The sequence below is a fragment of the Diabrotica undecimpunctata genome, unplaced genomic scaffold (assembly GCF_040954645.1).
Source record: "Diabrotica undecimpunctata isolate CICGRU unplaced genomic scaffold, icDiaUnde3 ctg00000593.1, whole genome shotgun sequence".
NCBI classification, from domain to species: domain Eukaryota; kingdom Metazoa; phylum Arthropoda; class Insecta; order Coleoptera; family Chrysomelidae; genus Diabrotica; species Diabrotica undecimpunctata.
This window is the reverse complement of record NW_027311900.1, coordinates 213027-357205: the sequence shown is the minus strand read 5'-3', so window position 1 is coordinate 357205 and position 144179 is coordinate 213027. Positions and strand designations below refer to the sequence as shown.

At 33.9% G+C, this 144179-nt stretch overlaps 5 protein-coding genes across 12 annotated transcripts; 3 read left to right on the top strand and 2 right to left on the bottom strand.

Moving 5' to 3' along the window:
* The first annotated feature begins 29210 nt into the window (after positions 1-29210).
* Positions 29211-74175, top strand: LOC140431190 (dehydrogenase/reductase SDR family member 7-like). 3 transcript variants are annotated; one of them, XR_011949639.1, is made up of 8 exons: positions 29215-29436; positions 36831-36980; positions 55016-55368; positions 55612-55731; positions 57111-57277; positions 59947-60004; positions 60149-60294; positions 73784-73911. XR_011949639.1 is itself a non-coding variant. In XM_072519110.1 (7 exons), exons 1-7 carry the CDS (start codon positions 29316-29318, stop codon positions 73985-73987), a joined length of 1173 nt encoding a protein of 390 aa, XP_072375211.1. In that variant the 5' UTR covers positions 29211-29315; the 3' UTR covers positions 73988-74175. The 3 variants fall into 3 exon arrangements, 2 of the variants coding, with proteins under 2 accessions (XP_072375211.1, XP_072375213.1); XM_072519110.1 differs by lacking the exon at positions 60149-60294 and having other exon boundaries at positions 29211-29436; positions 73784-74175; XM_072519112.1 differs by lacking the exon at positions 73784-73911 and having other exon boundaries at positions 60149-62563.
* A 154-nt stretch (positions 74176-74329) lies between these two features.
* Positions 74330-75248, bottom strand: LOC140431191 (small ribosomal subunit protein uS2m-like). The gene is made up of 2 exons (XM_072519113.1): positions 75095-75248; positions 74330-75041 (listed from the first exon to the last, which is right to left on the bottom strand). Exons 1-2 carry the CDS (start codon positions 75189-75191, stop codon positions 74392-74394), a joined length of 747 nt encoding a protein of 248 aa, XP_072375214.1. The 5' UTR covers positions 75192-75248; the 3' UTR covers positions 74330-74391.
* Positions 75249-75508: 260 nt separating this feature from the next.
* Positions 75509-81199, top strand: LOC140431210 (uncharacterized). 2 transcript variants are annotated; one of them, XM_072519138.1, is made up of 4 exons: positions 75509-75735; positions 77017-77212; positions 77497-77815; positions 80162-81199. In XM_072519138.1, the coding sequence occupies exons 1-4, from the start codon at positions 75604-75606 to the stop codon at positions 80274-80276; spliced, it is 762 nt and encodes a 253-aa protein (XP_072375239.1). In that variant the 5' UTR covers positions 75509-75603; the 3' UTR covers positions 80277-81199. The 2 variants fall into 2 exon arrangements, with proteins under 2 accessions (XP_072375239.1, XP_072375238.1); XM_072519137.1 differs by having other exon boundaries at positions 75510-75735; positions 80139-81199.
* A 1095-nt stretch (positions 81200-82294) lies between these two features.
* Positions 82295-125085, top strand: LOC140431214 (uncharacterized). 5 transcript variants are annotated; one of them, XR_011949641.1, is made up of 10 exons: positions 82295-82549; positions 82653-82742; positions 82822-82944; positions 88130-88300; positions 100606-101099; positions 116184-116627; positions 119506-119700; positions 119813-121117; positions 121306-121448; positions 123104-125085. XR_011949641.1 is itself a non-coding variant. In XM_072519143.1 (10 exons), the coding sequence occupies exons 1-10, from the start codon at positions 82538-82540 to the stop codon at positions 123179-123181; spliced, it is 3033 nt and encodes a 1010-aa protein (XP_072375244.1). In that variant the 5' UTR covers positions 82295-82537; the 3' UTR covers positions 123182-125085. The 5 variants fall into 5 exon arrangements, 4 of the variants coding, with proteins under 4 accessions (XP_072375244.1, XP_072375243.1, XP_072375245.1 ...); XM_072519143.1 differs by having other exon boundaries at positions 82671-82742; positions 121310-121448; XM_072519142.1 differs by having other exon boundaries at positions 121310-121448.
* On the bottom strand, positions 88984-92113 carry LOC140431213 (uncharacterized). Its single transcript, XM_072519141.1, has 2 exons — positions 90001-92113; positions 88984-89942 (listed from the first exon to the last, which is right to left on the bottom strand). Exons 1-2 carry the CDS (start codon positions 91076-91078, stop codon positions 89800-89802), a joined length of 1221 nt encoding a protein of 406 aa, XP_072375242.1. The 5' UTR covers positions 91079-92113; the 3' UTR covers positions 88984-89799.
* Positions 125086-144179: the final 19094 nt, after the last annotated feature.

Genomic DNA, 144179 nt, shown 5'->3' with positions numbered 1-144179 from the left:
ATACCTCCATTTTGAGTCCTTAAAATGTGTAAGTAACAGTGTCGGAATAGGATCCTGGGGGGGGGGGGGTTTTAACCCCCAAAACCCCCCCCCTCGGTGCGCCACTGGGATAGAGAAGAAAGAAAAAAGATAGATCCAACAGCAGCCATTAGTAACATATTTAATATATTCATATCAAATTGTCAAAAACTGTATTCCGTAGGCACATGTGTTTGTATTGATGAAATGTTGGTCGGCTTTAGGGGAAGGTGTAGGTTTAAAATGTATATGCCTAATAAGCCTGTGAAATGGCATTATAATAATGTGCCTGACTGATGCACCAAAAAGTTACTTATACAATGCCTATATATATGGAGGCAAGGACACTGACGGAACTGGGTTATCTGAGGAAGAAAAGAAGATGAATAAACCAACTCAATCTGTTCTTCGGCTTGCTAAACCTATTTATGGAACTAACCGTAATCTCACAGCTGATAATTGGTTTAGTTCTATAGAATTAGTAAAGCAGTTAGAAGTAAAGAAGTTAACGTGTGTAGGAACCCTCAAGAAAAATAAACGGGAAATCCCTCCGGAATTCCAGCCACACCGATGTAGGCAAGTAAATTCAACTACTTACGGATTTACGAAAAGTTTATCCCTAATTTCCCATGTGCCAAAAAAATCGAGGGCTGTTTTACTTATTTCTTCGATGCACCATTCAATAGGCACGGATCAGATTACTGGAAAACCAGAAATTATAGCTCATTATAATCGTACGAAAGGCGGTGTCGATACTTTAGATGCCAAGTGTGCCAAATATTCTGTAAAACGTCGTTCTCGCCGATGGCCACTTACTATTTTTTACCGCATCATTGATATAGCTGCTGTTAATTCGCATGTTGTGTACCAATCACTACAAGAAGATAATATGGAAAGGCTAAACTACACAAAGGAGTTGGCGAAACAATTAGTTTTACCTCATCTACAAAGAAGACTCGAAAATCCCAGAATCCCGAGAGAATTATTATGTGGCATTGAACGAATACTAGGACAAAAACGCCAAAAAGAAGCAGATTTTGAAGAAAGGCTTGAGAAAAAGAAGACATGTTACTTATGCCCAAGTGCATTAAAGCTAAAGACTTTTTATGTGTGCTTTTCTTGTGGAAAACCAGTGTGCTTACAGTGTACAAAGAAAAATTGCGGACCTTGCGCGCAAAATGACTAGTTATTTTATTGTAATTTTTGGTTATTGTCAGAATTTTGTATTTTAGTTTCTCATTAAATTTAAATCATTAGTCTGTTTCTTTTAACATTATTTTACCATTTGTTAGTCACAAGTAATCAATTTTTCTTCTAATTTAGTTTATAGACGATTTTGTAGTAACGTCCACCATTGTTTTAAATATTATGCATGCATTCATAATATTCTTGAAAAAGTAAAGTTTATTTTACTTGTAGCAGTATATTATGCTACAGCAATGTGATGAATCATTCCGTAGTTGATATAAAAAACAAATACAGTGATATAAGATAAATTCATATTAAAAACAAAGGAGAATAGGCAACGGTATGACATACCGCATGTCAGAGTCTACGTCCTAAAACATCCACGTCAGTAGTTAAAGGTAAAGAACGAAATTTAAGTAATTTTGTCAATCACGAACAAGTTTTTTAAGCATTAAGGTATTCATAAATATAGACGTAGTGCTCTCGGCTGTGGATATCAATAATAGTAAAGAAAAAAATATAATCCACAAGTAAAATGAAATTCCTGTAGTTGGCTGTATACCATGAATCATAAAAACTTTTATTTAAAAAATCCTTTATGAAATGTAAACCTAAATAAAAAATTAAACAGCCAAGTGGAAGACACTCTGACGAAAACGTGACATTGGATGTTACAACCATTCGAATATTGAGTCGTTGGAAGATGATAAAAAATCAAATATAATTCAGAGAAGAATATATGAGTCCGCCAGATGCAAAACTTTGTATTTACCGTATATCCGTATAAGTCAAACTGAGTTATTTGCAAAAAACTGATAATTTTGCAAAAAATCCCTTACGATTTATTAAATGGCACTTTTTTGTGATAGATAAATGCTTTATTAGGTAAAATATAATATTTTTTTCCTAGAAAGTTATTGTGTTTACTAGGAAAGAAAGAAAAATTTTAAAATACCGATTTTTGCAAGTGAACTAACTATGTAAATACAGATTTCTGCAACCATTTGCAAATACATTATAATAGTCACCCATTAAAGATATTAGTGGTTCTTGGATTAGTGTGTTTTTCAAACCTAGTGTGTTACAAATAAGGAAGAAAGCATGTGGAAGTAAATTTTTAGTCAACAGTTTATTGTTATCCAAAGTACAAAAGGTCTTACAAATTATGTGTATATATTTATATTAATTCCTAAACTCTAAGTTCCTCTGAGTCCTTATCATCAATATGATCATTTTCTGCAGCACTGGTTATTATTTGTCTGTACGCCAGTACAGACCGGACAGAATGTGAGATCCGGCTGGTCTCTCCAATTTTCATCAAAATGTTTTCTATGGATGATTTATCTCCTTTCAATGAACATCCACTATGTTGTAACTTAGGTTTCAATAAAGAAATATTTTTCCCTTTTCATATTATAAACTTGCTGAACCCTATGTCAGAACGATCAAATATTTCCCCCCTTACCGTGGCCATATGATCTTTGTCCTTAGAAAATATAAATCTTCTCGATGCATTACATTTAAAAAAATGCCACTGGGAAGGTTTTTTAACAACAACATCACTCGTCTTTCTCCAGTCTACTATCTGCCAGTCTTTACCAAGTCTCAGCACCTTTGAGTATTTTCCAATTATGTCTTTATATTCTTTTTTGTTTATTACAACGTTTTTCTTTTTTATCTCTCTTTCTATCATACCGAAAATCCTATCTGGTGGCAAAAAGGAATGACCAACAACAGGAAACGTAACTCCACTTCCTTGATGTATCCGGGTGCTTCATTAACCAACCAGAAGATTATCATAGACATCATTGTGCTATTTTTGTTCTGTCCACCACATCCATATACAAATAGGTGAACTTTTTCGATTTGATTTTTAAAATTGACTTTTATGAGAGTATCATGTACAGCAGAGGCAACAGCATTTAAATCTTTTGGATGTTCATACTCCAACTACACATATGATGTCGTCACATTTGCAGAAGAAAGATGTGATTTCGAATTTCCAGCCACGATAGTGAAATTATAAAAATTTATATACTGCGAGAAATAAGCCGCCTGGTCGGGAAGCTTTGTTAAGAAAAGATTTTTTTGGCAATCAAAAGAAAATGTTTGTATATTATGATTTGATTCGTTTTTAACAAAGAATAAAAGGCTTTAGCTCTTAACGTATAAACTCTCTGCTGCGTTATAACCTTTAACTTTTCTCCTTCTGAATTTTCTTTTCTCAAACTTTCCTTCTTTTTGAGAAACGCAGAACAAGCCTCTATTAACCCTCCATCGCTCGCATCGTTAGAAAAAATCTAACATTTTTAAATATTTCGCCATAATTTTCGAAATATTGCTTCTTTTGGGTTCTGCAACCAGGAATACTCCTATGAAGACTCGTATAAGACTATGTTAAATAATGGTGGGAGTACCTATTATCTTATAGCCGACCAATAGCCGACAGCAGTTGTTGTTGTTAGTTCAAATCTAACATGCGAGCGATCGCGTTCGTCGGAGCGTTAGAAAAAATCTAACTACGCGAGTGTTGGCGTGTGTTGATTTTTAGAGAGATCACTTAAGAAAAGTTATAATATTATCATAAAAGGTAAGATTTTTTAGTGAAATACCTATAGATTGTTGAACATCCGTTATTATAAGCGATATTTTGGTTTATTGCAGGTAAATATGGACAATAAAATGGAAAACCAGTTACTAAAATAGTATGAAGAGATAGACAGCGATGTGGAACCACTAGATTCTGATAAGGACTTAAGTGATGTTCGTTTTAAACACAGTATCCACAATACAGATTCTGAGCAGTCCACACAAGATCTACCCAGTGATCCTGAAGATGCCATGGAAGAAAGCGGCCAAGACGCTGGTTATCAAAGATTTTATGGCAAAGATAAAACACCATGGTTGAAACATAAGAAACACGCTCCCAAAGGTAAGACCAAAGCTTGTAATATTGTTACGAACTTACCTGGGGTAAAAGCAAAAGCAAAAGACGCCAAAATCATATTAGAATGCTGGAAATTGTTTTTCTCAGATGCTATGATCAATAATATTGTAAAATATACAAATCAAAAACTGGATATGATGAGAGTGTTTTATACTCGCCCTAGGGATTGTCCTGCTGTTGACTACGAGGAAATGCAAGCATTTATCGCACTTTTGTTTCTTGCTGGGGTAAAGAGAGCGCAACATTTAAATACTGATGAAATCTGGAAATTCGATGGCGCTAACTGTTTATTTGCATACACTCCTGTATTCTATGTGACCATAGATGAAATGTTGGAACGTTCCGTGGTCAATGCAAATTTAGGCAGTATATAGCCAATAAGCTAGCGAAATACGGAATCAAGATTTATGCCTTGGTGGGCGCTAGAACATTTTTCACACAAAATCTCGAAATTTACCCCGGCAAACAACCTGAAGGACCATATCAACTACCCAACGATGCATCTAGTGTAGTAAAAAGACTTATACGACCAATAAGTTGAACCCGTCCAAATGTAACTACGGATAATTACTTTTCCTGTGTACCCTTAACCAACTCTTTATTGAACGATAATTGCTTGACAACGATAGGTACTTTGCGTAAAAACAAACAACAAATTCACTCTGAGTTGACAAACGTAAAAGGAAGACCCATGTTTGTATATGGTGACGATGGATACAAGTGTGTACTTGTATCGTATGTGCCAAAAAAAAATAAGAATGTACTACTACTTTCAACACTATACAACGATGGTTTCATTGATGAAAACACCAAAGAGCATACCATGAAGCCAGAGATTATTACTGATTACCACCTCACAAAAGGCGGAGTGGATGTTGTTGATAAAATGAAGGCAGAATACTCGGTGATTCGATTTAGCAATCGCTGGCCGTTTACTGTTTTTTGCAGCCTACTAAATATTTCAAGTATAAACAGCCAAATAATTTACAACAATAACACTAATATTGTAACAACTCGAAGAAGCTACATTGCAGAGCTTGGCAAGCAACTTTTAATGTCCCATCTTCAACGAAGTTCCAATATCCCAAATCTACCTTTTCAGTTGAGATTCAGAATCCGAAATGTAACCGGAGAAAAGGCATCAGTTTCTCAAGGGGCAACTCCAACTATAAAACCAAAATGTTCTTTTTGCCCTGTAAGGAAGAACAGGTTTACCCAACATTATTGTACTAACTGTAAGTTGCCGATATGTAAAGAGCACACTGGTTTAACAAATTTTACTTGCCACCACTGCCTAGAAGAGGAGGAAATCTAATTTTATACGTAATGGGTACATTTTTTTGGAATAAATCCCCTTATTTGTTTTGTTCTAGGGTAATGTGTATATTTTTTTAGTTTACCTAGTAGTTTTTTTGCAGTTTTGTTTTAAAAAAATATGAGTTTATCGTTTTTTGTGAGTTAATAGCCAATAAACTTAACCAATAAGTACTAATGACTCATTTATTCGACCTATACCCATATGTTAGATAAAATCTAACAAGCGAGTGATGGAGGGTTAAGGGAGTGCCTAATGATAATGATATGTTGTAGTGTTCATTAACATATTCTCGTAAATATGATAACTTTACGGAATAATGTTGATAACGTTGACAGTACATTCTGTAAAGCTTAGTAAACTTTCGATCACATAGTAAATACAATCTAGTTGATCGTCCTCTATTATAATGACTCTTGGCACAGTTCATACGCCCCATAAATGATTGGATAGATAATTTTATTGGATCAAATCTACCTTTTGTTGTATCTCCCCCTCTTCTCTCTTTTGGTATGTCACTCCGGATAATAAACCTTCTTACAACACGCTCTATTCTGTCAGAACTTAAATGAGTTATTCCAAGAAATGCTAACTTTCATACTCTTAAAAGTTCATCCTCTACTGTAGGAACAAAATATTTAATTTAAATTCCATATAGGTTTGTATTTGATCTCTTGGGATTTTGACCTTCACAAAATTCCAGCAAAAAAATATCTTGTTTTATTTTGTCAGTGGTTGAATACATATTATTATGGAACAGCTGAATGTCTCGCATCTTAAAATCATTACAATAATACACTTTCTTTGTATGATTATAGGTGGGAAACCTGGGTAAATCCTTAGGTTTATGCTTAAAAATATTGACAATAAGTCCCGAACCTATCTAGTTAATTGTAGACACCTCTTACTTCTTAAGTTTTATTACATTTCGTTTCCATTTTTCTGTTTGTACAACTCGTTCTCTCCCTTTTGCTTTTTCACAATGTCTAATATGCACATGAAGATCCATAATCTCAATTATTTGCAATATATTATGAGAGTATATATATATATATATATATATATATATATATATATATATATATATATATATATATATATATATATATATATATATATATATATTATATATATATCTATATATATATTATATATATATATATATTCATATATATATTCAGGGATTCTACAGTATTCACTGCCTTCCCTGGCTCAACCGTTTCCATCTCTCTCTGTTGTCCCATTCTCCATCGTATAGGCCTCTGTTACGATAAATATGAGTCATAAAACTGTAAACATATTATTTCTAATTCTATTCTATTCTAGTAAGTTCGCCAATCAGCTGAAAAACCTGTTTGCTAACCTGACTTTTCGAGAAGGTCGCCGTCCGAATTCGAAGGGATTCTCGATTAATTGTATTTTATATTTAAGGAGGGAATTTTGTTGAAAACACTTAGTTCTAGTTCTAGTTTTGAATATCGGGTTTAAATTGTAAGCCGGAAATAAATATAAATAAATATTGTGAAATAAATTAGTGAATATTGTAATAAAGACTTTAATAAACTTGTAAGTGTTATAAATGTAGAACCTTTGATAATAAATAAAGACAATAAATTATATTTAATAAAAATACTACACCTCTCTTACTCATGACGTCGTCTACTTCGTTCCTCCAGAATTTTCGGGGTCGTCCTCTTTTCCTCCTTCCTATGGGGCTCCATTCGGTTATTTTCTTTATCCATCTACTCTCGCTAGTTCTTCTTACATGTCCATACCACTTTAGTCTTTTTTGTTCTATATATGTTAGTATGTCTGTTTCTATTGATGTTCTTTGCTTTATTTCGTCATTACTTCTCCTATCCATTCTTGTTACTCTGCAGCATCTTCACAGGCATTCCATCTCTGTTGCTACTATCTTACTGCTGTTTTTCTTGTTTATGATCCAATTTTCAGCCTCATATGTCATAATACTTCGCACTAATGTTTTATAAATCTGTGTTTTTGTCTTCATATTTAGGTGTCTATCCCGCCATACTGAGTTAAGTTGTCGGATTGCTATTCTCGTTTGTCCTAATCTTTGTGTAATTTCTTCCTCTGTTGTTGCCTATTTCGTGATTATAAACCCCAAGTATTTGAATTTATCCTTTCCTTTGATTGTTACGTTGTCATCAATCTGTAGATCTTCTATGTCTTCTTAACTTGTAGATAGGTACTCTGTTTTCGCGAGGTTAATATCTAGGCCAGCCTTGGTATATTCTTCTTGTAGTTTCTTCATCATGTAGCTGAGGTCGTCTTGGTCCTGTGCAATTACTACTTGATCGTCTGCAAAGCTTAACCTATATAGGTATTCGTTCCGTACCGGTACTATCATGCCTTCGCATTTTCTTTTCCATGTAGTCAAGGCTTTCTCTAAGTATATTTTGATTTGATTTGGAACAACCCTGCAGGAGCCCTTTTGTTGTGGTGAAGTCTCCTATGATTCTTGTTCCCATTTTAATGGACACTTTATTTTCTTTATACAGAGCTTTTGTAGCTTGTATGAATTCCGTCTGTATTTCTAATTTGTACATTGCTTCCCATAGTTCTGACCTTGGTACAGAGTCATACACCTTTCTCAGGTCCACAAATGCCAAATGTATATCTCTATTTTTTGCTTTTTTATTTTCCAACAGTTGTTCCAGTGTGTATATGTGGTCTATACATGATCTTCCTGCTATGAAGCCTGCCTGATCCTCCCCGATTTTGCCTTTTATCTCTTGCTCTATCATTTCTCAATCAATCTTCCTATTGATGATATTACGCTTATTCCTCTGTAGTTTTCGCATCGTTTTCTATCTCCTTTCTTAAATATAGATCTCATATATGCCTCCGTCTATTGCTTTGGGAGCTGTTCTCCATTTATGGCTTTCCGAAATATCCATTGTATCATCCGGTGTAATTTTTTTGATCCGTATTTTATAAGCTCAGGTGAGATGCCTCCAGGTCCCGGTGCTTTCTTATTTTTGATTGCTGTTATGGCCGTTCTCATTTCCCTATCTGTTATTTCTATTTCTTGTTGTGGGGATCTGCTTCGTCTTCGCCAGTTTTCTTTTCCAATGAATTGTGGTCTTTGTTCTGTTAATAGTTCCTTGTAATAGTCCTTCCATTCTCTGTCCTGTATATTTCCCAATTTAATTTTTTCTTTTGAGTTTTGTTTCAATCCTCTCAGTTCTTTCCATGACTTCGCAGTTCTTGTACCTCCTATGTATGTTTCAATATTTAAGCAGGTTCTTTCCCATTCTTCATTCTTTTGTTGTGTTATTTGTTCTTTCACCTCTCTATCTTTTTCTCTATATTCTTTATAAACTTCATCGTTGTTTGTAGTCAGCCATTTTCTGTATAGTTGCTTTTTTTCTTCAATTATTCTTTTTGTTGGTTCATTTATTTCATAATAGTGCTACTTATTTGTTATATGTTCTTTTTCTCCAAGGGCTTCGAATGCTGCTTGCTTTATACTCTCCTTTATATGCTCGTATATTTTTTCGACGTTGCCGTATCTCTTATTGATTGTTCTTGGAGTAGTTCTATATTGTATTGTTTTTCTCTTATAGTGTTCAACGGTTCTTCTGTAGAGAGGGTCTTGTTATGTTTCCAATTAATGCTCATTTTTGCTGTCAGTAGTCTATGGTCCGTTCCACATTCTGCTCCTCTTCTAACTCGCACATCTTTGATCTTTATTGTGGTATCTTGTTTGATTATTATGTAGTCTATTATCGATTTCAGCTTTCTTATTTCTTGCGTCCACGTATATTTATGAATATTTTTATGTCTGAAGAATCTGTTGGTGATTTTTAGGTTGTTTAGTTCGCATAATTCAATCAGACGTTCTCCGTTATCGTTTTGTTCATATATATATTGTTATGCTATTTAAATTGTATTATATTGCTTACTTAGGAAAAATCCTGTCTATATTTATTAAATGATCTAATCTCCAATTAATCACAATAAATCAGCATTAATTAATTACAATCTCAGGCTATTTAAATTGTACTATTTACCTTTGATCGTGGATTCAAAATATTTTCCAATTGGCTTCCTAATCGGGATAGGTAATATGACCTGAATAAAATACATAGAATTTCAACTGAACTATATGTGAGATGTCCTTTATTTTAATGAAATTTTATATAACAATCAATCCTGTAATATTTGCAATATACTAACTTTAAATATATGAGAAGTTGTTTTCTATCATGGACCCAAATGTTATTTTACATTGATTTTTAATATGTGTTATAACTAAGCTCTTTTTATAATTCTTTTTTTTTTTAAGTGATCGCAAAATTAACTGTCTCTATTATTTATTCAATTTATTTAATTAATTAATGAAAATCACACTCTGGCTCTAATGAAAATTGACTGACCTTTCCTTCTCTGCCGTTACAATTCTATGGCCACGCCACAACAAAAAATCCTTTCTCTGCTTCTGCTCCTATTGTGGTCCAGATGACGTACACCTTTCTCCTATCTGTCCCTGTATCTGCAACCCACAACTCGTGTTAGTCTATGCAGCCTCCTTTTGAGCCAATCTCCGCGCCTGTTTACAACTCCAAATGTTTCCGGCTTCGTCTGCTATTAACATTCTTATACCCTTTGGTTTTCTATCTCTCTGTACCCCGTTCCTCACACTGGTCAGCTTTTACAGAGCAAATAAACACACCCGGTAAATTACGTCTTCGGAACTTCAAACAAACACAAATCACAAAGCTCCTTCCTTCTTGGACGACTAAAACTGACTAACCAACCTTTTTTTCTCTCTCCTATCTCATAGCCAAAACCAACCTCCTTGCATTCAAAAATTGACCAATAAAAATCATCCACCTCTGTGACGTATATCGTTACCAACCAACTCTCTCTATAAAACGTCATTCGGGTAATTCCAGAAAACAACCTTCTTTAATTATTCTAACTAAATCTATCTGCTTTACAAATATTTCTTACTAATAGCTACAAACGATACCTGTTTCTCAATTCAATGTCTTTTGTTAATAAACTTTTACCGATATAATCTTTCGGGGAGAAAAACCACCGCAAATCCCGGTCTATTGTTCCAACACTTTCTATATACACTTTTATTCCGGGTAAATCCATTCCACAATAACCGACTTATTTAAATTTCTTATCGATAATATTTGAAAGTCTTGTCTCTGAGGCCTAATGAACAATTCTTCGAACAACTTAAAATACATATTTTGTCTTATACAGGATGTTTGAAAATTTATATGCCCGTGTCTTTATGAAATATCAATAATTTTAATTTTTATTTAAGTAATAAAATTTGTATATCGGTTTTTTATTGCTTATGGACATTCAAAAGTACAACAATATATATATATATATATATATATATATATATATATATATATATATATATATATTATAACACTTATTATTTTTAAGTGAGATATCCAAATAGACGAAAAAAATGATTAAATAAGGCAGATAACAGTATCAAAATAACTTGTTTTTGTCCGTCTAATCTACATCAAAAATGATTGTGATAAATAAATATACATTTTTAATGAAAACAAAGTAAGTATGAAAAAGACGAATTTTTCAACGCTTGAAGCGACCAGTGGTGATTTTAAATGTCGGTTACGCGCGAAAAATCAATTTTTTAAATAAAATTTGTATCAATTCGACGGTAAAAATTCCATATCTTTTGATTAGAGTGTCCAATCGACATGTATTTTAAATGTGAAGAAAGCAACTTTCGTATGGAATCTTTGTAGTTTGCCGCAAATGAAGTCAGTTTCTATAAAGGTGTTAAATAAATAAACGTTTAGCGATTTTTACTATTTTTTATGATTCTCATGAAATCAATAAAATTTACCACTGCCATTGTCGGGTTGCAATGGAATTTCCATTGTTAGAGCTTCAAAACCTATAACATTTTATTTGGATTTTGAGTTTTGAAAACAAATATGAGAAATTTGAAATATGGCTAAAACCTAAGATTTTGTGTAATCGAAAAGCAGCAGTTTTAAACGCTTTAGATCGTTTGTAATGTGAAAGTTTAAATTCAGCGTTCTTTAGACATATTTCAAATGCCTCATATTTGTGGCCAAAACTCAAAATCGAAATTTCATGTTATGAGTTCTGAAGATATTAGGCTTAAACAATGGAAATTCCTTAGTGCCCCTTTATTTATTTAACAGTTTTATATAAACTCACTTCATTTGCAGCAAAATTCAAAAATTGCATATGATAGCGACATTCTTCATATTGTTTTGAAGCTATTTTCTTGTGACATTTTAAAGTAATTACTATTTAAATGGGAATAAGCCACAATTAAAGGTTAAAGTAACTTTACTGACGTTTCAATTTCCACTTTGGAAATCGTTCTGTAAAAATTTGATTGAATTTTGACAATGTGCCAGTTTCTTGTAAAGAATTTCCAATCTCCGAAAATTTTGAATAACGCTGAGCCCATAACGGTTTCTTAATATTGCTCTGAAGCTATTTTCTTGTGGCATTTTAAAGTAATTACTATTTAGATGGGAATAAGCCACAATTAAAGGTTAAAGTAAGTTTATTGACGTGCTTCGGAAATCGTTCTTTCTTTCGAAAATTCGGAGAACGATTCTCATTTAAATAGTTATTACTGCATTATTCACTTTTAAAACCCATTTTGATTTTTGTCGATTGGACACTCTGATCAAGAGATATCGAATTTTTACCATCGAATTGGTACAAATTTTATTTGAAAAAAAAATTGATTTAATGCGCGTAGCTGTCAATCAAAATAGCCGGTCACCAAAAGCGTTGTTTCTAATAGAACGGTTCATTCTACATAAAAAGTGCTAATAAACATTTTTGTTTAAAATTATCTCAGCTACATTACTTGTTTGAAATATTTTTTCTCCTCCCCCCCTCTTTACAAGGGGACGTTTTAGGGGAAAGCTGGGGGTAGAAGTAGCAAACTTTTTGCATCTTACAAATATGACATTCTCAGCAAAATTCGGCCTGTTCGAATGATTTTTAACCCTTAAGTACTACCAATTTAAATCAATGGCGTAAACACTAACTAACCGCCTGACAGACGGGTTTAACATTTTAGTAGATAGTTTTTTTTGTTAAATATTTTAAAGCTAAAATATTGCGATGACTTACTGAAAGTATTAATTATCCAAAACCACAGCAGTTAATATAGTTTATCTGTATTTATTAAAATAAAAAACATTATATCAAGAATGGATCGATTTTTTTTGTACATTTTTACGCCTGAAAAAAAGTGTGATAAAAATTAAACAAATTAAAGAAAAGATATAAATTTATAATCGGGTTAAGCAAAGAGTAAGAAACATTAAAATAATAAGATTTTTAAAAAATGTTAACACAAAAAAAAACTGACAGTCACTAAAGTTGGTAGAGTGTAGCGCACTCCAAACAAATCTTTTTCACACTTTCCAAGCAAATTGGTTTTTGACAATGAAAGCATACATAAGCTGTTCTTCTTTTCTTTTTATAGTGACAGTAAGAACAGTCCTTTCTTCTGTCTAATTTTCCACTCTTACTTCTGGACGCCGTTGAGGTTCATCTATACCCAGTATCTCGCATATGCTCAACTTTAGTTTTCTAGGTAAACACAAACTTTCTAGTCTTCTGTTTACCTGAGGTTGGATAAGTTAAAATGCCAGTTTTTCAATAAAATTGGGCCTTTCTAAATGAGTATTATTTTTAAAAGACTCATAAAGAACATAAGCATTTACTTTACTTATATCAAACATTCTGAAAAATATAGCCATCGGCCAACGGCGAGTTCGACGACTGCTTGTAAATTTGGCACATTTTTCGTCCATTGAATCGACACCACACTTTGTTGAATTATGGTCCATTATTAACGTATGGTCCTAAAGTTTTGGGAAAAATTTCAAAAGCATATAACTCTGACCACAATAATCTTATATTTTAGATTTGCCTAATAATTCCCCTGACACGTTGCATCATCCTTTGGACGACCTCGGCGTCAATTTCTCTAATTTTTGTATATATGCGGCGTCTTAACTGTTCCTGATTTTGTGCTTCCCATCCGTTATTATAGATTTTCCGACTTAATATTGCCCAGAACTCTTCAATTGGACGAGCCTGAGGTAGGTTGGGGGGATTGTCTGCTTTCGGTACAAAGGTAATGTTGTTAGTTTCGTACCAGTCCCTTGTGATCCTCGCGTAATGACATGAAGCAAGATCTGGCCAAAAGACTATTTGATTATTTGCATGATGTGTGTTCACAAACTGAAGCAATTTAGAGAGACATCTTTGAATATAAATATTTGCGTTTAAGGCTTCGCCTCGAACAACACCAATGTAGGGCTGTGAGATAAAGCCAGCCTCAGAAATTGCACACCATACCAAAATTTTGTCCTCAAATTTTTTCTTACTTTTGAATTTTATTTCATCAGGTACATTTTCGTAATCGTTCGTGTAAAACCCATCGTTACCCTTCATCTCAGAGTTGGACAAAGTAAAATATTTTTCATCGTCCATCACAATCAACTTGTTGACGAAATGCACTCGCCTTAACGCGCGGCAACATCTCGGAATTCTCTCTAATTGATCCTCTGTGTATTTTGGAGCTTTCCTTCTTTTCCGGTAGATAATATTGTTACTCGATAGGGTCCTGTATACTGTAGTCTTGCCAACATCTTCTGGTCAGTTTTCGCTGTGAGACCCCAATTTTGTTCTTAGCTGCTTTAATCAGTCTTGCCTCTCTTATATGGTTCAAAATCCGCGGTCGGCCACTTTTACGCAAGTTAACACATGGTATCCCTTCTTCACATTCTCTGATTGTGCGATAAATTGTCGATTTGCTTATGTTTTGATCTCGATAAATATTAACAATATCTCGTTTCGACATTCGCCCAACCATATTATAAACACCTCGACGAATATCAATTTTATAAGACATTTTGCAGAGCACAAACCAAAATATTCTGCTTTCTTTATTAAATGTCAATAACTGATGACATTTCAATTCCATCGCCTTCTTTGTTAAATGCATTTTGCTTCTCAATCAGACCAGGTGAAATTTTTCCCAAAACTTTAGGACCATACGTTATTTGTGGTTTTTTAGTGTCTGTATCCTCAGTGGCTGAGTGATGAGATGATGATACCAAAATTACGGCTTTATTTTATGTGTTGTGTGTGAAAGTAAACTAATGTGTTTTGTAAAACCGTAAATTGCCGTTACCACTTCTCGTCGTCTGGTGAGTAAGAAGATAGGAGGAATTTCTTTACGATTCTTGAAGAGAGTTCCAATTCAAGTTAGACCTTTACTTCTCAATACCTCTACTAGCTCTATAGATGTAAACCAGTTGTCAAAGGTTATAGATCTGTTGGTCCCATAGAGAGGAATAGTTAACCGCATAACAGCCTGTGTCGGCTTACTGTGTTCCTCTGTAAGTCCAGTACCGTCAGAATTTTTTCCCGTATATATATATATATATATATATATATATATATATATATATATATATATATATATATATATATATATAAGAGTAAGAAAAAAGAAGTACTTGTGACTCGTTTGGAAAAAATATATAAATGTTTTGGATGGGTTGGAGTCAATAAAAGGGGCTATTGATTAACTATTTATTATCTCGAGCTTTCAATTGTGTTTACAATTATTATCAAGAGCTGCTAAAAAAGACAAAATATCTTACAAAGTTGAACTAGAAAGAAAAAATTTTTTGTTCTCACCAAATAAAATTAGTTTGGTTAATAAAATTGCTGCTAATACATTTCAAAAAGAATTACTACAAAAATGTCCTTATCTAATTGTTTCTACTTAATGTTTCTCTGAAATTTTAATATAATTTTGAAAACATTTTCTTAACACAAAAACAATTGAATTTATAAATAAGTTAAAATAGCGACCAATTACAAATAAGCCTCAATGTCATAAATGCCAACTTAAAAATTTTTATTTTTGACAATTATATTGCCAAAAATAAAATACAGATATATGTAAAATTAAATCAAGATGTGATATTTTACAAGTTTCAGATATAAATTATAAAGAAATAATATAATTATAAATTTTGCTTAGATTTTGAATTTCTGATCTTTTGTTTAAATTATTATCACTTTTGCTAATACAAACCATTTCCAAAAAAGTCCTTTAGAATTTATTACTTTCACTACATAAAATTTTAATGTTATCAAAATGAATAATATGGTCTTTATCAATTACATGCTCTGCCAAAGCACAAGCTGGTTTTTTAATTCTGCAATCACTTTTGTGAGAAATAATGTGATTTGAAAGATTTCTTCCGGTCTCACCAACATACTCAGCTTCACACTGAGTACAACTAATGTCTATAGGATATAATTATCTATAGGATATTTAGTTTTGGAATATAAAGATGAAATAGTTTTGATGTTCTTTGTTGCTATTTTTATATTGTCAATAACCTTTAGTGTTTGTATTAATTTAGGTGTTAATGATGGTATAAAAGGTAGTGAATGATAATAGATGTTCTGATTGTTAGATACAATGTTTTGAGATTTGGCAAAAAATGGTGTTAAGTTATTTATATTAACAATATTAGAAAAAAGCTTCCTATGTAGCATATCTGAAGAATAAGAGTTTTCAATTAAAATATTTTTTTGACAATTGAAGATCTTCTTGTAGATAATCTGGATGAGAAAGCTTTAAAACATGTTCTTTTAATCCTGTTATAAGGTTCATTTTCATCTTATTTGGATGATGAGAGTAATAGCTTACAAATCTATTACTACATATGGGTTTTCTGAACCATCTGATTTTCAACATATTGTCTGTATTTCTTACAATTTCATGTCAAGGAATGGTAGAGAATTATCTACCTCTTCCACAACTGTAAATTGTATATGTTGATTATGATTGTTGAAAATGTTGACTGTTTCAGGAATTTTGTGTTTAGTAAGTGCTAAAACTAAATCATCTACATATCTTTTAATAAAAGGAATGAAAAAAGTGCAATTGTTGATACAATCACTGATAACATCATCCATGACATAGCTACTTAGAATGGGTGAAAGACTAGATCCCATAGGACTACCAAAAATTTGTTTATAAAAGACACCATTAAATATAAAAATATTAGAATCAAAAACAAAGTGTTTTGAAATGTAATAAGTCAATATTAGTGTGTTGCGAAATCTCATTCCAATGTTTTTCAACACTACTTATGATTAAATCTAAAGGTAAATTGGTAAAAAGAGATGTTACATCAAAACTAACTAAAACATGATTTTGTGGTAATTGGAAATTATTAATGAAAGAACTAAAATCAAATGAATCTTTAATGTAAAAATTGTTGTTTAAATTATAAGCATTAGTTAAGATGCCAGTGAGGAGCTGTGCTATTGGTCCATAAGAGGGCATCATTTTCATCTTTATGTGTTCGTAGTTCTCTGCCATAGGTAATATCCCACTTTCGACAAGCGATGCCGTCTGAGAGACGGGAGACGGGGCGTTGGTACTTAGGGCTAGGGTTAAGTTAAAGGTTAAGCGCAGTTCAACGGCATTTTAGTGTCTGACGACTGGACTATTTGTGGGAATATTTAGTAAAGAAGTTTTTTGGGTTTGCTATCAGTTTGTCACAGCATATTAACGTTTCTGTTTGTTTGCTTGGTATAATTCTGGCATTGCGCCTCAAACTTGATATATGAAACAAGATCGGAAAGTAGATCACAATGACGAAACATCATAGAACTAGAAATAATCAAAACTCACAAAGAATTGTCGAGCTAATGGTGATGACGACTGAAAAGAACTAAATTAAACCACAAAACCAATTTCTAAAAAGGCGAAAAGTATTATTTTCCAACACAAACATTTTGAATTCGATAATACAATTATTAACATTATCAAACAAGCAATTATTCCAATTGTTTTTTATTTTTATTCTTATGTGTTATTAACTTTATAATCTCATAGGAAAACTATCCCCTACGAATAATAGATTTTTATTGTATGTCACGTCAAAAAACTTTATCGGCAAAAATAAAAATATATAGGATGACGGATGAAAGGATTTTAGAGATAAACCCACTGCTATACAATCATTTTATTTTATGACTAACCCAGTTTATTGTATATGTTAAAAAAAGTATGTAAAATGATACCAGATAATATAACCCAGACTGTACAGGCCCGGATTAGAATTTTTAACCACATTTATTCCCGTAACAGTATCACAAAAGAGAAAAATATTTTAAACACTGTATGTCTCCAAGACCAAAATAAAAAAAATCGGTTGCCTGTAAAGTCGGTTTTACGGGCGAAGATTTTACGTGACAACGTCTTTTTCTCGGTAGAATATTTATTGATATGACTGAATCGACTGAATTACTATTGATTGCAGAGTGATTTAAACTAACATTTGTCAATAGTATGACATAACCTATAAACTCAGTTTCTCAACTTTTGTGTCAATCTAACAATTAATCAATCAATCATAGTTTACGATAATGAAATATTAGTGTACAATTATTTACCTTTATTGTTGTAGTTGTTGTAAATGACGAATCTAAGCACTCCACATTTTCACTACAGACACAGCTGGTTTTCCAACGCCAAGAACGCTCGAGAAAGACAGAGACACAAGCACGCACCGATTCAACGCGCCTAATTCTCTAGTGCTGCGCGCGCAGCGGACCGATCATGTTTGAGTGGGAGAGAGACGCAAGGCATTCGCCGGTCCGGCGGGCCTCTCTCTCGTTCGGTGACTCATCGTAACAGACGTGAGCGGGCGTTACACTTTTTCATGAGTGACTCCGAGCCACAACCTAATTTAAGACGTTGTCACGTCAAAAATATTAATGCATGATTTTTTTTAAATAAATTGCTATTAGGATATTTATTAATAATATATTCTGATCTCATTCTTGTCCCAATGAGAAAATAGAGCAAGACTTCGAGAATAGGGATTACAAAATTCTAGCAGCTACTAGCTAAAATACAAAAACAAACACGCATTAAATATATTCATGCTGACGTTTAGACAATACGAAGATGTCAATAAAATATTTAGCATTACAGACATTATGGAAATGAGAGTGCTAATTGTTCCTCGAAAGAATAATAAATTAATCCCCCAATGTAAAAATTGCCAAGCCTATGCGAAGCAACTTCGATGTGAGATTTGTACGGAAAACCAAAGCAACAGAGATTGTGATAAGAAAAAAATGCCACTCCAAAATGCGTCCACTTTATGCGTTTATTTCATAACTCGTTAAATACCCTGTATAGTAGTGTCAAACTCCACATTGCAAGAACAGGGAAGTAAATATGAGAAAATATACAGGGTGTTCTATTTAAAGAATTGTATGCTTATTTTACCACGTAGTTATTAATCTCTCTTCTTCTTAGTGCGCCATCTCCTTTCGAAGGTTGGTGATACAAATTGCAATTGTAGCTGCGGAAACTGCTGCATGAAATATTTCTGCGGATGAGCGGTCAGATCATCTCCTCAGGTCTTTCAACCACGAATTCTGGCGTCTTTCAACTGATTTTTTGCACTGCACTTTAGCTTCCAATATGATTTGGAATAATTCATATCTTTGACCTCTCAACACAATTAAGTATTGTATTTTCTTGTCTTTGATTATGCTTAGTTATTATTCACCCTGTAGAATTCCGCATATTATCCAAGCATGGAGAATAAAATTTCCTACGTTTTTTCTAAATAACTTTTTTGAATAATCTGTACCATAAGCGAATTATCGACAGTCGCACTAAAAACTCTGTATATATATATATATATATATATATATATATATATATATATATATATATATATATATGTATATATATATATATATATATATATGTATATATATATATATATATATATATATATATATATATATATATATATATATATATATAATATATATATAACGGTACCTCAGAGGTAAAGGACACTATGTCCATTTTTTACTTTTTCAGGAGAGCAGTTTTAAAATTTTTTAAATTTATAATCAGTAAATACTCCAATGTTTCTTATATTTAACCAAGATTAATATATTATTATTGTGGTGTGTATAATCGTTTTTCATTCCATGAAGTGTTATATACCTGAGGTTTACCGTTCATTATTTAAAATTTTTTTAAAAATGTGTAGTTGGACATAGTGTTGTTTACCTCTAACAACTTTTTTTAAACAACGTGGCATTGCATGTTAAGGTCTTTACGAAATAAACAATACAAACACATTAAACAGCCTATACTATTATTTCGTTAGAGGTAAATATTATAATGTTATAATAATTAAGTAAAATTATAGACGACAAGTTTCAAAAGTGTTAAAGATGATCCATATCATCTTCATCTTCTTGTGGATAATCGTTTGTGGCTACATCCCTATGTGTTAAATTTTGATAAAACGCATGACAAACTGAAGGAACAAAAGGCAGTAATGCAATTAAGTCATTGTACTTTTGTTTTGTGATTGGTAATGGGATTACTGAGACTTGATTTAATTGGGCTGGAAACGTTACTTGCTGTCTTCGATACCTCATGAAGTCCACTTCATATATATTTTGATTATTGAAGTCGGTCTTATAAAAGAACTTTCCAATGTGTTCTTGTTGGACTTGTAGGAAAATACATGTTGGCAGTAGAACAAGGTCTTTATTAACATTTTTTTTTCTACTTACAAAAGGAGGATTAGATGACAATTTCTTATCGAACAGCGTTTTGAAGTTTTTGAAATCTGCAAGTTCCATATTGTGCACTGTGTATTTACCTGATGTTTGCCTAACTAGTTGTCGCCAGTCCCATGGTGTTAAAATGGCGAAATTGGAGATTTCTTTCTTTTTCTTTCGATTAAAGCATGAACAGTGTCTGCTTTCATATGTGTGTGCCCTTTCAGTAAAAACTTTTGAGTGATCGTCTTTATTTGCAGTATCCAAAAATAGCACATTATAATACTTATATTTTTATTTTGTCCATAGCAGTTATTGGTCCAAAGAGTGATGTCCTCTACTTGACTACCTGGAATTGTATTGTCAGCCTATTTCAAAATTGAGGCAATTTCATTTGCACCTCGGACCCCTTTCGATTCGTCCCACATTATACATTGTACAGAAGAATCACTGGCATCATGTAATGTAAAATTTAATATCCAAAGCTTCCTTTTGTAGAAACTAATAAAATTGTTTTTTAGTGGTGAAGACAAACATTTTTGCAAATTACCAGATAGTACTTTGTGTTTTGGTGACTCTTTAGCTATTATAAAGTCCAATTGTTTTAAGTTATACCGAGTTTTAGATTCAATTAGGTGAGCATCATGATCAGCCTGTACACTGGTTAGTTCATCTGCAGTAAGACTATTTTTTAATTGAGCGGTGAATGTACTGCATGTATCGCAAATGTCTCTTTCGGGCGGTTTAAACGACAACTTGAAGTCTTTATTAAAAATATCGGCGTACAACCACTTTTTTGCTCTGAGCTTTGGATCTACATGTCTTTCATTACATTCATCAATGTAGAGTTGATACATCTTTTCTATTGTAAGTTCTGTGCCCAGATAATCTCTCTTACTCCTTTCTCTGGAATAATGACTCTCGTATTTTGGGAATGATTTAATATGTTGATGTATACTATTTATGGTTTCGGTAGGAGTTTTATTGGTTGGCGTGTGTCTACCTCTTTGATCAACTTTTATTAAACCTCCTGGCTCAATTTTTTTCAACATATTTACTACTACTAAATTAGATATACAAAGTGTGTTTACAAACATAACCTTGTACACCTTCAATAGCTGATTGTTCACTGTAAAATGGTAGTGTAATGTATTATTTTTAGATTTGGTAGAATCGTTTTTTCTTGATCGAAGAGTAGGTTGGATGTCGATACATGAGAAGATAAATTGCTTTTTAAGATCTGAAACGTTTGTCTCAGTCCAGTATGAGTTAAAAATTGTTTGTCTTTCGTATTCTGGCCATCTTTCAAGGAGGCTTTAACATTCTTGCAAGCATGTCTTTGCCTCTTTTACTGAGATACTCTTTCCCACCAGCTATTTTTCGTTTGCGAACATTACAGGCCCAATTTTGTTCATTTACTACACCTTTTTTACCTTTTAGTTTGCACTTAGTTATATGTTGTACATTTCTTTTAACACTTTTCTCTTCTTCTAAAATAACTTCATTATGTTCATTGAAATTGGCTGAATCACTGCTTAGGGATAAATCGTCCTAAAGAAGATTTTTTTATTGCCCCACTAATCGCTAATCGTGGGAGTAATAATAGCTTTCTCTTTTACCTTTGTTTTCGCTGGTTTACTTATGCGTCTCATATCATTGTCGTCCGATTCTGAGCTTTCACCACTTAGAGGCTCATAGATTTTATCAATATCCAGCTAATAAACCAGCTAAAAGAAGGACTTGAATCGTGTTTTATTATAATTTATGAAAATATTTTAATCCAAAAATAATGTTAAAAAATAAAAAATTTAGACATGACTTTAAATTAATATGTTTAATTTCAAATCGAGAGCTGTCATTCGTTTCTCGTAAAGTGTAGCACAAAACTGTATTGAGTTGTGGCGTACTAGAATAAATAAAACACACTGGAAAAATTAAAAATTAAATTTGAAATTAATACAAAATGAATAACTTTTACAGTGAGCTAGTCTGGAATTTAAATATATGTATTATAATTCGAAACTGCTGAAATAATAGTATTTTGTCATATCTCCATTATTAAAAAATTCTTCAAACATTTTGGGCATTAACTCAACCGTCTCTCTGGTTATTACATTTATTAGATACCGTTTTTTGTTGTTAATAATAAAAATAATATTTATCTAAACAAATTTTTGAACGTTATTTTTTTTATTTAGATTTAGTGCAATTCCGTTATCTGTGATGGCAACAATGAATTGTTTCACGAACCATTGTCTCCAGTCTGAACCAGAGATATGTAAGAGAGGCTCTCTTATATATCTCTGGTCTGAACACTGGTTTACATTGGGAAAAAAAGTGTACCATTTCTATATGACGGGAAGTGTAGAAGGGTACATAACACTATGTCCGGATGGTAAATGACGGTGCACACATATAGTAGAGGTAAACAACACCAAGTCCACATGGTGTTGTTTACCTCTGACTGGAAGTGGACTTGGTGTTTATTAAAAAGTCGGTAACTTGCCGTAAAATTGTCTCTGGACATAGTACGGTTTACCTATGTGTAGAGCCAGAAAAGTTATATTCAAAAGTGCAATAATCTAAATTTCGATAAAAATGGACATAGTGTCCTTTACCTCCGAGGTACATATATATATATATATATATATATATATATATATATATATATATATAAATGTTTTTTTCTTTTTTCTTACTCTTATATATATATATATATATATATATATTAAGCCTAAAGAATACCATAATGAAAATTAACATTAAACTCACTAGTCTTCCGGATTGAACCGCGTTGATTTTCAAACGCCGAGCTTTCGACATCTTCTCCGAAGTCTTCTTCAGGGTTCCCGAGGTCTCAGTCTCTCGAGCCCCCAGACACTACCACATTAATCACTAACCAATGCATTAGTGGTATTGGTAATAGAGGACGGTTCATATATACCGTCGATGGTGACGTGGTTTGGGTGGAGGTTGGCGTATTGGTTAACGTGGGGACTGGCGCGGGAGTTGGTACGAACACATCTGATAGTAGAATTTTGATTGGCGGGTGGAGCGGACGATACTTTCTTTATGAGAGGTCTTCATGTCGAAGATAACCGTATGCCGTCATATCTTTTATTGAGACAATTTGCCGTTTTTCAATTTCTATGACTTCTCGAATAAATTCTTGGTTTATAGAAGCGGGTGGGGGCTATGGTTCTTGAGTTTTGAAAATCAATTTTGTGACCTGTATGAAGATGGTGTTGACCTAGAGCTGAGTCGGGATTGCGAATAGGAATGGAATGTTCATAAATCCTATTTTGGATTTTACGATTTCTTTGTCCTATATAGGATCGGGGGAAGTCTGCACAAGGAATTTCATAAACTCCGTGTTGTTCATTTGGAATGTTATCTGTTATTGATCGGACAAGAGATGAAAGATTTTGTTGGGGGGTAAAAATTGTCTTTATTCCTTTTCATTTAAGAATTTTGTCGATTTTGTCAGTGACACCATTGATTATTAGCAACCAGAACGATGTCGTCTGCAAATCTTGCTCAGGTATTCTTCATCAATGGATAGGCCTTTGTTCTGCCAGTTCATTTTGCTGAATATATTTTCTAGAGTTGCAGTAAAGAGCTTTGGCTTTGGTGATATCGCGTCTCCTTGTCGAACACCTGTGCTAGTGAGAAATTGTGGAGCGTTTTCATAAATTTTTAACCTTAGCTTTTGCTTGACTGTATATATTTGCTAAAGTCTCTATGTACTATTTGTCAAAGCCTTGGTCGGTCAAAGCTTCCATTACTGCCTTGGGATATATAGAATAGAAAGCCTTCTCGAAATTTATGAAGGATAATGATCACGTTTTCATATTCTTTAGCTCTATTCATTAGTTCCCGAAGCTTATGGATATGATCCAGGGTACTGAATCCACTTCTGAAACTTGCTTGCTCTCTTGGCTGCGCGGCATCTAATGCATTTGTTAACCTGTTGTTGATGATCTTTGTGAAGATCTTGTATATGATTGGTAGTAGACTTATAGGTCTGTAATTTTTGATATCCTCTTTGCTACCTTTCTTATGAATGAGAATTATGTTCTTGCCGTATTCCAGTGATCTGGTATGCATCTTGATCTTAAGCAGTTCGTAAATATGCCTGCTAAGATTTTCCAGCCTTTTTTTGCCAGCGTATTTAAGCAGATTGCTTCTTTAAGTGTTTCAGGGGCTTTGTATAGTTCGCTGTAGAATTTAGTCACGAGTTGTATTATTTCATTTCTGTCTGTAATTCTGATGTTTTCGTTTGTTAGAGCAACGATTTGCTTCTTTCCAATGATTAATGCTTTTATTATTTTCTTATAGTTTTTTCTGTTTTCGATTACATTTTCTACCAGCTTTCATTTTCTTATGTCTTCCTTAATAATTTTCCTTATTGTCTTACAATTATATATATTTAATATATATATATATATATATATATATATATATATATATATATAATTATGCACAGATATCAAAGTGAGGTCCTGACAATACACGCACTTAGTGAGGACCGGCAGAAAACGTAGACATAATCGTTTCAACTCTTCATAGTGACCTTGACAAGTAAATAGCAATTAAAAAATGACCAATATACACAAAAAAAATTACGTGTATGTGTCCCATACTGTTCAAGTATATTGCCACCCAAGTGAGGCCATTATACGCAGCTGTTAAAGTGAGACTGTATATATTTTTTAGTTATGCACACAAAATGAGGACAACTTTACGTGTATATTTCCTTACAGCTCATCAAGTGAGGACCATACAGTGTTGTCGATAAATATGAGATTAGTGGTTTCCACCGCCTTTTTCTGTATAACACAGTAAGAATTATTGTTTTGATGTTTCAGTCACTTGTAGTTATAAGAAGGATTTCGCTGTGTTCTTGCTCGTACTGTTTGTTAATTTTATAACATTTTAGTACCTAAGCATTAAATCACGGTAGACTTGTCGGAGACTAGCGCAAAGAAATAGTTTTATATTTTTCAATAATTTACATTAAAGATGGATAGGAAATCAAGAATTTTGAAAATGGCATTAGTTGAGAAAAATAATAATTAAAATGGAGGATGCAGTGATAGTTCAGGAATTCGAAATTTATATTGCATTATTATGCGATATTTGGCAGTATTTATATTTTAAGGAAATAACGAAACATGTCCATTTTTGATCTAAGGCGGACACATTCTTACGGTAAATACATCTGTCATTTTTCAAACCACACCGTTCCACTTCCCCCACCTCTTATTTTTAAATAGGGAATAGGGGTTGTCTGCTTTTTATTTATGTAATAGAACTCCTAGGCCACTGCATATTTGGCAACATTTCTATATTTTTTTTAAATGCTCGATCAATTTTACATAAAAAGTTCCTGTTATTAAAATCGTAAATCGTATTAAAGTCGTATCTTTTTAGTTTTTGAGAAAAACAGTTAATCATTCTTTGCAGTGTTTTTTTTTAAATGCTAAAATTTATCGTTTTTAATATTGGCTGTTGATAGAAATTATTAGTAAAAATCATAATATTCTTATTGATGAATAATAACATTTTGTACAAAATTTAATATTTTTAATATTATTTTTACTATTAACTTTTACCAACAGCAAATATTAAAAAAGATAAATTTTTACATTTAAAAAAGTATCTGCAACTGCTGTTTTTCTCAAAAACTAAAAGAGATACGACATTTTCACAACATGCATTTTTTATGTAAAATTGATTGAGAATTTAATAAAATTTAGAAATGTTGCCAAATATGCAGTGGCGTAGAAGTTCTATTTAAAATTGTGCAACTAGTAACCCCAATGCCCGCCATTGATTGATAATAAGATGAGTTTATTTGTATTTTAGATAAGTTTGGATGCCGTTTTAATAGTTGTAAAATTGGTCAATTGTAGATATCATTTTTGAGATATTTGCAAAAAACTAAAAAAATATTTATACTTTATGACCTTGTATCTCAGAAAAAAAGCATTATACAACCTATATTTATATAAACTTTTTTTCACTAAATAAGGTCTACTATAAAGTCCTTATAGCCATAAAGTGTTATGGCGTCGAAACGTTGTCTAGCAATAAAGTTTTATTTATCGTTGAATTTCTAATAAAAAGATAATATCAAATCTGCAGAAAACTGAATTTAGTACTATTGGAAAAAATGAAGTTGATGATGGTTCCAAAAAGACGAAACGTGGGATATAAAATTTTTTATAACAGTTTAATAGAGCATTAGAAACGAAAATGAAAAAGTGTTATTAATTTTGTTCCTAGTCTGTTAATAACTCCAAAAATAAATAAAAACCGAATTGCAAAATTTTGGTTTTTGCGAATTTTTTCAAAACGGCTTAAGATATCCTTGATTTTGTAGTGTCAAATTAGTGTGCTTTTGATTACACAACTTTGGCCTAGTTTAACCTTCTTCCTATGTTTTACCGTTTACGAGATCCACATACTTTGCATCTAATTTGACTCACCCTGTACAATACAATTAACTTTTTGCATAAATATTTTACAAGTTTCTAAAATGCTTAATGTTTATTATTTATCAAAAACATTTTCTGTTTACCATTTTTTTAGGTAATAAGATCAAAAGAAAAAAGAGTATGTAATAAAAAAGACTGTTGATTTTTTTGCGATACAGAAGTTCTTAAATTTTCTCGACATATTACCAGACATCATGAAGCCGAGATTGAAGTTCAAGAAATTTTGTCATGTTCAGTTGGTAGTAAAAAAAGAAAAATACTTTTTAATAAACTCAGAAGCAAGGGAAATTTTCTAAAAAGTTGTACCAATGATCGTGTTGTCCCTGTGCGAAAACCTTTATTGGGAGAACTAGTACCAGCTAGAATATCATCCTATTTACCTTGCAAATTTTGTAAAGGTTTCTATAAAAAAAAATTTCTTTATAAACGTGTTAAGAAATGCCCTCATAATACAACAGACACCACAGAAAGAATTAATGCTCAAACAGAAGGACAATCTTTATTTTCGACATATTCCAATAGTGATATTTTGAGGAAAGAAGTATTTCCAAAAATGAGATCAGATATGATATCTTTCACAATTTAATTTGTGTTGTTACAGAACGTTATTTGAAAAGTCACCGAGATAAACAGTTCCTACTAGTTTCATCAAGAAAAATGAGACAACTGGCATATCTTCTAACCGAAATAAAGAAGAAAATAAATGAAAAAATTTGCTTGGTGCACTAGATCCAATTAACTTTGATACTGTAGTAAAATGTACCAAAATAATATCTAAATGTGATACTGATAATGAAAGTTATGGAGCGTCATCACTAGCTGCTAACATGGGCACACAATTAAAAGAATGCGTTGATGTATCTTATAGTATACAACTTAAAAGTTGTAGCACAGAAAGTGAAAATATGAAAAAATTAAAAGTTTTGAAAGAACTAATTTCAAGAGAATGGCAGTATGAGAGCTCTACTCTTGCAAATGAAGATCTACAGCAAAAAAATGGAACAAACCATCGCTTATTCCTCTAGCTGAAGATCTGACATTATTAAAATCATATCTGAATATTGAAGGAGAAAAATTCCGAAACATATTAAAACAGGATCAAAGTAACGAAAAACCATTTAGAATACTTCAGGAAATTTGTTATGTACAACTTATATTACTGAACAGACGAAGAGTAGGTGAACTACAAAGAATGACCGTACATTGCTACACAACTAATATCAACAATCAAACCTCTACATAATTTGATAGTTGTATCAGGGAGAGTGAGAAATTTCTCATGAAAGCTTTCAAGCGAATAGTGATAAAGGGAAAACGAGGATTGGGAGTTCCTGTATTATTTACAGAAGATATGTCTAAAAATATAGAATTACTTTTGGCCCTCAGGGACAAAATTATCAAACCAAAAAACGTGTATTTATTTGGTAACACTATGCTGTATATTACTTATTTATTTTTAGAACATAAGAAAAACGCTCGGACAGGTCGATTTTTAAAATAATCATAGTATATTATAGCGTCAATGTTTCGAACTTTACGCGATACCTTTTCAGGTGACAGGCATAGCTTTGATTTTCTAAATAGGAAAGTACATCATGCGACACCTTATTTAAAAGCTTTTGAAATACTGATTACAAAAATTTATATTATTTTAAGCCTTTCTGAGAACACAGGCGCAAAATTTCGCTCGAAATGTTTTTAAATGAGTTCATTTTTTTCGAATCCTGAGGAAACTATTAAGTATTTTTGAAAAATTTAAACGCAGAATGAAATATTACTGTATTATCTATGATCGAAAGTCCCTGAGAACTTCTATAATATTTATTTTAATAAGTTACAGAGGTGAAAAAATTTTATTCTGATTTTTTATTTTAAATATATCATTCAAAAGAAACTTCTTGTTTATTATAAGGGACTTTTTGACCTCGGCACTAATGTAGTCTTTTATTCTGCGTTTAAATTTTTTAAAAATATCTATTAGTTTTCTCACGATTCGAAAAAAATAAATGCGGTTAAAAAGAATTCGACCGAAATTTTGCGCCTACGCTCTCAAAAAGGATTAAAGTATTATACATTTTTGTACTATTTGAATTTATGCGACGATCCACTGTTTTAAAATGGGTTGAACAGATGTTGCCAGTTGTATGGTCCTCACTATGTGTATCGTAAGTTATTCAACAGGGCATATAATATACATGGTTAGAAAATATACGCCAAAGTCAGCGCCTCTATGCGGAAAATCTCTGAACTAAAAATTGATGTGGACCATACAAAATGAGGTCCCACTTTTTTTTGTAAAAAAACAGTTTTTGCTATCAGTACATGCCTACGAAAAAGTCTTACATTGATTGACTAAGTGAGGTCCATATACTGGACCTCACTTTGTACAGGACCTCACTTCAACCGCAGTTTCTTTTGATATGTGGCTCACTTCATACGCTGGGAGAAAATATATATATATATATTATTAATATACATATCAATATACATACCTGTATATTGTAACGTTTTTTATATAACCTGTTGCCCCTCTAATTGATCCGTATATGAACTATGAACCGCCATCGCCTTGCTAACCTAACTTTTCTGTTTATTTTTTCGGTCATCTGTTGTACTAAACAGTATTTACACTTTTATCAAGACAGTTAAGTGAATGTTCTCATAATAAAATATGTTTTTTACTCTATTGGGAGCCGGATATTTAATATATCTAGGACTTTATACAATTTTATTATGTGTTAGTGATTGTGATGTGCAATTATTCTTCTTGGATAAGTTTGGAAAATCACCAAGTAAGTAAATTTATGTAAAAAATCAAAGACGTCTAAAAATAGTAACGTAATTCATTAAAAAACTAGATAGATACGTACTTACAAATTCACTCAACTGTAACTAATTTGTGCAAATAATAATAAAAATGATGTTTCAAAAATATTGGTGCTGGCCTTAGGATACTGTTGCATTTATTCCAGTGGCGTTTTTAATGGGAACGATTCCGAAAAGTAGGTAACTGTGTCGACGAATCTTTAAGCAGTTTTAATGAGTGACTGATTTCTAATTTTAGTGTATATTATTTAAAATATATACATTCATATCTAAATTACCTATTTTTATATTGATTGGAACTCTTTTTATTTTATTTTTGTTTATTATTATTCTGAAATGTTTGTTAGATGTCGCAGATATTAAAGTCACTACCTTGTGCATATTTTCCGATAATTTATATACGGTGTAAGTACCCAGAATGATGAAGTTTTGAAATCAGTCATACGTCTTTTTAGGTCGGATTTGTCTTTATATTATTTGACTAAAAAATGACGTCCACAGCACTTCAATTTTCTGACGTTTTATCGACGATAAAACCAATAATATAAATATTATTGGTTTAGATAAAGGCCATCACAGTAGGATCAGGAAAAGGAAACGTGGTATGTAATGATAGACGTGGCAAAAGTACTTAAAAGGATATCTTTTTGCAGCAGATAAATGTTATTAATTTAATCCAAAAGATAATTTTTTTCAGCATAGCGGTGTTATCAGTAATGATTAATAAAACTCGAATCGTGTTTATACAAATTTGTTTACCAGTTTTAGTTTTATCAGTCGATTGGCTTTTAGATATAAGTGTTTTCGAATTGTCTTTTCTTTCTTATCAATACAATTTTTAATCGATACATTCTACTACAATGTTTTTAATTTTATTATCACGGATTAATTGTTAATGATATAATGGTCGCCACATTTAACCTTTCTGGGAAACCCATTAAAAATAAAAAAGATTTCTTATCAAAAACACGTCAGTCTATAATGAATAGAAATCAAAATGTTTGCTAAGATTTATTTAAGTGATTTAAGTTCGTTTTTGGTGCAATGTTCATTCTGTTTCTTTAAATAAATGCAATCCCATATCATAGTCCAGTGGTCAAGAGACGAAAATGCCACTAAACTTCTAAAAATCATACGAACTAGCTGAATTTTGCTGAGGATGTCAATTATGAGACCCAAAAAAAAATGAAAAAAATGCCACTCATATCCATGGGATTCTCCATACAACCCTCTCGTAGGGGGTCGAGAAACGGAAAACATCGATTTACTAAGAATCTTTACGCCGTAGAAAAAATGTTTCAAATGTAGCTGAGATGATTTTAAACAAAAATATTTATTAACACTTTTTCTGAAGACTAAACCGTTCTCTCAGATACAACGCTTAAAGCGACCGGGGATTTTAAATGTTAGTTACGCGCGCGAAATCAATTTTTTAAATAAAATTTATATCAACTCGACGGTAAAAACTCGATATCTTTTGATCAGAGTGACCTATTAACAAAAATCAAAATTATATCAAATAAGAGTGCAGTTTTCATACGCAATTATTGCTTTTTATCTCAAATGAAGTCAGTTTCTATAAAACTGTTAAATAAATAAACGTTGCGTGATTTTTGCAATTTTTACGATTCTCATGAGATCAATAAAATTGATCACTGACGTGGACCGGTCGCTCTGGAATTTTCATAGTTAGAGACCAATCTTCAAAACCTGTAGCATAAAATTTCGATTTTGAGTTTTGGCAAAAACTTTGAGGATTTGAAATATGCTTAAAAAACGCTGAACTTTTACATTACAAACCATCGAAAACATTTAAAACTGCTTCTTTTCGATTCTTCAAGTAGGTACTTTTTAGAAATTATAAGTTCAGCTATAAATTTCTAACCAATGCCGTCTTCGTGAAAGCATTTTCAATGACATGAGTTCGTTTGTTAATTGTTTTATTCATCAATTTGCATAATTATCCGGTTTTTAAGGTTAGATTAGATTAGATTATGTGAGGTCGTTAAGGCCATGCGGCCTCACCGCACTTCGACCTATAGAGATCTTTTGTGCATACCTTAATCTAGTTAAACTCTAGAATGCCAATACTTCTGATGAAGTTGATTAGCTTTCTAGGTGACTTGTTTCCTATGTCAGAGGACGCCAGACTGACCTCTTCTAGGAATTTTAGTCTTTTGCAGAACAGTGCTACGCAGTTGCATAGTATATGTTCTGCCGTTTCTTTTTCATTGTGACAGAAACGACAGTTCTCACTATCTGATTTGCCCATCTCCTTGAGATGATATCTCAGAGGGCAGTGACCAGTGAGAAGGCCAGTGACCATTTTGATATCTTTTTTACTCATTTCGAGAAGGCGGTTTGTTGCAGTAGGCGACACTTTTATGAGCCTTTTTGCTTGCCTTTGTCCTGGTGTGTTAGACCAATATGATCTTAGTTTATTGAGTTCCCAGGTACGGAGTTCCTCTCTGATGTGGCTTTTCGATAGTCCACAAAAGGGTTCCGGACCCTGGAATGGGGTATTAGCTCCTTCTTTTGCGAGGCTGTCAGCTTCCTCATTTCCTGCAATTCCCTTGTGACCTGGCACCCACATCACAGTTACATTGTTGCGTTCCGCAGCTTCTTGAGAGATTGTTTACAGTCCCAAACCAACTTTGACTCACATGTAAATGACTTTAGAGCCTTTAAGGCGGCTTGGCTGTATGATAAAATAAAGACTTTTGCCCTACGGGTGTCTCGGTTAAGACATTCTTGGGCACTTATGTCTATAGCATGTATTTCTGCCTGGAAGATAGTTAGATAGGTTTTTAAGGTTATTAGGTCTTTTACTAATTTTTGACATTTATTTATTTGGACAATTATTTTAGTGGTCGATCCTTATAAAAGAAAAATTCAACGTCTAACTGCTCTATATGAAGGAGTAACTTCTGATGTAGAAAATGATTCCTATAGTTCTATTGCCGACGATGATAGAGAAGAGTTTAGCGATCATGACACAGAATCTGAGCAAGAGGATATCCCGGAAACTATTATAGAAGCAAAAAATGCAATAAGTCCCATTGAATCCTGGGATCTTTTAATGCAAAATATTATTGAACTTATAGTAGAATACACCAATATTTATATTAGAGAGATATCTTCAAGATACAAAAATCAAAACGACGTCAAACTTACAGCTGTTCCGGAAATGAGAGCTTTTATTGGTTTCTTATATTTAACAGGTTTGGATCACGGCTCTCAAAAAAAAATTAGAAGAATTTTGGGCAGACGATGGCATGGGATCAGAAATATTTGTAGCGACCACGGCACAAAGACGATTTAGATTTTTGTTAAAAGTAATACGTTTTGATAATAAACAAACCAGAGATGAAAGACTCAAAATCGATAAACTAGCTCCGATAATAGAAATTTTTGAAACATATATAAAAAACAGTCAATCTTGTTATACCGTTGCTGACTATGTATGCTTTTTGCTTTTCGTGGAAGGTGTACAAAGGCTTTTTGCTTCCGCATGTACATTCCAAAAAAACCTAAAAAACATGGTATCAAAGTATTTAGTACAGTCAAAATCGTTTAGAACGACACCGGCTATAACGTACAATCACGTACCGGATATAACAAACAAAATAGTAGGTCCCATAAAATGACATACAAAAAACGCATTTACAGTAGACTCCCTTTTAACCGGTCCCCCATTAACCGGCTGTTGTATTAACCGGCCACTCCCCCTTCCTATTGTTTTGCGTACGAGACGATCAATCGCCGCTTGATGATCGTCTCTGGCCCCCGGTTGTCAGTTCTGTTTTGCTTTCGAGGAGGATTGAATTCGTCTTGTGCGAAAATGAGTGAGAAGCGTAAACGTGTGGTTGTGACGAAGGAAAAACGTCTAAGTGTGCTTAAACGTATCGACAAAGGTGAATGGGTAAAAAAAATTGTTGTGAGTTGTGGTTCCTTCAAGAACGGCGAAGGGGCACACCTATTAGCTGCACGATTCTAAGGGAGAATACTTTATGTATACACAGCAAAATTATAGACGGAGGCAAATTTATTGCAAGTGAAGGTTGGCTGACTCCCTGAAAGGCACGTCACGGAGTTAAGTATGCACACGTAAGTGGAGAAACAATGTCCGCGGACGCTTCAGTTGCAACTGATTTTACAATATAAGTTTATAAAAATTCTAAAAATGGAAAAATTAAAACCCGAACAAGTATATAACATGGATGAGACGAGTCTCAATTTTAAAATGCTTCCAGAAAAAACATTTTTGGGAAGTTATGAAAAATTGGCTTCTGGATTTAAAAAGAATAAAGAGCGCATTATAGTTGTTGTTTAAATGTAGCAGGAACACACAAAATTCCTCTTTTCGTTGTTGGTAAGTCCGCTAAACCGCGTGCATTTAAAAATTTACATCCATCGTCCCTCTCCGTATTCTACAGATCACAAAAATCATCATGTATGAGCGCTGATCTATTCAAAGAATGGTTTGAGCGTGAATCTGTTCCGAGAGTAACGCGCCATCTTAAGAGCGTAAATCTTCTCACTAAAGCAGTGCTACTTCTGGATAATGCTACAAGTCATCCTGGAAACTTAACATGTGAGAGAGATGACATAAAAATTATCTTTCTTCTTCCTAATGTGACAAGATGGGTGCAACCGATGGATCAAGGGGTGATTGAAAGCTTGAAAAGACGATACAGACGTAAATTACTATCCGAAATTTTACAATGCGCAGAAAGTGAAGATCTCAATCTTATTGATATCATCAAAAAAATTAACTTAAAGGACGTAATTTACATGTTACCTTCCGCCTTCCAAAAATTCCTGCTTCTACTTTCGTTAAGTCTTTGCGAAAACTTTGGGCCAACATTGAGGAACTTGTTCAGTGTCAATCGGTGTCGCTCTTAATCGCCTACCAAGGATATCCTAGAAATTTTCAATCTAATTTAAATCCGGACTATGTGCTGGCCATTCCACGGTGTTAATTTCTACCTCTTCTAAATAATTTCTGACGATCTGTGCAGCGTGAGGTCTGGCATTATCTTGCATTAGTAAGAAATTTTCACCGATATAAGGAGCGAATGGTACTACATGTTGCTCCAGGATCTCCAATATGTACCTTTCAGCTGTAACAGTTCCATTTTGTATGACCACTAGGTCCGTACGTGCGGTCAAAGAAATACCACCCCACACCATAACGGATCCTCCACCAAAAAATGTGGTGTGAGAAGTTACACTCAGCATATCGTTCGTTGGGTCGTCGCAACACACGAACACGTCTGTCGTTATTGTACAAACAAAATCGGGATTCATCAGTAAATAGCACTCGTTCCCAGTCAGCCTCTAACCAATTAACGTGTTCTCTGGCAAAATGTAGTCTCCCCCTTCGATGCTCTGCAGTTAATAGAGGACCTCGGGCGGCAACCCTAGGTGTTAAGTTGTATTCCCTAAGTCGCTGGCGACAAGTTTCAGTACTAATTTGTATAGCATGTACGTCTGGAAGCTGAATTTGCAGACTTCGATGTGTTACAAAACGTTGTCGAAGAGCAGAAATTCTCAAAAATCGATCTTGAATAGGGGTAGTTAACCGGTTTCGTCCTTGCCCTGGTCTGCCAGTATGATCCCCTGTTTCGAGGAATCTTTCTAAGACCCGTGAGACAGATGTGTGGGACACATTAAACCGACGACCAACCTTCTTGCGACCGTATCACTACTTGGGCACATTCATCTCGGGTTAAATTACGTGATTGACGCTCCATAATTAACACAATTAACAATAATCAACAATTAAACAGTAGCCGAATAAAATTCGTGAACACTTGGAAATTAGTACGTTTATAGAATTAGTACATTTTTTGCTTCTTTTTGTTTTGTTGCAAAAAAAACTATAGCGATAAAACACAGTCAATAAATATAGAGTGTACGAATAGCATATACAAGGGGCTTGCAAAATATAACATTACAATGGAAATTTTTATTAACGCTAATAAAATATTTTAATATTTCAAAGTGGTACGTTAATTTCTTGGAGAAGTGTATATCCATCAGATGAAAGAAAATACCTTATAAATACAAATAAAATATTGTGTTTCAAAAATACTAATTAAAAGAAAATAAAAATATAGCCTTATTTGTGGTCCCAATAGACCACCGTCGTGCGGTCTTGTTATTATTTAGACGTCGTCGATTGGAGTGTTAATAAACAATTTTCAAAACATTAAAACGGCATACAGATTATTAGAGAGATATTGCAGAGTCAATTTTGCACTTGCTGTATTATAGCACGCGTTATTTTGACAGTAGAGCATGAGCAGATGTGATATTTGGCTTAGGCTGCGTTATTGAAAATACGGCCTGCCGTTATTACGGGAGCCGTTACGCTGTGCGGAATTCGTTGCGCTATTTTCTTTCTCAGGTTATGTATGTTATTTGTCTTTCATCTAAACCAAGTTTATTAGTAATCATTTTAGTAGTATAATGCAACAATATAATTAATAATTTGAGATAATGATTGAGGTGAAAAATTGAATAAAAGCTGAAGATCTTTAAGCCTGCTGAGATATGCGAGCCTTCTCATCACTCCAGTAATGTAGAATGCAAATGCATTTACATTTACCACTAACAGAGTTTCTAGTATTGGTACGAATAAAATCTGGTAGGCGTAAAGCTCTTGCAAATGTAGGAATATCTTGTCTGCTAAACCTAAAATTTATTTTTACATCTGCTTACAACATGTTTTCTAAAGTAAATTCTTGATTTTGTGGATGTAATACATGTTCTCCCACAATGTTATTTAAAATGATGAACTCTACATCATCATCATGATCCATTTTCAATATTTTGCGAACAAATGAAAAGAAAACATAAATATCGTAAATAACGCAAAGTATGCATAAGCTCAATCAATATCTCTATTTGTGATGTGTCAGCCGTATGTCAAAACTGTCGAAATAGCGCGGTTTAAATAGTGCAACGCAGGCACTGTTAACTTTGCAATAACTCTCTATTTTTAAATCGATGTTCTCCGTTGTCCCCCCCACGACTGCTGGTTTTAGGGGGAAGCCCGGAGGTAGGAGTGGCAAACTTTTTGCACCTTTTTTGGGGTCCCAACATTGATATTCTCAGAAAAATTCAGCTTGTCGGTCTCGGTTTTACAAATCAAATCTCTGACGACTGGACTACTAGAGAAAAGCGCTTTAAATGATACACATCTAGACCAACCTAAAAAGTTTGGTCCTTAATACTATGAAGAGTTTTTTTGTTGATACTTCGTTCATTTAAATAGGGCCTTTGAGTGTTCTATATCAACTTAAATGTTACAAGCAATAGTAAATTTATTGCATTCAGTATATTTCCGTTTTAGGGCGCCTTAAGGGCCAAGTTGTGTTTATAACAGGAGCATCGAGTGGAATTGGCGAATTCACAGCTTATGCTTTGGCGAAATATGGAGTTAAGTTGGTGCTGACAGCACGAAGACCCTACGAGCTCGAAAGAGTCAAAAATAAATGCATTGGTAAGTGATTTTTTTTTCATTTTTTTCTCATCAGCGCTTTAGTCAGAGTGGCTACCTCTATACCGCATAGGAGGATACTACATATCGCACACTTGTTGCAAAAGTGACACAACTCAAAACTGGTTATATGTATTTGAGTTAGTGATGTTAATGGAGTCCATATCGATATACTGTTCGTTGCAAGATATTTCGGATTTAATCTTCTAGGTATAGTTGTATACAGGGTCGGACTTATATACTGATACATTTTATCAAAATTACGGCAATCCCACAAAGTAAAAGAAAAATACATATAAGTAATACTTTTATATTAAAATATATATTTAATATAGTGAAACAAAAAAAAATTTAAACTTAACTATCGTCTACATTTAAATCGGTATCACTATCATCGCTATCGTTTAAATCTATAACTACTCTATTTATAATGTTTTGGAACTGTAAGTATTTTTCTTTTAGTTTTTTGACATGCTCTATACATTTTATCCAATTATCTGCTGTAATATTATTACATTCGGTCTTAATTAAATCTACAACAGTCGAAAATGATTTAGGAGAATTATTATTTTCCTCAATTCCTGAAAAAGTGGCAGGAATGTACAGGATATCGTCACTAATCATTTCTATATCACTCATATTTATAGTTATTACACTGACTTCTGTTCTAAATGAACGACAAAAGAAAAATGAAGTTCTTTTCAAATAAACTTTCTGCTCACAGAAGCCCATTTAGTGATAATTTGATATTAAGTAAACATTATCCTTTTACCTGAATAAAATTCCAAGAAATTTTCTAATCTCTTATAAACACTGGCTTTACGTACCTATAGAAAATGTCACACTGAGAGTGCAGTACGGGTAAGATACGGCAATGCTTTTCTTATGGAGAATAAACGAGCAGGGTTGTCGGTTTTCTCCAGCTGTTGATTGCTCATTGTCTCACAGGACCGACTTGGATAAAATGCATCTGCCGGCAGTACGAGTAAAATATTTTATATCATGTATACGTATACAGTAGAATAAAAAGGCATTGATGAGTTATTGACAACGAAAACTATGAATTTTGTATATAAAACGTCAACATGAGATATACAATTGAATCATATTCATAAGAATAACATTTGAACACCTCTTTACGAGAACAACATACAATAACTGTAGTTTTAATGTTTTACATAAAATAGAAAAAACCTACATAATTTCTAGGAAAGAATTTGGAAACTTGGAAATGATATTATTTATAGATATTATATATAATATTCAAATTTCCAATTCTTTCATAGAAATTAGATTTTTTCTATTGTATGTAAAATATTAAAAATACAGTTATGTTGTTTCTATAAATAGGTCTTCATTTGTTTTGTAAAACTTCTGCTACAAATTACCATCATTAACATAATCACCTAAATATGGCCATAAACTTGTTTGTCATAATTAGTATTTTATAAACTCCAAGCTTTCCCTATTTCACCCCCTACCCATCCTTAGGGTGAAAGTGCTTTTGGAAAACGAAACTACACTTCAAAATTTAGTCCGAGTTTCAACAGAGAGCATGGAGTCCCATAAGTTTAAATCCGGTGAATTATTTAACGGTTGCGCTAAACTCGTAGTGTTAAATGTGTTGTGTTTTTTACAAAATACGGAACAACTTAATGTAAGTGCTGCTGTAAGACGTACTTCGTTGATGACTGGTGTTAGCGAAAGAAGCATTTACAATTTCAAAAAAGAAAAAGAACAGAGTGGAACGTTGAAATCGCCAAAAAAAACGTAAAAAACGAGTGTGTCAATCAAATTCTAGAATATTCACATATGACGAGGGTGTAAGAAGTATTCTACGGAGAATTGTTCATTGTGAATTTTTCATGAAAAATTTGCCGCCATTCTTAAAGCATATACATAACTTCATACAAGGTAATGAGAATATACAGCCGTTGTCTCTTTCTACTTTATACAGACTTCTGAAAGATATTGGATTTGTTTATAAGAAACGTGGCCGAAGAAGCATCATGGTGGAGCGAGAGGATATTATTCATTGGCGCCATAATTATTTGAGAACTATACGACGTTTGCGAAAAGACCATTGCAATATCATATATTTGGACGGATCGTGGGTTAATGTTGGCCAATCTTTAAATTACGAATGGTGCGATACTACGATACAAAACAGTCGTGATGCTTTTCTCAAAGGTTTAAGTACTGGCTTAAAAGCACCTACTAAACGAGGTCGACGATATGTTTTATTGCATGCAGGTTTTTCAGGAGGTTTCCTTCCTGGCACACACTGTTTGTCTGGCAAAGAAAAATGATGGCGACTATCACGATGAAATGGATGCCGCATATTTTGAGTCGTGGTTTAAGGAGACATTAATATCAAATTTACCAAATAATGGTCGCAGGAATGTCATTGTAATGGACAATGCATCGTACCACTCCCGTAAAAAGAGATTCCCTAACTATTCCGGGAATAAAGCTGCAATCAAGGAATGGCTAGTGGAAAAAGACATTTTTTTCGAGGAGTGTTATTTGAAATCCGAGCTATTAGAAGCAGCCCGTGCTTTTTAAAGATCAATACGATAAGTATCATCTTGATGAGTATGCTTCACAACATAATGTTTATATTTTAAGGCTTCCTCCATATCACTGCGAATTGAATACTATAGAAATGGTGTGGAACCAAGTTAAGCGATATGTAGGTACCCATAATTCCACTTTTAAAAACGACGAGGTACGCCAGTTGATCGACGACGGTTTCGCACGCGTCACAGAGCAAAATTGGCGCAATTATGTCAGTCATGTTGTTGAGAAAACGGAAACTGAGATGTGGACTGCGGACAACCTGCAAGATGACATAGACCAATTGATAATACACGCGAACACAGGGGAGAGTAGCGAAAGCGAATCCGACATCTCGGATGTAGAGGACGACTTTAGTATAATTAATTGAATATCTGTGAGTAACCTCGATTATTTTACACTGTATAACCAATAAAATGCATTTACCAGTCCAATCAGAGTATGGGCTTTTCGGATATTGGGCTGGGTGCACGGAAATCGAGTTCCCGGAGGTTCCACCCTGTATATTTATAGCTATCAAGAAATGTAATTTAAAATATATTTGTTAGTTTAATAAAGTATAAATATAATATAATGTTAAATAACTTACACTATAAACCTTATACCTGCTCATCTGGTCAAGTGTGGGCAAGGAAAACCATTATCCCATATGAAATAACACAAGGTTTCGCTGAAAACTACCAGATTGCTATGCCAAGGAACTAGGTAAACTTATGTTGTGTGTAAAAAATGCGAGACTGCATTATGTTTTAACAAGGACAAAAACTGCACTTCAGATTTCCACAAAAAAAAATTTCATAGTAGGTGTTAAAATTTCGCAGTGATTCAAGTGCGCAACTTGTTTTTTTAATAATATCGCCGGGATTAAAAAATGTGCAAAGCTTTTTCGATATTCCCGTTCCTGATAATTTTTCACATATTTACAAAAGAAAAAGTTTTTCTTGGGTATTGGGCTGGGTGCGCGGAAATCGAGTTACCGGAGGTTCCACCCGGTATATTTATAGCTATCAAGAAATGTAATTTAAAATACATTTGTTAGTTTAATAAAGTATACAGTTTTATAATAAAATTCTCGCTAAAAACTTAAGGTCTTTTTATTCAAATTCATGCCTCTTATTTGGCTACTTGAAGGCAATTATTTTATCAATATATTATTTTATAATAAATAACGATCTGGGTACGGTTCTGTGACTACCACTTGGACCTGTTTGTATCGCCAAGCACAAGGCGTGAAATCCGGCAATTGTGCATTCCTATATTAGCCGTACTGCACTCTCGGTGTGACATTTTCTATAGAAATTTGTAATTCTGAATTCCAAGTACAAATGCAATTAACTGATTAAATTTAAATAGGTACAGAAACGTATGCTTAAAGTTTTATGTACCAATCGTTAACAACTCAAAATTGAAATACGTACCTGGCTACACCTACTTTGTATCATTTAGTAAAGTACCTTTAAACTTTGGATAGAATTTAAAAGAACCTAATGTAACGAAAGACTAAGGGTGTCTATTCGTTACGGCATTAAGGGAGTACAGTCATTTTGTGCTTGATATCGGCCCAGTCTCTTAATCTGGGGAATTCCATCCGAATTATCTTGCAACGGATAGTACGCATCAATCACCGAAATTGTTTTAAATTCATCTATTGGACGCGAGGTGGCAATAGTGTCACTTTTCATGATACAAATGGGTATAATATTATTCTACTAAAGAGTTACGATGATAGTTGTGCCTTGATAGTTGTTGGCGTACAATTATACAAAATTAGTATTTCGAATTATGTCGTTTATAAAGAGAAAATTTCACCTGTCTGGATTATTTATTTCGTGTTGTATCAGTTTTGTAGCTTAAATATCAACTACAATTTTTTTTTAATTTGCCTTTTCTCGTTTTAGCTGTTTACGGTAAATATACCTGTTGATTATTATATCATCAAAAATGTCACAATTCAAAATACTGTTGTGAATTTATTAAAAGGTTCAATATTTATAACACTTACGGATTTAATTTATTTCTTTATTTATATTAACTTATCTGACAATAATTTATTATATCCGTATTTAACAAATTCGCGAGCGCGGGTCTTGAGAATTAACTGTTTTCAAAATAAAAGTTCCCTCATATTTATACGAAAACAGCCGCTCTAGAACTTGATGGATGTTGACCTCAATTGACCTGGTTTCGCCTCGAATGGACAGGCCTAATTCCGGAAGATTCCAATGGAACCAGTTTTTATTACTTGGGGTTTATGGTCGAAAAGTCTCGTATAATCTAAAACATATTAGCATTAGTCATCATATATTTTACAGTTATTTTTAGGCCAGGATAGTTATCGTAACATTGCCCCCCTCTTAAAAGATGGTTCCTCCTGGAACCTTTTCGGGACTGGAACCGGAACTGTATGCTGGTATCGGCAACTGGACCCTCTTTTACAACTTCCAGTTGTATAAAAATGACAAGGGACGGTTTTCTCTCCGCACCAGTAACTATGCGGATTGCAACAGACTAACACCTGGACTTCGGTGTCTTTGAAGATCTCCTCCACCATATTTCGGATAACCCTCCAATCTAATTGGCGGCACTCCAACTTTGGTATGGCTAACTTTTGCACGTCGGACTCTAGTACGTGCTCTCTCAATTTAAGTAAGGCTTCCCATACATCTCGGTAGGTAGGTTGGTCACGGGCAGTGTCTTTTGTCACCAGGTAGAAAAGGTAACGTGATGCATCTTGGAGCTTCAAGGTTTTACCGGGAGCTGGCACTTGGCATTGAAGTTCTGCAACTCGACCAAACTTCCTTCGAAAGACGGATGCCAACCCTGGTGCGTCTTTGATACTGGCCGGGATGGTAAGGGCCAGCGAGTAGTCATCGGGGAGCGCGAGTAGATCTTGATTTTCTTCAGTGGTAACACCATGTCTCGCTTTACCGGTACCTCCATAGGCACCCATGAATTCCTCAAACGTGAGGTCAGACACATCGTGGACTTGGTTTACTTCCACTTCTTCATCTACGTCGTGGTCACCTTCGAAAGATGCCAACCGGTTATGGTGTACTATCATCGGCTTTCCCCTCGGAATCTTGCTTATTCGGTAGATGACATCGTTGATCTTCTCCATAATGAGGTATGGACCTTCCCAAAACTGCTGCAATTTGGGAGAACAACCTTTTCGCTTCTTGGGATTATACAGCCATACTTTGTCGTTCTTCTTAAAGCAACCCTTTTCGGCTTGTGTATCGTACCGTTTCTTCATTCGGTCGCTAGCGGTCTGAAGGTGGGAACGGACTAACTCATGTACATCGTCCATTCTTCTTCGTAATTCGATCACATAATCTTCACCTGCTACATCTTCTCCAGGTCGACATCCAAACTCGAGATCACAAGGTAGTCGCATTTCGCGTCCGAATAGGACTTTGGCTGGTGTCTGGCCTGTTGATTCGTTAACAGCAGATCTGTAGGCCATTGTGAAGAACGGAAGGTATTGGTCCCAGTCTCGCTGATGATCGGACACCATCTTTGTCAAATACTTGCCAACTGTCCTATTCATTCGTTCTACCATACCATCCGATTGCGGATGATACGCGGTAGTTCTTGTTTTCTTCATGCCTAGTCTATCACATATTCCTTGGAATAGATCACTTTCGAAGTTCCTGCCTTGGTCACTATGGATCTCCAAAGGCACTCCAAATCGGCTGATATATTCTTGGATCAACTTATCTGCAACGGTGGCGGCCTTCTGGTCTGGAAGTGCGTAAATCTCGACCCACTTAGTGAAGTAATCCATTACTACCAGCATGTACTTGCCTCCATTTTCACTTTCTGGAAATGGCCCAGCGATGTCCAAAGCTATTCTTTCAAACGGGCTTCCAACATTATATTGTCTCATAGGAGCTCTCCTTTTTCGGTAAGGCCCGTTACTCGTGGCACAAATAGTACATTTCTTACACCAGTCTTTTACATCGTCGGAACTGTTCATCCAATAAAACCGTTCCCGAATTCGCTGAAGGGTTTTCCTTACACCAAAATGCCCTCCCGATGGACTGTCGTGTAACTGACGAAGTACTTCGGCTATTCTGCTCTTTGGGATCACCAACTGTCTTCTCTTCTCCGAACCGTCATCATTTTCCAGGACTCGTTTGAGCAAGCCATCTTCGATGATAAATGAGTCCCACTGGGCCCAATACGTCTTAACTACTGAGCATAGGTTTGATATTTCCTGCCAAGGTGGTCGACGGTTTTCCTCTTTCCATTTTCGGATTTTCTGTATAACTGGATCTCTCTCTTGTTCTTCTCTTATCTTAGTAGGCGTCCAGTCGTCGTTGACAATCGTCGTTCTTAGCACTGCTGCTTCCTTGGATTCCGTTTTGTTGCAGTGGGAACACTCTGCTGGGCATGGCCTTCTGGAAAGAGAATCAGCGTTTCTATGGCTAACTCCGGCCCGGTGCTCAATCTTAAAATCGTATTCTTGGAGTCGTTCGATCCACCTGGCTATCTGACCCTCTGGATTCTTAAACTGCATCAACCACTTAAGGGCGGCATGGTCGGTTCGGATTAGAAACTTTCTGCCATAGAGGTATTGATAGAAGTGCTCTACTGATTTCACTACTGCCAGAAGTTCTCTTCTCGTGACGCAATAATTCCGTTCAGGTTTTGAAAGAACTTTACTAAAATATCCGAGAACTCGTTCCTGTCCTCCTTGAATCTGAGACAGCACTCCTCCAATTCCCACATTACTTGCATCCGTATCTAAGATGAACTCTCCTTCTGGCAGTGGATACCCTAAAATTGGTGCTCTTATTAAATGCTTTTTCAACGTTTCAAAGGCATTTTGGCAGTCTATATCCCAGCGGTATTCTCTTGCTTCCTCTGTAAGTCGCGTTAATGGCTTAGCGATATCTGCAAACTTCTTAATAAACCTCCGGTAGTAAGTACATAGTCCAAGAAAACTTCTCACTTGATGTTTGTCAGTTGGTTTTGGCCATTCCTTAATGGAATCGATTTTTCCCTTATCCACGGCCACTCCTTCTTTACTGACTATATGACCCAGATAATTGACTCTACCTTGAAATAGCTGGCACTTCTTGGGGTTTAGCATCAATTGGGCAGCTTTAAGTCGATTAAAAACGTTTTCTAAATTCCTCAAATGATCTGCGAATGTCTCTCCCAAGACGATTATGTCATCCAAATAAACCAGGCATGTTTTCCAAGATAACCCTCTCAACACATTTTCCATAAGCCTCTCAAATGTCGCAGGAGCATTACAGAGTCCAAATGGCATAACGTTGAATTGCCACAATCCAGATCCTGTGGTGAAGGCTGTCTTTTCTTTATCTACTGGGTCCATTTCTACCTGCCAGTATCCAGACTTCAAATCCAAAGTAGAAAACAATTTACTTCCAGCCAATGTGTCCAATGTGTCATCGATCCGAGGCAGAGGATAACTATCTTTCTTGGTAACGTTGTTCAGCAAACGGTAATCCACACAGAACCTCGTCGTTCCGTCTTTCTTCTTAACCAGGACCACCGGAGAGACCCATGGGCTCGTAGAGGGTTCTATCACCCCGTCTTTCTTCATTTCCTGAACAATCGTTTCAGCTTCCTCTCTCTTCGCCTGTGGTAATCGTCGAGCTGTTTGACGAATTGGCTTAGCATTACCAGTATCAATTTTATGCTTAACAACGGTAGTTCTTCCCGTCTTTCCTCCTTTCGGTACGAAAATATCACGATACTGCCGAAGAAATTCCCTTAATTTCCTTTTTTCCATCTGATTTAGAGACTGTCCTGCAACTGCAACCATTTGGTCGAATTTGTGGTTGGAATTATCAGATGTTGTCGCCTGACGGATTATGGATGTCACAGGTACACAAGTTCCTACTTTTGTCTCTTTTTTTATGGACACTGGGTAGTCGTTGACATTGATAAGTCTCACAGGAATTTCTTTAGCCGAAGTCACCAATTCCTTTCCAATTATGATTCCACGGCCAACCTCATCGTCGTGGTTCCAAGGCTCCATCATAACAGGTCTCCCTTCGTCCACAATTCCCTGTAGCCGCGCTACTATGATCGTTTCGCTTCTCGCAGGCACGACTGTATCTTCTTTAATGGCTGCTTGCACAGTGTTGTCATTATGTGGATGGAGAAATACCTCCTCGTTGCCAACTTTGATTACCTTATTCTTAAAATCCAATTGGAATCCATGCATATTCATTACGTCCATTCCTAATATAACATCCTCTTCGATGTCAGCAACTATAACAGTATGGACAAACTTTTCTGCCCCAATTCCCAATTGTACCTGGATTTCTCCATGAATGTTGGCATTTTCACCTGTAGCGGTCCGAAGTCGCAACCTCGTTGGTAACAGTTTCTTACGGCTGTTTATAACTGTCGGGCGTATAATGGTTCTGGTCGCTCCGGTATCCACCAACAACGTATGCTTTTTACCATTTATGTCTCCATCGACATATACACTATCTTCACGACATTTCAAAGAAGCTATTAGTATGAGAGGGTCTTTGGAAAAGTTCTGGGTCGAAGCTGCCCCCCTAAGGCTGACCCGTTCTAGTTTTCCTGATGGTGAGTTTCTTGATTTGCGTCGTACCTAGGGTGCTTACAGGAGCTTCGCACGTGTCCTATTTCGCCACAATTCCAGCATCTGATGGTCTTCGTTTTCTTATATGTCATGCTTTTCATCATATTAACGAGCTGGTCAAGTTTATCTTCATCTCCTTCCTCTTTTACAGTCCTAACTTTACTGTACCCGCCAGAGGCCTGCGTAGCTGACTCGTATTCGGGAGCGGCGGATAAGACATCAACCAGCGTCTTGTGACGAGCTAATCGTAGTGTTCTCTGCATTTCATGATCACGAAGACCATCAATAAACGTTTGAACGGCCAATTTTTCCATCATGTCTTCGGGAGCTGTTGGATAAGCATATCGTACTAATCTGGCAATATCTACCTCATATTCTTGAAGAGCCTCATCTTTCTTCTGTCTACGATTTTTAAGCTGTGACTGATATACATGCTCCAAATGTTCGTGGCCATATCGCATATTTAACCTCTTCTTCAGTTGTTCGAAATCATCGGTCTCCTCTACGGCTATGGTCTGAAGCATATCTAAGGCATCTCCTCGAAGAGCGATAGTCAGGTTTACCGCCTTTTCTTTTTCAGACCATCCATTTGCTCTTGCGGCTGATTCGAACTGTTTCATGTAGTTGTTCCATGACGATTTTCCATCGAAAGTTGGGACTTTAACATGAATAGAACCTCCACTTCCTTCAAATTTCGGCCGTGTCTCCAACTTACATTTCGTCTCGTCTTCTTTTATCTCCACTGTAATCGGATTGTTACCTCTCTCTGCTGTCCCTGTTTCCTCCATCTTCCTTTCCATCTCTTTCCATATCTTTTCTTCGAAGGCCAACATATCGGCAGCAACTTGGTTTTTTAACGAAGACACTCTATCGTCAAGAGCAGATATCTCTGAAGTGACTTTAGAGATGTTAGCAGAAACTTTGCTTTCCAGAGAAGAAATCTCGTTAGAAACTTTGCTTTCTAAAGAAGCGATGTCGCCGGATACTTTGTTCTCCAATGATGCGATGTCGCCGGAAACTTTGGCTACATCACCAGAAACTTTGGCTACATCAGAAGAAACTTTCGAAATATCGTCAGAAACTTTGTTCTCCAATGATGCGATGTCACCAGAAACTTTGGCTACATCACCAGAAACTTTCGAAATCGACGAGAGGACAGCATCATGCTTGTCTTCAAATATATAAGTTTCCGGATCCAAACCCTCTTCTTGCAAAGCGTTCTTTAGTCGTTGGACTAACTCAGCCTTTTTTCCGGTGGAAGCTAATTCTCTGTCTTCAAGATGTCTTCTTAAATTAGTCACTGTCAGCTCATAAATCGTAGCCATTTTCACAATTTATTTTATATTCACTTGTATTATTATTATAAGTCTAATTTATGTTCGATCTCACTCTGACACCATTTGTTGTGAATTTATTAAAAGGTTCAATATTTATAACACTTACGGATTTAATTTATTTCTTTATTTATATTAACTTATCTGACAATAATTTATTATATCCGTATTTAACAAATTCGCGAGCGCGGGTCTTGAGAATTAACTGTTTTCAAAATAAAAGTTCCCTCATATTTATACGAAAACAGCCGCTCTAGAACTTGATGGATGTTGACCTCAATTGACCTGGTTTCGCCTCGAATGGACAGGCCTAATTCCGGAAGATTCGAATGGAACCAGTTTTTATTACTTGGGGTTTATGGTCGAAAAGTCTCGTATAATCTAAAACATATTAGCATTAGTCATCATATATTTTACAGTTATTTTTAGGCCAGGATAGTTATCGTAACAATACTTCAATTATGTGAGAGTCGAAAGATCAAAAACGTCACAAGTCAAAACAGTGGTTTTTTATGGATTAAAAGCTAGTTAAATCTAAATAATGCTAAAGTCGTTTACTTTGAGACATCATTTAATCAGCTGCTTTTGAATATTCTAAAACATTCTGGTATGTCAGAACTAGTTTATCGCAATTTGTAAAAAACCATTTTTTTTTTCAGTTGTGTCACTTTTGCAGGAAGGGTGCGATATATAACTTCTAAGCATATTCATCTCATTTTCATAAATGATTTTCAATTTTCAATTTTTCATTTGATTCAAAATCAAAATACAAGGAGAACGATGGAAAAAGTATATAGAACAGCTTTACAACGACGAGTATAGAGATCGATGAAGAAGATGGAGAGGCAGAAGACGAACTGGTAACAATAACGGAAGAAGAGGTGATAAAGAATATATTAAAATTAAAAAACCGAAAAGCCCGAAGTCCGGATACGATTACGAATGAACTACCAAAATATGGAGAAGTATTAACAGAAAATATTACGAAACTACTACGAAAGATCCTTGAAATGAAATGCATACCAAAGGAATGGAAATCAAATATAACTATCCCTATAAACAAAAAAGGGTACAAAAATAACCCATCCAGCTATCGAACTATTACGTTGCTTGACACCAGTTTGAAATTATATTCTTATTGACTAAGATACTTGCTGAGAAAATAATTGAAAAGTATCAAATATGCGAAGAGCAACAAGGGTTTCGGTGTAACAGATCAACTGTCGATACCATATTAATAATAAGACAAATAGGAGAGAAAGCAGTAGAATTTAATACACCTGCATTCATGTGTTTTATCGACATCACTAAAGCCTTTAATTGTATTAGATTACAAGATGTGATTGAACTTTTACACAGAGAGACTATAACAGCCACTATAAGACATACAATAAAGGATATTAACTCTGATCACAAAACAAGAAAAACGGAGGAAGTCAACATTTAATCAGGTATAAGACAGGGTGATAGCTTGAGACCGTATCAACAAGTAATTCAACTGTTTGGGAACGCAAATTCGATATCTCCGAAGGAACCCGCATACAAGCTAATAAAGCAGCTTACGAGTCAGGAAGGCTACGAGAAGTGATATGGAGAAATAAGAACATAAGGATAAAGAAAAAACGTGCATATATAGGACTTGTGTACGACCAATGTTAACCTATGTTATAGAAACAAGAGCAGAAACAACAATTACAAAGAAAATCTTAAGAACAACAGAGATGGAAATACTGAGCGCGATAGCAGATAAAACTTTAAGAGACAAAATCTCTAATACACAAATCAGAGACATGTGTAAAGCACATGATATCGTCAGATGGGGACGCCAAAGAAGACGAGAATGGAACCAACACATTAACAGAATGGGAAGAGAGAGACTTGCCCGAATAGTAAGAGATGGAAAACCAGAAGGTAAAAGACCACAAGGCAGGCCTCCAAAAATATGGAGAGATAGCTGGCAGTCAACATCACAAATACTGCTAAATCAGATCAGAAACAACAGGCCTTAAGGCCTAACATACAAAGAAGAAGAAGAAGCAGTGATGTTTTTCTTAGGAATTGCAATGAAAGTAGAAGTCAGTCAATCATCCGGTATTTCTCCTGTTTCATAGACCGTATTTAAAAATTTGGCACGTGTACGTTGTTTTCGTTTATCAACTTTAATAGATTAACAAATATCTCGTCCGGACCAGTGCCTTTCTGTTTTTCATGATCGTTCTTCCCTCGATCAACATAAATGTCAGCAAATTGTTTACCATGAATTTTTTGATTAAATTGAATTAAAAATCAGTATTATTATAATTAATTATAATTAATTTATACTGACATATTTAGTTATTAGGAATATTTTGTCAAGTAGCAGTTTCCTTTGTATTTAAATGTGAACAGTAATTTTTTATCGTATTAAAATATTTTTGGTCGTTGTTATCGCCTACAGAATTATTTAAAAATGGGGCCCATCGATCTTTTGTAATACGTGCATTAGAGAAAAATTGTTTATAGATACTATTTTTTTTAATTTCATAAAACATTATACAGACTAATTCAAACAAAGAACAACTGAATGTCTATATATGTACGTATTTTGTAAATGTATGTTTTTGATTATTTATATTTTTAAATGCGATAAAGAAAAATGCGCAAAACTGGACTGTATCTTAATGTTAATTGAAGACATGAGTGGATAAAAGTGTCATGTCGCATTTTCAAAGTTTTAAGTAAATTAACAAAAAACTTTTTTATTTTTGCTTTTGATTTCAATGGGTGAGAAAAAATGGATAATTTTAGGCTTTAGAAATATTCGTATAATTCAAAAAATAAAATCTTAGGCATACCTCCGAGATAATACAAAAGGTCTTCTTCTTCTTTCTTCTTTTGGCATCATAACCCTGGATTGGTCTTTGCCTGTCTGGCTATGTCCTTCCATTCAGATCTCTCTTGGGCCCTTCTCCTCCATTGTCTATATTCATGGTTTTCAGGTCGTCTTCCACGTCATCCAACCATCTCGTCATGGGCCTTCCTTTTTTCTACCTTCCTACCGGCTTACACTGTAACATCTTCTTTGTCGTTTTCGTATCTTTTTGTCGCTGAACATGTCCCAGCCATGACAGTCTTTGACTTTTAATAAATCTTACAATGTCATACCCTTCATTCAGTTCATTAACCTAGTCGTTTCTCCCGATTCTCCATGTGCCGTCTTCCTCTTGCACCGGGCCATATACTTTTCTCAGTATCTTTCTCTCGAATGTCCCGAGTTGGGTTTAATCTTTTTTCGTCATTACCCAGGTTTCACAATCATAGGTTACTACGGGTCTAATCAAGGTTCTGTAGATAGTCATTTTGGTTGTTTTGTCTAATAATTTCGATGTCGTCAATCTTTTATTAGCATAGTATGTACGATTCCCACTGGAAATACGTGCATTAATTTCGCTACTTACGGAATTCTTCTGATTGATTTCTGTGCCCAGATATGTGAAGCACTTTCAACAGTATAGTTGTCTATTGCTATATTATTTTCGTTCTCAGATGTTCTTTTGAACATCTGAGAACTAAATGACTTATAACTAAAATGACTATCTACAAAGTAATTGTAGAGCCCATTCTTACATATGGAGCAGAATGTTGGCAAATGACAGTAAAAGGAAAGAAAAAAGTTGACACGGTTGAAATGGACTACCTAAGAAGAGCTTGCCGTATATCAAGAGTAGAACGTATACCTAATTCTGAAATTAGAAGAAAAACAGATAGAGTACATACAACTTCTGAAAGAATAGAAACTAGACAGTTAATATGGTATGGACACGTACAGAGGATGGACGACAACAGATGGCCAAAAAGAGCTATGGAATACAATCCAAGTAATAGAAGGAAACGAGGAAGACCAGCCAAGTCTTGGATACAAGGTGTTATGGAAACCATGAAAGACAGAGCCATTGATGAAGACACCTGGAGAGATAGAAAAAGATGGCGATCGAAATGCGGGAAGCGGCAGAAGCTGTAGGATCCCCGCTTATATATATATATATATATATATATATATATATATATATATATATATATATATATATATATATATATATATATAGATGTTCTTTTGATGATCATGTACTTAGTTGTTATTTCTTTTATTTTAAGCCTTTTTTTGTGCTTCAGGATCATTTTTCTTGAATGTTTCCATTAGTCGTGTCTTGCTTTTACTAATAATGGCGACATCGTCTGCATATGCAGTAATTTGTATGTCCGGTTACATTGGTTTTTCTGATGACTGCTTCAAGAACTAGGTTGAACAGCATGATTGAAAGTGCGTCTCCCTGTCTCACCCCATGTTAATGTCAAACAGGGGATACAGTTCTCCATTTACTCTAACTGCGGCTTTTCAACCCTGCAACGTAATTTTTATGAGGCTGATATATTTTTTTGGTATACTTAGATTTCGGAGGTCTTCCAGCATTTTGTCTCTTTTCACACTATCAAAAGCTTGTTTAAAGTCTATATACATATTATATAGTTCTATATCGTATTCTTAAGCTTTCTCTTGTATTGTTCTAAGTATGAATATGTTGTCTGTAGTGGCTCTATTTGGTCTGAATCCATTTTGATAATCACCAATTATATTTTCGGAGTATTCTGATAATCTACTGTAGATAATGCCAGAAAGGATTTTGTATATTATATTTAGCAATGTAATTGGTCTGTAATTCTGGCATTTCCTCTTATCTCCTTTTTTATATATTGGCTGTATAAGACCAACTGCCCATTCCTCCGGCATTTGCTCCTTGGTCCATACCAACTTTATCAGGTAATGGATTCTTCCCCAGAGTTAGGGTCCTCCATATTTCAACAATTCTGCCGAAACTCCGTTCGTTTCTGGCGCTTTACTGTTTTTTGGTTTCTTTATTATTTGAACTACTTCTTCATAAGTACTACTTCTTCTCTGATTTTCAATGTGCTGCCCCGCCGTAAAATATATTGTCTCGTTTTGATCATTTCCATTGTCTGCATTTAGGTAGTATTCTTTCCATCTCATTATAATTTTTTGTTTCTCTGTTAGTTCTCCGTCCTTGTTTTTCATATTGTCAATTTTGGTCTAAATGACTGTGTGCTTTCTTTTGTTCTTTTATAGAATTTTCTGCTCTCGTGTATGTTGTTATGTTCTAGGATTTCTTGTACTTGTTTTTTCAAAGCCTCTCTTTTTTTCTTCTGCATATTCTAGTCGCTTGTATTCTCTTTACGTTATAAATTTCTCCGCTATTTCTTGTATTTCTTTGAAGTTGGTTAAGCCTAGCTTGCCTTTTTTCCTCTACTGCAGTTCTGCATTCATCATCATACCATTTCGCATTTCTTTGCCTTTTGGCTTTTCCGACAGTTTCCTCTGCAGATTGCGTTATTATTGTTTTTAATTGTCTCCATTCTTCCTCGGTAGTATCTTCCTCTCTGATTCCGTTGAGTTTTATTTGGAGAGTATTTTGATATTCTTGTGTCTTTGTTGGACTGTTGAACTCTTCAACATTCCATTTTTTAATTTGGCTATTTTTCCCTTTTGGCACTGTCACCATTTTTTGGCGCAATTTTGCCCCCACAAGATAGTGATGTGAGTCAGAGTTCGCCCCGCGATACGTTCGGACATTAGTTATGTCTGTTGCCCATCTTTTTGAGATGAGGATGTGGTCAATTTGATTGGCTTCATTGGTTCTTGGTATTTTCCATGTTCCTTTATGGATATCTATTCTCTGGAAGTTAATGCTGACAACTACATAATTATTTGCTGTTGCAAATTGTGCAACCCTAAGTCCATTTTGACTGGTTTCATTATGCAAACTATGTTTCCCAAATATGTTTACGAAAGTTTTTTCTTTCCCCAGCTTAGCGTTAAAGTAGCCCAATGTTATAACAGCTTTGGATTTTATCACATACTCCCTGAAGTTCTCCATAAAATCTTTCAACCTCGTCTTCATCTTCATCTTCCGTCGGTGCATATACATTAACCATTGTCACGTTATGCAGTTTACCTTTGAGTCTTATGGTGCAAATTCTGTCTGATATTGGTGTAAATGCGATAATGGCTTTTCGCAGTCTTTTGGTTACTATAAACCCTACTCCTCTTTCACCATGTCTCATTTCATTTCCGGAGTAGTATAATCTTCTCTTCTTAAAGTGCCTATCCGTTCCGGATGTTGGCGATCATCACGGCTATCTTTACTTTATTTATTGCAGCGCGGAACAGTTCAGTGGTAGTCGTGTTATACCACTTTCGTAAATTTTGAAGCCAGGAAATGCGTCTTCTTCCCGGTCCTCTCTTACCATTTACTTTCCCTTAGAGAATCAGCTGGAGAACGCCGTAACGTTCTTGATTTCTCATTACATGTCCTAGATATTCCAACTTTTTAGTTTTGACGGTCATGAGAATTTCACATTCTTTCCCCATTCTACGCAGGACCTCCACATTAGTAACTCTGTCAACCCAGGATATACGTAAGATGCGCCTATAACACCACATTTCGAAAGCTTCGAGCCGATTCATAGATGCAACAGTCAGTGTCCATGCTTCCATTCCGTAGAGCAGAACTGTGAATATGTAGCAGTTCAATAGACGGCATTTTGTTTTTAATGATATGTCTCGAGTAGTATAATGAGAACGAAAATACGGAAAGACACAGAATTTTTTAAAGTTAGGAGAAGATATAACGCTTCTATTAACCCCCGTATAAATCCTTCTAACCACAAATTGTTTATTACCAGAATAATAACAAACGATTTCAATACATGTACCTACAAACTGATGCCAGAATCTTGAAAATCGGAATACAAATAAGCCAGAACAAAAAAAAAAGTTATAAATGGTCAAAATTAATCAAACATTTTTAGTGGCGGAATTTTGTGCCGGGGAGTCTTTATTAAAAAGAACTAGCAAGATTTTGTAAAACTAGACTTTTGTGTACATAACACCTTTATCCACTGACTATAAATTCGAAATCGTATAATGTTTCTTCATGGATAAGAAGTCAAGTAGCTTTTAACTCAAATTTATTTTAACATAGAAGCAACATAAAGGCATACTGTGAAGAAAATTTAATATTTTTTTTGTTTAAACTTATTCAAGTAAAATCATCAATGAGATGAGTTTTTTTTTCTGGTTCAAATTTTCAACATTTTGTGTAAATAGACTTATAAAAACTGAATAAAAGGATCCAAGTTTGTTTTATAAGAATAAAATCCAAATAGACAAGGCGAAAAGCTCGGATTTGTTCGGAAAAATATTCCCATGAGATTTTTTGCATAATCACTTTCATGAGATACTCTAAAATAAGGTTTAAGAGGTCTCCCATGCAAAAAATTGTTCAATTTTTGTTAAACAATTTTTTTAAAACAAATTGTAACATAAATATTTTATAGTCTGTTGGATCTGATCTCGTCATAGCGGTTTATCTTCACTTGTTGTGAAGGCTAAACCGGGTCCTAGGAAACATTATAATTCCGGGCCTATTTTTCGTATTTTCTTTTTGTCTATTGTTATTTTGTAAACAGTGTTTTTTTAGAATTATCCAAAGGTTCTCTGCAACACAACGATGTACTCATTATACCAATGGACGTCACCGACTTCGTATCACACAAAAGACATTTCCAACATGCCATCAATCATTTCGGCCGGGTGGACATATTGCTCAACAACGCAGGACGTTCGCAAAGAGCCGCTTGGGAATCAATCGAACTAGAGGTTGATCGGCAGATGTTCGACCTGAACGTGTTTGGGGTAATCAATCTTACCAGAGTCGCCTTGGAACACTTCGAGAAGGTCGGCAAAGGACATGTCGCTGTGGTTTCTAGCCTCGCAGGAGTTATTGGTGCTCCGTATTCGGGAACTTATACTGCCACCAAACATGCTATTCATGTAAGTAACGATTTTTATAAGATCTCGTGTGCCTAGTATTGCCAAAAAGCAGTTTGTAACTTTAACACAGTGAATAGCAAAGTACTTTTTTACTTACTTACCTCATATATTGTTTTGTATAATATATTTATTGTTATATATAGATATAAATATCTTTATAACTAAAGAAATTGCCGTTTAAGTAGTTTTGTCCGTTTATTCTCACTAGTAATTAAATAAGTAACAAACTTGTTTAAATTTTAGGGCTACTACAATTCATTAAGAAACGAAAAAATGGGAAAGAATCTTCATGTCACTCTGCTGTGTCCAGGACCGACGTTTACAAATTTCTTGCAGGAGTGTTTTACAGACAAGAACGGTCAGGTACATTAATTAATTAAAGCTATTTAGTTCCATATTTCTTTTTTTTTTGTTTTAATATGGCGGTATTGTTCAAATAAAATATTCTGGACATCATTAATACGAAGTCAACCAGAATATAGCCGGAAATGTCAACCACGGAACAAAACATTTGGGTTTGGCAGTGTTGCCATCTCCTTATAATCAATCGGGAAAGAGGATGGGGTATATATTAATTAATTAAACATGTAAAACAAAATAAAGTGGTAAAATAATGGGCAAAATTATTACTTTAGACATATTATCATTATTTAGCACGTAACAAATTAGATAATTTTACATATACTTACATTCAAAAACAATAAGGTAGAAAACCTTTTGTTATTTACATATACGTTCAAAAGCAACAAGGTAAATAGTTTTAAAACTAAGAAATGCAGCCATTGTTTTAAATAAAAACTAAATTTTAAGTCAAATTACTGAGGAAATTAAGTGGACAAACACACTGCACAATTTCAAGTGAGGTCGACTTTACATGATGCAATTTTTATGCTATGCAAGACAAATTATGCAACTGCGAATGTCCACGCGATATTTCCATGCAATATCTGTGCTAGACGAAAAATTAGAACGTGTTATATATTGTTTCATGCTATCTTGATGCAATTTATCGTCAAAATTCCTGTTGTCAATATATCAAAATTTATAGTTTAGAATAAAACTTAACCTTATTGTGTAAGTGTATGGTAAATGTTAACTATTGGATGTAATAATTTGTGATTTATATTTTAATATGTTTAATGCTTGACTGAAATTTCTAAGTGAAATATCCAAAGTTAATGTTTTGATATATTTCCTCTATTGGTAACAGTGAGTGGTGTCTCAAAATTGCACGAAAATAGCTCTGATGTAAACAGATCAGGCTAGGCAAGAGATATGCTATGCAAGACTGACTTGCATAGCATGAGACTTTCATGGCCTAGATGTAAAGCTATCTTAAGAAAACCGTACAAGTCAGGTACATTTCAAAATGATAAAGAATGGTCTTAAAATTTACATTTACAAAAAAAATTTCTAATAATTAACTGCAATTAATCTGGAAAGAAACAAATATTCACTCTTTCTTGTTTTATATAAATTAAAAAAATTGCAGAATTTATAAAATAATATAGTCAAAAATACTCTTTAAAAGCCTTCTCTCTTTATATTTGAAGTATACAACATATACGTTATAAAAACATGGCAACACTGTGAAACCCAAAATTTTTTGTTCCATGGTTGACATTTGCGGCTATATCTGGTTGTCTTCTTATTAACGATGTCCAATATTCTATATAAGTTTGCTTCAATATTAACGAGATATGCAAATTGTATTGTTAATTCTTTATTTAATTTTTCCGTAGAAATTGAATTCATCGGTCCAGCCAACAGATAAAAGAATGACTGCCGAACGATGTGGATATCTCAACGCAGTTGCCCTGGTCAACAAAACAAGAGAGTCGTGGATGGCAATTTTCCCTGTTACATTATTCACATACTTTGCTGTCTATTGTCCCATGCTATTTTATTGGTAAGATAACTTTGATATAGTTTATCCAACCCTAGAACTAAGAAAGTTATGAATTTCCATATCATTCATTTACGAGCCACGCGAAAATAATTTATTTTATTGTAGCAGTATGATTTGCTCGCTTCCTATTGTTGTCAGTTGACTATTACGTCACCTGACAATTGTCAGCTATCGTGTCATCTTGTTTCTATTACGTATGTTTAGTTAAAAACTCATTCACACTGTTTTGCGACTAGCTGTTTACTTTTACATATACTTATAGAAGTAATCTTCGTTCATAATAACTGTCTTAAAACACGATTTTTGATTTTCCCAATTTTCGTTGGTTAAACACTTAGACCATTATAAGTTTTAATGGTCTACGGTTAAACATATAGTCACGTGATTTTACATGGTGACTATATTGACATGTGATATTGAAATATTGATATGTGGCTATATGACAATATTTATGTGATTCCACGGCCTGTTTATCGGTTCATCCTGCACTGTTCCAAGCAAGCTTTTCCGGGATTTTAGTCGCTTTCGAGGTGTTCGAGCTTTATATAGGGCATACCGCTCGTCCGCGATCTGTTTAATTTTCTCTATGTGCTCTGCAACACCTCTGCGTGTTGAGGCTTCTGCAAAACCCGCTGTTTTATAAAGATTTGATAGTGGCGTTGGTTTCATGCACCTCGTTACAATCCTGCATGTCTCATTTAGCGCAGTATCAACTTGTTTGGCGTGGGCAGATCTGCTCCAAACGGGGCACGCATATTCAGCAGTTGAGAAACACAGTAAATGTGCCGTTGTTCTTAAAACGCTATTTCCCGTTAGCTTTCTGAGTATGTTATTCCTAGTTGTTACTTTCCCCTCTCGTTTTTATGCAATGTTGTCTGTAGGTGAGGGACCGGTCGTCCAGAGTTACTCCAAGATATGTAGGTTGGTTTGTGTGCTCTAATGTATTACCATTCCACGCAATTTGGAGTTTTCACTTGGCTTCCTTTGCGCGAAGGTTGAAAGCGCAGACTTGAATTTAAGAGGGATTGGGTCTCAGGGAATTCTGCAAATAGTAAGCTGTCATTGGTTTTAAGGCAGTTTCCAGTTTCTCCTCCACTTCTCCAAAACAATTTCCTTGAGCACATCTTGCAAGATCGTCAGCATAGAGGAAGTGCTTGGCTTCGGTCGGCTTAGATTGGTCGTTTGTGTATATATTAAACAGCATTGGTGCTAAAACACTTCCCTGTGGGAGGTCATTTTTTTGAACTCTCCACCTACTTACTTTACCCCCCAGCATAACAAAGAAAAACGTCTGTTTTGCAGTAAGGAATATAAGACCTTACCCAGATGGTGGTCATCGAGTGTCGTATAATTTGCGGAGCAATGTTTTGTGCCTTACTGTGTCATAGGCTGCTGTTAAATCTACGAAAGCAGCCCCTGTTATAAGTTTTTCTTCAAAGCCCTCTTCAATGTGTTCTGTTAGTGCGAGGACTTGACCGGTGAAAGATTTGCCGGGTCTGAATGCTCCTTGTTGTGGGATGAAATGCTTGTCGACTTTTTTTCTATTCTGGCGAGTATGAGTCTCTCGTATAGTTTGAAAAAGTGACACCACAGCGAAATAGGCCTGTAGCTAATGGGATTTTTTGGATCCTTTCCTAGTTTTAACAATGCTATTACTTTAGATTTCCTACATAATTTTGGAATTTCGCAGGCTTTGCAGCACGTGTTATAAAGTTGCAAGATCCAGTTTTTTGTTATATGCTTTATTTGTTCACTGCATATATCATCCACACCTGCAGCTTTCCCGTTTTTTAATCTGTTCATACCGTCGTGGAATCCAATCTTCTTCTAGTGTTTCATAGTTCTTCCATTCATAAGGAGTTGAGCAGCGACTTGGTTTGCAAGGTGGTTTATGTTCTTTTGGATCACCGCTAAGTTTTTTACAAGGTTCCATGCTATTTTGCTACTATGTGTCATGTCCATTTTTTCCAGGGTCTCAATCCACTTTTCCTGTCTGGCTTAACTTAGCTGTTGGAATAGTACTGCTCCGCAGTCAACCGTTTCTTGGCTAAAGGGTCAGTGGAATAGAGTGTTTCGTATGTTCTCATTAGTTCTTTGAACTCGCTGGACATTCCGGGAACATATTATTGTCTACATCCTCTGAGCATAGCTTTTCTAGACACATTTTTGAGTACTTCTACAAATTTTTCGTAGTTCTCTACTTTTGGTTCAAGACGTAGCAGCTCAGAATCTAGCATGTCTGTATACTTTTGCCAGTTTGTCTTTTTGAAGTTAAATTTCCTTCTGAATGGAATAGCTTGTAGTCTAACAATTGGAAAGATATTTATACCAATTGGTGTATGCTGAGTTTTTGGTATGGGGCCATATACTACTTTGGTACATCGGTATTTGAGGTTATTACTTCAAAAATAGATATCCGGGTTATATCCTCTTTTCCAAACTTTGCTCTGAAAAGATGGTGGAAGTTTAGGATCATGGATTGGTGTGAGACCACTCGTTTCTGCCCATGCTTCTACTGCGTCTCCACTTCCATCCGAATCTGCATAGCCCCAGAGTAAACTGTAACTGTTAAAGTCACAAAGTAGTTGTGCAAAGATCCAGCGGATGGACTGTATATTGTTTAGATTTGACTAAGAGTTAAATATTAATATATGTACTATATTTTTCAGGGGTGTGAAGATGATCGGGCCTGAAATAATTTTCAAACTGCGAGAGGGTAGAAAAGAGGTAGATGTAGTTTAGTATACAATTAGTTATTATTTCTTGCTTTTTTTTTGTAAAAAAATATATTTATTAATACAAAACTGTTGTATATTGAATTTATTATGCATGTCTACAATTTACTATTACTAACACTCTTTTGTTTTCCAGGCTATGCACAGAGACTGAAGGTGGAGGGTGTAGAAGTAGATACTCTAATATTTCTGTAGAATTAATTATTTTATTTATGCACATAACCCACTTCATCTGTTAATGGTACTATTTCTTCTAAGGGTTTTTCATTTAGGTGGTTAAAGGTAAATGATTAGATTTTAACTTTTCTTTTTTAATAATGTATGTATAGATTCATTTCATCATTCATCATCAATTCACTCATTTTACAGTTTATACCACGATTTCTAGATCAAAAAGAGCAATAAAAAGTAAAAGAAAAATTTCTGTCCAATACTTTTTCTTTATACATGGATTTGCCGATTTGGAACAATGCTACAATGGTTTAAAACTGCACTAATAGGTATACTATTTCTACTAATATCGATAATGCAGGATCAGGCTATTTCGTACTAATGATAATTTATAAAGGAGTCTATTAGAGTGTATCTGGTTCGAAGGACGATGGAAATGATCAGCAGACGAAATCTTGCAGCTATTCAGCTCGAATAACATCAGCAGTTAGCATAAAATAAGAAATAATTAGTAATAATAAAAAATAATAGTAATAAATTGGAAGCACCTGGCGGAAAGGTATAAATTGGTAGAAGGAAAATCGTGGCTGATTTTGAAACCTCGGATAATTTGTATATGAGCATTTAAAAATTAAGTGAGGACAATGTGTAGCCCGCGAACGGCGATCTGTGCATTTTAGCTTTATAGCAAATAAATTTCATAAGCAATTCATCCATTTTAGATTTTATTCAATAATTTCTAGATCAAAAAGCATTAAAAAGTGAAAACCATTTGAGTCCAATCATTTTTCTTTATAGATGATTTGCCGGCTTGGAACAAGGCTGCAATTATTTAAAACTGTATTGTAATACTGTAAAACTGTAATAGTTGTGCTATTTGGAAATAATATCAATAATGCAGTAGAAATACATAAGGATGTCTATTAAAGTGTATTTGGTTTAAAGGACCATATAAATGGTCATCATCTAAAGAAGTAAATTGAAAAGAAGGAAAGTTGTGGCAGCGACTTAACAGGATTAACTTGAAGATTTGACGATGAAATAAGACTACAATGTTTTCAAATTGTATAAATATTTGCTACTAATATTTATAATGCAGAACCGATAGATAAATGAGTATACTAACTAGCATATATCCTGCTCGAAGGACCATGTAACCAATCGGCTAGATGAAACTTTGCAACTATTTAACTCGAAGAATACAGCTATCTTAAACAAGAGTATCGTGCTGGTGATTACAAGTCATCAGGGAGTCACCATTCTACAGAAACTGGACGGAAACTAGTAAATTGGAAAAAAGAAAAATTTGGCTGAAAATTAACCAGGATAAAACCGATCTGAATGTGTCTGGGTTATTCCACGCTGCAAAATACAGAAAACGTAGTCAGCAATATTCGTTTTAAAATAAGGTATGGAAGAGATTAGTGCATAAATAAAAGAAAATTTGAATTCAAATATTTTTCTTTATATATGTATTTACTTTTCTTTTTACTTTTGCTGTTCTTATTGAGTAGATAGATTCTAAGGAGATTTTAGAACGATCCAAAGCTATATTATTGTTTTACATAAATAAAATGAAACTCCTTCGTGTCTGTTTACCTATTGGTCTCTTTGTAGATTTTTGTAGAGCTTTTTTCTTTCTGCTTTATAGATATTTTTTGGCAATAAATAATATTCATTGTATTCCTTATCCCGACAACTATGAGTGTATATATTATTTTTGGGTTAACTTTAACGAAAGTACAAGCTGAATTTTGCCGCAAATGTCAACCATGGAACAAAATATTTTGGTTTGGCAGTGTTGGGATGTTTTTATAATGCATGTTGTATGCTTCAAATATTAAGCGAGAAAGCTTTTAGAAAGTACATTTTGATTATATTATCTTATAAATTCTGCAATTTTTAATTTATATAAAACAATAACGAGTAAATATTTGTCTCTTTCGAGATTAATTGCAACAATTAGGAAACTGGTGGTTTGACGATTGCCAAATCTATCCGCTAATCTATCCGATAATTAACTGCAATTAATCTCGAAGGAAACAAATATTTACTCGTTCTTGTTTTACATATTAAATTTAATTTAAATAAAAATTGCAGAATTCATAATAGAATATATGTAATCAAAATTAACTTTTCTAAAGCTTTCTCTCTTTATATTTAATGCATAAAACATATACATTATAAAAACATGTCAACACTGCCAAGCCGAAATATTTATTTCCATGGTTGACATTTGGAGCTTTTTTTCAGCTTGTACTTTCGTTAAAGTTAACCTATTTTTATTTAAGTAAAGACTGATTTTTTAAAATAGAAGTTTTTCTATTGTATTAAGTACCAATTGTAATTTATATGTACAGCAATAAAATCAAGGCTATTTCTGATATATATCTTCTTGTCTAATTATCTAGTCCTAAGCAATCCTATTCGCTATGTATATGTATATATATATATATATATATATATATATATATATATATATATATATATATATATATATATATATATATATATATATATATAGTTTGTACGTGAAAAAAAGGTTTCAAATAAAAAATGTAGCTGAGAACATTTTGATTAACCGTTCTCTCAAAACGGGAAGAAGACGCATTTCCTGGCTTCAAAATTTACGAAAGTGGTATAACACGACTACCACTGAACTGTTGCGCGCTGCAATAAATAAAGTAAAGATAGCCGTGATGATCGCCAACATCCGGAACGGATAGGCACTTTAAGAAGAAGAAGTTCTCTCAGAAAAAATGCTTGAAGCAACCGGCGTTTTTGAATATCGGTTACGCGCGAAGTCAATTTTAAATAAAATTTTTATCGACTCGACGGTAAAAATTCGATAACTTTTGATCAGAGTGTCCTATTGACAAAATTCAAATTGGTTTTTAAGAGTGAAGAGTGCAGCTTTCGTATGCAATTTTTGTATTTTGCCGCAAATGATGTAAATTTCTATAATCTGTTTGATAAATAAACATTGCGCAATTTTAGCCAATTTTACGAATCTCATGAAATCAATAAAATTTGTCACTTTCATTGACCGGTCCTAATGGAATTTCCATTGCTACAGCCTAATCTTAAGAACCTATAACATAAAATTTCGATTTTGAGTTTTGGCAGCAAATATGGGGCATTTGAAATATGCCTAAAAAATGCAGAATTTAAACATTTACATTACAAACGATCGCACGTCGCGGGAAATGCTTCCAGGAAAACCTTAGATTAAAAAAACCCTTTCTTTCTTTTTTTCTTTCTTTCTTTCTTTAATCTAAGAGGAAAACAGTATTGGGTGGAATTTGTAACTGAAATTGTGTAGTTTCGAAAAACGTACTTGTGTAATTGAAAAGAAGCAGTTTAAACGTTTTAGATTGTCTGTAATGTGAAAGTTTAAATTCTGCGTATTTTAGGCATATTTCAAATGCCTCACTTTTGTTGCCAAAGCTCAGAACCAAAATTTCATGTTATAAGTTTGAAAGATTAGGTTCTAAAAAGGATACCGAATGTTTACCGTCTAGTGCAGTTTCCCAAACTTATCTAAACCGCGACCCCTTTTTGCTAAAAAATTTGTTCGCGACCCCCCAATTTCCCCCCACTCATTTATTCAATATTATTTGACAGAAATAGCGTGCCTGATTTACAATTATCTGATGGTTTCTCAAATTTAATTTTACTTTACTGTTTAAGTTTAAATCAAAAACAATTATTTTATTTTAATACAATTATTTTAATGATTGCGATCTGTCCCACTAGTAATTAGTAGTAGGTACTTCTGCCAGAATAGCATTTACAATAAAAATAAATAATAAGAAGTCGACTGCACATTGTACACCGCGACATATTAGCTTGTGTCTACATTGCAAAACTCTTCCATGATAATCGCGAAAGCGCTCGCTACTAGATGGCACTCTGGAACGTTCTCGTAGCCTCGTTTTGGCTTTATATAAGCGGCGATGCGCAACGAAACCTCAGTTCGAATCCAAACAGCCTATGGTGGCGAACGCGGTGTTGAGTAATGAGTAAATATTTTACGACTTACGTATTCCCGTTTACGTATTTACGTCTACGATAAATTATAAATTATGAATAAGTTTTTAAAAAGAAGTGCAGAACCATCTACGTCTGAAAGTGGCAGTAGCAGCAATAAAAAGAAAAACAGATTCTACATTGATGAATATCTTAAATATGGTTTTATCGTTATTTTCAATAAACCACAATGTGTTATTTGTGGAAAAGTCTTGTCAAAAGAAAGCATGAAGCCATCAAAGCTACTTCGACATTTAAATAGCAAACATCCAGATAAAAAAGACAAACCCGTAGAATTCTTTGAAAGAAAGCTGAACGTCCTTCACAAACAGCAAGACAGTTTTCCCTTGGCAACCACTACTAATGAAAAAGCATTATTAGCAAGTTATAAAGTTGCTTATCGTGTTGCCAAAACTAGTAATCCGCACACAATTGCTGAAAATCTGGTTTTTCCAGCAGCTGTTGAAATGGTACATATAATATGTGGGAAAAGAGAGGCTGCAAAATTAATACAATACCTCTGTCAAATAATACTATCCAAAGAAGAATTAGTGATATGGCAGAAGATATTCAAGCGCAAGTTGTGGAAAATCTTAATAAATGCACGTACTTCTCTCTTCAAATGGACGAATCCACAGATATATCTAACTGTACCCAATTCATTACGTTTGTAAGATATGATACAAATAATGGCATTCAAGAAGATATTTTATTTTGTTCCCCATTGGAGACCAATACCACTGGCAAATGTTTACTCGACACTTTTGTGAAACGTACAAGTAAATATGATATTGACTGGGGTAAATGTATTGCTATATGCACAGATGGCGCTAAAGCTATGACAGGACATAAATCTGGTCTTGTCGTCAAATTACAAGAAATAATGCCAAATGGAGACATTGTTTTTTACATCGAGAAGCTCTTGCGTCCAAAGCTTTACCTCCTGAAATGGACTGTTATGAAAACCATCATTAAAGTTGTAAATTCCATGAAAGGAAAAGACCCGTATTTTTAGAAAAATTTGCGAAGACATGGGTGCTTTATTTGAAAATCTTCTCTATCAAACCGAAGCAAGGTGGCTTTCAAGGAGCAACGTCTTAAAGAGTATTTCACTTAAGAGCAGAGCTTTTAATGTATTTGAAAGATAAGAAGTCCCCATATGAAAATCAATTTTCCGATCCTATTTGGCTTCTGAAACTAGGTTTCCTTGCTGATATTTTCGAGCAATTAAATATTTTGAACAGTAATTCACAAGGTCGCGACATTAATATAATTACAGCCACAGATAAAATTAAGGCGTTTCTAAGAAAAATCGATTTATGGTCGACCTCACTTGGCAAAAAACAACTCGATTCATTCCAGTGCCTTCAGGAAATTATGGAAAATGTATCCAATTACAGTGCTACAAATTTTTGAACAAGTTTTTGCTGACATGCATGTTACTTTGCTCAATTTAAAACAACAGCTCTGTGATTATTTCCCCGAAGAAATTCAGAACAGTTACGACAGTTGCATATGGATACTAAATCCGTTTTTAGCCGATCCCTTTCAGCATGTTGAAATACCAATAAACATGAAAGAAAAACTTATTGAAATATCAAGTGATGTAATGTTGAAGCTCCAATTTTTTTCCCAGAACTCGGACCAATTTTGGACCGAAAAGATGCAGGAGTACCCCCAATTGGCGAGTGAAGCTGTAAAATGTTTGGTTCCATTTATAACATCATATTTGTGTGAGTTAAGTTTATCGTCTATGACTGCCATTAAAACAAGAGTTAGAAATCGTCTCGTACTTGAAAATGATATAATTGTGTGTGTCTCAAATACACAGCCTAGATTTGAAAGATTAGTTTCACAGAAACAGGCGCATAGCTCTCATTAAGATTATAATATTTGACTTTGTTTTACTCTTTTATTTTTACGGACTTTAATATTTAGTTTTATATTTCGTCTGATAATTAATTGTTAATTTCTATTTACGGCGTTGTTAAAATAAAAATACATGATCTAACAAAGTGGTGCTTTTGTCTTATTTTGGAAATGTTCGGCGACCCCCCTAGTACCTCATGGCGACCCCCCAGGGGGTCGCGACCCCCACTTTGGGAAACACTGGTCTAGTGGATACAAATTTTATTTAAAATTGACTTCGCACGCGTAAAAGACATTCAAAATCGCCGGTCGCTTCAAGCGTTGTCTCTGAGAAAACGGTTCATTCTACACAAAAAGTGCTAATAAACATTTTTATTTAAAATTGTCTCAGCTACATTTTTTATTTAAAACATTTTTTTCTACGGTGTACAAATTCTTGGTAAATCGATGTTTTCCGTTCCCCCCCCCCCCCTATGATGGGGCGTTTTAGGGGGAAGCCGGGAAGTAGTAGTACATTTTTTGTTTGAAACATTTTTTTACGGTGTACAGATTCTTGGTAAATCGATTTTTTCCGTTTTTCTCCCATACGATGGGATTTAGGGGCAAGCCGGAGGGTGGTAAACTTTTTTTGCATATTTTTGAAGCCCCAAAATTCAAATTTTCAGCAAAATTTAGCTTGTTCGTATGATTTGTAGAGGTTCAGTGGCATTTTCGTCTCTGACAACTGGAATATGGGGTAATTGAAGGCTACAAGTAAGTGAATCATTGGCACTTATCAAATAAAAATCTATAAAAAGCAAAATTTGTTTTCTTTTTATAAAGAAAACTTTAAAAGACTTCACTGACCAGAAGTAAATACCTATAGTTTTAGTTGTCTACTATTTTGTAGGGCAATGTTCGTAAGACTAATGCGCCTATAGACAATTTGCCTGTAACAGCTCCTCTACACTTAGTCATTCGGAATCGATTTTAAACTATGGATTTTGTTACTTGTTTGTAATTAATGATACACAAAAAGAAGGTTCAGAAAGATTTTCGGATTTGTAGAAAGCTCTTAACGAGAGAACTGAAATATTTCTTCAAGAGTATGAGCCGGAAGAAAGAAGGTCACTGACCTGAAGACATAAAGATTAGTGGTGTTAGAGAGGGAAGTTTGACGGATTCAGGTTGTGGGTGAGGCTCAGGTCCTTTAGGTACTGTAAATATGAGGGTAGATAACTAACCAATCCTTTAAACTTTCTACAGGATAAAGTCTAGCATGTTAAGTTTTTAATTTTTCTGACATCAAAAACATTGATTGGATATTTTATTTGACAGGGTAAAATTCATATAATATACGAGGATGTATTGAAAATTTCTTAGCAACCTGTTATACATATGGGGATCTGAGGATCAGATATTCGTTTTATCCTAATTCTTCGATCCTCACCTCATGAACTGCATCGATATTTACGAGGTAGACACAGAAACTGGTCTTCTCAATCGGTCTTCATCTTCAATGGAAAATTTACCTATTTTGAAATTTGTAATTCAATTTTTGACGGTTGCATACGAAGGACATTTATAGCCAAGGATATTAATAGTCTAAGATCCCACTGCAAGATTACTACTTTCACGATGTAGTTAAATAAAGTCACCTTTTTACATACATTTAAAATTAGGACAATACATTGATAACCGGTTGACAGTCAAAAAGAGGCGCAAATAGTTATTCAATTAATAGTAATTAATTTTTGAACAAACATTTTATTTCGTTCATTTATTTTGTACAGGTATGCATGTTTTTTATAGTCAATTAAAACTAATTTTTTTAATATGATATAACGTTGACACGTAACGACACTGGTTTGACAATGATGGCTAGTGTCAGATTATTCTGAACAAACTTTAAAGCGCGTTATATTGTTATTACGTTGATTAAAGTAAAGTTTGTTTTTTAAAAAAATAAAAAGGTGTATTTTTAATTATATGTTTACAATGTGTATATTATTAATATTGGGTGCGTTTAGATGACCTCAGCGACTGGAAAGCTGACTAAGCGGTAGCGTTCAGAAGCCTCCAACGCAAGCCGCTGTCAAATTTTTTCTTTCGCAAGAACTTACTAAAATACAGTGGGATATTATCGGCATATCCAAAGTAAGAATCTGGCATAGATATCTGTTCCAGGGTACGTTTTTACTCCTTGCAATACATTTCTGTATCTCCGATTAACTGCCAGGTGTAGAGTCTCCGGGGTGGCAGTTTGTACCAGGTATTAGCAATAACTAATTTTTCTTCTTGACAGAACTAAATCTCCCATGATTATAAGTGTCTGGTTCTTCTTGATCAGTTTCATTAACTCCTTAATCTCTCTGTACAATTGTTTTACTTCATTTTCAGGCTTGTCCAAGGTTGGTGCATAGATTTGTATAATGTTAAGGTCAACAGGATCGGCTTGGACTTGTAGTAGTACTGCCCTATCTGAGTATGCCATGAAGTTCCTTACTGATTTGTTTGAGGCTGTGTTAACTTGAAATCCACCTCCGTTATAATGATGGGGTAGGTTATTTCCTGAATAATATAGTGTCGCTTTTTCTTTAGGACATTTACCACTGTTAGGTCATCTGATTTCGCTAAGTCCTATGATGTCTAGTTCGCATCGTTCCATTTCTTGTATTATGTTGTCTAGTTTACCGGTGGTGTAAAGACTTTTAACGTTAAGTACCCAGTTTTAGCTTTGGGGTTTTTCCCACTTTTGGGTGGTTCCAAGCATTGTTTTTCTTCGCGGAGATTCTTAGCACCCCTTGGCCACTTAAGGCCTGCTACAGACTAAAGTCCGTGTCAGACGGTCAAATATTTGATCAAACTAGTTTGAGCAAACTGACGTAATGACGTCATAATTACAGTTTGTTCAAATTTTAAAAATCTACCTGTCACACGATCATTCAAATTTGATCAAATTGACGTATGTCAAGGAAATTAATTGTATTTTTTGTTTATTTTATTAGTTACTTGGGGTTTATTTACGATTCTAATTTTTCTTATACACAAAGAAAATAAATAGGGTGAAAGGATTTTTATAATAATATGGATGTTTGACATTATATAAACAGCTTCTTTCTCGGTATAAATCAATTATGTAGAAACTTGTTCCTGGCTGCAAGATATTTTAAATTTTTATTTTTATTTTATAACAAGATAGGAAGACAAATAAACCACACACTGTCAACCAAAGAAAAAAGGAAATTAATTTAAATACGTTATGTCTAACTGCTGATTGTCATTTGACTTTAGATATTTTTCGACCAATCAAAATTAAAGTTTGATCAAACTGACCTTGAAAATAGAAGATCCTCTATTTTTAGAGGATTTGATCAAACTCAGGATGTGACGTCATATGCTGTCAATTTTGTTGTTTGGTCAAACTAGTTTGATCAAATATTTGACCGTCTGACACGGACTTAAGGGCCGTTGCTTGCAATGTCTTTTCCATCCTTGTCTTTCTTGGGATATCCTTGGGGAACTTTAATACGGTGGTTTCCCATTGCCTGCCGTATTCTTATGCCGTTGACATCCTTTGTTCATCCGCCTTTTAGAGACAGTTTCCCCCCTAAGGACAAAAGAGTGCCCTGTCTCACGTATGCTCATCCGCCCTTTATCCAGAGACCGTTGGCAAGGTGAGTGGAATCGCTTATACCGGCGATCGTCAAAATTGACTTTATTCTAGCCCTAAAATCTGGGGTCGCCACTTCCGCTATTCTCGTCGTACCAAAGGTATCCTTCTCTGCCGTGATTGCCGTTGTGGCCTTCATCCGTAACCCTGGACAAGGAACCCTAAACAGGTACTAGTTCCCCGGGTCAGGGACCACCTGGAATCTGTGGAGGGCAGGGACTGCTTCATTTTCCCTGATAGGAGTGTCCAAGGTAATCCAAGGAGTTCCTACCCACTACCCGCTTCTCGGGTAGTGTGATAGAGGTCGTCTCAACGCACCCATTATCTATCGACGCATGCTTTAAAACTCACACAACTGACACCAGTCATGTCAAACCAGTAGTATTATTCGCCAGCTCTCTTTTAGTTTATCTGATACCTCGCGTTTTTAACAGCTGGCAACCCTAATCTGCAACCACTTTTTCTCAGGCAACCTTATATTATCATATTAATAATTGCTTTAATTTGATATAAAAATCATGCATATAGGTCATGAGCAGCATATTCTACTTCAAAAATAAATAAACGAATTTTTTGTTCAAAAATTAATTACCATTAAGTAATTGAATTAAAACTATTTGCGGCCACTTTTTGACTGGCCACCTATAATGTATTCTCCTATTATATTACTATAAGCATATTTTTGTAAATCTGCTTACCTTTTAACACCTTCAAATATAGCTACTTAATGATGCCTCAACACAATTTTTCAATTTCGGTCTCATTTTTTATTGTGCATCTCTGGTTTGACTTTTTGACATGTATCTTTACACAGATACGTTTAATAAGTTATTCTTCGTTGCTATGGTAACAATAAATTATATTTATCCACGGAACCGTTCTATGCCGACGGGTCTCCACGGAACCGTTATATGCTGACTGATCAGCACAGCACTGTGGTACCAAAGAATATAGACGCTTATAGAAGAATTTTTCACTGTTATTTTTGAGCATAGCAAAAGATGTGACATAGATAAAGAAAAGTGGGACGAGTGGAACGCACGTGTTGCACGTGGTACCACTAAGGAGCGGTTTGCTTCTAAAATATGAAAGAGTGGGGCAATAAATGCAACTTTAGATATTTTTATATGTAGATGCCGCGTGGTCGTAGAATAGGATTAAATTTTTGCGTTTTATAAAATTGTTTAAAGAAAATAATATTATTTTAACTTTTAATAAATTAATCTTTTTAGAAAAATTATTATAATTCAAATTTTTAATTGAAATATGTACAAATCTTAAGTATAAATCAGTTTAAGACTATATTGTAATAATTTCACCAATATTCATTCATTGTGAAAATTATGTTTTAGATACTATTAGTTGTTATTTTAAAACAAGATTAAATAGTACCCATACAGCGTAAAAACTTTCACATATAGGTACTATTCATTAAAATGTACTGTTAAAGTTTATTTTGTTATTTCAAAAATAAATCAGGAATGCTTTTTGTTGTTATTGAAAAATTATAGATGAAATGGAAGTTTTGGCGAAATGGAAAATTTCATAATTTAGTAAAAAGTTTCATTGAATACTTTTTTTTTAAATTGAAATTTTTTAAAATTATTTCGTTAATTTCTGGGCAGAAAAACAGTATAATAAAAAGTTATGTGACGGTTTTTCGTTGTGTTGGAACAAACCAATTTTTAATTCAAAGTTATACAATTAAAAAAATAAATACTTTGAATATTGTAAATATCATACATTTTTAAGTTTTAAAATTAAAAATTTAACAATTTAATATATTGAAAATAAAGATTTTATTGTGAAAAAACAAAAAAAAAAGACAGTTTGCAAATCAATGGCATCGAAATTTGTTTAGGCGTAGATGCAAAGTTACCCGTTCGTACTCCTTTCCCACTTCCCCCTAACTACATATTTCATTATGAAATTTTCAAGATAGTTTTAAGCCGACGGCCACGGCACCACGCTGTGAGTTTATGCAGCCACCCTCTTAAACCGTAACCAAATCGCCCATTTGAACTGGTCTTCTATAAGCGTCTATCTTCTTTGGTGGTACCAAAGAATATAAGCGTCTATCTTCTTTGGTGGTACCAACGTTGATGGTACTTTTGGGCACTGCTTTGCACGAAAAAAAAAAACCTTCAAACCTTAATAACGTACCCTACCCCTTTTTCTAATGATGAACACTGGCAGCAGCCGCTGTGCTGACTTTGTATCAATAGATCCTTGTATAGTAGTGACCATCGATATAATATATTTTATTGATGCCATTGAATTGACAATATGTCTATCATAGACGAATATACTAATATCTTAATATATTTCAAAAAATAACCTGTGCAAATTTTTAGTCCCACTGGTCAATATCTTCTGCTGCTACCAGTAAAAAACTGCCACTTTTTCCACTTTATATTAAATTTGAATTTGTTCTTCTTGACCATGAAATAAGCTTTCTAAATTTTTTACTGCGTAGAGGTTTTATGAAAAACACTTTAATGAACACATTCTAAAAAATACTTAAGAGTGAAAATAAAAGATGGAGTAGGTATATTTTAATTCGAATTTCAACCATGTTTCGAACAGTTTTCTTTTATTGTATGTATTAAATACTGTGAAATTCATTGCGCATCCAAATCGATTCTAAAACACCTCATTCTTCCTTTTATTATTTATTAAAATGGATCTACTAAAAAAACTCAAGAGATAGAGTAAGTTCCTTTCTGAATACGTCAATGACCCACCTCTATTCGTTCGTTACCTGTGTCCCTACTTTGATTCGGAGCTTTGACCACGCGCCACGAGATGTTGCCAAATAATTTTGTATGAAGTTTGTGGCGTTATATACAGTTTATTATTTTTATTGGAAATAAGGCACAATCTGACTTTAAAATAAGCTTATTTTGATGTTTAGATTTTTAATTCGGAAATCGTACTTAAAATACGAATCATTAATAAATTTTATTTATATAAAACGATTTCCGAAGTGGAAATCAAAATGTTATATTACACTTATTGTAAAGTAAAATTGTGGCATATTGAAAATAAAAAATAGTAAGCTGCCAGTTAAATCCATTTCGCCCAAATTTGATTATCTTAGAACATTGTCCAAATGCTAAAAAGACAACAGGTCAAATAAAACCAATAAGTTTGGTAACGTTGAATTTCCCCTTTTTTATTATTTCCACTCATGTATTTTCGGCGATATTTAAAGGGCGGACCTAATATACTTCTCTCTTTTTAAACAGGTGTTTCTCACTCCATCTCATGTAAGGTCCATACCGACCATAAACTTTTACCTATACTGTAAGTATAAAGCAATTTAATTAGCATTTAAACTTTTCCAACTGGTTGGTAGCAGCAGAAAATATTAACCGATCAGGCTGAACTTTTGCGCAGGTTATTTGTTTTCAATATAATGAAAATTGGTCTCTATTACAAATGGATTTGTGACATAAGCACTTTTCGAAAATGCTCTATTGTATAGTCTGAGTAATAACATTTTGTTTTCATTAAACACTTTTGAGAGACTTTATCAGTAAATCTCATTTTAAATAACTATAATAATTATCGACAATCCTCTCACAATAAAAACTGTCTTGAAATAAATATATTATAGAATGCAATGTGAAAAGTTTTCGACTTACCATTGATGACGCAGCTACAAATGATATTGCTTTTATGTTTACATGCTTTTTGTGACAATAAATATCAAATGTGAAATAATATTTATACAATATCAAAATATCTGCAAAAACGCTTTGGGTCACAGATTTTAATTTGCTCCTAAATCTTGACAAAGGCACATTTGAACAGTGTTTCGACTCAACTAAATAATGATACCAGATTTTCACTTTAGAGAGACTGATTATTAAAAAAACATTGGTAAAAGTTTATTTAGCTAAATAATTTGGTGTAGTACAATTTACATTGAAAAATAAATTCTTTTTTTATATAAAAAAACTCATTTTTCACTACTAGTCTGAGAACTTTTCACATTGATGTTTGTACTTATTCTCTATCCTTTACTCCTTTTCTACCACTCATTAGCTGTATACTGTATGGATCCGAAAATGGTACCGTCATCAACTGAGATTAGTGTCCTACTACTTTAAGCATCTGGTTTCCCAAAAACATGCTAAGCAACTGCTCAAGACTCAATCTTCGGTTCGTCAACAAGTAGGTACCTTCAGGAAGCTAATTACGAGCTGGTATTACTTTGGAGGAATAGTACCACAACTACCAATTTTCTGATTTGCTACTAAGATGGCTTTATTCAGTAATAAATGATTGTCCATTGTTACTAATTTATTTGTTAAAGGTTATATAAAATAAATTTATTGTATCACTGTCCATTATTTTCCTATCTATCCCTTTTAAATTCACACATGATTGCCTCACTATTGCCTTGTATATTCAGCTCAGAAATTTCATGTTATATCACCAATTTTAAGAGATTAGGGACTTTTGTGACCTTTCCAATCATTTTTTTTAATACTTGCCCCAAATGGGTTTATTATCTAGAATAAGGCCTGTGTTCAGAATTATATGGATTTATTACTTCAGAAATACATTGGTAAAATAAATACTGTATAAAAAAAATCAACACTTTTAATGTCACTTTATATTTTAAAAGCTAAACCTATACATAAATTATTTTAATAAATCCCTTGCTCTATATGCTCCTTCCTCTTTTCTTTGCCTCTTAAAATGGCATGTTTAAAAACTTTACAATATAACTCGACAGCTGAAGGAGAATCATCATTGCCAGGTACAGGGTAAGTTATTAAATTGGGATTACAATTAGAATCTACAACACCAATAGTGGTTATTAACATTTTAGCAGAATCTTTAACCGCAGTGTGTTCTACTAAGACATTGTTCAGTGTACTGAAGAAAATACATAGATCTGGTAGTCTAGTAATAGAACCAAACTGTTTTGTGGAATTTGTAAATATTCCTCCTCTCCAAAACCTCGTGTGTGCAAATTCTTTACATTCTAATGCTGTTCTCTCTACTAAGTGGGCATTCTGTGCTCCTTTGTAGAAAAACAGAATAACTCCATCTTTATAAGCTATATGGGCTGCGACATTCAATGCCCTCCTTAAATATTCAGCTGTTTGATCTAAATCGAAAATAATATGTCCCAATCTACTGCCATATATGTAGGGAAGCATTCTTTCATCTAAAGATCCATCTTTGTGGCCATAATGAACTCTTGCGTCAAACAAATCCTTAACAGTAAACAAATTGTGTACATTGAAATAATCTGGATGTTTCAACACTTCTTCCCTCATACATTTTGTTGCTGAAACAAAATTTTAGGTAGGTTAAAGTAATTTTACAAGAAATTCAACTTACTATTTTCTTCCGGTACAATTTGTTGTTGTTTGACTTGCGTTGAGCTACAAAGTTTCCTTAAATTTACATACGTTGATTTTGGAATTCGATTTAACATTTTTTTTTAACTTAAATAATAAATTTACTAAAAAAAAGAGGTTAAATGTGGTTAATTTTAATTAACTTGACTAATTTTGTGTACATCCATAGCCACCTTTTAGGTGGCTGTGGTACATCCCAAAATTTGTCCTTGAGGATAAACTTTCCTTCTTTTATAAGTATAGTATAATATTGAAGCAATTTCTGACTAAATTACATAAAGGAATAAAATATAAAGTTATAATTTATCAGTAAGTAGTAAAATAATAATTAAGAAGTGTTATAACAAGGAAATGTAATTTTAACACGAGATGTCAGTTTTATAATAAAAAAGAAGAACGTATTTCAGTATGTCAAGAGAAATGCGCTCAAAATTTTTGTTAATCAAAACATTACAAAAGAAGTCGTTGTTTATATGAGAGTTTTTCACAATGTCCGTTTTAAATTCTTGCATAATTAAACAACCATTCAAAATAATTGAGGTGCCCCTAGCCAAATTTTCTGAAGAAATCATCCCCCATCATCAAAATGTGTATGAACAATACAAAGGAACTATTAAAAAAGTAAGTACCATCATACTTAATCATTCCTGCACTCTTTTAAAATAGTGATAAGGCCAAAGATTATTCTCACATTAATAAATATTTATATGTTTAAATATAGACTGTCATTTTGCAAAAAAAAACAAAGTAGATAAAATAATAATTAGTCAAATGATATATTACAGCTCTTAAAAATATAATTATTTTGATTTTTGTGTATACTTATACGGACTTGTAACTTATTCAGTTGTATTAAGATTACTTATATCTCTCAGAGCACTGTTATACAGAAGCCTCTCAGTACTCTTTTTCTTTCCTGTTAATTTGGTGCTGTTTGCATACAATTTTAAATTTGACTGTTTACAACCTTTAGCAAGCCTTTGTACCCTTCATTTAAATTTTTATTTGCTACTATTTTAACGGTGTCTCGAAAATTGAGTTTTTTCAACAATCAACACTGTTGTCTTAGGTTTGTTTTTGTTATTTGAATAAAAGCAACCAGTATAGATGAGTCCATATATTCATTAATAAAACTCAATTTTTCTCATTAGAAGAAGAACCTGGGTGAATATAATATACCTTGGAGTAGATACTACTTCAAAAATATTATTAGATTAATACACTAGATTATAGATACCAAAAGTGTCAAAATTTTTCATTTATTTAAAGTTGGATGATGAAATATGCTTCAATTAAAGCCAGTAATTGTTTGTGCTTCCAATACTTTAAGTTAAATCTGTTAAATGTTACATATGGATTTTTTTATCTATTAGATTACTTTCTTCCCAACATTTTATTTAGATATTTTGAAATCAGAATTAATGTTCGATAATTAGGTAGCTGCAGCTTCAGAATATAAGCAATCAATGGGAGTATATCTTAAAGCCCCTACACATAGCCTCAGATACTTTTTACTATAATATATTTTATATTAATATTTCTGAAGTGGAAATAAAAACACCAAAATAAACATAATTTAAAATGAAATTTTAAAATTTTTGAGCCTAACTCAGAATTTTAGACGTAAATAGATCTTAATGACTCCAAAAAGTGTGGAGAAGAGTGTAGAAAAAGATGATGAAAAACCAGTAAAAAGCTCGGTACTGTCCCCACATATTAATTAATTATTTATTTTTCTTTCAAAGTTATCATGATAAAGGAGACCTAGTTTATTTTTTTCCAATGTAACATGTAAAGATAATTTGAATAAAGAATTATTTTGCAATTTATTCTCCTCCAGTGTCCTTATAAAAAAAAAGAATACTGTTATAGTACAGAATATTTATACAATTTATTTTATAGCTTATGTCAGCAAGTGATCATGCCCATTTGAAGAAAGAAATCAAAGAGAAAAAGAGAAATGTTAGACAATTAAGAGATCTTATGTACGAATTAGACACATTAAGGACACAAGTAGAGGATGAAGACTTAGATAAATTTGATATGAAGACATTATCATTAAGGAAAATTATTTTAAATTTAATTAGCGGATATTCAGGTAAGTTAGAAGGGTACTACAGTGATACTATGTTTTTATTATCAGGCAGTTTTTTTTTCTGTATATTATCTTTAATCCCATTTTGTTCTACTCTACAACGAAGTCAAGTGGTACATGTGCTGTTTTACCTCCCTTCAATGTTGTAGTCTAAAAATATTCACTGAAAATCTCCTCCCTCGAAAACAAAATTGACCTGCCTTTCGAGATTATCCATATTATTTACGGGAATAAAAATATTAACAGCGAAAAAAGTGTCACTCTGTATCTTATTTGATATTTTCTAGAGTTAGAAAAGGCAGTTAATCAAATCATATCTAGTCAATCAAGTGAAGAATCAGAAAAAGAAAATGCAGGACCTTTCGATGGAGCGTCCCAGATACAGATCCAAGAAAATATGGATGAACTTAGGTTGAAACAGAAAGCAGAACAGATGAATAGAGTGGAAAGTATCAACAAAGATGTTGAAGACCTGCACGAAATTTACAAAAATCTTAACGAAATGGTAGATAATCAAGCTGATCTTGTTAATCAGATCGCTAATGATGTGGACAGTGCACAGGAAAACGTAGAATCTGGATCGAAAGAGTTAGCCAAAGCCCACAAGTAAGTTTTTGTTAAAATTCAGTTTTTCATACTATGTAGTACTAAGTCATTCTAAATTTTTCATCAGCTCAACAATTCTTTGTGTTCTTTTTTCCCTCCTTAGCTGCCTATACTTTTTTCAGCTTTTCATCAAACCATGGTTATTTAGTTTTTTTTTACCTTTTTCTGTATGCCAATTTTTCTGTTTACATGTTTTTGTTGCTTTTTCAGTTTTCTTTTTATACTTTCTGTATATTATTTGCTCTTTTTTTTTATTTTGTTTTATTTTTCATTTATGGAAGCCTTTTTTGATGTATGAGATTCTTTCTCTTTTACTTACTACCACCAGGTAGTGATCTGAGTTTACATTGGTACATCTGCTACTCAAAGCATTATATCTATTATTTCTCTTACACAGTGCAAGATTGCATGAATGTCTGCCTATGTTTGAATTTTCACTATTACTGAATATTCCTGTACCCAATCCTTTTGCAGTTTAATACTCATCGGGTACCAGGTGTAACCCTGCAGTCTGGGAATAATGTTTCCTCTGCCCTATCCCTCTCCGAAAAGAAAGACTTTTGGGTCAGTAGTTATCATCTTTCATTTATGAATCAATTATTGGATTATTAATTTCTAAAAATTTTTAAGTTATATGATGACATAATTTTGATACTCTTGATATATGAGTACAATAGAATTTCTTAGAATAGTATCTAGTTTTATTACAAATTTTCAATCCCATTGCGAAAATTCATCATAAACTTAAGCTAAAACAAAACAAATATCATAACATGTCATATTTTACCTTTATTCAAAAAATATTAAGTCATAAAATTTGATAATGACAATTTCAAACATCAGTATCTTTGTTTGATATTCATAAAAGGCGAAGACCAAGAGTATTCGCTCTGTGCGTGACCATGGTAGGGGTACCTTGAAACGATGCCAGCGTGCGTAGCGGCGAAATATGACACAATTGGAGTCTTTATACGCATAAATTTTATCAAAAATGTGTGCAAATATATATTGCGTATTTAATTGTGCTAATAATAGCAAAAATAGCAAGTGTAGTTTTTATAGGTTTCCAAAGATTACATATAAATTAGAGAAAAGAAAAAGATGGATCCGTGTGATTAATATGAAAAAGTAAATATCACATAACATCATTTTTATGCAATTAAAATAGGAAATATTTAAATAATTTACCTTAAATGATATTTTATAAGGCTTCAAGCTAACTGCAGAGTGCCTGATGACTTTTATATCATAACTTTTACTATTACTGTTTTTAATTATATGCTCTTTCACGTGAAAAACTTGATTTGCCAGTACTAGATTTTTAACTTTTCTTTTCCGTTTGGGCTTAAAAAGATATATTATGATGAATTTTGAGAAACCCAGTTTTTAATACTACATTTATTTTGTACATAAACTGAAAAAATATAGTTAAAAAGTTAATTATTAATAATTGTCAATTTCGCCTGTATTTAACAATGTCAAACATATGTCATTAATGTCATATGTTTAACCTGAAAATTGGTAGACTCCAAAACTGTCAGATGAAGGCGGTAGGTGTCGCGTCAGTCACGCACAGAGCGAATATACAACAAAATAAATGTTCTAAAAGATATCTAAATATTTTTTTGCAACAGTGCTTATTTGCAGAACTTCAGAACCATTGAACCAAATTAGATAATTCTTTTTTTGTTGTATTTGTTATTATGGGAGATGGTTTGCAACAGTTGAATGAACGGAGATGAAAACAGTTTTTCTGTCATTTTAAATCGCAATATAACTAAGTAACAGACGGTGCCATACTATGACTAACAAAGAAAGCATTGATTAACAAAATAAATGTCAGTATTGATAGATTGACATAATGACATAGCTTGTCATTGCGGCTCAACTTTGGTATTGCGGCTCCAAATAATAACAATGAAGTTTCAACATATCAGATGAAAATATATGGCAATGAGATTATTCCCCAATTAACTGCTGTGGACAAACTAAACGCATGCCTAACATCCAATTTGTGGTGCAAGTAAAGTCGCTATTAACAGCTCGACCTGATTTATTTCATTAGCAGTAGATTTTTGTTACTTCAGACTTGAAACAGGAGCTTATTGCACTTTGATACATTATTTAATTTTAAGGCGATACGAAGTTTGGCGGGTCAGCTAGTATTAAATAAATCATTTGCATATAACTCCATGGAATATATGACATGCAACGATGATTATTTTGTTATTACTGCATCAACTAATCTCCACTTCCATTAACAAACTAAATCATAACCTCTGGGTTAAATCTAACCCTGACGAGAGGCTTTTTAAATTTGTAGATTAAAAGCAGTGGCGTATCCAGTTACAGGGGCGTTTCTAGGTGGCATGATTGGTGGGCCCATTGGCCTCGTCGCAGGTCTCAAGATAGGCGGCGTAGCTGCAGTGACATGCGCAATAGCTGGCTACACTGGTGGTAGGTGGTTCAAAAAGAAGAATCTCGAAGAGGTCGCACAAGAAACCGAGCCAGTGACGGAACAGGACGGCGAGGTTGATAAAAAGGACATTTGACGGTGTTATTTATGTTAGATTTTTATTTACTTTGTATTTGGCGAAGGTTTTATATGAATTATGCGTAGGAGAATGACTGAATCATGTTATATCGATGCTTTTAGCATTTTGCGACAGTGTTCTGAGGTTGACTTTTAAGCATGAAATATTGTATTATGTAGGTGTATATAAAAACAATGTTTTGCTTTATAATATAAAGATTATTAGTTAAATTTATTTCGAGTACTTGTTCCTTACAAATTGTTTTTTTTGCCCTCCCATTTCTCTTACTATTCCTTATAACATAATGTTCTGATCATTTGATATCCTTTTTCATGTGAAAAATTGAACATATTTTTTTTCATTGTCCATTTGGTGTTTTATAGTGAAGACCAAATGCTTATACAATTTGCCTTAAAAATGCTTAAATAACACAAAAAGGAGATTTCTACACTGTAGATTTTTATTTGTCTTATGTTTGTTTTTAGTGTTACTAAAAATATATATAAATTGTTCCTTTGTGCCCCTTCCTTTAATATAATAAGTAAATGTAAACATATAATATACCATCACTTAACTAGTTTTATTATTAAATGCATATTCTGACGTAGGAACGATTCGTTGGAGACGAAAAGTAATATTTGTAATATAAGATATGTATATATAGGTACACATAAATTTTGTACTAAATAATACCTTTCTGACTACGCCACTGCGTGACTTTATTTTTTTAATGTATAATTTTATATAAGGCCTTTTTACTGCTAATATTTAGTGGTAACGTTCTTTTATTTATGGGTTAGTTTAGATATATAGTTGTAATTATTCAAAATAAACTGTTTCTAAAATTCTCTGTTCAAGTATTATTATTTAAGTTCATACAATTATTTTTTCTTGATTTATGAACCGGGAGTGTAGAACAATAAGGAACATTGGTTGAATAAGAAGGTTTCTGATTCAGGAAATAAAGTCGACTTTACACTACATGATTTTGTCATAAGCACTGTCATGCGGCTCGTCATAGCTTGTCACAGGAGAATAGGACGGTTGTACCTATTCCACATGATAAAATCATATGATTTTCGGTAATAATACCGGTAACACCAACATATTTAAATATCGCGCCTTATTCTTATGTCAATTCAGCGACATTTCCTTACCGAGAGACAACATCCTTTATTTATTTATTTATGTTTTGTTTGTTGCATTGATATTGAGCCTATTGTCTAATCTGTGCTATTGTGTCGTATTTTTCTTTTATTATTTATTGAGTTTATTTTATTCTTAGTTTAGTATTTTATAGTCTTCTTAGTCATAATTTTAGTTTAGTTTCTTTATTAATTATTTTTAATTTGGTATAATATAAACACTAAATTTGATATGCCCTGTCCACTATTTCTTCGTAAGAGCCACCTGGGAGCCCAAAGGCGTCTGATCTTTTTCTTCTTATTATTAGCTGTAAATGCAAGCAAAGATGTATTTTCCAACCTAATAGTTATTAATACTGTGTCTTATATCTCTATGACCATAAACAAAAAGAAAAATCAATAAAACCTCATTTTCACTTATATCATAAGTCATAACTTATTATTCAGTGTAAACACGATTTTTTAAAACAGAAACGAGGAATCATAACAAATCTCATGATATTGTCATAATGATAAAATCATGTAGTGTAAAGTCGACTTAAGGGATGAATAAAAGAGCCACTTTTTGAGATGAGAACGGACTACAATGAGGCCTAAAATTGTATGTTCAACGTTAAATGGATGAAAACTGAAAAGAAAAAAAAAATAATGCGTGGTGGCTTGAAGATTATGTATAAAATCAAAATAGATCCCGGTGGCTGTTTTATACTCTGATAAGTCTTAATTGTCAAATGTCATCTGTCAATTTGACTTCAGGAAGGAAAGAACGCAATACGCAAGTGTCATAGCGCCATTTTGTTTAATATTCGCGTCTGTAAGGAGTGAAACTGTTTTCTTTGTAAACTGATCGAACAATACAATATTATCAATAAATATCTCACCGAAAAAGTGTAGATATGATCATATTTAGACTAAATTTAAAGAAGATTTAATTTTCATTTAAAAATAATATGTAAGATTGTAATAAACACCCATGCGATTTTACCACACATTGTAGATATTTGTATTGTTATATTGAAATTTAATTACACACCATCGTTTAAATGATGTATACGGTAAGTATAAATGTTTGAAAATAAAATTCAACTAAGGTAGTTGCAAGCTTTGTTAATGTAATCCAACATTGTATGCCTTAAATGAATGGATATTTTTATACAGGGTACGAACACCGATCAGGACAACCGATTCAGTGACAAGGAGAAGAAGCTTCTAAAGCAGATGAAATTTCACCCCTGCCTGAGTCAGCAGGTAAGTAATTATAACTCTATTGTAACTTATATTATTAATATAAGTTACAATAGAGTTATATTAATAAGGTATATTACAGGTGGATATGACGAAAGTACAGTTGGACGTTATCAAGCCTTGGATTTCCGATAAACTAACTGAAATGCTGAAAATGGATGATGATGTTGTGGTTAATTTCGTCTATAATCAATTGGAAGTTAAGGTATATCTGTTTTTTCTTGTCATTAATTATAAATTTACCAGTTGATACTTCATTCCAACTTCCTTCAGACTTTCTGGTGTGTAAAGGTTCGCAGGACTATGTTAACTATTTTAGGATCTGTCCAGAAACAGTATAGAAATAGAGCATAGAAACAAGTATTTTCTAAATTGATTTAAAAGAATGGCTCAAACTTACGTTTCATTATTATCTTCAAATAAAGCTCTGAATACAACATACTAATCCATTGTCTTTTTGTTAACTTTTAGTTGTTTATCTCCACTATAATATATAAATAATAAACCAATAATCATATAAACATAATCAAAAAGGGACTGCTAAAAATAAGAGAAGACATCCTCCACAATTTCTGTTTATAGTGGAAGTTTTAATGGTTTAGGTTATTATTTCAATGGATGCATAATTTACAGAATACATACAAAAATATTTTTAGTGGATGCTAAATTAGGCTTAAAAGTATACTCCATTATCAGTTAAAACCATATTTTTGCTTGTCTTTGACAGTCCTTCAAATATTGGGAGAAGTTTCTCAGCACAGTGGATTGTTTCATCCAAAATAGTCACAAATTAACATAATCATACATTAGAGAACAAATTTTCTCATATAGACAGGATACCACATTATTCTTTTTTAGATTTTTATGTATTGGTGTCGAATAATATAATTGGAGATAATCATCAAATAATAATATTTGAAATATAAACTATCAAATTACAAATAATTAAAAGAGCTAGTTGAACATTAATGATAAAATGGAATTAGATGTATAGCCGTTTTCAGACCCTTTTTTCAGTGCATCATTAATTGTGAAGTCATATACTGTATTGAATGTGTCGAGAATTATTTCATGTAATTATTGAGAATTCTGATAGATGCCAGAACCGTACTTACTTTTATTGCAAGGTGGATCAAATAATAGTAAACAAAATTGTTTATTAAATTTATAAATATGGAAACATTTAAAAATGACAACACAACAATCCATTTATTGTTTATTTTATAATAGTATATAATATAAGTGTAGTTAGTTCATTTTCTAGTTCTACAATTAAATATTTGCCGCCATTTTTTATAAAAGCAATTTACCTGTTGTAATGATTTTTTCCACACATTTAATACTGTGGCTTCGTTTGTAATACCAGCATTTATATGCATCATAATACCTTTTGCAGTCATACCAAACATTCTCTATTGGATTGAATTGACAGTGATGGCCATATTGAGGCAGTCTCAAGACATGATGGCCATATTGAAGGGCCAGTACTATCCAATCTGTAAAACAAAATATATAAAAATGCCACTTACTAAATAAATTCTAATACACTTAAATACTTTATCTGGTAGTCGCTTCTTTACAATATCCATCAACTCAAACTTCATCATAGTCATTGAACAATTAATATGTTGGTTTTTCAACCATTCTAATAAAGAATGTTTTGCCCAACTAGCATTTGGTATTTTTTCCAATAAAGTTGAATGGTATGATGCATTATCCATTATAATTAATAATGGTTCTTCTAAATTTGGTAAAAGCTGATGCTCAAACCATTTTTCAAAATTCTCAGAATTCATTGAATCATGGTAGTCACCAGATTTACTTCCACTTTTTAAAATTAAGTCACAGTTATCAATGAACCCATTTTCAGAACTTGCATTAAGAATAATGTATCATACACCTTCTCCATTCTTCTTTCTGACTGCGTTAACACTGCCATCTTGCCAGATCTTGAGGAATCCTCCTTTACTGAATATCCAGGTCTCATCCTCTCTCTCCCATCTCTCAAGAAAACTGGTTTTAAAGGGTATAAATTGCTTTCATTGTCTTATAGGCTTATAAAAACTGAAGTCTTTTTAAAGTCACATGTGGTTGTTCCATTAAATACTTTCTGTTAGCAACACTACAATTTACCCATCTGAATTTTAATTCTTTTAAAGCTCTGCTAAGTGCAGCAATAGAAATATTAATCTCATCCACTTCCTCTAGTTTTTGCTTCAGGGTATAGAGAGTCACATGCTCACCTAAAACGATCAAAGTTTAAAACACTATAGTGATTCTTCTAGGAAAAATATTAAGAATGCAAAGTAACACGTTAGTTTTACATATGCAACAGTACTCCTTTCATAAATCGTAATAACCATATTTGAATAATCCAAAGTATAAGAGTTATAAAAATATATCTATATATTTTACCAAACTGCGCAAGGTAAAGGCATAAACTTCAGCAAAAAGGCAAAGAGGACTCTTTGTTATTTGTTACTCTGTTTTGTCTCTTTATTACAATACTTGGTACTTAATTCAGTAGTATTCTTTTTATAATCACTTTTCATTTCTATATGTAACTAGTTGTCAGTAACAATTTATTAAATGAAATATCTATGGAAATTAGTTACTCCTGCCTTTCTATCAGAAATATGGTAAAATATTTTAACTAAACTGTTGTAATGCTCTTTCTTACCTTTACTAAACATTCTGTATACACACATCCTGATGGCATGTTCGTATTTATTTATTAATAATGTCGGTTTACAACTCTTGGCTACTGATTGGCTCATTGTGATTGAATAATCAGAATCGTTTTGGACACCTTCATTTACCAATCGTCTTATTGTTGGCAAAGAAATTCCTAACACCTCAGCAACACGCTGAAATAAACAGTAGGTAAAAATAAAACAATTTTATTTTCAGTATAATTTTTAACTTAACTTTTTAACTTCACGGCAGAAATTGGTAATAAAGTTTGTTCAGCTTCCTTTTCTAATTCAAAATATTTAAGTAATTTAAATATCAGAACTTGTTCCTTTTCTGTAAATCTTGGCATTTTAAAAATATTTTAATGAAAACCAAAACAAAATAAAAATATAGGTAAACACAAATAATGCATAACAACGCTATGAAATAAGTCAAATACTGACCTGAACCGACAAGAATCACTTCAATCTTTGACACTTCGAAAGGATGGCCAACATGAATGAAGTTTTACATCAAATGTTTGTGACTCACGTAACTGATTGGCTAGGGAAGGCGCGCATTTCAAATATCAACAAATCAAACGTAGGTTAAGAATAGACTGGTTATGTATGCAACGCTGTAATATTTTCGTGTTTTAATCACGGAACTGCCGCTTTTTTCATCACATCCAACTTAATGCTTTAGAAAGAAATCGAAAAACTGTGACGCACTGAAAGAAGGCTCTAAGAAGAACTATAGCTTAAATGTGACAAGATTACCCTGTAAGGCAAGCAATTTATTTATAAACTATATGAAGCTCTAAATATAATATGTGTAAAAGAATTAAGATTTTTGAGATTTGGGCTTACTAATGAATTTTATGAATATTTTGGATGGACAAAGGGACAAAAAAAGTATATTTACAAACCATAAGCAAAGGAAGAGAGGTTCTAGTTCGACCACGTGATAAGAAATCCTAAATATGCATTTACTACATTATTCAGGAGAAAACAATGAAAATGTGGCTGGTAAGACTTACAATATCCTGGTTCAAGAGCCTCTTCATGTGGTATAGAGTCAGTACCACTACATTATTTAGGTGTGTTGTGTGTGTAGACAATGTAAAGTTCATAAGACTGGTCAACGATGTTCTTGGAAGAAAAAGCACAAAGAAGAAAAAGTAAAGGCCTTCAAACAAAATCATGCAAGAATTGTGGTATTTATGGGCTTAAAACCTCTTTGGAATATTTGTAATAAAACACTCTGTATCTCAGTAAGGAGGAATATTTAGGTTAAATCTTCCTATTTTTGTGCTAAGGGTTTTCCAGTTACTATATGGGCAATTCTTAATGAAACACCCTGTATATTTTGTTAGTATCACCCATTTTTCAACATCATATAGAACAAAATATTGCTATCTGTAAATAGAATGCCAAACACCAAGAAGAAGATCCAACAAAATGGACAGACCAAATGAACACTTTGGTGGGAAAATAGGTAAAACTGCCCATCTGGCACAGGATTGCAGCCAATGGAGGATGCTAGCTAACAATATTTGTCCAATAACTTGTTTTAATTTTGTTGTTTCAATAATCACAAATAAATGATTCACTGAACTCAATAATGAAGAGTTAGATTGTTGTAGAAATCAGTTAAACTGTAAACTTTTGATTTTTCATAGAAATGAGTAAGAGTTATGTTAACCACCCGCTGTGGAAGCCGCCATATGGCGTCTTTGGAAGCCGCCATATGGCGTCTTTTTATTTCTCAGTCTATTTGGATGATGGCATTTGACATCTGCATATTGCATTGTGCTACTAAAAAAGTTGGTTCCACAGAGGTGCATAAATTTTGAAATAAAGTGCTGCAGCAAAAATGAATTATCTTCCAGTACACAGTAGTGATGGGAAGACCTGGTTCGTTTCTGTGACCCCAGTCTTCCAGGTCATTCATTAAAATGAGCCATTCATAAAGATCCGTTCATATTAACGACTCATTAAATTTGTTGTGTAAAGGTCAAGTGTGAAAAAATACTTGAAAAAGTTAAGTAAAATTACAAATTCCATATTGTTATGTTCATGAATGAATGATAATGCAACATTTGTGGATAAAATATTGTGGATTGTGGATTTTTATAGGAAATAAAATGGATTTTATTTCCTATAAATTTATAAATAGAACAGACTACGGGACTATTGACTCGACAGTTCGAATGTTTATAATTTTACAGTTTTGCAGCTTAAGGGTTTTGCCATTCTGGGAAACTGAAATCAGCGTTTGAACGATCCTTTACGGTTCGCGGTTCGTGCCTTAATTTGACAAAGCAACGTGTCGCGATCACACAGTTCGTTTCGTAAACACTACACAGCGTCATTCATAGGCATGATTCATAGGATCATTCGAACGATAGGGTCACAGAATGTGATTGTATCAATCACTGTCTTCGAAAAGATCAGATCTTTGTGAACGGATCGTTCGTGACCTTCTCATCACTAGTACACAGCAGTGCAGTCTTATTCATCAGTAGGATCTTGTCTTTAACACATGAGTAATTTAGGGCAAGAAATTTTGTATCAAATGAAAAATGGCCATTGTGCTGATAATCCAAATATGTACACAAATCACGTATTGGATGTGAATATGGCTTATAGTTTAGTAAACATCCACATCCAAACCTTTTTCATGTCAATTTGTTAGTTTATTAATTCAAACTTTAGTTTCCAGATCCTAAGAAGATGCAGATCAACTTGACTGGATTCTTACAAAGCAAAAATTCAATGGAATTCATGACGGAACTATGGCAACTTCTAATATCAGCTCAGGAAAATCCCAAAGGAATTCCATTTTCATTCATCAATCTAAAAAGAGAAGAATTAGCCATAAAAAAGGTAAAAAGATTTTTTTTTGTTTCACAGTTCATCGAAACTACATTTTTACTGATTACATTGATTCAGTTTAGATTCCTACTGTTTTCTATAGTGTATACATGTTTTTTTTTTAACTCATTAAACTCAGAATCTGATTCGGAGTCATTATCTGAATTATATAAAAAAAAAAGACAAGAGGGTAATTACTTGGAAAAAAGAAAGACTTGGGAACAATTTGTTTAAGAAATAACTTTGTGATGAAAAGAACAAAAATTATTATTGAATAGTCCAAAATCAGAATTTCCTCCCATTAATGCTGTTCCAATTTGGTTTTCATGTAACTTTCTATGTATTTTACTATACATAAGATAGAGACATTAAACAATTCATCTTAGAAACCCTACTAAAACATAAATAATGTAGAATGTACTTCAACACACATAGCCTCACATAAATTTCTTATCGTTTAAAGGTAAGGAAAATCCATGTCATAGGCTCAAGTATAGGGGGTGACTTTACAAACTAACTATCCGGCTTGTAAAGCTTTGTAAGCCACAATTTTCTACTTACTTAGTAGCCAACTATAAAAAAACTCCTGTGAACATCTTCTGTTATTAAATAAGGTGTGTGTGAGTCACTGATTGTCATTAATTATCGAATGTTTTTGCGCACTTACAATTAGGCAAAATTAAAAATAGCTTTGTCAGTTTATAAACATAATATGGAATTTCTATGGAATAATAACATAGGAATTTCTAAAGTGCTTATAGAACAAGGTGGATCTGTTTTGAGGTGGATTATTGCAGAAAAAGCTGTGTGACTACTTTAATAATAATAATTGACTTTTCCTCCCTCTCAAATATTAATAAAAAATTAATATATTTAAAAATTACTAAATACATCTTTTTTTTCTAGTTTCTTTTTTTATAACTTAAAACAATTCATTTTGGAGCAAAGCCGTAATGAAATAAAATAGCGATAATTGAACTTTCTATAAGATACATATGGCAATAAATACAAAAAAGAGAGGAGACAAGCCTTTACTCATTCACTGTTTTTTAACCAGATTGCACTTAGGACTAATAATTCGCCTAGAAAATCTTTGTAATATAACTAAACCATCCACCAATTTTCATTAAAGTTAATTTAATAGATTTCACATAATTTTGCAATCTAACACTCCACCTACTAAACATACTTTATAGAATTGGAATTTTGTGTTTGTATATGAAGACCACACGGAAGAAAGGTGAAATGTCACAAAGAGGTTAATTCGAGAAAATTGAATTTTTAACTTTCAAACCCTAAACATCATCATACAATTAAATATTTTGCATACTTCTTTATTTAAGTAGTCTTCATACTTATTTTGTAACGTATTATTTAATCAACGGAATTTAAAATAAAACACAAAACTTAGAAACATTGCTTTATGTAAACACAAGTCACTACAAACACGGGAAAAAAGCGAAATATGTGACAACAATTTTTTTTTCTGATCTTCATTTGTCTAGCTTTTATTATTTTCTCCTCATTTTGTTTACGTTTTTGTTGTTTTTGTTGTAAGGTAAGCCTCTATAGAACGATCTAGCCCTTTCAGATGTGCAAAACTGACTCAAGTGGACCCGATCGTTAAATTTTTCCTTAGAAATTTTCCTTAGCTCTAAAAAACATCTCTATGAAAAAAGAGAAAAGGAAGGGAATTTTTAAAACAAACTCACCTGTATATAATTTTGGTGGCAAAATAAACTGGCTCTCGGGTAGTTGCACCTCATCGGAATTTGTAAATGGTTTGCGTATAATTGACGTCTCCCATTGTCCATTATAGGAATCTCGGTGTTTGAAAAGGCGTGGATGATCTTTCAATATTTCGAGTTCTCTGATTGGTCTTGATTTATATGTTGGTTTAGCTACGTAAATTTTGTCCAAGAATAGTAACCAGTTTCTTATAAGTGATTGATCGACCTCTACGACATCGAACGGATTTGGTTTTACTCGACATGATCTAATTTCCGTGTACCAATCCTCAGGAAGTTCAGCCATAATTTTTTGGTTTATCACACCCATATCTCGATCGCACTCCATGTAAGAATGACCTCGTATTGGGAAGGTTATTTTGATTGAGTCCAACCTTTTTGCAGTATTAACTACATAGTGAAGATAACGGAAAACAGTGAAGTTTTTATTTTGGCCGCCACATGAATCACAGAATATGTGGAGGTGACGAACTGACAGATCAAGCTGAACAAAGATAAAATGGTGCAGAAATGAAACTACTTCGTTTGAACCTTTGCCTCCTATGGTTTCTGGAAAACAATAAAATGTAGCATTTCCTGTTGACAATACATGAATATTAAAGGAGTGAAGCGTCAGTTGTCTCTTATAGTAGACGTCGTTTGTCGGAATATTTGGAGTGGATAAATTTTTTTCAAAATCCATAGATACTGCTTCACAGTTAACATTCTGCATTGCTGCTTTCCTTGTCCTTCTCTTTATTTCATAAAATGCTTCCGCTTTGGATTTGTGTAGGCTATTTGACAAAGTTATTCGTTTTATCTCAACTTCTATCTTTTGTTTTTCAGAGGCATCAATTGTTTCATTCAATTTATTGTGAAGGGCCTTAAGTTCAGCCAAGAAATGATCGCAAGCACTACACGTATCACTCCGCGGATAGCCGAAGCTAATGTTAAAATGCTTATTCAAGATTTGTCGATATGTTTCGTAAGACAAAGGAGCGCCCTTATCGGATTTGTACATAGTGTACATTTTCTTAATATTTAAGTCATCCGGAAGGTACATTTTCTTAGTTTTATTTTTACTATAATGGCTTTCTCTTCCTTTAAAACGCTTTATGTGTTCAATAACTTCATCTAGCTGTTGTTTTGGTAATGCGTGTTTTTTGGATTTTTTCCGCGTTTGTCAATTGGTGCACTACCAGTAGCTTTTAAACTTTTTTGAATATTTTCAAGCCTCTTCCGACCAATGCCATGAAGGCTTAGAAAAGCTTTAAAAAAAACTGGGACGTCAGTAGTTTTATCGTCAGTCGTTATTCTAACTCTAAAAGAATACGTTGCATCATGCAATCTTGATGTAGCTTCATCTCGGGCTCTTCTTTGCTTTACGGGCATTAACGTTATTAGGCCTGCCAAGTAAATATTTTGTTCATCACGCCCCATAAGGTTAAAATTGTTTATAATGTTTGATCGATTTTGTTGATCTACTGTTTTGAAACACTTAAGTCTCTTACATTGACAATCGTCACCTGTTTCATGGCTCTGTTGTCTTAACCGCTTCATTACTTCATTTATTCGATCTGTAATTTTCCTTTTTCTAGTGTTTTTTCGCGACACGTATCATCTCTTTCACTATCCGTCATTTTAGAACACAATAACACGCACTTTATTTAATGAAGGCTAATCGAAAACTAAACGTTTTTAGTAAACAAAATGCGGCGTGTACTCCCCCGACGTCCCGACAAGCACTGACATTCCACCTTTCTCGGATTTACGCGAGGACCATTCGCTTTTCTTCCCTGTACGAAGAATTTTATAACGTGTTTTAAGCTATGAGGATTCGTCTTTTTCCCATGTTTGAACGACCCACATAAAACTACTACTAAAAACCTACATATTGCTGCTCTGAACAAAAAATAATCAAAAATTGACATTTCGCCTTTCTTCCGTGTGGTCTTCATATGTAATTGAGTAAAAGGTACTGGGTTTTTTTTCTGGTGCTAGAAATACTAATTTCAGGGCTCTCATATGTAGTTTCTGATTCAAAATTTTATTTATTGTTTGTGCCTTGTACCCATTGTTTACTGCTATTAGCTTAATGATATTTATATAGTCCCGGGACTGAACGAGAAGGGGAAGCATAGCTTTCTTATGCACGGTGCGATGGTGTTTAATTTATTTATTTAATTTTTTTATTTTACTTTACTTTATTTTGTTTTAGTTTATTTTATTTTATTTCAATTTTATTACATTTTATTTTAATTTGATTTTATTATGCTTGATTTTGGTTTATTATTTTATTATATTTTATTTCATTTTATTTTAGTTTATTTTATTTTATTGTATTTCATTAAAGAAACATGCATGGGATTGAGTTAACTGTGTCAGGTAGTGTGTGGTCGCGTGATCTTTCACGTTACAATTCTTATCGTTGCGTTTCATCGCGAATTTATTTTTTCACATCTCTGCGTGACAAGAAAGCTATGCTTCCAAAAAACTAAAAGAGTGGCTGTGGAACTGATGCTATTTATGTGCGAAAGTTGAGTGAGCAACAGGAAGCAATACATCAAATTTGGTAAGTAAATTTAATGAATTTATAATTCAATACAGATGTATACTAAGCTTTTAAAAATTGCTTATGCCCTTTAAAGTACAAGTTTCTTCCCTTACCATAGCAGAGTATTTTGTTCCATGAAGTATGTGATGTATGCTTGTCTGATTCCTTTGGCGATTTGGCTTGCATTGTTACTGCCTATACTAAAATTCAATAACCTATGCAGGAGACGTAAACATTAGCAGATAGGCCTTTAACTTTCTGGTGTAATTTATGAAATTTAATTGTAAAATAGATCTTTGGCATCTGAAAATTTGAAGATATTTTTTCCTGCAATATCATTTTTAATATTTGCCCAGATGAGTTCTATGAGGTTGGTGCCATTTTATCAATTACGTATTTATCATAAAAATTTTTGTTTGTTTACAATTGAAAGAAGCTGTACTTTAAGCATATGTTAATCTAATTTTATATTTTTGGAATGGAGCCAATTCTGGATATTGCTTTTTTTTAGATGCACTTGTTGGTATTTTCTCTATTTTATGAAAATGGTATGTTGCATTATCAAGAACAATGACCAATTTGTCTTCTAATATTAGTAAGACATTGGAAAGAAAATTATCAAAAGGTTGACCTGTCATCTCTTCATGGTAATCATCAGACTTATTTGACTCAATTGCTCAGAGGGCATTTGGAACAAATCCATTGTCGCTGCCAATGTGATAAATAATCAAAGTCTTTTACCTTCTCCTAAAAATTTAAGTATTTGTAAGTTTTAAGATTTGAAATATGTAGAATATAATAAATTAACTAAAGGATTTCTAAATGCCGTTGTTAATCCCTCCAAAAAAGTTTGTTTAGATGATTTGACTGTAGTGTCTACCCATATTTTATATTTTGTAAGCGCAGCATTTAACCATGTCTCATCCAGATAATAAATTTTGCGCTCCTCTTCTCTATAAGTCCTTATAGAGAAGAGAAACGTCCTGTCTAATAAAACGGCGTTTCTTCCCCTGCATTGACATTGAAAATAAAGTTTTTTAAATATTCTATAAAATTTAACAAATCTGGGTCACCGCTTCTTCTTTGTCAACCATTTTCCATCCACTCCTGAATGTAGGTCTCTCCCAATTGCTTCCATCTTTCTCTATCTTGCGCCAATCTAATCCACTGTTTGCCTGCCACTGTTCTTATGTCATCTACCCATCTTTTTTGAGGTCTTCCCGTGCTTCTTGTTGTCGTCCTTGGTCTCCATTCTAGAATTCTCCGTGTCCACCTGTTGTCATTATATCGGGCTACGTGACCTGCCCAGCGCCATTTCATTTTTGCAATTTCTTCCACAACATCCCTAATCTTCGTTCTACGTCTTATCTCGGTGTTTCTAATCTTGTCTCTTAGTGATATTCCAAGCATGATTCGTTCCATTGCTCTTTGCGTTGTTTCTAATTTTTTAGCAGATTTTTTGGTAAGGGCTACTGTCTCCAAGCCGTAAGTACAAACTGGTAGTATGCATGTGTTATACACCTTTTTCTTTAAGTTTACAGGAATGGAGGTGTTTTTCAAGATATATGCTAATTTGCCGAAAGCGCCCCATGCCAGTTGTGTTCTTCTTTTAATTTCAGCATCTTGATTTGGTTTTCCTAGTTTGATAACATGACCTAGATATACATAATGTTCAACATTTTCTATGGTATGATATTGTATTGTTATATTTGTCTGGTCTCGGCTCAGTATTTTTGTTTTGCTGTAGTTCATTTTTAAGCCTACCGCTCCTGAAACTGCATTTAATTGTTGTAACATATCATTTAGTTCTTGGATATTATCGGCTATTAAAACTATGTCATCTGCGAATCGCAAGTGGTTTAAGTATGATCCGTCGACGTTGATACCCTTATTGTTCCATTCTAGTTTCTTAAAAATGTCTTCTAGAGCAAGGGTAAATAGTTTGGGAGAGATGGTGTCTCCTTCTCTTACTCCCCGTTGTAGTCTTATGGGATTAGTTTTTGTGCTTTCGTCCAGCTTTATCTGCATGGTGGCATTTTCATATATGTTTTTAATTATGTTAGTGTATCTTGAATCTATACGTGCATTTTCTAGAGATTCAAGCACTGCCCATAATTCGATGGAATCGAATGCTTTATGGAAATCGACGAACGCCATATGAATTGGAACATTATACTCGGTGCATTTTTCTATCAGTGTTCTTACGGTGTGCAAGTGGTCTATGGTACTAAAATGTTTTCTGAATCCAGCCTGCTCGATAGGTTGATAGAAATCGAGCTTATGTGTTAGGCGGTTGGTTATGATTTTAGTTAGTAGTTTATACAGATGTGAGAGCAAGGATATTGGTCGGTAATTCTCGATGTTTGCTTTGTCTCCTTTCTTGAATAGTAAAATGACTTCGGAGTTGTACCATTCTTGAGGAATCTTTCCTTCATCAATTACTTTATTAAATAAAATATTTAATACCTGTTCTATTTTTCTTCCACCGATTTTCAACATTTCGACTGTAATTTTATCCTCTCCCGGACATTTATTCGTTTTTAGTTGATTTAAGGCCATTCTTATTTCATAGTCGGTTATGTCCGGTATTTCTTCTGAGCCGGTGTTAATTATTGTTCGTTCAGTACGTCGTTGTTGTGGTTGTGTATTTGCCGAGTATAATTTAGTGTAGAATTTTTTAATGGCCTCGATTATTTTCTTTTTGTCTCGGACGGTGACGTTTTTCTCATTTTTTATTTCTATGATTTTTCTTGTGCCGTTTGAGTTTTTTGCTTTGAGTACTTTCATATTGCAGTTATCTTTTATTATATTTTTTATTAGATTGTTAGTATAGTTTCTATGATCGTTCCTAATTTCTTTCTTCACGTTTTTGTTTAAACTTTTGAAGCTGTCCGAAGTTCGATCTGTTCTGTTTCGTCTTTCTTTTAGTAATTTAATTGTATTAGGTTGAAGTTTAGATGTTTTGGCTGTTTTCGTGTTTGAGCATATTTTCTTAACCGATGTTGTTACAGTTACTTTTATTTTATTGGCTAGTCCGTTTATATCCATTTGTCTCAGTGTCTCTACTGATTTTAGTCTTGTGCTTAGCTCTTTTTGGTATTCCGTTTGTTTTTGAAATAGGACATCGGTGGTTGGGTATCGTTCTCGTTTAATAAGTTGGTTTCGTTCTACTCTCGTCTGTATTTTAATATTCGCTCTAACCAATCTATGGTCACCGCTTACCTCCTTTAAATCTCTATCCACGATGGGTATTTCGTTTCTCATAAAAAAATTATTAACCTGTCTTCTAATTGCATTTTTGTCAACATCAACAAACTTTTATTTTCTCTGTCAAACAAACTTTTGGTCCAGCGAATTGATAATTAGTTTTATATTCCTTAATCATCGTAAATACACTTCGATCGCAAACTCCAACTTTACTCACCACTTTATGTACAATATCTTCAACTACTAATCTGGGATTTTCTATTGTTTCATATTTAAACACATTTAAAATTATTTCTTTCACTTCAGCGCTAAGAGGACTTCTTGTATATAGTTTTCGAGGAGGACTTCATGTATTTTCAACTAATTCATCAGCAGAATCAGTGGACGACATTTTAGTTTTCAACAACAGTAATCACGTATACTGTTTAAAGTCGTTATACAGATAAAACTAAATACATACTTAAATAGTTTTAAAAGGCTCAACAAATAATAATTATTACTAGTTCAATATTAACAGCATAAACATAAATTGTCCTTTAACCATCAAAACGACAAAACATTACTAACAAATCGATTCAAAATACAATACTTCAATATCATAATAGTAAAGCCGACGAACCAGTATAAGTTGCCGACGACGTCGAGTAGCAATTTTTTCAGCAAAGTAGAGATGGCTATTTCGTTTAGTTTTTGAATATTCTTGGATAATCGTTACTTGCATAATCGTTTAAATTATTCATTAATTTAATTAATATGATTATTTTTTCACCAACTATGTATTCATTGATTACAATAATTTATATACTTTGCAATAAAAACTAATTTGAATAATGTACTTTTACTATCGGAACGAGTAGATAAATTTTGAACATCTTTAACAGTTAAAAATAATTATATTGTTTACACGCCCTGTCTGCATCGCTTATTGAAATTTAGTTTAGCCTCGTCACTGGATGTAGGATGTTGATATTTTGTCTCCATTCACCCAGTATTGTATCTCCTGTGTTAAAATCTTCTCTGTCCACTGCTTGTTATGTATAGTGACTTGGGGCTTGGGACAGCCAAACAACTATCGATAGTATCAGGTTTCAACTCTATGGGCCTTGAAAACAATCTAAATCACCAGGCATGTGTGTCAAAAGCATTCTCTGACACTGGTCTGGCGCGGTAAAGACGATAATTGAATATTTTTTCTTAATCACTTAGTCAGTGGTTACTGAATGGCTTTATAAGATCTAGTCTTAGAGGAAAAGCGTCGTCCCAAACGATAACAGAATTTTTTTTAAAAATTATTTTCCATTGCATTTCTTCCTACGTCAATAGTATGTTACTGTAGGTTTTATTGTAATTTTAGTAAAATGAACCTGAACAGGGACGTCTCTTGATTACAACGCGATAACCATCCATCGCCCCACAGCTTACAGGGAAATTCCAGCGTTGAAGGAGTAACTTTTCAGTTTCTTTCATCATCATCAGCAGCAGCTCGACAACCCTTTCTGTTTTCTTGTTTCTGTTTTCAGATCTTGTTTCACTTGTTCCATGTATCTAAGTTGGGTCTTCCCTTTGACCTTCTCCCTACTGGTGTTTGCCTCATTATATGTTTTGGTGTTTCAGTCTCCAACATCCGTTCAACATGGCCCATCCGGCGCAGACGTCCGATCTTTATGGATGTTATGACCTCGGCTTCATTGTATGCTGTGTATAGTTCAAAATTATATCTTCTGCGCCATATGTCATTTTCTCTCACCCCCTTATATATGTGTCTAAGGATTTTTCGTTCAAACGTACCTAATAGGTTCTCATCGCTTTTTGACAGTGTCCATGTCTCTGATCCATATAAAAGGACCAGTTTTATCAGGGTCTTGTATATTTTGCATTTAGTTTTTCTTGTGATGTTGTTAAATCTGAGATTTTTAATTAGTCCATTATATGTTTTATTAGCGATATGGATTCTTCTCTTAACTTCTTCACTGACATTGTTATCTGCGGTAACTAGTGAACCTAGATATGTAAAATTTTTCACGCTTTCGATGTTATAGTCTCCTATTGTCAGATTCTGTAGGTTTCTTTGGCTGTCGATTTGCTGGCCTTCATATATTTGGTTTTTATTTCGTTAATGTTTAGGCCGCTGTTTTGTGCCGCTCTTTCTATCGCATTAAATGCTTCTTGCTCTTTCAGTTTCTTTCCAATCTTCAATATTGTTTTTAGTACCTGAAAGGACAATAATGTTTTTAAGTACTTATGTTGTACATTATGTTTTAATGAATAAATTAAAATCTAATGTATTATCAATTTTTGTTCTTTTTTCAGGAACTAAACCAAACTCAAAATTCAGCCGACACCATTGACCTCGCTATGTCTGGCATTCCCAACTCCACTTTTAAAGTAAATACCGCTCACTCGTCTGGATTTATTGAGCAACCTGAGCCGTTAAGAAAAAATGTAGAAATTGATAAATTCGACAATGAGGAGATACCCCAACTAATTAAGAAGTTGAACGACATTGTAAAAAATACTGTTGTGGATAAGCCACTTGATCTCTTTGGCAAGTATGTAGCAAGTGAACTCCGTCAGTTACCAAAGCGAGCAGCCATCTTGCTGCAGCAGGATATTCAAAATTGTATTACTCGTGCTAAGTTGGACATATTGGATGATGCGTCAGTCAAACAGTCTCCTCAATCAATGGCTTCCGCAGCTGGTTCTTCAAAACGACGAAGGAGCGATGACTAATACGTTTTCACAGATTATGTAAAAGATTTCATAAAATAAATTCTTTGAAATAAACTACAATAAATTATTTTACTCCTCTTGTGCACAAGCTACTGTGAGTACACATGGCTAGTTTACAAGCTAGCTCGCTCAGAAGCCGGCAGTTCAACTTCTTCGCCGACGCGGTTTTTTTACAGGCAGCTAACGGAACGAGTTCATCGAGTACACTGGACTTCAACTAGTTGACGAGATGCTTTTGAAAAAGAGAGCGAGTAGCTTGTTGAGCCTTAATACGCACTGATGCTAGTTTTATATTTTGCTATTTCCCTTCAATGATTTGATAAAAGAAACAGGCAATAGTATCTATCATAAAAAAGGAAGAACTATACAAAGTTGTTCAAGCGACCCCTCTCGAATTGGCTTAATTTTTTTTGCAGGCGTATTCTATGCTATGAAATATGATATATCAAGTTTCAACCCTCCACATCCAAAATAGTAGGCATTTTATCACTCTTTCTTGCATAGCGGGATCTAGATATTCAAAAAAACCCAAAACTATATTTTCGATGTAAAATTTTTCGTAGAACACGATCCCGGTGTTAAACTTAGCCTAACTATCAAGGAAAATGTGAAAAACCTTTTTCTTAAAAAATCATCTCAAAAACATTTTTTTTTTCAAAATTTAGGGAAAGTTGTTATAAGGTATATACTTAAAGGTAAAAGTAAGCACAGTTTTTTTCAAAATTAAGGAAAGTTGTTATAAGGTATATAGGTATAAAGTAAGCACAGCTCTTATATCAGAGGATGAGATGGTATAACATTCACTTGAATGACCAAATTCTCATTTTTTTCAAAATTTTCAAAAAAACTCTTTTTTGAGAGTTTTCTGCAATTTCTCCTTATTTTTTCAACCCAAATGTCATTCTGAACACATATTTAGATTCCCCACAAAATTTTACATAAAATAGTGTGTTTTAATTTTATATCATTTTCAGTAATTAATTAGATATCTTGAGTACTTCATTGAAAAGAAGAAAATCATTATATTGCAATTCTCACAATTGTAATTTATTAGTTGTAAATTATTACATCTGCAAAATAATACAACATAAATTAATAAAACTATTGTTACGATAAATATGAGTCATATTTAACCTGTAAACATTTTGTTATTCTAACTTGTGTTCTAGGTCAACACAGGTCGCCGAGGGGATTCCAGAACAACGGCTCTTTAATATAGAGGAATTCTCATAATCTTTTCTCTGCAATTTTAATTTACACGCAAGAATTATGTGTACTAGAAAAACGCCAAAGATCCTAAAAAAGAAGTAGGATTAATATTTATTTACTAGAAACCACTCACAATTTTCAATTTATTATTTTCATAAACTGCTAAATAATTATGATGTGACTCATAATATTGTTTATTCTTGCTTGAAAAATAATAATTAATTATGAAAAATTATTTCCGAGTAGGAAAATTTTAAATAACTCACTCAATGGCTCACTGTTTCACTGCGCATGACAAGTTGGCATTTGGGTTGAGAAAAGAATGAGAAATTGCAGAAAACTGTCAACAAAAAAGAGTTAAGATTTCGGAAAAATTTGGTATTTGGCCATTCAAGTGAATGTAATACCATTTCATCCTCTGATATAAGAGCTGTGAATATTTTAAAGTGCTTAAAGTATATACCTTTATAACAACTTTTACTAAATTTTGAAAGAAAAAAAAAAGATATGTTTTTACATGTTTTTTTTTAAGAAAAAAAGGTTTTTCAAATTTTCCGAATTTTCCTTGATAGCTGGACTAATTTTAACACCGGGATCCTGTTCAACGTAAACCTTTACATCGAAAATGTAGTTTTGGATAGTTTTTTGAGCATCTAGAACCCGCTATGAAAGAAAAAGTGATAAAATACGGAAAAAAATTATATGATTATATTTTATAGTATCTATAGAATACGTTTGTAAGTTTAAGCCAAATGAAGAGGGGTCACCTGACCAACTTTGGATAGTTGACGTGGAATTACCATTGAGCGTTACTCAAACATTTGATTTCATATTTATTTTATTAACTAAATTGATATATTTTGTTGTTTATACGATTATCTGCAATATAGGAAAAAGAAGATAAAGAACGGGAGCAGCGAGAAAAATCAGACAAGGAACGTAAGTATCGAGATCGAGATAGATCCCGATCCAGACGTTCCAGGTCCAGATCTAGGAACCGGAAGTCGTCTAGGGACCGCTCAAGTCGAAACAAAAAATCTAAAAGCAGGGATCGAAATTCCAGAAGCCGCGACAGGAAATCCAGAAGTAGGGATAGAAAATCGAGAAGCGTGGACAAAAAATCCAGGAGTCGGGATAGGAAATCCGGCAGCCGAGATAGAAATTCACATAGCAGGGATAGAAAGTCAAGAAGTAGGAGCAGGGAGAAGAAATCAGCGAGCAGATCTAGGGATAGGGTAAGCAAATCTAGGAGCAGGGATAGGGATAGAACCAGGAGTAGATCGGCATCAAAACCAAAGGAAGACGTTCCCAGAAATGGTGATGTTAGTCCAAAAGCTGCAGTTAATGGTGGGAGGGAAGATTCTGAAACAGAAAAGCAGTCGAGGTAAGTTTTTTATGAAAAAAATGCATCTTTTAATTTTAGGATTCTGTCTTCAAAGTGTTTTGTTTGTGAGTCTTCCTATATTTTGGTGGCCTTGTGCTGCTATGTTTCTAGTGAAATTTTCTCTAAATATTGTATTTTCCATTTGTCCAATTGTCTCCAAAATTACAGGAGCTAGAACTATACCGATGATTTCAGTATGGTCCATATATAAAAATCGTTTTGATCTGATCATATACAAGCCACATTTGCTAGTTCAATTATTATTGGAAAAAGTCGTAATTTAAGGTCATATTTTTAAAATACTTAAATCTTACAACACGCAGGCAAATACGACCTTGTTTATGAGTTTTATTACATTCTTGACAAATAGATCACCTATATATGTTACAAAAGTAACAAAAAGAGCTTCAATATGTTTTAGATTAATTTTTGTTCTTTAAATTTGTATTATCAATAAATAAATCAGACAATTTTGTATACAGTAGACTCGCGATTATCCGAAGTAATTGGGACCGTCACTCGGATACGGAAAAAACTCGGTTAACACCGAGAGTGGTTGTACTGGTAGAAAAACACGTAAATAACAATAACTGTGGTTATTTTAATGAAGATAAAAACATTTAGCTTATCAATATCACTGTTTAAAAAAGTCGTTGCTTCATTCTTCTTTTTAAAGCAGCGATGTTGCGCCAACATTGAAAATGAAGTACATCTACTACTGGCGTTGATTCAAGAGGTGCTTCAAGGGCCTTAAACCCATCGGAATGAGAAATCTTTTGAGTTATCTTATATGTTTCTTATTCTTCATGGTTGATGTTTAGAACTAGATCGGCAATTGCGTCAACTGTCAGTTTCATTTCTTCATCTCCGTTCATCCAATCGATGACGTCTTTCTTTCCGATTGGCTAGGTTAACTATAGTATCAACTTCATAGTCATCAGTTTTTTTTAAGGTTCGGTGCTTTGTTTTCTTTCTGAAATATTTTTTTCCATGATTTTTGAATATTAGACACTTTTACGTCGACCAATGCAGATGCAATCCAATAGCAAACATCTTTAATAATCGTGATCTTCTTAAATGCGTCAATTAAAGTCAGCCCATCATTCAGCCTGTTTAGCAGTACTTGAAGCCTCCGCCGATCATTCCTATTCATTGCTTCTATAACGCCTTGGTCTAGGAGTTGGATGACAGACGTTTTTATAGGTGGTAGGTAAGCAATTCAGTTAAATATTTTTGAGTGCCATTGGATTTTTGGATTTTCCTATTAAAAGAGATATTAATTTTAATGAATCAGAAGCAATTTTGCAGATCATGATTGTGACTCTCTCTTTGCTTTTCTTGTAACCTGGTGCAGTTCCTTCATTTTTAGCAGCTAGTGTTTTCCAAGGAAGCATTTTAAAATTAAGGCATGCCTCATCACAGTTAAATATTTGGTCTGAAGTCAGTATCTCTTAGGATAATGTCTTGTAATTTTTAATAAAATGTTCCAATTTCAATTCTTTTTCTTCTCGCGACTAGGATTACTCCTGGTTGTCTGCCTCTTATTCTGTTTCAGTCGTTGTTGACTGTACATTACCTTTCCACCTTCTTCTGGCGGCCTTCTAACGGGTCTTCTGCTATACGGCTTGTTGTTTTTACATATGTTCGCTAATCTATCTGGTCCCATTCGGTTTACATTTTCGTGTCAGTTTTTTTTTTTCTTGTTTTTATCCACCTGTTAATATTTTGAATTTTGCATTGTTCGCGTATACTTCTGTTGGTTTGTCTGTCTCTTAATGATATGCCCGCTATTGATCTTAATACTTTCATTTCGATATTGTTGATTTGTTGTTTCGTCTTTCTTGTATCGGTCCTTGTCTCCGCTGCATATGTTAGGATTGATCTTACTGTTGTCTTGTATACTTTCATTTTGCTTTCCGTGGTCAGATATTTGTTTCTCCATATGGTTTCTCGGAGGCAACCACTTACTCTTTGCCGCTTTTGATGCTTGCCTTGTGGTCTCTGTTCTTATATCCCTGTCACTAGTGATCTCTACTCCTAGGTAATTGAATTTCATTACTTGTTCTAAAATTTTGCCGTCTATTTCTAGTTTGCATCTACGGGGCTCTTTACTGATCACTATACATTTAGTTTTTTCTACTGATATTCTAATATTAAGTTTGTTTGCTGTGATATTGAAGGTGTGGAGCTGCCTTTGTCGGTCATCTTCGTTATCAGCAATTAGTACTGCATCATCAGCATAGCGTAGTATCGTGATTTTATGCGCTCTCATGTGGTATCCGTGTCGTTTTCTTACTTCGTGAATTATTTGATTCATTACCATATTGAATAACAATGGGCTGAGCGAGTCTCCTTGGCGGATTCCTCCTTTTAGTTCTATGCATTCTGTTTCTACTGTTGGCATTATAACTCTGGTCTTGTTGTTCTTGTTAATTTCATTAATTGTCCTTATTATCTGATGGTCTATTTGTTCTGCTTGTAATAAATTTAAGATGTCATTTCGCTTCACCCTGTCAAAAGCACTTTTTAAATCTACAAAGCACATGCATGCTGGTTTTCAATATTCAATAGACTTCTCTATTATTTGTCTTATAATAAAAATTGCGTCTATTGTGCTGCGGTTCTTCCGGAAGCCTTGTTGTTCCTCTGTCATGTTCGCTTTTTTCTCGATTTTATCTTTTATAACTGCCGTTAACAATTTTAATGTACTATTCATCAGACTAATGCCTCTATAATTTTCAGGATTTCTCGAGTCTCCCTTTTTAAGTATCGGTAGCAGGAGACTTTCCTTCCATTCCGCTGGTACTACTCCGGTATTTATTATATCTACGAATAATTTTAGAATTTCAATTGAGTCAGCAAAAAGTTTTCGTCGCAAAGATTCAATTGTCATATACCATATTTCTTCTTCCATGTGTCAATCTATCCCTCACTAGCACAAAAGTTTTCTCCTCCATCCATAAACTTCTCGTGTGGAATTGAATAGCTTTTGCTTGGAGTATTGGACTACTCATCGGGCTGCCCAATCCTCTTATTTGTGAAAACCACAAGAACAGTGCCTCAGAATTTTGTTCATGATCTTCCGCGCCAATCCACTCCCACCACTCACACTTCGGTTGACCCACTTTGACTAACCGAAAGAAGGAAAGAAGGGATGCATATTCTATGACCTATCTCAATTACGATTTTTTTCAATGGCTCGTTACATAGGGTTAAATTAAATCGGTACCATATGGAAAACTTTTTTATTTTTAGTTTTATGGAAAAAAGGTATTCTTTAAGTTCTCCATGTTCTGAAATCTAAAATTCAATCATCAAATACAGGGTGTTTCATGTTTTTAACAGCCTATAATTCAGGAACTAATGAATACTATTACTTGAAAATTGGGAAATGTCGATTGGATATACAAAACTATTAATTGACGTAATACATGAGATCTGTGACGTCATCACGAGCGCTGTGACGTCATTACTATGGGGAAACCTAAATGGATCATAGGGTTGAAGGTTAGGTCAAACGAAAGGCATTTTTATTCCCAATTCAACGATGTATCACAATGAGGGTGTTAATATTAATAAATACGCTAAATTTTCAATTTAATCGCGCATTTATCATCTAATACGTGCATTCTAATTTTAAAACAGAATTTTGAAATATTCTGAGTTCATGTAGTAATAAAAATGCCTTTCCTATTCACACCTAATGAGTATTATTTTGTTGATTTATGGTGAATGTAGGAAAAATACTTAATTAAATAACAGAACGCTCTCTCGAAAGAAGAACAGAAGTTTGTGCTATAGTTGAAGAGAAGATGCGGCAAGGTTTATTTCCGAACGGTAAACATTAAAGTTTATGTCAAACCAATACAGGCCGAACAAAACTTGGTGAATGTTTTAGCATATGTAACGGTTAATCCACATGTGCTCATAGGGTTCATTTCTGCAGAAACTGGAGTGTCTTCAACTGCAGTTCAAAGGATTTTAAAAAGCCACCATTATCATCCATTTAAACTGTGTTTGATGCGATGCTGCAGACACTCATGACTTTTTAACTAGAATTTTGTTGAGTGATGAAACTCGTTTTTATAATAATGAGATTGTAAATCGCCATAACTCCAATTATTGGAGTAGCTCTCTTTCAAACTGTAAATGGTGAATTAATTCTTGGTGTAGGTTATTTAATGGGATAGAGCAAGCGATAAAAGGCAAAATCGGGGAGGATCAGGCAGGCTTCACGGCAGGAAGATCATGCATAGACCACATATATATACACACTGGAACAACTGTTGGAAAAGAAAAAAGCAAAAAATAGAGATATACACTTGGCATTTGTGGACCTGAGAAAGGCGTATGACTCTTTATCAAGGTCAGAACTATGGGAGGCAATGTACAAATTAGAAATACAGACGGAACTCATAGAAGCTACAAAAGCTCCGTATAAAGAAAATAAAGTGTACATTAAAATGGGAACAAGAATCATAGGAGACTTCACCACAACAAAAGGGCTCCTGCAGGGGTGTTCCACATCTCCAACCTTATTCAAAATATACTTAGAAAAAGCCCTGCAGACGATCCAGCAGTGATTGCACAAGACCAAGAAGACCTCAGTTACACGATGAAGAAACTACAAGAAGAATATACCAAGGCTGGCCTAGATATTAACCTCGCGAAAACAGAGTACCTATCTACAAGTGAAGAAGACATAGAAGATCTACAGATTGATGACAACGTAACAATCAAAGGAAAGGATAAATTCAAATACCTGGGGTTTATAATCACGAAAAAGGCAACAACAGAGGAAGAAATTACACAAAGATTAGGATAAACAAGAACAGCAATCCGACAACTTAACTCAGTATGGTGGGATAAACACCTAAATATGAAGACAAAAACGCAGATTTATAAAACATTAGTGCGAAGTATTATGACATATGGGGCCGAAAATTGGATCATAAACAAGAAAAACAGCAGTAAGATAGTAGCAACAGAGATGGAATGCCTGCGAAGATGCTGCAGAGTAACAAGAATGGATAGTAGAAGTAATGACGAAATAAAGCAAAGAACATCAATAGAAACAGACATACTAACATATATAGAACAAAAAAGACTAAAGTGGTATGGACATGTAAGAAGAACTAGCGACAGCAGATGGATAAAGAGAATAACCGAATGGAGCCCCATAGGAAGGAGGAAAAGAGGACGACCCCGAAAATCCTGGAGGAACGAAGTAGACGACGCCATGAGTAAGAGAGGACTAAACGATGGAGAATGGAACAACAGAGAGAGATGGAAACGGTTGAGCGAGGGAAGGCAGTGAATACTGTAGAATCCATATATATATATATATATATATATATATATATATATATATATATATATATATATATATATATATATATATATATATATATATATATATATATATATATATATATATATATATATATTTAATGGGCGTTTAATAGGTCAATATATTTTTGAAGAATATTAATCTAACGAAAGAACTGTAGATTCTACAGAATCTACAGCTGAAGACGATTTAAAAACTAAAATTAGACAAGCGCGTATCCTGATTATGCAAGAGATGATACATGCGGCATGTACACGTGAACTGTTTGGATGGTTTGAAGCTTGCTGTGTTGGAGCAGAAGGTCACTTTGAACACTTCTTAAAATTATTTCACATTTTGAGTGTGAATAATTATTGTTGAAAATAAACATTAAATTGAAAATTTACTGTATATACATTTATTGTGTTACACAGTTTAACCTTTACCCCCTAATCCATTAAATTTTTTCCATTGTAATGACGTCACAGCGCCCGTGATGACATCACAGATTTCATGTATACGTCGATTGATAGTATTTTAGGTCCAATTGACATTTCGCAATTTTTGAGTAAAAATATTCATTACTCCCTGAATTTTAGTCTGTTAAAACATCTTGCAACACCCTGTATTAATTTTTTCGCAGTATTTTATGTAAGAGTTAACAATATGCACAGTTCATATTTTTCGACAAACCGCGTATATGACTGAAACAATTTAATATTTGATTGAATTTTAGGTTTCAGAACATGCAGAACTTTTTATAAAGAATAAATTTTTTTTATAAAACTAATTAGACACCCTGTATATTATTACATTTGGAACACTTGATGACATCTGGTGGTTAAAAGTAGAAATAGTAGTAGAACACTTTATTGCTAACAGATGGCGCTAGTAGTAATTTCGGAATTACACTTGTTTCGAGAAAGGTCTAATCTGATCTATTCTATTTCCACTTCCACATTCCACTCCACTCTCAGATGCCGGCGAAACTAGTGGTCAATGTGCCTACAAATGGCGAAAAAAAATTATGTGTTTGTTGTGATGTAGTGCAGTTGCCGCTTAAAAGACTTTTCAAACCGACCAGGTAACGGTATATTCATAGTAAATACAGAACATTCAAGTATCAATATTTTCAATGAACGTAATGAAACCCGTGTTGCTACTATTCCCAAAATTATACTCTTACCAAAATTCGGTAGAAATCAGTATTTTTTTGCGAAATAATACATAAGGATCCTATCCTTATTTGAAGTAAATATTCAAAGCTTCGCGAAATATATTTTAATAAATAATTTTAGCATTGGTAAAATATAAATGTGAACATGAAGATTAGCATTTGTCTATTCAGCAGTTCAATTCAAGCGGCCTCAAGGACAAATTCATTTGGGTTCCAGATATTATGCTGACAAAAGATAAACACAAATTTATGAAACAATCCAATAAATTCCAGAAGATAACCAATAGGTTAACTATAGCGAAAGTACAAGCTGAGCATAGCCGCAAATGTCAACCATGGCCATGAAATAAAATATTTCGGTTTGGCAATGTCGGCATGAATGCATGTGTTGTATGCTTATAATAAGCTTTTAAAAAGTATATTATGATTATATTATTTTATGAATTCTGCAATTTTTAATTTATATACAACAATAACGAGTAAATATTTGTCTCATTCGAGATTAATTGCAGCAATCTGGCAACTGGTGATTCGAGGATTGCCAAATCTATCCGCTAATGTTACAAAGGGCAATTGCCAAAAAAAATTTCTAATAATTAACAGCATTTATCCATGGTTAACATTTGCGGCTATACTCAGCTTGTACTTTCGTGAAACTTAACCAAAATATATACAGTTTACGTTTACCCATCTGTTTAAAATACAAGGAAGTGTGTGATGATTTAAAAAATTAACACTGTTAAAACATTAATCACTAACTGATCATAATTCTTTTCTTGGAGCTACAACCCTTTGGGAGTTTTGGTCTGCCTGTTACATCTACTTTCCTTCTTCGCTGACTGATATTCATAACTTTAAAGTCGTCTTTATAGTCCATCCATATTTTAAGGGTCTTTTGTGGTGGGATTTTTCTCTTGTTCTTTTTCTTTGCGGATTATTCATCCATCTTTGCATTACAATTATCCTACATTTTTTGTAAATTACAGAGCCAGTTGAGTTTTTATGACTTTACAAATCTATAAATGTCTGTGCTCTGCATTAATTTGTTAGCTCATGGTTCATTTTAATTCTTCACGTACTAGGTTGTTGATCCAAATATCTTTCTTATTATTTTGCACTTTCTCAGTTGATTTAAATCAGTGCTTGAAAGATTGAAACAGTTAACGTTTTACATTCAATATGACCACTGGCCTAATAACTGTTTTGTACATTCTTATCTTACTCTCCATTTGGCAATTTGCTTTTCATTAAGTTTTTATATGTATAAAAGCATGTATTGCCTCTAAGAATAAGTGGCATTTCTTGACTGTTGTTCCTGTCATTTATCAATTGAGCCCAGGTAGGGAAAGCTGAAGGCATACTCATGTCAATCAGGTTTAGTGCCCTTCATATATTTTGTAAATATTTAGATCAAGTACATTTAACTATCGTTTTGGGTATTCCTAGTATAGATAATTGCTTTAGCTTTTTTGTCTATCCACTTCATTAAACGCCTGTTGGACATTGATATATGAGGGTCCTAGTAACAAAGTCGGCAATCTCCATCATTTTGACTTTTGAGTAAAACGCAAAACAATTATACGGCTGTATTTTAGGTGATATCGAAACAAATATAGTCTAATATATAAGACAATGGCAAATGACAGCAAATGGTGAAGAAGTTTTACCTAAATTATTAACAGTTTTTTTTTTTAAATTGAAAAAAATGATGGAGAATGCCGGTTTTGATACTAAGAGGTGTATATTGCCGGTTTTGATACTAAAATTCGGCAAGAACATAATAAAAGTAACATAATAAGTATTTATGTTACCTTGGAGAGTTTTACAGGTAATTTTATTTATGATAGCTCATAAAAATAAAACAGCTTTGTTTTCAGAATAGTGTAATTTAAGAAACAAAATATTATATAAATATTATACTAAAATAGAAGGAAGTTCTTCAAAGAACTCACAAGTTGCTTCCTCCATTTTTTCAGTATCTGGAACTGTATCAGCACTTCCTTCCTGAACTGCTAGCTGCTCTAGTTGATTATTATTAAAGATAATATCTTCAAAAAATTTGAGTTCTTCCATGGTTCTCCAAGTATTTCCAAAGTGCTTGGTGAGAAGTTTATCAACATCTTTAAGCTTAAGTGAATTTACTTTTTGCAGACCACTTTCTATAATAACGGGGTCAATCATATAGATCGTACAACCTTTCTTTAAAACACTTTTAAATGTTTGCAAATCAGTTCTGTAATTAATTTCTCCTCTAATGGTAATATTTCCAGTTTTGCATTTTCTTAGGAAAAAGCGCTTTGTATTTTTAAAAGAAAAATGCCATGTACCAGTGGGTCTAAAAACACTTGAGATTGTTTCTTTCCAATTAAACACTTTGCAATTTTGCCTTAAGTGAGTAAGTGTAGCTATTTTTGAAAACAATTCCAAATACGTTTTTGGGTGTGATATAACTTTCAGTTTTTTAATATCTTTCTCAATATTACCAAAGACCGTATCAGCTGGCAAGAAAGAATACCACCGGAAAAATTACCTCGATGTTTTGTACATGTGTTGGTGCTCTTGATGAAAGCCATTTGCAACACATTCCAATTAGCGTAGTGTTCTTATTTTGGCCACTGCAGCCATCTGCCATTAGTCTAATGGTGGTTACTTCAGAGTGAAAGTCAATTTTGTTAAGCCTGTCAAAAACGGCGGAAGAAATTTCGTTGGAACCTTTTCCAAATTCGTCCTCTGTCCAATAATACGAAAATACATTTTTTTCAGTAAGCTTTGATTGAGAGGTTCCCTGGACTATGGTAAAATTATATAAATACAGTTGCCTAGAGTAGTAGGCACTTTGGTCGGGGACCTTAGGAAGTACAAGGTTTTTTTGACAATCAAGAGATAGTGTTATCAAATCATCTCGTGACTCTTTAAGCAACTCAAAAAATGCATTAGCCCTTAGCTTATGAATTTTTCTTTTAACAATCAATTTTTTTCTTCGCTTCTTCATCCATAGATCTTTTAATTTTTTCTGCAAACTCAATGCATAGGGAACACATATCTGTACGGGGAGTAGTAAAGCTAAGGTTGTACTTAGTATTACAAATCATTCTAAAGTATGATGGTTTTACTCTCTCCTCTGGAGAACACTGATTAATATACATTTGGAACATCTTTTGTATTGACAAATCAGAAGAAAGGTAGCGCATACGTGTGGAAGAACGACAATAATGCGATTCAATACTTTTAAAAGTATTAATAAATTTTTGAACTGATTCTTGTTTTCCTTTAAAATTTGAAGTTTTTCTGTCACCGCCTCTTTTTTCCTTTGGTGCTTCTCCTGTTTTTAAAAATGATTTCATAATGTAGGTGAGGCGATGTTTCGTAATATTTAGTATGTTTAAAAAAGCTTTCTGGCACACTGGAATATTTTGTTTTATTACACTATTCCGTACAAAGCATTTCACAGACGTTGTTTTTGCTTCATGTCTAGAGTTTTTTGGACGGTGACGTTTAGGTAGTTGAACTGTACAAAATTTTAGAATAAAGGAATCTTGACTAAGCTTGTCCTTAACTGCGTAAAACGCATCATGAAAACACTTGATATCTCTCATTGTTAGAGAAGAACATTGATAGGCCTTCGTTTTGTGGCCGCAAGTAGGGAATTGTGGTAACTGTGATGAAGAGTACCTGAAAAGATAACATATTTCAAAAAACTAATTATAATACTGACCTTATAAAATTAACAGTAGCTTGAACAAATCATTTGTTTTTTTTATTAGTTTTTTATAATATGTAAAATAGTTTTAATAATAAAATAAATCAAATAATTATATGAATAAAATCTGAATACGGATGACATGTGCTCTTAAACCTAACCTTTCGAGTAAAAACTACAACTAAATTTTAAAGAACGTACCTCATTTTTTTCCGCACATTTTGCTGCCATGTGGACGGATTGCGAATTCGTTTGCGAGCTTTGTTGTTTTCAACAGGAGTTGTAATAGTTTCCATTTTAAAAAAGTAACAAAATAAAAAACAAACAGCTTGGCACCTTGGTTAAAAAGAAACTACGAGAAATTATAACGACAGCGACTCCAGACGACTCCTAGTGGTATATCACATGGTCACTACGAGGATTCTCATTGGTCAAACAGGACATTGCCGACTTTGATTCTAAACCGTTCATGGAGATTGCCGTGTTTGATTCTTAGGCTAAATTTATATGCTATTTTATAGGCGGATAATGCCGTTTTTGATTCTTATTCTCTTTATTTATGTATAGTGTTTTAAAATACGAACAATTTGGTGTAACTAACTCAATTTTGGTAAAAAGTGGAGATTGCCGACTTTGATACTAGGACCCTCATATACTCAAAACATTTTTCTTGTGTATCTCTTGTATATTTGGTATATAGTTAATCTATTTGGTCTGAAACTACATTGGTATTTACCTATTATTTCACTTGAAAAGGGTGCCATCGACGGTGTATAATTCCTGATAATTTCTTATAGATGACATGTGACATTTAAAAAGTATGATGGTCATTTGTCTCCCTTCTTGTATATAAGAAGTAAGATTCCTGTTTTGCAGTCCTATGGGATGACTTCTAATGATTCCATATGGCAGATTAATTTATGGATACACTTACATATCCATTATTTTTGTGTCGCTTTATGGCATACATAATTTCAGAATGTCTAATTTTGTAAAATATATTTTTGTTTGTATATTTCATTGCCTTTAGATCAACTACCTGGGAATCTCCTACTTTTTTTCCTAGTCGTATTGATGAGATAAAATTTATTTTATCTTCAATGTTTTTAAAAAAAATCATGCGATAAGCACTCTGTAGGGAGTTTTCAAATATGCTTTTTTGCATATTATGGCATAGTCAGCAGCTATATTAATTGTGGATTTTCGAATCAATCTTTCTATCATAGAATGCGTGCATATCTGGGTATGCCTTTTCTGGAGATACTTTTGTATTAATAGTTAAATATTTTTATATTGCTAAGTTAAAGATGGCGTTTGCTAACACCGAATTTCTGTTTTGAGCAGCGCAACCATCGCTATGCAACATATTAGTTTTCTTATCTCGAGGATTGGCTTCTACTTTCTTTTTGGGGAACTTTAGTATTATGGTTGCAAACTCATTAGCTGTTACCCGACCATCTGTTTCATTACACAAAAAACATTCACCCTGCTGGGGTTTTAGATCTAAAATCGTGAAATTATGTACGATAAGTTTTGCAGATCAATTGTAAAAACATTATCTGATTCTTTGTCAGTAACCATCTCTTGATATGCTTTGTTTTTCAGCAGAATGTGAAAATTGTACTCATCTTGCAAAAAATTCTTTGTTTCAAAAGCTACACAAACATCGCACTTATCCTTTTTAGGCTGGTATAAAGATAAATTTCGCTGATTGAAAATTATGGAAAAGGTGGCTCTTGACATGGGTTTTATATTATTTTCCCCACAAAACTCTTTGCAGTAAGCTCTATATAATTGTGCTTTTGATTGCCGTACTGTTTCCAAGTTTAACTGTATGAATTTTTTGCCCTGTAGACTCAAGTTTGGGTAATTTGTCGAAGGGATTTGTTAAGTTTTTTATTGCTTCTCCGCTTTTCGGCTGCTTTTCAACTGCTGTAACTGTTTCTCTGGCCCACTTCTTTATGGTAATTTTTCCAATAACGAGTGTATTTAAAAACATGTTTTGCATACTCGTATTCAATTATGTTCAGGGTTTAAATAAAACTCGGTCGATGTTTGCCTTCTAGATATTTCTTGTTCTCTCCTTCGTCTCTCTGTAGGTTTCACAATTACTAATGTATTCACAGTTTTTTCTCACTTAAGTTTTTCTCCAAAAGTTGTCGAATATTTCGTGTCTAGCCTTGTCAGAAATAGAACCACATTTCAATTTTGTCTTGTCGTCCGTACTTAACTTGCAATTGCAAGGAAGTTTCATAGTTTTTGCCGCCTTTTCTATATTGTAATACCATGAAACATTTTCTCTTTTTCTTCCCTGATACTTAAGCCCATTTTCTCTATTCTCATAGTTCTCGTGTTTGCTCCATTTGGTTTTGTCTGTTTTACTCCTTTTAGACCTTGAACGCTTCGTTGATTCTTTTGGATTCAGTGTACTGTTGTTCGGATCCTTTTCTTTACATCTTTCATTACTCATAAATTCTTCAAAACCGCTACCTATATCTTCTTCCATCTCTGCTTCCATGGTTATGAAGTCCGGTTCTTTGGACATTTCATTGTCTTGGCAGTTCGTGTTTTGTATGCACGAGATGCCTTCTTCTGATCTTTCTGTGCCATTAGTGACCTTGTTTGTAATATTAAAATCACCCAAATTCATTATGATGTACCTATGATTCTTCCTCACAAACATAATTGATATAAGCATTTCTTCGATTTCTCTAGCATATTTCTCGAGATCATCAATAATTGGACTGTTATTTGCCTGCATACTGTTTGTTTGCAGGGCAGTAACATTGTCGATGTCATTTTGTTTCATTCCATACTAAATACTGAAGCATTCAAACATAAATAAATTTGAAAGAGAATAATTACTGGTTGGGATAGATTTGGTATAACGTAGAAATAAGTGATTTGATGTCTGGTGTGAATATTAATGCTTCTGCGTATGGATCGCTACTACCGTAACAGTTTTCAAGAAGAGCAATTATGTTATCTGCTGGGATTATGAATATCTGTGGGGTTTCTTTATAAAGTTCGCGTATGATTGTTTTTGCCATTTCGGATAGGGATGAGTCACAAAGTTTTTTCTTGCTTTGTGGTTTGGAAAACCTGGCATGGATATTAGTTTGTTCACTATGAGTAGATTCTTCAGTTATGCTAGTTATGTCGCTAGGAGAAGAAAGTTCTGAGTGTGTGCGTTTATAGTGTGTTTGTGTATCTGTCATATGTTGACTTGGTGGTTCTAATGAGGAGTTGTTATTTGAGGATGTAAGTGGTACATTATTGACTGGAGGAGATATCTCTGTTGGTGTGAAAGGTACAGTGTTGGTTTCTGGGCTTTTTTCAGTAGACGTGGATTCGGTTCTTAAAGGAGATGAAACAATTATCTGGTCAGAAGAGGTGCTTTCTGGTGGATTTGTGCAATTTGAAGCGACATGCCCTGATCTTTTACAGACGAAACATTCCATTTTGTCAGTAGAAAGGAAGATCCGGTTTTAATTATCTTCGAAAGAGAGCACAAGAGAGGTTTGAAGCTCAAAAGTTTCGGAGGGCGGAAACACATAAACTAAACATAAAAGTGTCTCTTAAAGCTAAGAATATGTGAGAATTCCTCCCCCGGAATGCCTGCTTTAAGAAATGATACTGGAGAAGCAATTTGTAGACCTAGGCTTTTAACAGCGGTTTCGATAATTTCATGTGGGATACATGGGGAGACATTGGATATTAAGATTCTCTTTGTAGGAGAAACGAGTTTACGTATGTTTAAAGTTAGAGAGCCGATTTGTATGGTAGGATGAGATTTTACTAGTTCATCTACTATGTTTTTATTAGTTAAATATATACAAACCCTATTGTTGGAGATTCTGGAGGCAGGTGTTCTTGGGTTCGATAATATCACCAATTGCTTTTACATAATCAAATAATTTGAGGCTGTCTTCGGCATGGAGTATAATTGCTTGTTCTTTCTTTGGGTAGGTTGTTTTCGGTGTTGTTTTTGCTGCTGTTACATATGACATTGTAGAAATGTTGTTTGGTGTATCTTGTTTGTTGCGGATTATTGAATCTTGTTGTGACATTGTTGTGGAAGGATCAGTTGCTTTGTTGGTATTTCCTGTGCTGCTCATGTACACATAAGCTGCACGTCAATTGTTGGTGTTAACTGACAATTTAATTTTTGATGAACTCAATGCCTGGCCTATAGGGGCGGCAAATTATTTGTATTAACTATTTTTATACAATAAAGTTTTAAATCACTTTCTGATAAAAAGGTATTAATTGTTCGTATCGTACAAAAACCACATCGGGCACACTACACCAGTTTTTAAACGATATATTCGATGCTGAGGCTCAGCATCACTCTTAAAATTGTTTAATAACAGTAAAAAGTAGTAATATTTATTGTGGAAATATTCGTATCTCCGTCTTGTGTTATCTTTTCAGTTTGGCGTATAGTGCGTATCTCCAAACGTAAATAAATAGTGATTTATATTAGTCATTCTTAAACTTTTTCGATTATTGCATAAATAATAATAAAAAATAGACTTACCTTTCTTATGATATATGAAACAACACACAGAGTTTCAGCAAAAATTAAAGATTTTTACCATAAAGTCCAAAAACAACTACTGACTTGCGTCAAAAATTTTATGCCTGGAGTTGGGCAATTTTCTGTGATGGCTTTTATTGCGAAACGGTAAATGCTGCGGAGATAAGTATTTTTCAGGCTAAAGATATGGTATCGTTGTACCAGGTGGCGCAAAAAGTCATTTAAAAAAAAATGTAACGCGTTATGCGAATTACACTAACTATATGCATTTTACAAAACACATTATTCCGCTAAATTTTAAAGTATTCTAATTTTTTATTTCTTATGAACTTCCACAGTAATTCAGCACCAGCACTCCCAGTCTCCAAGCTTCAAGCGAAGTTGATGTCTCTGGCAGAGAACAAGAAGGTCTCGAGATCACGTTCCCGTACTAGGTCCCATACCCGTTCGAAATCACGAGGGCCTCGATCAAAATCCAGGTCCAAATCCCGATCGTCGAGCCGTTCTTTTAAAGGAAGGAGATCGGCTTCAAAGGAGGCGAAGGTCAAAAGGAGATCGAGATCGTCTTCTGGCTCGAAGGAGAATTTCGAAATTCGCAAGAAAGAAGACAGCGTGCAGAAAAAGCGACATTATAGATCTAATAAGGACAGTTCCGACAGCGAGGCAGACGTGAAAAGAAAAAGGTCGAGGTCGAAATCAGCTAGACGTAAAGACAGTCCGAGAAAGAAGAGGAGTACATCTAGGAGGCGTTCTGATAGCAGGCGGAGAAGTGCATCGAGAAGGTGGGATTTTTATTTATATTTATTATTGACAGCTTGAAAAAACATGAAAGCTACATTTTCATTTTTTTATTTCAAAGGCTAGTAAAACGGTTTTCTAATATTTGGTATTTGTCAAATCGTACAATGTACTAAATAATCTATTTAAGTTTGTAAGTTGTGTTATTTGTTGTAATTCGTCTTTTCTTCGTGCTTGGAAGACACGAAGCTAGTTTTTCATTTCGCCAGGCCATTTGTTTCCCTTTATTGTTTTTCTTGCTTATCCCGCATACTTCTTCGGCTGTATTTATGATAATTTCCTTGAAAAAGTTCCATAACAGCTCTAGATTATCCTCATCTGTTCTTTCATTTGAAATTTCTAATTTTTGCGTTATTTCTATCTCATCCTTCTATGCAATTTCTCTATTTGTTAGTCTATGGAACTTAATATTTGCATATTCAAATACATTTTTTAGTTTTTTGTTTGTAAATAGTTATTCTGGGGTGTGGTCAAAAATAGACGGAACTATTAGGGTGGTCCTTAACGGGATCTTTTGCGACACTTTCTTTGAGGGATTATTTACTATATTTGCAAAAAAAAAACCAACAACAGCAGAGTGGGTAGTTGTAACGGTTGTTTTGAACAGATAATTCACAATACTATCAGAAGAGTATTTATATAAATAGATTTCCGGTAGAACATCTAAGGGATTATAGAAGAATATTATTACGGTAAGAATTAAATGGATGTAACATATCGGAATTTTAACACATTACAATATGAGTGGGTCCTTTCGCTTAATCTAAGAGGCCTATCGTGGTTCGTCCCTAGGTTAAAGTTGTCCTTTGATGACACTCCTACGAAGTTGTAGGGCTCCTAGTCGTAGGAAAGAATGATATATTTTAACCAAGGTTTATAGATATTTCCAAATTCTAACGAACAGTAAAGTGGGCGCATCTCTCTTTGACAAGCTGACAAGTCTCAACAATTTTACCTACCGTTAAAAGACACTATTTACAATGGTTATAAGGGTGCAACCAGAAGTGGAAGCTTCTCGAGCAGTGGCAGTCGAATCAATTAGGCGACTCTGAAGAATCTGACATTGAAGAGATCCTACCGCAAGATCCGTTGGCGTGGAATGATGTTAGTTACTGTACAGCAATTATTATCTATTCTCTTCTTGCATTTTTTATGCCCTTTTCTTCCACGCCTTGCGGTCTTGTGTCATTTCCTTCATATGTTACAATGTTTTCGAATAATTTATATTTTTGTTTCTTCTTCTCTAGCTTCACTTTCCCAGCGATGTTTTATGTCAGTATTTTGATTAATTTGTCTTTATTCTTTTCTCGTATTCTTGACGCTTATATTTTCTTTATATATGTTATATTTTATCTTGTCATCATTGTCATTACTGTTCCCCATTGGTTGTCTCGTTAGTTTTTTGGAGAATATTTCGTTTACTTTATTTCATATCCACTCCTCCCCATTTTACTGCCGATTTTCTCAACTTTTCGAATTTGTCTTTGTATTCTCCTCTCTTGTTTCGTCATTAATGAATGTCCTGAAATCAAAAAAGATTGACTACAACGACCTCAGGATCATATCAATTATATTATAAACAGCGAGCAAAAGTACGTGTTAACGAACAATTGTCAGAAGAAATTGAAATTAGACGTGGAGTGAGACAGATGCGTATTGTCGCCAATTCTTTTTAATACTCTACTCCGAAGAGATCCTGAAAAAAGCTCTTGAGGGTGAAACAGCTGGAATAAAGGTAAATTGAGTTCCCATTAACAACATTAGATATGCGGACGACACTGATCTTAGTCGAAAATATTGAAAATCTGACCAGAATAGCGGAGTATGGAAAAGAATACGGTCTAACAATGAACGTCAAGAAGACGAAATTTATGAGAATATCGAAAACTCAAAGAAATAACGAGAATATTCTAATAAACGGAACCAACGCCGAACAAGTGGAAAAATATGCATATCTGGGAACAATGATTAACTCCACAAATGATTACAATCAGGAGATCAAAATCAGAATAGAAAAGGCTAGAGCAAATTTCAACAAAAGGGATTTAAAATTGGAACTAAGAGTTGGCGAAGTGCTATGTTTTTTCGACTTTGTTTTATGGAATGGAATTTCGGACCTTGAATGCACCATCCATGAAAAAACTGAAATTATTCGAGCTGAGAGTGTGTAGAAGAATTCTGAAAATATCGTGGATAGAACACGTCACAAAAAAAGAGGTTCTGAAAAGGATGAATAAAGAAATAGAAATTTTAAAAACAAGAAAATTGGAATATCTCGGACATATTACACTTGGAGAGAAATACACCTTGCTCCAACTGATTATGCAGGGAAAGATCCAAGGAAAGAGAAGCATAGGGAGGCGTAGAATGTCATGGCTGTGCAACCTGAGAGAGTGGTACGGATGTACATCAAATGAACTTTTCAGAACAGCCATCTCAAAAGTCCGAATAGCTATGATGATTGCCAACCTCCGCCGCGAAGATGGCACTTGAAGAAGAAGTTTCGTCATGTCATTATTTAGGTAGATTTTCTCTGTATTGCGTATAATCATTGCGATATCCACCTTTTCGATTCTCCATTTAAAATGCGCTCTTTAATTTATATCATATAATAGCTCCAAATATTTCAAAATTTCTATGTCTTCGAAACTCTTATTGTTTTCCACTTTGTTTTTTTTTTGTGGTCTTCTTAAATTATACATTTTTAATGACTACTGATTATTATATTGTTATATATCATTAGCTGATTTTCTACAACCTCAGTTGAAGGAGGCCACGTTATTGGTTAACGTCAATATCCGTGGAAGTTTTGTAAGAATTTTTAATATCTTCTTCAAATTACAGATAGATTTTTACTTCCAGACGAAGCCCATCCAGGGGAAGGAGAAGCCCTAGCAGAGATAGAAGACGACGCAGCATGTCGAGACGTCAAAGTCCGAGGAGAGGGCCTGGACCTAGAGGAAGCTACGGCCGCAGAAGTAGGAGTCGTAGGAGAGGAAATAGCAGACAGAGACGCAGCAGTCCCAGACGACGTTCCAGAAGCCATAGTAGAAATAGGTAAGATAATACATATTTTTTTAATATATACACTCTTTAGATTTTGACATTACATAGTATACTAAAAAAGTACGCACTAAAAAAGCATGAATGAAATGGTTTTTATTTTCAGGTTCCGCCGTAGTAGAAGCCGCAATAGGAATTCCTATAGGAGACCCTCCCCCTCTCGTGATAGAAGGATGTCGAGAGAGCGTGATCGTCGATCGAGATCCAGGAGACGTTCCCGAGAAAGGGGCAGCGCAAGGAGACGCTCACCACCACGAGACAGATCACGCCCCAGGAGACCTAGCCCCAGTCCACAGAAGAGAGACAATCGAAACCAACGACCAAGGAAGGATGATCGTCATCCCGAACCACCTCCGAAGAAAGTCGAGGAAGCCAGGCGAAGAATAGAAGAAGAGATTAATCGTCACGAGAAGAAAGAAAGAGAAGAGGGCGAGCGGAAGAAGAAGGCCGAAGCTGCAGCAGCCGAGGAAAAATCAAGAAAGGAGAAGGAACGGGAGAAGGAAAAGAAGAAATCTAGAAGTATCAGTCCCGAGGAGAGTTACCCGATACCGCCACATGGTCCTCCGAGGTATTCTAGGAGTTTGTCGAGAACTCCGTCGCCATTCATCAAGGCCCACGAGTTCCCTCCGAAGCCCTCTAAGGCGACGAGCGTGAAGGATGATAAGAAGAAAGCTAGCAAGGAGAAGCCGGAAGTAAAACCGAAGAAGGTTACCAAGAAGCCACCCAAGAGCGAGTCAGAGTCCTCCAGCGAGTCCGAAAGTGACGAAGATACCAGAAAAGACAAGCGCAAAGTCCGAACGAAGAAGAAGCCAAAGAAACGGGACTCCAGCAGCAGCGAGAGCGAGGACGAGAGGTCTTCGAGAGAAGTAGAAGTCAAAAAGAAGAAAGAGAAGAAGAAGAGGGACAGCAGCGAGGAAAAGTCTTCAAAGAAGCGCCACCAAAGTTCCGATTCAGAAGAGGATAAGAAGAAAAAGAAGCGGCGATCGAAGAGTTCAGAAAAATCAAAGAAATCCAAGAGGGATACCAGCGAGAGCGACGTGCCCACCAAGAAGAAGAAGCGACAAGACAGCTCTGATGAGTCCGAAAAGGAAAAGTCCAGGAAACACAAGAAGGAGAAGGATAGTTCATCCGAGAGCGACGACGATTCATCGAAGAAGAGGAAACACAAGAAAAAAGCTACGAAATCTGTCAGTGACTCCGACGACGAACAAGAGGTTAAGAAGAAGAAGAGGGATAAGAAGCACAAAAAGAAGAGGAAGCATACTAAGAAACACAAGAAGCATAAGAAGAAGAAGCAGGACAGCGATGACTCGGACAATAGCGAATCTGAAGTGGTAAATGAGGACGAGAAGAAGCTTAGAGAAAAAGCTTTGAAGTCAATGAAGAGGCAAAATTCTAGCGATAAGTCTGAGTAAGTTTCATTGAATCTAGCGTAAAATATGAAGTATTTCATTCACCTTTACATTTCTTATCAGTATATGATACTAAAACTGATTTTAATGACATGATGTTACTTTAGTCTATAATAACAATAAATAGTTGTGTATGTGGCAAGTTGTTTTTCTTGTTTTGGTTATCATTAATGTATGTATACAATAGACAGGTTCTTGGGTGAGAAATCACTATGGTGTATTCACTATGCCACCTCCAGGCTTGCCTGCTCAGCTGATTCCATATTCTTCTCTCCCTGTCTATTCCCACCCCAAAGGTCTCAACTCGGAGCCAGGAAACAATATCAGCTGGTAATGTATGCACTATCTCTACTGACTTGTAACTTGTGATATGTCAGCGACAATTACGCGATTTTAAAACAGAAATATTAAAAAAATATAGTTTGCTTAAGCTGTATAGCTGTAATAGAACTGGATGAGTAAAATAAACTCAGTATGGCCCAGGAATTCTTCGAGTATATTTATTTTTCATTTTAATTCTAATTTACATTTTTTTTTTGGCATTAAAGATTACTTGATGGAAAGTTATGTTCAATAATAAAAACTATTAGTCGTAACATATGAAGAGTTTCTAGATCTTTCTCCGTTTGATACTTTCTCTATCTAGGATGAGTGAATTTTTTCCTTAAAGGGAGCTGGAGCCGTCTGACATATCTGGATTAATTGTCACCTTACACGTTATGTTTCATGTCAAATGTCATGTTTCAACGATCCTTCGAGTCGCACAAAGGTGACCTTGAAAGAAGCTAAAAATTGTAAGAAAGGTCATAAATCGCTCAGTATCGCTGTGGCAATCGCCCGGATAAGTCTTCGCACAGGTTTTCTCGAAAAAAAAAAATGCAATGTTCAATGAGTTAACTAAGTTTTTTTGTGAAACAGAGAAACTGACGAAGTTCATGTGATGTTAAAGCAAGTAAATCTTTATCACGTACACAATTTTATGAGTGGGTTTAAGGAGGGACAGGTAATTACCGAAGACGACCTCAACATTAAAAACAGACAACTTACAGAAAACTAATACATTTATCCATATAAGTTGTCCGAGCTCTTGCTGAAATAAAGTATCAGATTTTCCAGCACATTGTCATTGCACATAAATTGTACCAAAACTTCTTTATCCAGAGCAAAAGGAGTGTTCCATCCGCTGTATTCACCGACCTGGACATCTGTGACTTATAAGGTAAAATCGGGGTATAGTGTTGAAGCAGTGAGAGAAAGGGGTATGAAGGTTCTCGAGGAACTGACGGACTAAGTTTTTCAACAATGAAAAATTCATGCGTTCAATACATTTTGTGATAAAATTAGTGCTAAATATCAGTGGCGCACCCAGGGGGGGTTTTGAGGTTAAACCCCCTTCCCCCAGGGCACTATTCCGACACTGTTACTCACAAATTTTAAGAACTCAAAATGGAGGTATCATCATAAAAAAATTCGGTGCCCAACCAAAACCCCTCCACAGGAAAATTCTAGGTGCGCCAGTGATAAATATTGATATTTAAAATATTTTGCAGCACCTGTCCGGTTATTTAATTGCCACCACACTTTCTTCGCACGTTCTAAAAGTAAAAAAATAGCTTGTTGCCATTAAAAAGAGGGTAAATTCTGAACTGAAGAAATGTGTAGTGTCAAAAGAAGTGAAGAAAAGATACAACTGCTGTTTATACATATAAATTTGTTTCCGTTTTACCTAATTTAGGAGTTAAACTTTCACAGTTGTGCTTTTTAACTCTCCAACAAAAATTTCTTAAAGGTGAACATTATTTCCTTATGAAATTGAAAATGTCGGTTTCATACACAAAAAAGCTACATTTCTTTCATTTGGAGAATACTGACAACTGGGTTTTATGAGATAACACCAAAAAATACCGTTCGAATTGTCGCTGATATATTTTAATTTATTTATCATCAGAGTAGAGAGAAAAATATCACGATTTAAAAATTCACAGTTGAAAGGAGAATTCCATGCGTCGAGCAACCCAACGCAAATTTATCATCACGATCCACGTCATCTCATGGTCTTCTAATCACCACGAGATGTTTTCATTCTACAGAGGGCGTTGTTTACATCGCTTCAGGTAAAATATACCAATTAGGATAGATTATAAGTTTTACTACGCGAGATTTTACTATAGAAGATTTTTATTTTACGAGTTTTAGAAGAGTAGTCAACAAAATTTCGTTTACTTAACAAGAATTATTTGTTTCAGGAAATTAATATATGTATCTACGTTTTTGTGGTTAAACTGACAGGTCCCGTAACTGTAAAATGATCTTTTTAAAGTTCCACATTGGATATTCGTAAATCTTACATAATCGTTTAGGTTCATCCATGAAAATGACTGAAAATTAAAATTCTTTTGAACATATGCCATCCATAGTGTTGTTTAATGTGCATACGAAATTACGTATTAACCCGTCATTGGTTCTTTTTGACTGAATATATGTTTCATGTAATTATCAATCAATTTTACATATATACTCAAAACGCAAGACAGGGAAATTGAGACCGTTACCGGTATGCGTGCCAATGATACATATAAAATGCTTAATTGTATGTCAAACAATGTGTAATAACTAGTTCTTAAAACCCACCAGATTTCACTTCAATAAATAAATCATCAGTTTGTAAGAAAAATTTCAACACTGACATATTTTCATGCAGAATCATTCCCTGAAGATTGTTCGACTTGCATGACGAAAATGCAAAATTTCGGCGAATTTAACTGAAACCACTTTTGCATAAGAAAAGTGCCGGGGTTCTTTGTTCCAAGGTACCATGCGCCATATACACGATGACGTCACGAGGCATTTTTTTGCCGATAATTCGAATTACTTTAAGCTATAGCAATTTCTATAGCTATGGCAATCGTTTTAAGCTGTGAGTGTATTTGGATACATTATTGCAACAAATAGTGGCGGGATGCCCTAGTAGACCGAGGGCAAATACTGAAACAGAAAACGTACAAATATATACGAGGATACATGGAAAAAGTCTTAACCTACTATGTATAGGCTTACTGAGAAAATTTAGAATGTTGTAGTCTACCGAATGTATTGGGGGGGGGGGGGGGGATAATTCTAGAGCAGTTGTGAAAATATCATGCTCTGTGCATTTCGGGGGCAGTATCGGAAAGGAAAATAAAAATATCGTGAATTTTTGGATTTACGAGTACATACTAGGCATACTTTTAGAAAATAAGGAACTTCATATTTGGATACTTTTTGTATCTCCCATTTAAAATTGAACAGTAAATTTAATTTTAATCCAGACATAATTGTTCTTAGCTGCGTATTCTACAGATCAGAATTTATTTTATCACGTTTGAGATATAATAAAAGTGATTATGCCTTAAAAACTAACCCTAAGCTACCGTTCGGAGAAAACTGCATTTGCATGCTCAAAGTGTGTATATATACCTACACCAAGTATCAAATTTATCTAAAGTATATTTTAAATTATTTGATACATATTTGGTGCAATTTACTATTTCTAGTAATCATTTTTGCTTTCTAAACCTTTTCTATTGTATCAAAATATATTCCAGAATCTTCAAAAAGCGAAAACCTTAAAAGCAGTTTATTGTCATTAAAAAGACTTGTAAACAGAGTTTTGTGATTTCAGTAACCTGTATAATTACTCTATTGTTGTTTTCAATATTGGTATTTACATATTTTCGTTTTTATTTATTTTATTTACAATTTGGGATGGTTTTATACATTATACAATCACTTAGGCATTTTTGTGAAGCATTTTCTAGGAAAACGGCTGTTTAATGGAGTACTTCTGGTGCTTTTTCCATTTAAATGGAGCTGAGCTTGCAATTCATATAAGTATGTATATACCTTACGGACAGACCATCAAAAAATGTTATGTCTTTATTAAATAATTATAATAATTTACTTGTAATAAAGCATTTATTACAGAAAATTGTTGTTTTTGTTTCCTTATTTCAATTGATGATATTAGAAAATCCGTATACAAATAAATTATTAATAAATAAATAATACCTTAGGGCAAGATAAACTCTATGAGCAGAAGAACTCTTTAATGAGAAAAGCAACATTGACCATTTTTATGCATTTTAAAAATTCTTGTGCCATTTTAAACGATTGGGTAGAGTTCTCGACCAGTAATGTAGATATCTACAGGAGATACGCCAACAGCGTTGCGTAAAGTCAATGTGTGATAAATGGACTTCCTAAGCTCTGACGTCACAATGGGCGAGGGTTTTAAAAACATTTCTAATTTGTTTGTATTTGTCCCATAAGAAGTTGGAAATATTGGTTTTTTAATTGTTTGAAGAAAAAATAAGGACTTTTGGTTATGAACATTCATTCTGTGTGATTGGTATTATTTGTTGTTCTTGAATTTGTGAGGTAAGAATATCAAAGGATTAAGATATTTACTATGAATGTTCATATCTAAAGGTAATGTTATGGTTTGATAAAAACTTTAATTATTTTTAACTGTATTTCAAGGTATATTTTGTTGTTTTTGTCGGGGTTATTTCAAAATTAATCAATAAATAATTGAATTTATTTACGAAGTTAAAAAATAGTTAAATTAATAGTTAATAGTAGTTCTGTTATTACTGAAAAATTCAGTAATACTGGATATCTGAAACACCTGTTTACTAGCCATTGTATGCCCAGATCTAAAAAATAAACTCAAAAACTATTACAAGATTAAACAAACATTTTTTTTAACACTCATTATGGCAATTTGATAGAAAGGTTTCCACAGAATGTTATATTACAACTTAAACTACGAGAAAATGAATTTCTTTATTAACAGGATAAAATCACTGGCAAGGAAAAAAAGAATAAAACATTAATTTAAATATTTTTCAACTTCGTAAATAAATTAAATGATTTATTTTGAAATAACCATGAGAAAAACAACAACAAAATACCTTGAAATACAGTAAAAAAATAATTAAAGTTTTAATCGTACAATAACATAACCTTAAAATATGAACATTCATAGTAAATATCTTAATACTTTGATATTCTTACCTCGCAAATTCACGAACAACAAAGAATACCAATCACAAAGAATTAATGTTCTTAACTGAAAATCCTTAATTATTCTTCAAACAATTCCAGAGAAAACAAAAACCCCAGAGAGAAAAATAAACCGAGGATAGTTCGTAGCTCTAAATAGAAGACAAAAACTGCAAATCGCCGCACTGTGGGCCCCAAGGGGTAAGGACCAACTAAACCACGGCAGGACCTTTTCTATGGACATCCTACATAAAAAAACGAATTAAAACACTAATCAAATCCGACGAAAGTCAATAAAAAACCCGGGTACGTAGGGCCCAATCACTTAGCCCAAAAAAGCAATTTTAGATTTGCGGACAAGTCACTAGAGGATTACAGAATTAAAAAGTTCGTCACGCTGTCCTGAATTTGAATCTGTTCGGGAACCATGTTGGAGTTTTATTACCCAGGACTCCTACCTGAAATGACTCTTGTTTTACTCGAGTTACTACACCTCACTCCAATGAATTGTTAACTTAATTCTAAGGAGTAAACATGTCTCGCAGGCTGGGTTTAATTAAATTGCTTGTTTTAACTGTTACTATCCTAATTATCTGAAAAAGTATCGAGAAGTAAATTTTAAATTATACGCGGAAAATAATATAAGAACATAACTCTGCAATGCAAAAATGTTTTAGGCTACGGTTATATTGGACGCGTACTCTGACCATAGATAAAGAATATATATTACTGAATAGATAGGAAACTGTGTAGGGTATTTCTGGACAATGCGCCATCTGGCGGCCTTAGGAAAGCAACATCTTTTTAAAAAATCTTCTCGTAATTCTTCAAATATAAAGATTAATATTGAGGGTTTGATTACAAAAATAAAACAAACGTTGGTTCTTTTTCTACTTTATTTTCTTTTTTACGTTTTTATATAAACATTAATTACATGTATTTAAATGTAGTTGGTTAAACAGTGGCTATTCTGTAGTTTCTATAAATTACAACACAGAAACAGAGAAGGAATAGCATCACACTTCAAGGTGGACTTATATCTCAATCCAACATAGCGGGCTTCTGGTCCAAAATGAATTGTGCAAGTCTTCTCTGCCAATTTTGTTAATCCAAATATCATAAAGCTAAAAAATAAATAGTTTGTTTTTAATATTTTCTGTGAAATAATGTTACATAGTATATTTCTAGAGGTGCTTTACAAAAGGACAAATAAACAAGAGTTTTGTAGAAAAAGTTCTTGAAACATTGAAGAATTGCCACATTTTTAATGGCGATAATTTTAATTCCTAAAAAACTTTTACCTAATTCTATATCGGCAACAATTCTAATACACATCATAACGTGAAAGACAGAAGTTTGGGACAACATCGGACATTTTAAGGCAATTATTAAAAAATAAATAAAATCTTATATCAGCATTTTCTACTTACCGCCCTATCTTTTGGAAAAATATGCATTTGAGCATCCTTATTGTAATTATTACAACCATTAACGCAACAGTTAAAAACCGTAATTATTTAAGTATGATAACAAAAAAGCAAACAATTATTTAATCGCAAATAATACAACTCGAAACACTGTGACGAAACCACAATAAAAATGGCGTATTTGTTTTGTTGGTTGCGGTATTGTGCAGTCACGAAGCTTTGCTAAGAGTTCTACGCCCTCTGGTGTCCTTAGGAAATACAAATTTCAGAGGACTGTCACTCCCATAAGAGATACCCGGGCATGACTCTGACTACTAACGAGTCGGACGTACTCGTGCGTAGTCGGACGATAGAAACAAACACGGGCAGATTAATAGGAACGGTTATATTGAATAAGTACTAGCCGTCAGTTTATGCACGTTTACCGACGACTAATTTCAAAATACAAACTTGTTTGTTTTTTTCCTGCGGCAACGTGCGTCTGAAAATGGATCTTGAAAAATTAATTTTGGGTGTATTTGAACGAAAGTCATTATGGGACCAAACTAATAAAGATTATCACAATCGAGATATGGCTCATAAGATGTGGATATCCCTGGCGAAAGAAATTGGTGAAAACAGTAAGTATATGTATAGATATTTGCATTATTTTTAATCTAATATTTATTTAATACATATTAAAGTACATTATACTATTTAGTATCATCAATAATTAAATTACGTATATGCATTTTATATTTTGAGTAGTTAAAAACGCTCATATTGAAATGGAACGGACCCAGCGTTACTATTAAAATAGGTTTTAAAAGCATTCTTAATATCATAATGCTTGTTGATTTGCTCTGTTGTTAATTCTTGATCTATTTGGTTGGTGCGTCCCCATAGTTGCCACTGTTTCTGAAAGATTGAATTCTTTTATACCTTCCTGGTCAATGACAATGTTATGAAGAATACATGTACATTTTACAATTATATCAACTTTGTCGGCGTAAATTTCCATTTCGTTTTTTAATACTCTCCATTTGGACGTTAATATCCCAAAAACACATTCCACCATTATTCTCGCTCTTGAAAGTCTATAATTAAATACTTCTTCTTCCTGCAAATCTCTTTTGGGGTAGGGTCTTATTAAGTAGGTTTTGAGAGGATATGCTTCATCACCAAGAAGGACATGCGGACGTGCTCTATCTTCTGGCAAATTTAACGACTTATTTTTAAGATGTTGATATAGCGAACTATGTGAAAAAACACCTCCATCGCTTTGTTTTCCAAAAGTCCCAATATCAACGCAGATAAATCTGTACTTTGCATCTGCAACTGCTTGAAGTACTACAGAGAAATATCGTTTATAGTTATAATACATGGATCCTGAATTAGAGGGACATCGTATTCGAATATGTTTGCCATCGATACATCCTATACAATTCGGAAAAATCCATTTATTCAAAAAATCATTGGAAATTGATCGAAACATGTCTTCTCTTGGAAAAGGCATATGCCGTTCATAAAAAGTTTCCCATATGATAGTGCACGTTTCGTAAACAATTAATCTTATAGTTGTGTGAGACATTCTGAATGAGAACGCCAAAGAGCGAAAAGCGAGTCCAGTGGAAAGATATCTAAAACAACAAACAAAATGAATTAATTATTTTAAGACAATAATTATTGATAATTGTTTTAGATAATAATTATTGGCGCACACACACACTTTGAAGATGAATTTTAATTTATTAATTTTGTTTCAATTCAACGTAATAATTATTTAATTTTTCATTTTCTAAAACATACTATTTACTTCTTGACTTTTAGGTGATGTACCTACTCAAATCGAAATGGCGAGGATTAAGAGATAAATTTAGAAAAGAACTAGCAAAAACAAATAAAGGGCGATCCGGAGATTCTGGTGAAATATTAATAACATCAAAATAGCATTATTTCACAATGACGCTTTTCCTAAAAGACAACATGACCCAAGGAAATGCTACTGGAAATATTCCTCCTCTCAATAACCAAGAAAATTTATATGATGAAAACACTATGCCAGATACAATCTCTGAATCAGATTATGATAGAAATCATAATTCTGATGTTACGTCCCTCCACATATATTCTCAGTTTTATTAATAATTTTAATATTTTATTTTTTTATATTTAATTCTTTACTTAACGTGTGTGTATGTCTTGTCATCGTAAATTAATACGGACCTGCACAGTACCCCTCCTAGTCTTAAGGGAGCAAGCTGCGGGACGACACGCATATTTCAATCTTAGTTTAGAGATAGTCCTGTATAAATCGGCGCGTTAAACACTCCAGTATTTGTGTAACTAGTACCCTGACCACGTGACATTGTGAGAAGATTTTGTTCCCGAATCAGTGCACTGAGGAAGAAGAAGAAGTATACATCAACATCACAGCATCACAGGTACCGTAATTTGATTGCATACACACATAGTATTTATATTAATTGATAAATTTACCTATAACTTATTTTCATATTAAAACTAAACCAGCACCTATATAAAAACAATTATGAGTGAGTGCTTCTCTTATAGAACTTAACTTCATTCATCTGAATTAAATTCAGATCCAGAATTAAATACTGAAATTATTTTCACTACGACACCCAAGGCTGCTAAAATAGCTCATACAGTTAAGGAAACGGGTACAAAGGGAAAAATCTTCGGTATATGAAAAAATGGTAGCTATAGAAAAAGAAAAGACAAGTCAAAAGAAAGAAGATAGTGACTTCCATTTCTTCATGAGTCTGATGCCGTACATGAAAAGAATACCCGAAGACCAAAAATTGTCAGTACGAATAAAAATACAACAAGTTCTTTTGGAAGCCCAGCAACGTGCTCAGTATGTCTGGCCAAGAACTGCTGCAGTGGATCAAGAAGCCCAGCCACGTGCTCAGTCTGTCTGGACAAGAACTGCTACAGTGGATCAAGAAATCGATCAAAGCAGGTATCAAGTGGAAATACCATCAGATTCATCAGAAAACGAAGTAGGATGTCCAGGCGTGTGAGAATATTTGCATAATTTTCAGTAGTGTAATGACTTTTTTAGTTTATTTTAGTTTTTATATCCTAACTTCATAAAAAGTACTTCTTTTTTAAGTTTGTATGAAAAATAAATTTAGTTTAATAAATAATTTCATAAGTAATGACTTACCTAATATTAATGCCAGTTTTTCTGCTGGTTGAATACACTTTCTAAAGTTCGACTGTTTTTCCAGTCTTTCGGAAATATGAGACAAAATATAATTAAATGTTTCAGGTAACATTCGAAAATATTCAAAAAATTTCTGTGGCTGGCGTAACAAATCATTCCATATTAAGTGAAACTCGCCATTTTCTTCTCTATTTCTATATATATCCTTTACCCATACTCTTGAGTTTTGTAACATCAAAAGACGTAAAAAATTATTTTCTAATAAATATTCTTCATCCTCGGCCATGTTTTCTGAACACATAGTCGCAGTTAAACGCTTGCAATCCGACCACCTAGTCTTACTACCAATGTCGTCCGTTTATGTCCGACTGATTGGTCTTCAGACTACGCGTCCAATATAACCGTAGCCTTAGAAATATTTTATTGTATGTATTAAAAACAAACGACCAAAAGAAATTTCCGATTGTTCAAAATAGTTTTAAAAAACAAGAAACCAAATCAAATAACATAATTAACTAACTATAAAAGACTGCAAACAGCACTAACAAATCTATTATTAACATCGATAAAAACTTAGCTTGACGACTGGGGCAAGTTTATTAAACCTTCGCAAAGTGAAGCCAGTTTCGATGTGAACTGTATGTTGCCCGTTACTACATTCAGGGTTACCAGGTCTACTGATTTTTCAGTAGGTCTACTGATTTACTGAAATACTAGATCGATCTACTAAAAAATATATAATGATAAAATCATGTTCAAAAAGTGATCATTATATCAGTGTTCAATTATAAATTTTGGAAAAAATCTATTTATTATAATAATATATCCATTATTCTCAATCTACTGAAGAAATAAAATATGACCTGGCAACCTTTCTGGTGCCGGTTTAAACTACAGTCAATTCCATACGATTACGCGTCCCCTCTCTTTCCTTGACAAACAATAAAATATAAATAAATCGTCCCCTGAATACAATAAAATACAATCGATTATCGAGTCGACTATCGAATCAAATCGGAATGGAATCGATTATAAAGTAAATTTAAACCATCGCTCCTTGCTTTGACGATAAGAAAGCTATGCTTCCCTCTTCGGTCACTATCGGAGTGCCACATCCCATTTTTTTAATTAGAAGGTTTTTGTCATCTACAAAACTATTTGAAGGACAATGAGAGTTGGCTGGAAATTCAAATTGATTTGAGCATTTGAAAATTTTAAACGCCTATAAAAAGGTAACAAAAAATAAGGATCGCTCGAAAAAAATATATATGATGTATGATCACCAAAACTATGTTCCAGAATTTTTAAAGTGGTATAAGGCAGTTAAAAATTGAAAAAAACTGTTTATTGACTTACATTTTTAGTTAGAGATGCGCTACTCTTATGAAAGTTATTTTAGTAAATAGCTGACATCAATACCTTTAATTTGGACCCCAGATGAACCATTTCGGATCCTTAGAACCAGAGTTGTGCTGATTTAAAAGGCGAAAATCAGATTAGAACCTTCGGTTCTCCGGCGTTTTAACTGCTTTTGAGTTATACTTTTAGTTAGAGAGACGCTACTCTTTTGAAAATCATTTGAGCCATCAGCCGACGTCAATACCTATAATTTGGACCCCGAATAATTTGCTCATCAACTGATTGGTATTCCTCTGGATCTGTGGCACCTAAGAAGTTTTTCTGAATTTTATCCAAACAGGCTCGGATTTTTCGCAATTTGTCCGTGTTTTTTTGATTTACATTATCATTATTTACGAAATGTAAAAACCTCAAAATAGATTCAGATCTACTAACAGGCGTAGCATCTGCAATAAGGTCCATCCTCAAACCATTATCACTTGACCAGTAAAGCCGTATTCTGGGATATCTGATGTAACCATCACTAAATTTATGCCCAAGAAAGCATATAATTCATATTTTGTTCATAAGTAGTTACTTGATTAGAGTCCACTGAAAGGGATTTCATGCATTTTGCACAAGTTTCATAGAATTAAAATATATTTTTTTGGAGTTAAAAAAACTGTCCACTGGAGTGGACTCAATGCATGAGAGGGTTAAGCTTAGCAATATGATTCATTTTGAACAATTACTTAAGTTTTGATAATAGTTATTTTTCTACAAATTTTCGCTGGAACAAATCTAGAAAATCAGAACCAAGAAAGAGAAAACAGTGCAACTATTGAAGAAATTTCAAAAAACACAAAAACACACAAATTTCAATACATACCCACAAGATCCGACCCTATTTTGGGTATAAGGAATGTGAGAAGAAGGAGAATATATGTATAGGTATATAGCGATGTCTGCTCCCAGGTAAGCTTTAGATGCTTTTATGCTGTTTCTTAATCTTTTGCTAACTAATAAGTAATCTATCAGGTTTCCGATTGTTCGGTATTTGTTTCTATTTAGACTTTATAAACACATGTCCAAAAGTTTGGAATACGTACAAATAAAATACCTACGCCTATGGTGGTTTTAAAACTGTTGTTGATATTCATTCTATAGCGTTTTTAAATGAAAATGATAAAAAATTTGAATCGTTTTGTATCATTTTGGTCACATTTAACTGATTAGCGTATTTACACATTATTTCAGTCTTTGTTTAAATTTGAATTGAGCCTTTAAAAATGTCTAGAAATGTGATATCTCATTTTAACAGATCTAGAGTAATTGCTTTGTTACAACAGGGCTTTAGTCAAAGTTATATCACGAATATTGTTGATGATGCTTAGAGTGCTGTATCGAAAATTTAAAAAAATTCCAAGATACAAATGACGTCAAGCATCGTCCCAGAAGTGGTAGAAGTCGATGTACAACAGCAGCACAAGACCAGCAAATAACATTGATAGCTCGTAGAAATCGTCTGGAATCTACAAGTGGTATATCCAGAGAAATTTCTAGGCTTCAAGAACTGAATATTTTACGGCAAACAATAACACGCAGACTAAATGCGATAAATTTGTATCGTAGAAGACCGCTACGTGTTCCCAAACTAACCTACCAACACAAAATAGTAAGGTTGCAATGGGCTAGAGAAATAATGCATCATGGTCCTAATTGGAATAACGTGATGTTCGCTGATGAGTCCAAAATTGGCTTGGTATCTGGTTCGCGAAGAACACTGGTTTGGAGGATCCCAGGACGACAAGCCCGACTAGAAACAGCCCAACCGCGTGTCCCATTTGAAGGTGGCAGTATTATGGTTTGGGGTGGTATTATGAGTGGTACACGGACGCCACTGCTGGTTCTGCAGAGAAGAGCCACTGGTGCTGTGTACATCGAGGAAGTTTTAAATCCTGTCCTACGTCTATTCCGAGGGGCGGCAGATGATGAATTTGTGTTTATGCATGACAACGCACCTCCTAATCGAACAGCAGCAGCAAAATTCTCTGGAAGAAGAAGGAATATTTATATTACAGTGGCCCTCGAATTCCCCTGACATGAACGTTATTGAACATGCTTGGGACATTCTCAAAACACGCATCAAGAAGCGAAACAATCCCCCTATTACACATCGAGAACTTAAAGATGAAGCTGCTCGTGAAGAATGGGAAAGAATTCCGCAAGCCCAGCTCGACCAGTTAATCGGCATCATGCCAAATCGCCTACAGGCATGCACACAGGCCAATGAAGGAAGTACTAATTATTAGTTTTATTAAAAATTATTTTTTTCTATACTAATTTATTTTTAAATGTAATGTTACGTTTTCATTAATTCTAATTTATTGTTTTTATTTATTTAATAAAGGTTCTATTTATAACACTCACAAATTTATTAAAGTCTTTATTACTAATTTATCTTACACTAACAATTATACAATTTATTATAATACGTGAGTTACATTTAAAAACGCGGCGCGATCTTCAAAAACTAACTGTCCCTCTAAATAAAATGTCCCATTTATATATATATATATATATATATATATATATATATATATATATATATATATATATATATATATATAATGCCGTTATCTAGAAGGATCTGGCGATGAATCGATGACATTCCACCCATTAGACGACAATGTGACTTATGGACTGGTCTTTTGGCGAAGGGACTAGAGATTTCTGCCGGCAGGTAAACAGGTCTTTCAACTGAGCGCCGAAATTACTAGAAATAGAAAAGAATTAGTCATAATATATTTACAGTTTTATACGCCATAATATTTATTATCGTAACAGTAAGTTCTACATTGTAAGTTTTTCACTCCAAGAGAATAAATAATTTTTTTGCATATCGTTTATCTGGTTTTGAGATTTATTTAGTATTATTGAGAATTGAAACAAAATGATGTTTAATATTCAGAACAGTTTATATATAAAAATCAATAAAAAGATGAAATATTCCAATATTCCAAACTTTTGGACATATGTGCATATTTCTATAGCTTCATTTTTAGGAGTTTATAAATTGTATTGCTGAACCATAATTCTTGTATACAAAATTTTAGTAGTCGCTTATCTTACTCGTTTATTTCAGCTAAGCCAAATTTGTCAATGTTTTCATGACTCGTCTCCAATTTTGGCACTGAGAGACACTGAGATTTCAAGACTTTAAGAAAATAATTTCTATTGAAGTCCGACCCTGCACCGAGGAACCTGCTTCCGTAATAATGGTTGCCTGGAGCCAGGCGCGTTTGTGCAATTTCAAGCCTAATAAGGAAAACGTAGAAATATTGATCATCTTTCACCGTTCTCGTAAAATAAACCAGTGCTATAGCTCAATGTTGTACGGTAGGTTGTTTTCTGTTTAGTTCTAACCTAAAAAACTTTTTATTTTAAAATTATGACTGAAAAGTTTACGTTTCTCTCGTTTTTCTAACATGTGACGGTTTGTTTGTTATTTTGTTGTAATTACAAGCTGTGTTTTTCGTGTGCCGTTTTAGTTTTGTTGTTTTTGTTGATTATTGAATAATGATTGTTGCCACTAGGACACCGCAAGATTGGTTTTCCGTCGATGTAAGTATCAATCATTTTAAACTTGTGGGGCATATTTCTATTTATAAAGATATTTCAACTTTTTGTTTTGTTTTCTTGTTTACATACAGAGATATCTGTAATCTTTAGGTCATTTTATGCAATGACACATTTCTTGTAGCTATAAAAATATTGCAGATTCCAGTTTGGTTTACATGCAGTAAAGACACTATAAATATCTGGACATATGTTCTGATTAAAAGGTTATTGCCGCATGTTGCAATATATTTATTTCTTTATTATACAACACTTTAATATAAGTATAAAAAAATATTCATTAAAATTCATAAATGTATACTTGTTTTGTTCAAGAATTGCTGCGGAATTGTTGAAAACTTAGGTAACAATGAAAGAATGCTAGAGGTTAGTCCATGCAACATAAAATTTACGTTTATCTGCGTTTAATTAATGTTGAGTAACCTGTTTAACGGGTGATTATTAATTTTGTTGTAAAGTTTAATTAACTGATTCTCAAGGGTTATTTCGATGTCCTCGAGATCTTGACTGAGATATTTTTTATTTGAAAAAAAAATTTCTTCGACATGTTAGCATCTATTTATTAGGTTCTTCCTTTAAATATCCCTATCAATCGCAAAAAATAAGGTTAGCGCAAATTATTGTACATCGATATTAAAAAAGTTCACTAATGGTGATCTAATTAGGTGATTAGACTTCTTTGCGTTTTTCTGGAGTAAAATAAGTTTAACCTTAAGTGTAAGATTGCCCAGTTGTCACATTTTTCTGTCAATTAACAGATTCTGCCACCTAACATCTGCAGTACTGCAGTCATCAGACATTAATTAATACCCACAATTGAGCTTAGCAGTGATAGTTTAAGCGATATATGAAAAATAATCAACAATAAAACAACTTGTGAGTGGTTTGGTTGTATTTTAGCAATGATTGAAATATTGAAAATGAAAAATTGAATAGGTATGTGCAGGCTTAGGTCCCATACATCTGCATTCAAATGGCGCGAACGCACATTGCGCAAAAAATTCGTGTGTAAGCGGGTCATCCATCCATTAGGCATTTTTATGAGATGATACATTAAATATCACCGTACCCTGTATAAGTTAGGGTTGCTCAATTCGACCGAAGGTGTATGGGCCCTTTACGAAACTGGGATTTGAAACAAGTGACCACTACAGCGATTTTGAAGTATTAATGGAGGGAAGAGGATAGCTAAATTGGATTACTATGGTAACCACGGAAACTTAAACATTTGGATTCAAAATTTTCTATCTGACAGATTCTTCCGAGTCCTATTGGGGAAGCCTGTTCACTATAAACCAGACAGGAGCTGATTCCCACAAGGATCAGTACTTGGACCACTACTCTTTCCGCTCATTGTATCCAGTAACGTTTCCATTCAGGCTGATGATTCCAAATTGTATGTAGATCTCATTATTAACCCACATGTTTCTTCAACACGATCTTGACGCAATAAATGGTCCACAGAATGGCTACTTCCCCTTTAACATTGAAAAATGCGTTTTACTATATATCGGTAAAAAAAAACCATCATTACCGTACTTTATTAATGGAAAACCCATAAAGTCAGTAAACGCCCACAACAATCTTGGACTGATTATTAATAGAGACTTAAATTGGTCTGATTATTGGTATTGGTATTGAATAGATTGGTCTTATTCTTGATTTTGCCGGGCCAGTGTGGAGTCCAGATCTCAGTCGCGATGAAATCTTATTGAAAATGTTCAGCGTAAAACTACAAGACTGGGATTCGGCTGTGTAAGACCTAATTATGAAGATAGACTCTCATGGCCTCATTAGATCTCTATGGCTCATCTAACGACTTTGGAGCATCGACTTCTTGAAGGTGACCTAATTATCAATATAATTAGGTTACCAGATACGTGGGTCTGGTATGAACTTTGCGTTTATTCGGTACTGAAATTTAAAAATCTTGCGGTAGCGCCGTTGTCGATAAAATAGCTATTTAAGAAGTGTCTGTAAAGTTAGCATATCCATTGTATAAGGTCGAATTTAGACCATTACTATAATTTATCACGGAAAGAAAAAATTTATTGCTGTAGCCGTTTCAGAGAAACAGTGGGTATGCTAACTTTAATGTAAAGCCAGTATAGCCATAGCTATATCTCAGCAAGGGAAAGGGGTACAGGATACATCTTGGCGGCATATTTTATTGCTAATTAATTGCTGTTGATTGGTATATTAACCAATCCCCAAAGCTACCTTATCAACCCCTAGCTCAAGATACACCCCCGGAAAACCGAGATATCGTCCAAAAAACGAACCGTAAGAAATTGATTGCTAATTGATTGCCGAAGTTTTATGCCAAGAAACAATTTATTGCTGCAACCGTTTCCGAGAAATAATGATTATGCCAAATTCCTACGGTAAAGCTAGCATAGCCATAGGCTATGGAAGCCATAGACTTGGCAAGGAAAAGGAGTACAGGGCCCATAAATTTTACGCCAAGAAACAATTTATTGCTGCAACCGTTTCCGAGAAATAATGATTATGCCAAATTCCTACGGTAAAACTAGCATAGCCATAGGCTATGGAAGCCATAGACTTGGCAAGGAAAAGGAGTACAGGGCCCATAAATTGGTGACATATTTTATTGCTAATTATTTGCTGTTGATTGGCATATTAACCAATCCCCAAAAACTACTCCATGATCCCCTAGCTAAAAGACGTAAGAGATATCGGCCAAAAACGTTGAAACCAAAAAAGTGAACCGCTAGGAATTAATTGCTAATTTATTGCTGAAGTTTTACGCCAAGTAACAATTTATTGTTGCAACCGCTTCCGATAAACAATAGTTATGCTGACTTTATGGTAAAGCTATCATAGCCATGTAACAATATTAATTTTGGTTATAGGGGCTAAAAGGGAGACTGAACAATTACTTGGCTTGGAGATAGGGTAAGCAAAAAAAAATGAAACGTTTGCGAACGGCTACTCGTGTGTTGGTTGGAGAGCAAGGTCGTGGATAAGGATTCCTTTTTTTGGAGAGGACTGGGAGAACTAACTACGAAAAAGAATCCAGAGATACTTACAGAAATGTCCTGGGCAACAATAAACAAGAAGATTTCTAAACTATTGAAAATTAAACTTCAAACTCGGCTACTTGTTTTCCACTTAAAACCATGTCGGTTTACTTAGCCATCAGAAATCTGTTATTAAATCCCTTGTCATAGGATACAGCTTATAACAAAACGGTGATTAACTCAATTTACAAAGATTACATATGGCATATTGAGCTCAAATCACCTTCTTCTCACCAAAATTCATGGATTAAGGGAAAATTTTGCCGGTTTTTAAAACTCTGCGAAAGCAATGTTCACGTGTCCAGATCCTCAATTGTTCTCTTTCACAAATCACAACCACTGGTTCAATATATAACATATCAGTGCAAATACTGGCCTATCAGAATCAGCTACATACAAAAATGGGTTTAATAATAAACATCAACAAAACGAATTATATGAAAATAAGCACGCAACCACAAATCCTACGACCACTTGTTATAGAAAACGACGTTATCGAAGCAGTGAACGAATTTGTATACCTGGGAGCGCTCCTTAACACTGAAAATAGTAATACCGCAGAGATAAACCGCAGAATTTGCACGGCCAACAGATACTACTTTGGGCTCAATCTCCTCCTTAAATCCACAATTATATCGAAAAATACAAAAATAAAACTCTACAAAATAATAATACGCGCAGTCTTAAAATATGGTTCAGAAACCTGGACTTTAACAAAAGATAATGAAACATGTTAGGATGTTTCTAAAGAAAAGTACTAAGGCGAATCTAGGGAGCAGTGAATGACAATTGAGTGTGGAGAAGACGATACAACTTTGAACTTTATAGAATATACCAGGAACCTGATATCGTAAAACACATTAAGATAGGACGTCTGAGGTGGATAGGGCATGTAATGCGGATGGAACAAAATGACTTGGCTAGGAAAATGCCCTTGATAGACCCATTGGTCAGAGAAGAAGAGGAAGACCTAGAACAAGGTTCCTTGAAAACATCGATGAAGACATGAGAAATATGGGAATACGTGCCTTGCGCAGAAAGGCGATGGATAGGGACGACTGGAGAGAAATTCATGAGAAGGCTAGGACCCATGCAGGGTTATAAAGCCAGAATGATGATGGATGATAGGTAGTTTTTGGGGATTGGTCAATGTACCAATCAACAGCAATTAATTAGCAATAAAATATGCCGCCAAGATGGGCCTTGTAACCCTTTTTATTGACGAGGTATAGCTATGGATATGCTAGCTGAAATGCTAGCTTCAGGAATAGAACACCTGCCCACGCGAGCTCATGGATTTCCGCAGTCTCCCATCCCTGGAGCAACCATGTCTAAACCCAAAGCATTCTAATATCTACCCTTTCCTCCCACTACTTCCAAACCAACTCGCCAACACGCCCTAGCCAAGCATGGCTTAAAAGCGAGGCTTAAAACCCCAAAAGTTATTTTCCATGAAAGACTAAACTACTGAACGGCCCTTAGTCTCCGGCGGCTCCAACACCACCAACCAAGGTAGCGGTTGGAACAGGTTTGTAGCAGAGGGTGCTAAGAATCCTCGGAAAAAATCAGGCTACTACAAAGAGCGACAAATGCATATTACTTTATACAATGTTATAACTCTTATATCAAACCAGAAGATGATGGAACTGGAGGAAGAGCTGAAACATATAAAATGGGACATCATCGGCCTCGGTGAAATAAGACGAAGAGAAGAAGCCCAAATTTTTCTTAAATCGGGAAGGGAGGTGAAGAAGACACTTCAAATGGTGGAGTAGGATTCATAGAAACACACACAAAATATAGTTGAAATTATCAGCATAACCCCAGGATTGTATATTTTATCTTCAAACTAAATGCATGATATAACCTTAAAATAATCCAGACTCCAACGACTACCCACTCGGATGAAGAAATTGAAAAATTTTATGGGGACCTAGAAACAGTATTACATGTCACAGCAGCATATTACACAACAATTATGGGCGACTTTAATGCGAAAATGGGGTTTAAACAAGATGATGCAGAAGTAGCAATGGGTAAGTATGGCTATGCCGAAAGAAATGTACGAGGACAAAGATTGCTGAACTTCTTACACCAGGAAAATTTATTCTGATGAACTCTTTTTTCGATAAAAAGCGTCAGCGTAAATGGACATGGATCAGCCCAGATGGCAGTGTCAAAAATGAAACAGATTATGTCATAACAAACAGAAAAGAAATAATCAAAGACATCGAAGTACTCAACAAATTTTCAATAGGAAGCGACCACAGATTAATCCGAGCTAAGATACTATTAAATGTCAAATTGGAAAGAACAAAGATGATCCTAAAAACAAGAAAAAAGAACTGGTTTCCTCCAGAAAACAACGACCTGTATGAAGATACACTAACCAGACGTATACAAGACGAAATAGAAGATGTAGATCAAGCAAATGATGGCATAATGAAGGCTCTAAAACAAGCGGAAAGGGAGTGCTGCCCGACCGTTCCGACTCATAAAGAAAAACTAAGCCAAAATACCAAAGAGCTAATAGGTAAAAGAAGACAGCTGACGGAAAAATACGGCTCCAACTACACAACAATGAATAAATTAAATAAAGAAATCCACCGGTCAATCCGAAAAGACGTAAGAGAAAACAATACAAGAGAAATAACTAAAATAATTCAACAAAAACAAAAGTTTAAAAGTTTTGAGGCGAAATACGGACAACATAGGCAACAAAAATATGTACAAAATAAAAAACAAAGATGGAAACATTACTACTGATAGAACCATAATCCTTGAGGTTGTCGAATCTTTTTATCGCGAAATGTATGAGAGCACCGACGAAAGGCAAGATCAGCCCCTGTCCAAAATCCAAACTCCATACGAAATCAAAACGGCACTTTTAGAAATGAAAAATAACAAATCCTCTGGCGATGACGGAGTAGCGTGATCGAAGCGATCAAACTAGGTGGAAATAAAATTATCCAAGCTTTTCACCGAATGCATCTACCAACGAAAAACTCCTTCTCAATGGAATAATGTAGTCATTACTTTATTACACAAGCAAGGAGACCTAACAGATTTAAAAAACTACCGTCCTATCAGTTTGCTTTTACACAAACTTTTCACAAAAATTATCAAAAAAAGACGCTAAATTAGACTTCTATCAGTCTAGAGAACAAGCTGGATTTAGATCGGGATACAGCATTAATGACCACTTACTAATAGTGATAAAGAACCTGATAGAGAAACCTGCAGAATACAACAAACCATTGGCAATGATATTTGTCGACTACGAGAAAGCATTCGATACCATAAGCCATCAGAAAATGTTAAAAGCATGGACAGAATGCCGAATAGACCATCGCTACACTAACATAATCAAAAATATCTACCAAAATGCCACAGCTAGCGTAAGACTATTTGAACACGAAACAAATAAATTCTGTATACAGCGAGGAGTACGGCAAGGAGACACAGTCTCTCCAAAACTATACACGACGCTTTTAGAACCTACTTGTAAGAAAACACATCTGAACGAGCATGGTATCAACATAAATGGAGAGAACATTTGAGATTTGCAGATTACATCGTCTTTATAGCCTATCGTATGGATGATGCTATAATACTGTTTGAAAATACTAAATTCTCCGTTGCATTTAAATGTCTATTTGATAGATTGACAACTGTCGCTAAAACGTCATTATTTCTATTGAGGTTATCTAAAGTGTGCATACTGTTTTGTTCTAATAGAATATTAAATTTATTTAAATGTATATCTCTTTGTTTAATATATGAATTTTCATATACTATATTATGTAAACTAAAAATAATTTGATCAAAATCAGAATTTGATATCACATTGAAAAGCAAATCTTTAATACTTACAATATCTTGTTCAACAAAAAATAAATTAGATCTATGATATTGTAATCTTTCGCGGATCATGGACAAGCTGGCTCTATGTAGAATGTTTTTCAACCTTCTGCTTGAATATGCTGGACGAAACTTCAAGCACTTTGGTATTAGGTTGTTGTCTCTACATCTTCGTAAAAATTTGATTGAATTTTGACAATGTGCCAGTTTCTTGTATAGAATTTCCAATCTCCGAAAATTTTGAATAACGCTGGGCCCATAACGGTTTCTTAATATTGTTCTGAAGCTATTTTCTTGTGGCATTTTAAAGTAATTACTATTTAAATGGGAATAAGCCACAATTAAAGGTTAAAGTACATTTATTGACATTTCAATTTCCACTTCGGAAATCGTTCTCAAAATACAAACATTAGTTTACTAATGTTTACTGTTTGAAAAATTATATCACGCTTCCTTGGAGGTCGGACTAAAGATTAATATGAACAAGACGCAAATAATGGCTAATCTGGTGCTAAATTGAAATATTGCTGTTGATGGAAAGGATATTGTGCAGACTACATCGTATAATTACCTAGGACATGAAATTCGGTTGGGCAGAGATAACCAGACATGTGCGCTCCCACATCGCATAGGATTAGCCTAGGCAGCGTTTGGTAAATTAAACTATGTATTTAAATCGGATCTACCCATATGCCTTAAAAGGAAAATCTTTGGCCAATGTGTGTTACCTGTACTCACTTATGGAGCGGAAACATTAACACTCACAAAAAAGGTAGTTAATAAGATTCGCGTGACTCAGATGGCTATGGAGCGCCAGATGTTGGGTGTCTCTCTGAGAGACCGAATCCAAAACAAAGGAATACGTCGTACAACAGAAACAGATTATCAGATAACCGATGTCGTCGCCAGATTATCAGATAACCGATGGACAAAACGTATTTTAGAGGGGAGACCAAGGCGAGAAGCAACACGGAGCAGAGGATACCCACCAACTAGATGGACTGACGACCTGAAGCGTGTTAGCAATAACTGGATGCAAGCCGCACAAGACAGAGACAGATAGAAAGACCTGTGGGAGACCTATGTCCAGCAGTGGACGTATAGAGGTTGATGATGATGATGATGATGATGCTAGCTTCGCCGTAAAGTTAGCATTCCCACTCTTTCTCGGAAACGGTTGCAGCAATAAATGTTTTCTGTCCGTAATAAATTAGCAATAAATTATAGTGTTGGTTTGAATTCGGTCTTATAAAGTGGATATGCTAACTTTACCTACATATCACATGTCAGGGTACTGAAAAACGAAGAAGATTGAGATGAAAGTATTTACTTTTACTTGCATATCTCAAAACTTTCCGCAGTAAAACTTTCAAAATCCTGAACTTAATTATCCAAGAGTATAATAAAAATCGTTTGGATGTATTTTATAATGTATCTGACACTGAATATAAATTGCCGACCAATAGCATTTTTATAATAATGTTTCATAAACAGGTAGAAAGTATTTTTAGATGGTGACATCATTCTTTTACACGCTATT

Coding starts and splice junctions, on each gene's coding strand:
- LOC140431190 (XM_072519110.1), top strand. CDS start 29,316: ATGTTTTTTACTCTATTGGGAGCCGGATATTTAATATATCTAGGACTT. Junction 36,981..55,015: donor AGTCAAAAATAAATGCATTG/GTAAGTGATTTT, acceptor GTGTTTTTTTAG/AATTATCCAAAGGTTCTCTG. Junction 60,005..73,783: donor TGCGAGAGGGTAGAAAAGAG/GTAGATGTAGTT, acceptor ACCACTCATTAG/CTGTATACTGTATGGATCCG.
- LOC140431191 (XM_072519113.1), bottom strand. CDS start 75,191: ATGTTAAATCGAATTCCAAAATCAACGTATGTAAATTTAAGGAAACTT. Junction 75,042..75,094: donor AATTGTACCGGAAGAAAATA/GTAAGTTGAATT, acceptor ATTTTGTTTCAG/CAACAAAATGTATGAGGGAA.
- LOC140431210 (XM_072519137.1), top strand. CDS start 75,604: ATGTCCGTTTTAAATTCTTGCATAATTAAACAACCATTCAAAATAATT. Junction 77,213..77,496: donor TTTAATTAGCGGATATTCAG/GTAAGTTAGAAG, acceptor GATATTTTCTAG/AGTTAGAAAAGGCAGTTAAT. Junction 77,816..80,138: donor GAGTTAGCCAAAGCCCACAA/GTAAGTTTTTGT, acceptor TTAAATTTGTAG/ATTAAAAGCAGTGGCGTATC.
- LOC140431214 (XM_072519142.1), top strand. Junction 82,743..82,821: donor ACCCCTGCCTGAGTCAGCAG/GTAAGTAATTAT, acceptor GGTATATTACAG/GTGGATATGACGAAAGTACA. Junction 119,701..119,812: donor AGAAGCCATAGTAGAAATAG/GTAAGATAATAC, acceptor TTTTATTTTCAG/GTTCCGCCGTAGTAGAAGCC.
- LOC140431213 (XM_072519141.1), bottom strand. CDS start 91,078: ATGTACCTTCCGGATGACTTAAATATTAAGAAAATGTACACTATGTAC. Junction 89,943..90,000: donor GCCACCAAAATTATATACAG/GTGAGTTTGTTT, acceptor GATGTTTTTTAG/AGCTAAGGAAAATTTCTAAG.